Genomic DNA, 144,179 nt, shown 5'->3' on the forward strand with positions numbered 1-144,179 from the left:
GCTTATGAAACATCGCCTCTGGAAATAGTTAAATAAAAGCATCAATGGAGGTTATGCAGGTACATATGAATGGAGGTTAACATGGAGACAAGAAAGACTGCATCGTCACAGTCGATCCTCCAACAGTTTTGGTCCATTTGAGAGAAGTTTGAAAAGGAAAAGGCAAAACTTCCAATTTAAAGTGGAAGCCAGAAACAGGATGGTATCTCTCCCTCCATCTCTCCTCGTTAAACACTCAAGGTCATTGAAATTGGTGCTTGAGCCCCCAAGGGTTACATCAGTCAGGAAATACATGCAGCAGCATGAGTGAGCCACAATGGGGGCAAAGGAGAGGCAAAGGTGTCCAGTGGACATATCATAGCTTAGCGCTGCATTGATGCATCTGCACATCTGATATCTGCCCAGCTTTTTAAATGTCAGGCCTGAAGGTGTTTGAATAAAACATCAGCCTACATGCTCGAGATCATCTTCAACTCAGCTTTCGCACCCGGGGGCCATCTCCTAGCAGTGAACTCTATCAACATTAAGAGTCAGAGGGGTGTCACTTTAAACCCACCTCCTCTTCCAACAGCCCTTTAACTGCTATCCTGAAGTGCCACTTTACGCTCTGAACACAAGGAGACTTATCACTTGACCCCTGACAACATTAATAATACAGTTCATCAATAAATCTCAGATCTTCTGCACCCAGATCATTTTCTTTTGGACCCTTTTCACATTTCCAGGTTCTCAGATGCAGAAGTCATCATAGGGGTCATTCAGACAGCAAACATCCCACCTCACAGGGAACGTTCCAACATTGTTGGCTAACATCATGTAAAAGTATGAAAAGTGTTAAAGATAAAGTATGTAATTTCTGCACATTAACTAAACTTTGTTTTCAAAACAGCTTTCTGAATACGCCCCCGTCTGCCGTGGGTCAAAAAAATAGATAGTCCCACCCCCCCAACTCACGCCACTGGCCAATTTATGTTGTTGGGGCTGGTCTAAGCGGGTTGCTCTAAACAAACAGAGCAATTTTCATAGTGCTACAAAAACACAGTGTTCACAGTATTCGATAAAATTGTTAAGCTTGGATAGGAGAAAGTATTTTAACACAGAATAAGTCTCATACTTCAGCTTTAAAATAAAGTTAATGAAACATCCCCATGATATTATTAGTATTCAATACAAATTCTCACAATTTTAAGAGCACTTGTTCTTAGTTCATCATTGTTCGTCCTTTAAACTTTAAACCAGATTTCTTTTCCTGAGAGTAAAACTTTATGACTGGGATTAGAAGCACATCTCTGCAGTGGTCTTAACTGTGTTTCCTCTATAAAGACTTCTGCTCTGATACATGGAACTTGTGTAATGTGTTCATAATTTATTCACAAATTTTTTGTTTACATATAGAAGTTAATCATGACACAAATCTGGTTGATGATGGGCTGTCTATGTGTCTCAAAAATAGAAGTGACAACATGTCCAGTGTAGCCAAACCTCATTAGCTCTCTCCAGACTAAGGTAAGTGAGCATGTTTACGCAGCATGAGTTCACTGCTAATCATTGGTCATACTGTACCCCCACCTCTGTAATAGACATATCTGATGGTAGTGGTGCAGTAGCTAGGAAGGTGTACTGTGGTATGTTCCTTTTACACAAAACTGAAGATGTTGCTAGGTAAGGTCATTTTCCAGCCTTTGAACAATAAGAAATAAACCTTGAATGCACTGTAAGTCACTTTGGATAAAAGCATCTGCCAAATGCAGAAAATCACTAAAATATTTTCTTTTTAAAATTCAAACTTCTTTCTTATCTGATTTAAAGAAGCAGTCTAAGAAAGTGTTAGGATTCAATTTCCTTGTGGGCTACACTATTATTGTGTACCAGCTTCATATCTTAGGATATTATTTTTGTTGCAGTTATTTCAGCATGCTAGATTTCTAAAGATAAGGGTTCCATGGCCTTCCAACAGATATGCATTTTATGTCATGGTAACTCAGTTCCTTTTGTGCTCTTCTCTTCAAAGCAGATGAGTCATGTTTCTCGTGCTTTCTCTGCTTAAAATAAACCATTTTAATTAATGGAAACAATGGAACATTAGTGGCAAATAAAAAAAAATGTGTGTTGTGCAGTAAGGTCAGTCAAATGGGAATCCAGAGCCTCAGTGAGCTGGATTCCCAACATAACTTTTATTTTTGGCAACAGCAAATAAGCTTGGATTTCTGAATATATTTTTTTTTTTCACTTTGATTTGTGCACTCCTCTGCAGCATTATTATAATGTATATGCATGTTTCCATGTGCAACAACAAAAGTTTGATACTTTAACCAGGGAAAATGTTTACCCATGGCCATTCTAAACCCTGAATTTAAAGGGATAGTTAACCCAAAAATTTACATTCTCTCATCATTTACTCTCCCTCCTGCAATCCCATATGTGTATGACTTTCTTTCTTCTGCTGAAAACAAATAAAGATTTTTAGAAGAACATTTCAGCACTAAACAATGCTAAACAAGTTAATGGTGGCCAGAACTTTGAAGCTCCAATAAGCACATTATGGCAGCATTCAAGTAATCAATAAAACTCCAGTGCTTAAACCCATATCGTCAGAAGTGATGTGATAAGTGTGGGTGAGAAACAGATCAATATTTAAGTCATTCTTTACTATAATTGTTCCTCCATGCCCAGTTAGTGGTGATATGCAAGAAGAATGTGAATCGCCAAAAACAAAACAAAAAAGAATGTGGAAGTGAACGGAGAGATTAAAAGTAAAAAAGTGACATAAATTTTGATCAGTTTCTCACCCACACGTATCATATAGCTTTTGAAGATATGGATTTAATCACTGGAGTCATGTGGATTAATTTATGCTGCCTTTCTGTGCTTTTGGAGCTTAAAGTTCTGGCCACCATTCACTTAAATTGTGAGGACCTAAAGAGCTAACATGTGCTTCTAGAAATATTCATTTTTGTTCATCAGAAGAAAGGTAGTCATACACATCTGGGATGGCATGAGGGCGAGTAAATTATGAGAGAATTAAAATTTTTGGGTGAACTATCCCTTTAAGCAATCCTGGGTCATTTTGTTCTATATTTCATACTGTTAAAATGTTTTTATTTGCATTTTGTACAGTAAAAACAAATAATGCAGTCTCTTCTTCACTCCAATTAATATTTTAAATTTTCTCTCGGTTGCTATAAATAAATACAACATGCAAAGGTTTCTGCAATTATAAAAAGAACATGAATATTTAACTAGAAGTTTTTCATTTTTAAATGATTGTCTGTTGCTAAACAACTTTGGTGTTAGCTACGGAGCAGGGTTTCATAGTCTTTTCATGAATACTAGTGTGAAACATTACGATAACCCAGGGTTAAGTGCAGTGCGAAAAGCCTTAAATAGTGAAATTGTCTTATTTCCCACAATGGTAGATGTTGAACTTTTCCCTTCTAAAATGCATTGAGAAATGAAAACTATAAATGTCAAAGCAGCAATTAGTCCTAATTACAGTAAGCCTTCTTGATGAATTCATGCAGATGGGACTATTTGCAATGCTTAGTGAAATAATAGTTATTAAAACTTGTTTCTAAATTAATTGTGATCATTGGTTTTAAGCACTGAAATTATAAATAGCAGGTCAGATGTGAAGCGTTGTGAGCGAAACATCTGCTGTGAGACATACTGTTTTGTGAATTTTAATTAGTGAGGTCTGGTGGACCCTCAATATATTCACATTTCTCAACTATACTATTAAAGTGTCTTATTTTTCAACTAATACTCAAATCTAAATGCAATGTTCACTTTTTCCTATCATTTTGATTGACGTTTGGGGGTGTAGTGAATTTTATATTGACAAGCCCAAGGCTCGTAACCATTCTGTTGACAGAGCTAAATTTTTTCCATTCTTCTCCTTGTCTCTCACCACACTGCAAGGAATGGACACAACCGAACATGGCAGAAGCAGAATATTTTTTTCCTCAACATCGTTTCCTCACTCTTCCTCACAGGAGGAAGTCAGTCAACAAGTAGCCAGGTTCATACCAACAATTTTATTTGCTCTTAATATTTACCCCTAATACATATGCTGTTTCACATTTGAGAGGAGCCTAATCAATAATTAAAGCTATTAACTCGTGGCCTGCATTTACCATTAGAATCAAATATTTATTTTATGCCCTGGGTCAAGAATGTGCCTTGCTTTAATAGATTCTGTCATGATTGTTTATGCTTTTCCCCAAGTTCTCTTTGGGCCATGAGGTGGAAGAAGGAGGTATCTTAACTGTCAGGGTGCAGTTTTTTAATTATACCAAAGACTCCAGAGGAGGACCAAATATTTGAAGGAAAGTAGGTCTTAGGACATATATATTAAGCTTTTACCAAAAACTGAACATTTAAAAAATGCTCTCCATTATGACAACTTCAGGATGTTGATGTGGCCTTCGAAAGCACTTACTGGATGTCTATTCACAGTAAGGTCATACTTATCTTTGCATTCTTGGCAATTAGTATGTGACTGTGTTAAAACATTTTTTTTTACTGAATTTACTTGTTTTACTTTTAATAAAATCTACTGCAAACAGTCACATTTAGATGAGTGTTCCCTGTCAAAAAGCTACACTTTGATGCTGCACTGACTTAGCGCTTTGGGAACAATTTTAGGTGTGACCAGCTGTGAATATGTGTGCAACACATCAATGAAATTGACCAGAATTTATAGCCTCTGCTGGTGACATCATTGGATGCACCTCTAGCAGGGCTATAAATAGATGCGTCACAGGTGCATCATCAGATCTTTTGTCTTCAGATCACTCTTTGTGTGTGTGCTTCATGAGCCTGTCAGAAACTTTCTACTTTCCTCTGTTAGGAGTTAGAATTTGTTAGGCAGTGTGCAGAAACCTTTCTCTTTTTTCCCAAAAAAGAAAAAGAAAATGACTGAAAGACAGAGCATGTGGTGTGTGTTCCCTTGTTTACGCTCTATGGCTGAGAGGGACACACATCAGTGTTGTTTTGTATGTTTGGGGGAAAAGCATGCTGCTCTTGCTTTGGGGCGGGTGCGAGCATTACAATCTGTTCTCAGTCAAAATGCTTTGCACTCGTCTCGCTTACTTCCAAGAGCCAGCACCCACTCTTTCATCATGGGGCTCTCACATTGATCTGGCTGAGGAGCAAGAGACGGGTCCGTCCCTATCGTTCACTCTCTCCCCAGATCCAGCTGATCCTTCTCGTGAGCGTGAAGCACGCTTCGGTGCCTCTTCAGTTCATGAGGGGGACGCTGAATCTCTTGAGTCTACGGACATTGAGCACCCACCTCTGAACATTCCACGCACAATAATAAAGCGGCTGGAATTACTCAAGGTGGTTACTCGGACTGTGACCAGGCTACAGTTAGACTGGCCACGTGAATAAGAGACCCCCAAACGATCCACACTAGAAGATAGATTTCTGTCTAAAAAAAAAAGAAAAGAAAAAGAGGAACGCTATATCAGTCCCTTCCTTTCTGTGATGACCTCCATGACGAGCTTTCTCGTTCATGGAGGAATCCTAATACTTCCAGTGTCTTCGTGCCCTCAACGTCGACATATTCATCTATCGTGGGTGCTGAGACACGGGGTATTCGGTGATGCCGCCGGTAGAAGAGACACTTGCGGGTTATCTCTCGCCTGGCTCGGAATCATCACTAAAGAGACCCACTCTCCCCACAACGCCTTGCAGGACCACCTCCACACTTGTGGGGAAGGCTTATCAGGCAGCAGGTTAGGCTGGTGCTGCCCTGCATACTATGGCAGTGTTACAGGCATACCAGGCTGATCTGTTGAAGGACCTGAGTGTGGGCAACACGGTCGACGAAGAGGCTTTCTCTGAGCTTCGTCGAGCCACGGATCTGTCTCTCCGCACGACCAAGCAGACAGCTCACGCCATGGGCCAGTCTATGTCTGCTTTAGTCAGCACTGAGAGACACTTATGGCTCAACCTGTCGGGCATCAGAGATAAGGACAAAGTTATCCTTCTCGATGCCCAGGGTTCGCCTTCTGGCTTATTTGGTGACACTATGAATGTAGTTATCACCAGGTTCCAGGAGACAAAAAGCCACGAGGAAGCCTTCGGGCAATTCCTTCCTCGCCGCACTCAGGGGGAGGGGCCGTCGGCCACCCAGCCCCGCCCCTTCTAGACGGGAGGCTCAAAAACAAAGCGGGGCGAATCGCGCTCCCCCTCGTAAAGACTGGGGGCTGGTTCGTCGCCCTAAGCAGCCCACAATGTAAGACCTCAGGGCAGTTATTTCTAAAAAGGGAAAAACCCTGACGGTTTTGTACCCAGCCTTGTTGGGGTAGCCCCCCTTGGGACGGGTCATGTAAAAAATCCACCTGTACCCTCCCGATACCCCCACAAAAGCGACCATTCCCGCCGCCTGTTGTGTTGGGTGTTCCGTTGCTTCCTGCTGTAGTCCAGGACACGGGACACTCGACATCCCCTCAACAGGATGTGTCAGAATCGATACCCATCTCAGAGAACCTGGCAGCATGGAAACTACTGCTTGGTGTTTCTCTGTGGTTCCTACAGTACAGTACAAAAAGGTCCTCCATGGTTCAACGGCGTGGTTCCCACTACGTGAAACCAGAGCAAGCATGTATACTGTGCCATAGAACATGTTCCCCTTCCAGAGAGAGAGAGAGAGTCAAGTTACTACAGCAGATACTTCCTGGTTCCCAAGAAGGATTGGGGGTTGCGTCTGATTTTTAGACCTTCGAGGCTTGAATCGCTCCGAGGGTAATCAAGTTCAAGGTGCTAACCATCAATACGGTCATGTCTCAAATACAACATCATGATTGGTTGGTCACGATCGATCTCAGAGAAAGTCTGCCACAACACAGAAAGTTCCTGAGGTTCACTTTCGGGGGCAAATCTTTCCAATATCGGGTTCTTCCATTCGGTCTAGTCTTATCACCCCGCACATTCACGGATGCATGGATGCAGCACTGGCTCCTTTGCGACTCTGGGGCAGCCGCATTCAAAATTACATAGATGACTGGCTGATACTAGCACAGTCACAAGAACTGGCATTACAGCACAGGGATATCGTCTTAGCTTATCTGATTTCTCTGTGTCTGAGGCTCAACGTCAAAAGGAGCGTTCTCTCTCCCACTCAGGGAATTACCTATCTGGGCATTGTATGGAATTCAATCACGATGCGGGCACAATTGTCTCCACCTCGAATCATGTTTATTCAGAACACCCTGAGAAAGTCAGGCTAGGCCAAGGTTGCACTATTTGTCAGTACCAACGAATACTAGGTCTCATGGCATCTGCATCCTCAGTGATCCCTTTGGGCCTTCTGCACATGAGACTGTTTCAGTTGTTACTCAAAGCCAGGGGATTTCATCCAAGGGCCAATCCCCTATGCTCCGTGTGCTACTTACCCTTTTTATGTGGTTCAGACCCCAGTTCCTCACTTTGGGTCCCACTCTAGGTGCGTCTTGCCGTCGCAGGTTGCTAACGACAGACACCTCCCTGATTGGCTGGGTAGCTGGTCTTAAGTGGTCGTCTTAAGTGGGGAATGGGAGGGTCATCAGCTTGATTGTCACATTAACTGTCTTGAGTTGATGGCTGTATTTCTGGCCTTGAAATACTTCCTCCATAGGCTGCCATGTCTTGGTGCGGGTGGACAACACAGTGGTAGTCTCTTACATAAACCATCAAGGAGGTCTACGTTCACGCCAGCTGAACAGACTGGCATGGCAGATTCTCCTTTGTGCCTAGGACAAGCTTCTGTTAATCAGAGCAGCTTATATCATGTGTAGGGCTCACAGTTTTGGAGCGGATGTGTTTATTAGCAATAATTAATAATTGTCACGAGCCAGTCTTGAACCCAGGTCTCTGGTGAGAGAGTGGCACTGACTATCCACTGAGCCACAGAGCAGTAGGTTGGGCCCAGAAGGAAGACAAACACAGCACGTAAGATGAGCCAAAACATTTTATAATAAAAAGTAATGTCCCAAAAGAGTCAACTTGGCACAAGGGGAAAAAAACAGAATATAAATCTTCTCAAAACCAATGAAGAAAACTTGAAGAGGAGATATCCAAAACAAAGCTCTGGAAGTCCAGCAAGGGAAAAAACTTAGAATTCACTCCTCCTAGTTACAGGGCAGGCTGAGAGAGCAACACAAGGGACTGGTGGCTAGCACATTCAAAAACCAAGTGACAAACAAGGGAACTGAGGTAACTTAAATACATAGTACCAAACAAGAGACAGGTGAAAACAAGAGAACTAGGGACATCTAGTGGGCAAAAATGGGAATTACAGGTAAATACATGACAGGAGCGCTCCTCAGTACCGTAGCCTTCCCAATCCACCAGATACTGCAAGGACCGTTGTACCCGACGGGAGTCCAGTATCTGATGGACTGTGTAGGCCGGCTGTCCATCAATAATACGGGGTGGTGGAGGAGGTCTGTCTGGGGGGCAAAGGGAGAAGACAAAACAGGTTTTAGGAGAGACACATGAAATGTGGGATTAATTCTTAATGACCTAGGTAGGTACAACTGGTAAGTAACTGGATTGACTTTCCTGGAAATGCGGAATGGTCCGATGAACCGTTGGGAGAGCTTACAGGATTCCACTCGTAATGGCAGGTTCTTTGTGGAGAGCCATACTCTTTGACCCGGGCAAAGGGAAGGAGCAGGTCTGCGATGGCGATTGGCCTGTCGCTGATAGGTTTGTGAGGTCCGGAGAAGTTTGGACCGGGCCTTCCGCCAGGTTGACCGACACCGCCTGACAAACCTCAGGGCTGAAGGGACTCCAACTTCTTCTTGCTCGGGAAAGGGGGGGGCGTAAATCCAAATTGGCACTCGAAGGGTGACATGCCTGTAGCGGAGGATTTCAGGGTGTTGTGGGCATACTCGGCCCACACAATGAATGACGACCAGGAGGATGGATTGCTGGCAGCCATGCACCTCAGGGTTGCTTCTAGCTCCTGGTTAACTCTCTCCGTCTGTCCGTTGGACTCAGGATGGAATCCTGAGGACAGGCTCGCCATCGATTCCACCAGCCGACAGAAGGCTTTCCAGAACCGGGAAGAGAACTGGGGTCCTCGATCAGAGACAATGTCCTGGGGAAAAACAAAGACTCAAAAAACATGTTCAATGACCAATTCTGCTGTCTGTTTAGCGGAGGGTAGTTTAGGAAGTGGAATGAATCTGGAAGCCTTGGAAAATCTGTCTATAATGACAAAAATGGTGGTATTACCGTGGGATGACGGGAGGCCTGTGATGAAGTCCATAGAGAGATGAGACCAGGGGCGTCGAGGGATAGGAAGTGGAAACAGAAAGCCCTGAGGAGCACGGTGAGAAGCCTTGCTCTGGTTGCAAGTGGTACAGGCCTTAACAAAAGTCTCTGTGTCTTCCTTAATCGTAGGCCACCAGAACCGCCTTTGGAGAAACTCGAGGATGCGACCGTAACCCGGGTGACAGGTGAGAGGAGATGCATGAGCCCACTGGAGAACTTGAGAGTGGACAGAGTGGGGAACGAACAGACATCCAGGGGGGCCATTGCCCGGATCAGGTTTTCGGACTTGAGCCTGTCTGACCACATCCACGATCTTCCACCGCACCGGGGCCACAATCCTGTTTCCGGGGATGATGGATCTTACAGAATCTTCTCAGACAGAAGGGGCAAAGATTCGAGACAGGGCATCTGGCTTGAGATTCTTGGACCCTGGACGATAAGTAAGTGTAAATTCAAAGCGGTTAAAAAAAAGTGACCACCTGGCCTGATGGGGATTCAGACGCTTAGCTTTTTGTATGTACTCAAGGTTCTTGTGGTCCATAAGAACTTGAAAAGAATGAGTAGAACCCTCGAGCCAATGTCTCCACTCCTCCAGTGCCAGTTTTACTGCCAAGAGTTCCCGGTCCCCACACATCATAATTCATCTCGGCTGATGTAAGGCGATGGGAGAAAAAAGCACATGGGTGAAGTCGCTCATCCTTTCCTCTCTGAGAAAGCACAGCTCCCACTCCTACATCTGAGGCATCCACCTCCACGGCGAATGGAACTTCAGGGTAGAGAATGGGTGCGGAGGTAAACAGACGCTTGAGCTTGGCGAAGGTGGCCTCAGCTCCTGGGGTCCACTGGAAACAGGTGTGGCTTGCCTTGGTGAGTGCTGAGAGATCTGACGCCACAGAGCTGAAATTCTTGATGAATTTTCGATAAAAATTGGCAAAGCCGAGAAATCGCTGGACCTCTTTGACTGAGGTTGGGGTGGGCCACTCTGACACAGCCTTGACCTTGCTGGGGTCCATGAGCATATGGCCGGGTTCCACTATGAATCCCAAGAATTGCACCTTAGTGGCGTGGAACTCACATTTCTCATACAAATGATTCTCCAGAAGGCGTTTGAGCACTAGTCGAACATGCTCAATGTGTTCTTGCAGGGAACTCGAGAAGATCAGGATATCATCCAGGTAGACAAACACGAAGATGTTGAGCATATCCCGGAGAGCATCATTAATCAAGGCCTGGAACACCGCTGGAGCATTGGTCAGGCCGAAGGGCATCACTTGATATTCATAGTGACCGGTGGGTGTGTTGAATGCAGTCTTCCACTCATCGCCTTGCCGGATGCGTACGAAATGATAAGCGTTGCGCAAATCGAGCTTGATGAAGACAGATGCTCCCTGCAACAACTCGAATGCTGTTCCCAGCAGTGGTAAGGGGTACCGGTTTCTGATGGTGATGCTATTTAATCCACGGTAGTCAATGCAGGGCCGGAGACCCCCCTCCTTCTTCCCCACAAAGAAAAAACCGGCTCCTGCAGGTGACGTGGACTGACGGATGAAACCAGCAGCAAGGGCCTCCTTGATGTACTCATCCATAGCTGCACACTCAGGAGCCGACAGGGAGAAAATCCGGCCTCTGGGGGGACAGGTACCAGGGAACAAGTTAATAGCACAGTCATATGGGCGGTGGGGTGGCAGTGTTGTGGCTCTCTGCTTACTGAATACCAGCTTAAGTTGATGGTACACACTGGGGACTCGAGAGAGGTCAATGGACTCTGGGAACTCGGGAGTTGAGACAGGAGAGTCAGAGTGTAAACAGGTGGTTTGACAATTTGGGCCCCATTGAATAAGGGATCCGGTTGTCCAATCAAACTGTGGATTATGCAGTTGAAGCCAGGGGTGACCAAGAATGAGTGGAAATTCCAGGGACTGGATGAGATGAAAAGTCAGCTTCTCTTGGTGATGATGGACTGAGAGAGACAGAGGATCTGTGGCCCAGGTGACGCCTTCCACGCCTAGGGGTCTTCCATCCAAGGCTGTAACTGCAATGGGTACAGGTAGGAGTCCAGATGGGATTCCATGTTTGCTGGCCCAGGTGGTATCCATGAAATTTCCAGCTGCTCCCAAGTCCACAAAAGCCTGTAGGGGGTGACTGTGAGAGTTCCACTTGAGGGTAACAGGTAGAAAAAGACCAGAGTTAAACGATAGGGAGGTGAGGGCAGCTCCCGTTACAGTCCTCCCTGACCTGCACGGTGTCGAGCGTTTCCCTGTAGAACAGGACAAGTCACTCGGAAGTGGTCAGTTCCGCCGCAGTACAAGCAGCAGTGCTCCCACATGCATCAATCTCGTTCTCTTGGGGTGATCCGGGCTCAGCCTACCTGCATAGGATCAGGAGGTTCTTGGTCAGAGGGAGAGTCAAGTATAGGGGTTTGATAGATGGGTCTAGCTGACCTGCGGTTGAGTGCCCTCTCTCGAAGACGTTTATCCAGGCGAATGGAGAGCTCGATGAGTGTCTCAAGATTCACGGCTGGTTCTCGTGTAGCGAGCTCATCCAAGATATCATCTGAGAGCCCAGAAGAAAAGCTGACCATCAGAGCCTCTTTGTTCCAACAACTCTCTGCAGCTATGGTACGGAACTGGATGGCGTACTCTGCCACACTACGTTGTCCCTGGCGCAGGAAGAGAAGACATCTGGAGGACTCCCGACTGGTGAGGGGGTGATGAAAAGTCCGCCGAAACTCATCTGTGAAAGTCTGGAAACTAGCACAGCAGGGGCTCTGTGCCTCCCATACAGCAGTGGCGCAGTCCAGGGCAGTACTAGAGAGCAGAGTGATCACATAAGCAATCTTTGAGCGATCAGTGGGAAAACTGGAGGGTTGAAAATCAAAAGTTAAGGAACACTGTGTCAAGAAGCCTCTACATGCACTCGGATTACCTGAGAATCGTTGGGGTGGAGGTAATTTCGGATCAATGGCAGACATTGGCTGCTGGACATTGACTGATGGAGGAACAGGGGCAGAAGGAGCAGGCACTGCCAGCCTCTCAAAAACTGGGTCTCGAACACAGGTCTCTGGTGAGAGAGTGGCACTGACTATCCACTGAGCCACAGAGCAGTAGGTTGGGCCCAGAAGGAAGACAAGCACGTAAGATGAGCCAAAAAAATTTATAATAAAAAGTAATGTCCCAAAAGAGTCAACCTGGCACGAGGGGAAAAAAACTAATGAAGAAAACTTGAAGAGGAGATATCCAAAACAAAGCTCTGTAAGTCCAGCAAGGGAAAAAAACTTAGAATTCACTCCTCCTAGTTACAGGGCAGGCTGAGAGAGCAACACAAGGGACTGGTGGCTAGCACATTCGAAAACCAAGTGACAAACAAGGGAACTGAGGTAACTTAAATACATAGTACCAAACAAGACACAGGTGAAAACAATGATGATAAAAATGGCGGGAAAACAGGGCACAACAGAGTACTAGGGACATCTAGTGGGCAAAAATGGGAATTACAGGTAAATACATGACAAATAATTATCATAGACAACCATCAATTATTAATTAATAGAACATTGATTAGAATCAATGTTACACGGGTACCAATTTATGTGGGCTCACAGGTTGGTTAGATCAGTTTTACTATCAGATATAAATTAATAATTAATATTTATTAATTATTAATTAATAATTAAATTAAATTATAGAATTTAGTTTGTTAAATTCTTTCCTCGGGGCACCACTCTTTGACAAGAGAAAAATTATAGTAAGTGACTGATCAAGTCTCATAAAATTCTACCCTGCAGATTGAGTATTTTTGATTTAGAATCAAAATAATCAAAAAGGGAAGAAGTTAGTCAAATTGTTGCCATATGAACCCAACAGTAATCTGGTTGCGGTTGGCTTCTAACAACAACAATTGAACAATACTGAAGTAATACAGGAGTTCTTGACGTGGCAGAGGCTGGCTTCAACACAATATTCAAACAAACAAACAAACCCGGAATACTTATTATAATATAACAAGATTTATTATAATCAAACAGTAATGAACACTGCCAATACTAAATGAATATAACACAAAAACATAAGGTGGAAATCCTAACTAAATGGTGGAGCTATATGCTAGTGTATGTGTGTGTGTGTCTCGAGTCGGTAACCAAGACACAAAATGGCGGACTAAACTCCTCGTGAGGAACTAGTCAAAATGGATGGCTAGGCCGGAAAGGGCAGAGCCAACGATTATGTGAAGGTGTAGGGAAAGCAAGATGCTGGATCAGATCCAGCACAACAGAGCTAATACCACGTGAGGGTGGTAATGAGCAGACACACAAAGGAAATGAACGAAACAGGCGGGAGAATTTGAGAAACACCAGCCTGATTCACACATAAACTGCGGTGCTGCTCGCTCCGTGAATTTCAGGGAGAGAGCGAACAAACAGGGGTTCATGCAATTTAACAGAGGAGACACTCTGGTGACAGCGCGATTGAATCGTTGATTCAGATCTCTCAATAAATTAACATTTCCCCAAAAATTACGATCTCATAACTCCAAACAGCAATCAGCGACCGTAGTTAAATGTACAGTTGTAAACAAAACATTAAACATTCAGCGTTCGTAGTTAACATACAAATGTAAACAAAACATCAAACATTCAGCAATCAAATATATATGATTTAGATTTATAAGGAAAGTCACAGTTTCTAAACTAAATCTGTCCAGATATCAAGCCTTACTTGTGAAATCCTGTGTGATTTCAGCAGGGTTGTCTGTTGGATTCCTGTTGCATTGAGCGGTCAGGAGAGAACAATCTGGACGCTCGTCAGTGAAAAGACGCGTCTCTGCGTTGTTTCTCGGGTCCGGTGATCGCGAGAAACGCGTGAGGTAGTCAACGTTGAGGGAAAACGATTGAGAAGGGAAGCTGGTCGCCTTTTCCGTTTTCTTTATAAATTCACTGTGGTTTCACAGTGAAGATGTAATGAACCAGTTGTACACTACACGACTGGAACAAAGCTAAGTTAATCTTACTCTACCGTGGCCAAATGGTGAGGTTTAGAAAAATGTCTTTCTTTGTCCAGAAGGAGGGAAATTCCTTGGTGTAGATATGTCTCTTTAGAGCACAGCGAAGCTGTAGGTGTAACAGTCAGGCTGGATGCAGAGAGAGAGAGAGAGAGAGAACGAACAAATGTGAGCGCTAGTTTTGTTAAGAAGATGACGTCATCGGTCATAGGCCGCTTTTAACCAATGACGTTTGATATTGAGTCCATGGGCGGGACTTTTTACGTTCGTAGCCATGCGACTGAGACCTCCTGCTAGGACCAGGATCCCTTCATGGGACATATCAATAGTCCTTGAGGGTCTGGTTGAGACCCCCTTAGAACCTCTATAGTCGGCGTCTGATAAACTTCTGACTCTCAAGATGTTTTTTTCTTATGGCAATTACTTCTCTAGACTATGTCTCATTGGGTGAGGGACGCTATTGCCCTGGCCTACAAGGCGCACGGTCAAGCTTCGCCAGTAGGTAAAAGAGGGGTCACCTCCTCTAAAGCCGTGGCTAGAGGTGTCCCTCTGCAGCATGTTTGTGATACGGCAGGCTGGTCCTCTCCGCACACATTCATAAGATTTTATATTTTGGATGTTCATGCCACTCTGGGCTCTTATGTCCTTGAGTCAACATCACAAGCTCATGTCTGAGACCTCTCGTGCTCTTGTGAGCACACTATACAACCGTAAGTTTGTCCATCCACAGTGCGGCGGCGTGGGTATTCTCGTTCCCAAAGCGCTAAGTCAGCGCAGCATCAAAGTATAGCTTTTTGACAGGGAATGTCTCAGGTTACTTGGCTGTAACCCCTGTTCCCAGATAAAAGTGGAACGAGATGCTGCGCTTCATTGCTGCACTGGGATGCCCCAGGACTGCTCTTCAGACAAAATACCTGACAATGCACCTGTGACGCATCTAGTTATAGCCCTGCTACAGGTGCATCCAATGATGTCACCAGCAGAGGCTTTAAATGCTGGTCAATTTCATTGACGTGTTGCACACATATTCACAGCTGGTCACACCTAAAGTTGTTCTCAAAGTGCTAAGTCAGCGCAGCATCTCATTCCGCTTTTATCAGGGAACAGGGGTTACAGCCATGTAACCCGAGACGATTTCAATACCATTTCGAATTGGTCTTGCCACTAGAACAGTGCACAGCAAGTTCACTCTTATGGCCCGATATACTTCATATGAAATCAAAGAACAAACAGGTGTGATGCATTTAGAACAAAATCTGTCCAAAAAGGTGTTTCTGTACTAATTTCGGTGGTATGTAACAGCTCGCCAGGGCAAACTTTTAGGTAAACTTCTTCTCAGTTGCTAAAAACCTTACTGCCATTGGTCCACGTCATCAGTAGGTATGACCTGAAGCTCTACCTACTTTGAGGCTGACAGCTAATTCTGTTTACATTGTTCAGTCAGACAAGATCAGTCAACATGTACACACTGGCATGCAGCATTATTATTAGTATTATGCATACTGTATGTACATACATCTGTACCATCGTTCATATGGAGTCATTTTCCAAGACCATGTCATGCGATTTTTTCATTTGTTTGATTAATTAGTGTGCCAAAGGAATCAAATCTACTCATGTGCCATCTGCAGTGAAAGCTATTCACACATCTGCCCAAACTAAGATATGCCCCTCTTATCATCATTCTTTTGTAGGTATTCTGCACATTAACACTCTTTTCTACACCCATCTTTGCAGAAGTATCAGTGTCATAAAAAATTTACAATAACAGAGTGTAATCGGTGCATATTATGGCCATGTATCCCTTACAAAAAATCTAAACTAGATACAAATTTGCTGCTTGTTATTTTGACATGCAAATGAGCTTGTGATTGACAGCAAATGTTTGCCAGAATTTTGCAGATCTTTGCCGGTAGTGGTGAACCTGCAGCAAACCTTTGGCAACAATGAACAATTTACCACAAGTTTCCGCAAAGTTCATTTGCATTTGAAAATTATCATTGGTGAATTTATGGCAAATTTGCCATGAATTCTCGATTTCATAGCATGTTAGCACATTAGCATCATGGATTCAGAATGAAAACATGACAAATTAAACATCATATACTGCATATATACTGTATTATTTTAAATCATAATTGAGTGGTTCAAACATCTTCTTTCACTGATCTTGTGTGAATTCTACTCATAGAATGAGACATAAAGTCATTGATAACATACAGTATCTCGTTTTGTTTGCTTTTTGTTTTGCGTTTTGTTTTGTTTTGGTATGTTTCCATTTAAAACTGGCTCTGTTTTGGGATTCACAGAGACAAGTGTCTGTATATCTTGAGCCAATGAGATTGTCAGGAGTTTGTCTTATTTTGTTCTGATTGAAACCATTTTCATTTTTGTTATTATTTGTGTGAGTTGATCATATCAGGGTGGTTTGGTATCAGCATCTCTCTCCCTTGCTCTTCGCACTTTTTGTTTTGTTTGGGTTAAAACCCTTGTTTGAGTTTGTTAGCTCTGTGTCCAGAGTTTTTGTCTTGGGTTTGTTAGTTTATTATGATCCTTTTTATTTAATTAATTTTCTCTTCTGTCTTTTCACAGGAGCTGAGTGCCCCAGTGTAGGGGGCTAGCTTTTCCCTGCTAAATGGTGTTTGTGCCCCTGTCACATGCTGAGTGCTGTGTATTTTCAACTGATTCACCTGTGTTCTTGGTGGGAGTGAGCGTACACCTGTGGGTGAAGTGTCTTTTTATAGAGGGATCGCTGTGCTCCACTAGTCTACCTGCTTCTGGTATGCCTCAGCCCTCTGTTTTGTCTTTTGTGTGTAATGCCTATTGTGAACCATGCAGCATATTGCCTGTGCTCATAATTTTAATACACTTTTAAATGACTGTGTGTCCAGTGCCCTTCTGATAAATGTATCTTAAAATAAAGAATTATTTTTGTAATTTGGTATCCACGTCTCTTGCCCTTTTGTTTTGGAACCACAAACCTGTGGGCCCTTTCTATTTTTAAATGGGTTAGTATTTCCCTTTTAATAACAGGGTGGTGTAGTCAGTTTTTCTGTTGTTTTTCCCTAAAATCTCCCCTCTGCTGGTGCTACAGCTTTATCCTCTAGACCCCCCACTCCACTACACAAACAGTATATACTGTTGCTCAGCTGTTTCGAGGTTCTTTTATCCCTGAATGAAGAACACAAACACTGGATATGAGCAGGCTTGCAACTTCATGAAGAAGTGCACTTCATATTATAGGATGAGGACTGTATTGTCTGAGACACACAGAGCTGAGAGCACACTTTTAAATGTAAAAACACAGTTAGAAATAAGTTAAATGAAATGGAATCGAGGTAGAACAAATAAAGGGAAAGATTCATATGGCTTTACAAATTAACATCAGAATCTCAGTCAAGATGAAACATAAATAAATTCAATATCTTTTGCATATGCAGCATAAGACAACACACCCCTGATACAGAGAAGGAAAGACACTGGACTTTGAAGTGCTAATAGGTTAGATCATTACCCAGCCGACAATGTAGTCTTGACAGATGACTGGATTTGTGGATGTAGACGAGTATTTGAACTAAATGTTCTCTGTGTTTCAGAGACATTAACGAGCCCTGTCTGGGTTCTCACTTGTTAGTACACATATCATTAACAGTTGTGAGGTGCTTTATGAGCAATGAGTGTGTATCACTTGATTCCCCCCTCCATCTTCTTGCTTTTAAAGCCCTTCATTTGGCCATCTGTTTAAGGTGACAGCATAGAAGATCTTCCTCACAATGACGTAATTAGAAAAGAAGTTGCAGCAGAAAACTCCATGATGAGATAGAAACAGGGGAGCATAGACAAAGTCATTATCAGTCCTGTACTTCAAATATGCAGCTTCTATTTGGTTCTAGTATCACAGCAGGGGAAGCAAAACATTGCCAGTTGACACAGTGTGCCGTTGCTGTGGCTAGAGTGCCCTCTGCTGTTTACAAAGAAAACATATTTTGTCTGGAACATGAGTAGAGTGGAATTCTTCCACATGAAACATGTAACATGAAAACAAACACAATGAAAGCAAAAATTGGTCTGGTTTCACCCTTTCTGGTTTGCTCTCCTGAGTGCACAGGAATCCAACGTCCCCTGGGTTCATTATGGCACATACATAACTTCACCTGGCTTGCCTGCCTCCATCCAGTCTTAATCTTCCACCATGTGAAACTGTGGCAGGATGTGTGGAAACTACACACCCTCCACACTGAGCTTTCTTTCTTCTGCCTCCTCTTGCTCAAGGAGATGATACATTTTCGGATGTCCTTAAAGGCTCTACTGGCGCAGAACCCCCTGTCAGTGTATGGCATCTCATTTGCACACTGAACCAGGTCAGTATTATGATAGCATCATCAAATAATACACACCCCACATTGGAAGGAGCCAGCTGTTGATAGTCCAGCTCTAATCTTAAACCCAAATATGATGGAACCCACCAACATTAACCTCCCTTTCACCAGCAGTAATATATCACATAAACTGCTGGACCCATAATAAAGTTCCCCTATCAAGGTCACTTGAGCCATGTAATCGCTATGGGGACACCTTCCATGTCAAGTGGTCTAAAACCCTTATACGATCATGCCAATTTATTGGCTGATGGCGCTTAAGCAACACCCCCAGGGAGCTACATCATGAGCTCCATAAAGGCGCTTGCTTCACGCCATCGCATCAGATATTCTGTTCTTCAGTGCATGATTTTGTCTAAGCCTGTGCTTGTACCAATGACTCACATCAAAGCAAGGATCACTATTCTCCCTTTTGAGTGGAAAACACATAAAGATGTTGTTATACAGCGTAGACATTTTCAGAGCAAATTTGAATGTATGTTTTTCTAAACATTGCAGGTATCCAAGAGAGATAGCAGCAATTTTTGAGGCTCTTAATTTCACGCCACGTGATTTGAATTATCCCCACCGGCTGCAGTTCCATGGCCTCCGGGTTTGGGGTTTCGGCTCTGTGACTGAGAGGTTGGAGTGCGAACGGACACCGGTTTCTTTCTTTTGTTTGTCTCACACCCCCTGAGCGAAAGCATGAGCCTCATCGGTCATGCTCTGAGGCCTAGCTCCTGGCCATTTTCTGACAAAAAGCTTGCGAAAGAGTTACCATGCACGTCTTGAGCCTTTGCGATTATAAAACATTGTATAATGAATTAGTCATTGGAAGATAAGGAATAATTTGTCCATTGTCCTTATTGTCTTTTTCTGTGGCATTCTGGGAGAATGCACATGAATAAGGCAATAGAGGAGAAGCCTTGACCTCTCTCCCCTCCCCGTTCAAAGTGCATTGCTCGCGGCAGAGGGCATCATGCAGAGACCAGTGAGCCTGGTCAAAGAGCGATAATATCTATATATATATATAGATAATATTCCCCAGCAGAGTGTGAGCAAACCAATGCGTGAGTGCTTCATCGGCGCCATTATCCTTTCGGAATTCTATCAGGAGGTGCGAGGTAGATTTCTTTATCTTTCACCCATTCGTGAATCACGCTGAAATTGGACTGCATTAATGTATCCGTTTCTCTCCAATCCTTTGATTAATATTGGGAGGAGTTCGCCATTGTATGCACCTCGAACATCCGAAAAAAGAATATGGTTACGTTTTCCCCCACAGCTTCAAATAAATGAAAAAAAAAAAACTGCTTCCCGAATTCAGCCTCTATCTCCATGACCAAGGGTCTTGAGATTTGTGTTACAGAATTTGATGTTAATCAAAGCACATGTATACACAAGGCACACAGTCAAGAACCACATGTTGTCCCCCCATAAGAATGGATGGTTGTGCGCGCTTACTTGTTTTCGCAATCCATGTACAGTTCTTCCCCATTTCTATGCTAGAGAAGAGGATTTATCTGGCGTCCTCTGCTTTTAGGCCCTTTATTTTAGCCTGATTTAATTTGGCCTCTGTCTCCATGACTAAAGGTTTTAAGACATGTGTAACTGAATTTGATGCACACAAAACCCACAGTGAGCATAAGCAGCACACATTGTCCCCCCATACACAATGCTGTGGCCATTGCGACAAACAAGCTCTCCAAAATAGGACAGCATCTTGTGTAACATTCTAGATATGAGGTGCTTCAATTCCAAGCTGATGACATGTCAATCCAGAATGCTAACGCAAAAACTAATAATGTCACAAGACAATAGATTTGAAGGACACTTACTTCCATATTCAGATTGCACCAAGGCACAGGTGATTTCTCAGATTCACTTTAGGGGCCAAAGTGTATCAATTTTGCATCCTTACGTTCAGACTTGCATTGGCACCACGTACTTTCACAAAATGTATGGATGCAGCTTTGATGCTGTGAGGCTTCAGGGCATCTGCGTTTTGAATTATCTCAACAATTGGTTGGTGTTAGCCCACTTGGAGATGTAATTCTCAGCCACTTGAATAAACCTAGACAAGAGTGTTTTGTGTTCAAGGCAACAGACTCTGTTTCTAGGGGTGGAGCTAGATTCATGGACGATGCATTTACATTTACATTTATGCATTTGGCAGACGCTTTTATCCAAAGCGACTTACAGTGCACTTATTACAGGGACAATCCCCCCGGAGCAACCTGGAGTTAAGTGCCTTGCTCAAGGACACAATGGTGGTGGCTGTGGGGTTAGAACCTGTGACCTTCTGATTAACAGCCCTGTGCTTTAGCCACTACGCCACCACCACACCTATGTGCACACGATGCAGGCACACCTGTTTCCAGCTCGCGTTCTGTAATTCTGCCTAGTGTCAAGCGATGTACAAAGTGGGACATGTTTTCCCTGCTAGAAAATTTCACATGTTTTGGGATCATGATCATGGCTTCCGCTGTCATTCCCCTGGGTATGTTGTATATGAGACCTTTTCAGTGCTGGATGAACTCCATAAAGGGACTTCAACCACTGACGTATGCATTTCATCCCTTCAAAGTGACGAGTGGGTGCTCTCGTACACCATAGAAACGAAGGCACCTTCTGATGTTGGGCGTTCATTTGAGTTATAACAACAGACGCCTCTACACGGGTTGGGGTGCTGTATACAAAGACCATCCAGCCTATTGGTTTTGGACAGGCCAGCGGCCATATTTGCACATCAGCTGTCTGGAGATGTTTACGGTTCTGCTGGCATTTGAATATTTTTGTCCGGACATTCAGGGCAGACATGTCCTTATCCAGTCGGACAACAGGACAGTGGTGTCCTACATCAATCGCCCGGGAGGGGTGCACTCTCATGCCATGCTGAGGCTTGCATGGGACATTCTTCTGTGGGCATGGGAAAATGTACTGTCTCTACAAGCAATCATCAATGTGTTGGTGCATCAGTGGCTGACAACGTGGCTTTACGTGTTACCTCTGATCAGTCTACTGCACCAGTGCTGTAGAGAGTTCGGGAGGATCGGGTTCGGCTTTTGTTAGTGGCACTGTGGCCATCTTAAGGATGGTTTTCAACGCTGGTCTTTCTCTTGGAGGAAGCACCTTGGGAGATTCCGGTCAGAACAGACCTGTTGTCTCAGGCTCGGGGCAGCATTTGGCACCCCCGACCAGACTTATTAAAGTTATGGGTATGGCCCCTCAACAGGGTGCTCTGTTGACTGATGGTTTATCACCTGAAGTGGTTGATACAAATCTGAATGCAAGAGGAAGGATAAACCAGGAAGCTTTATACGTTTAAGTGGCATATATTTGATTCTTGGTGTATTCTTGTGTAAGGCATGACGAGAAGATCCAATTGCTTAAAGTGTATGTTGAGGCTAAAAGGCTGAGCGCGTGCTTGCTAATGGAGTCTCTATCGGTAGAAATTCTCTTGTCTCACGTTTTATGCACGGCATACACAGGCTTAGACCTGTGCGTCCTGTCCGCGTTCCCTTATGGGATTTATCTGTTGTTTTAGAAGCGCTCTTGGGAGCTCCATTTGAGCCCTTGGCAACAGTTATTGATAATTTTCTGACACTTAAAATGGCCCTGCTGGTGGCATTGGCATAGTTTAAAAGGGTTGGTGATTTTCATGCTCTGTAGATCAATCCCTTACGTATGGATTTTGCGCCAGGGTATTCAAGGGTGGTGTTAAGACCTCGCTTGGGCTATTTGACCAAGTTCCTGTTTACATCCTTTTGCTTGCAGACTATAGGTTTTCAGTCATTCTACCCTCCCCTATTTGAGTTGGAAGAGCATGAAAAATTACATATGCTTTGCCCAGTTAGGGCACTGCCAGTTTATGCTGACCACACTAGCCAGTGGTGTAAATAAGAGCAGCTTCTTGTGTGCTTTGGTGGCCGCAGAGGTGTTTTGGAATCTAAGTAGAGACTGACTCATTGAATTATCTATGCAATTTTGAGTGTTAATGAAGTGCATGGTTTACCTTCACCTTTGGGTATTTGAGCCCATTCTACGAGGAGTGTTGCGTCATGCATCATTTGAAGACATTTGTATGGCGGCTAGTTGATCCTCTCCACATACATTTGTGAGATTTTATAATCTGGATGAGGGTTTGACTCTCTGTCGGAACAGGAGTAAGCTCATCAATTTCTCTGTTTATTCAGACACTTTAGCTCACTTGTGAACCGCTATACGCTTGCCACAAGGGCATAGACAGCTGGCAGCTTCTGTTCGCATGGCGTGAATGTACAGTATATCGTTCACCCATAGCGATTATGTAGCTCATGTGACCTCGATAGGGAACAACTCGGTTACGTGAAGCGTAACCCTGGTTCCCTGACAGGGAACAAGACGCTGTGTAAGCTTGACATACTCTCTACTAGCTGCAGAGTTTTGTGCCTTACTGCAGAAAATCTGATGCGATGGTACGAAGCAAGTGCATTTATGGAGCTCGTGACATAGCTCCCTTAAGAGCCATCAGTCAATAAATTGCCGTTATTGTATAAGGGTTTTGGACCACGTGACATGGGACATGTCCCCATAGCAATTACGCAGTGTCTCGTTCTCTCTCAGGGAACCAGGGTTACGCTTCATTTAACCGAGACATTAAACTAGATGCAATGGTGCATGGGGAAGGTCTTCTATTCATTTTTCTAGATTTCTGTCAATTAGAAAATGTGAATACGATGTCCTACAGCACTACTGAGGCTGTGGGGGGTGTCCCGCATGCCAGTGCAATCAATGCAGAATAGTGGGTGGGAGAAGAATTGTAAATGGAAGATTACAGCAGGTAACTCCCCTTTCTCACTGGCTGAAATCACATGGGTGAATTGGGTTGTAGACCAGAGTACTAAATCATGACTGCTGTAGCATAGCTAAGTGCTGAGTGTGAACACGGGTCAGTAGGGCAAGCGGGCCAACCTCTGAGGAGTGTTTTGTAGTAATAACAGGAAGTGTCATTAATATATGATTCATCAAGCAATTGGTATTTAAAAATGGCTAAAACAAGCTATTTTAACATACCACGTGGATGGTCAGGATTTCACAGTACAGGATTAAACCAATCCTGTTGCTTTTGCAACTATGTAAATGGGAGAAAGTGCATGCATCCCTCCTGAATTTTTTTTTGTTTCCAGGTCTTAGCTGTTTTAAGATGGTTTCCCACTCCAGCCAACTGAAAAGTGCCAAAAAAAAACTCTAAATCCAGCCAAAAGACCAGTCTAACAAGGCTGGGAGACCTATTAAGAACAGCAAACCAGCTTTTTTTTTAGCAGGGAGACAACAACTGGATCTTACTACATATATGTTATGTCTGGTTTTATTACAAATATATAGGCCTACTGTATTTTCTAATGAAAAGTCTGCTTATAAAACATTCACCTGTTACAGTGTCTTGTGCACTTTTATAAAGGTATTCTATCTTAAATCCTTTACAAGCACTTTAGAATGGGAGAAAAACTCCCAGGAGGACTGAGGCTTGGGCTGGATGGGGAAGGATGATAGGTTAGTGTTTTACCACAGACATCGGGTTCAAAGCACAACTTGCCATCAAGTACAAATGTGAGCACTGATCAGCCATTCCAGTTCATTGCATTTTACATTGCAAGAGCTTTTGCTATACAGAGAGAGATAAACCATTTATGATGCAATTTGTGTCAGTTTCAACAGACTAAACAAACAAAATGGAGACAGATTGAATGGCTACAATAACCTGGGCATAAGCTGTCCAATGCTTAAATTGTCCATGATTTTCATTAATGTCACTAGATTGTTTGGATGATTTGGCTGTCAGTGAAGTCAAATGACCCATTTATGACAGTCTCTTGCTGCTTTTAGAAGTCCACAGGTCGTACCATCATAGTTGTCATGGAAGCCTTCCAGCTTGGTCCTTTCCAGTAGTACCATTTAATGCTATTATAGCGTACCACATTCGAGTTTCCAGAATGGTATATCCCATTGAGATTAGATGGCCCACAAGCTTCAAACCACCACCCTGCAGTGACAAAGCATACATTTTCCTTGATCTGTGTGTTTTAAGTACTATAAAATCATTCTATAACTTTCAGAACTGACACTTATTCCCAAGTTCAAAAAGAAAATGTATTAAAACCAGTCATGGTAAATTAATTAGAAAGAAGAAAAAAGATATTCCTGTTAGAGTAGTTGATATATAACTAACAATCTGGCAGAAGTTTGCCAAACGTTGATGCGTCAACAAACTGATTGTTTCGTGATGGTGATGTCACTCATGAATATTATGAAGGTTGTGCAAACATTTATAGGTTATTTTACTGGAATGCCCTTTCATGTAACCTAATTAATATTTATATCAGGCTGTCCCATGTTCCAACAGAGTAGCACTATTCTCTGAAGTTCTTTCAATACTTTTCAACATTAATGCAATCTCCTTAGTGATTTGTATGAGTAATCATTCTTTCACACAATTCAAGAGAGTGTGTCATATTTTCTTTGAGAACTTCATTCTTAAACCTGCCAGAATATACTGACTCAATGGTGAATTTGCTTTGATATGTGAGATGCATGTATGTTTACAGAAAACCGCACATTTTCTGATGAACCCATCTACTGAACTTTTTAAGCCTGCATCAACTGAACTTCCCCAGAACAAATTCCACAGAACTAATGTGGTGAAATGAATGAAATTGAATGAGAGCCACTAACCTGTGGATATTCATAATATATTTTGGAAAGAGAAGACAATGTCTGCTTTTAAATAGGTCCCTGATTACATCAGTCTGACCTAAACAGTTTGTGCTGCACATTTCAGTGTAGATCGTTTTCTGAACCTGTCACAATGTAAATGCAGGCTTTGCAAAATAGGCTGTTATTAAAGAATGGAACAGCGGCATCTGTATTGAATCAGAAAGTAAACCCACAACCTGTAAGTAAGGGTTTTTGTTTCTCATAAGAGGTTAGCCAATCTAATGTAGAAGTCTGAAGGTATCGGCTCATTTAATTCTAAGAGCCAGAGAGTGTAAAACTATCATATAACACTATATCATGCCTGTTTTTATTGTGAGAAACCTTGAGAAGCATTTTAAATTGAAAAGAATTTAATAAAAAGAATAATATTTATAATAACAGAATGAAAAAATCTTTAATTCTTTTAATCTTTTAATTCCCCTATAAAACCTTTACAGGAACGCTCAGTAAAAAACTGAAAGCAAATGTGAAATGTGTAATTTGTGCATATTACGTTTAAGGTCAATGCCATTATTCAATGCCATTATTTAAACCCAAATGAAGTTAAACTGCTTTTTCATGAAAGTCTGCCTCTTCTTTCACAGTTGCCATGGAGACCCTTGATATTGCAACATTATTGTAGGTCTTATGTCTTGAGCGATCAATGGATGTTGAAAATCTTTTTTTTTTTTTTCATAATATACAAATCACAGAATTAGTAGGGAAAAAGTTAGAAAAAAATTATAAAAGGTAGACAAAAAAGATACGGTATGATACCTCCAGTTGCCATCTGAGCACACTTGCAGCTGCATTGGTCATTGTCTTGATCCTTAGTGCTAAACATCATGCCTGAGTGGGTGAGACTACTGGTACGTCCTGCTGTACCACCAAAACCTCTTGCATGGATACTGGTAAGAAATAGGGAAATGCTGTAAGACTACTGTGGGCCAACTTGCATTGAATATTTTAATAGATATAGGTATCCAGTATAGAGAAAACAATATACATGATTAAATACAATATAGAAGATACAATATGCACAACATTACATACACAAGACAATTTATCAACAAGTCAACAGGTATATTTTTCTGGGACCAACATAAGAAGTTCCAAGAACATAAGAAAAACAAAATGGAAAACATACACCAAGGCTGATGTACAGAAAATTGTAGACTGTCTATTGTCTAATGGCAACATGAAAAAAGACTACTTCTTGGAACACCTTTGTGGTTTAAGGTCATGGCTAATGGCAAGCAGATATCCTGTGCACACTTAACAGTTTCTTGTTGTCTGTCATGTTGGTGCACACTTTACACAAATTTTATAGCAACGTTTAGAATCAATGTTAGAGTTGATTCTTGAGAACATGTAAAAAAAACAACACGAATGAAAGGCTTACGGTTGTTTTTGCACTGATTTCCCATGATAAAGAACCAAAGAAATGGATGAGACAGAGCTTGAAGAGATGTGGGCTACAGTTTTATTTTTTCAATTTTGCTATCATTTTCTTATTCCCCACTTCATCTTGTAAGTCCATAGTAAGACCATTAAAAGAGTCAACTCTTAATCAGCTCAGACATTTTAATTATCCTGTTTAAGATAAATACTATGAATAAGTGAGCAGGTATCAGATATTCCTATGCGATTTCACTCTTTTTCGCTTTCTGATTTTAGAAAGCTTTCAAACGTATTAGCGTGCATTACAGGCTATTCAGCCTCCATTACGCACGATCCATAATCGATGATGTCTCAACAGGAAGGATTTTGAGTGTTCAGCACACACAGTGCCAGAGAAAAGACCACACAGCAAGGCACTGCATAGTCTTGGCTGGAAAAACATCCTTACACCACAGGTTGCTTGGTTGATTATTCCCAAATGGGCCAAACTCCCTTTAGATGATTCCAGTATTTTCAGAACACTACTAAAATGCAGACTGTCCTTATGAGGTATACATGGAATATAAATATGGTGGTATTTCGCCATTGGCGGTTCAGCACTTTAATTACATTAAAAAAACAACAACAACAAAAAAAAAACAAACACACAAATACACTAACCATAACATTAACCCAGCATAACCCAAACTATCCCTAACCCATACCTTCCAACCCTTAATCTAACCCTTAGCCTAAAGATCTAGACATGTTGATTGGTTTATTTTAAAACCATTAATGACCTTACACCGATAAAGGAATGCGGTTTAAATTACCACAAACTTTGTCAGCTTATTACACATAATCAGTGTAAGAATGTTCATATAAACACGCTCACTGTTGTTTCTGTCTGACACCAATATTACAACTCACACCTTTATGGAATGTTAGTTTCTATTCCAGAGTTATATTCCAAATCATTTATTTGTAGTTCAGCTTAATATTTGTGGTTTTGATTCATTCATAGTCCAATTATGCCCACAAGCAATGCTGCATGTTTAATTGCATCCCTTAAGAAGTGTGAGATTTGCTTATTTCTGCAGCTTTCTGGCAGAGCCTCATCCTTGAAAGTGTTTGCTCTTTTTCTCACTGGTAGGCAGGTCTGCCACTGGGATTGCTAGACCAAAAGCAGCAGTGGTGCTCTGAGACATGGTATTTACCTTAAACATAGCTCTAAAACTTATCATTGTGACTGATGTGCTTTATAACAAGGGTGTTTTATTTCGTATCCCAGAAAATGACAAAAAGATAAGCCAAAAAGGAACTGAAATGTGCAAATAATGGTTTTAAAGTGCTACATATGTAATTTACCTCTTATTCACAATGCATTTCTGAATCAAAATTAAGTATAATCTGACTTGATACAACACACTTTGACATGTTTAAAAGACCTCTGGACCAAGTCATTAAACACAGCACATATTCCACTTAAATGACACATTTCTGTTTATATGAAATAAGCAGTATGACTCCCATCAGTGCAGTTCTGGGTATATTGGATTGGACTAACTCAAAGAAAAACATACAGCTGTAATAAAAGCTGGGGATTTTATCTCGTGTTTTTGGCATTTAGGAATGAGATTGCATGTTTTCGCACATTCATGCTTTTATGAATCTCAAATGACCCCAGTTCATACACATTTTAGCCTGATTTCATGAAAATTACCTTACTGGTGACATTTGGATGAGGCTTTTAAAGTTGATTAGTTTGAAGTTTTATATCAACAAAATCCACCCTTAAACCAAATTGATAGTGTCACTAAAAGCAAATGTGACATAAATAGAGCACTTGCTGTAACAACCACATTTTATAGTGCTTCTGTGAAACTTTCGGCTCACACGTCGACTAGTTTGCTCTTCAGGACTCTAACCCCGGTCCTTTGCGTTGCAAAGTTTTAGCTACTGTTCAGCTACTGTGCAAATTGATCACACTCAAACTAGCTTAACATTTTGTTGGTTATGTAATGCAATTTAAATATATCACTTTACAAGTCATGTGCTTTAGTAAAAGTGTTTTCATGTCATAAACTAACATTGTGTGAGAAACAAGGTGAAAAGTTAATGTTTATGAACTGATAATCTGCCTTTTTACTTGTGATTTGTGTAAAAAGGGAATACAAGTCATCATTTTTTTAGTGCCTCTAGTGTTGTTTTCATCAGGAATCAGCCATGATACATACAACGAGAAATGTAAAACTTATTTTGCAAAAACGATTCTATGAGACCAGGTTGAGACATTTGTGGACCAGAGAACATGGAAAATTGAAATACCTATACTTCTTATCCTCTCCATCAATGTAGAAGTGGTCATATTGAGAATAAGCCTGGTGTCCTTCTGCATCTTTGAGATGGACCTGGAGAGTGTAGTCTTTATATGTGGTAAGCAGGTGGATAACATCATTTCCTATCCAGTGTTCTCCTGATGGATCTCCAAATCCCTTCATTGCATGTGAAGAAAAGAGAAGAAAGCAGATTATTTACATTGCCCTTACAATATCAGTAGGACATTTACAGGCTAGTAAATATTTTACTTCACTTTCCATAAAAGCACTATAGGAAAATGTTGCATTTTAAAGTGGCTGAAAATCTTTCCACATCCATGGACCAACAATTCAGATGGCACTATTCCAACATTATTTAAACTCTGAGAGATGTGGTACTGGTTGGGCACTCAAACGTTGTTATCAACAATCTACAGGGGCTCCCTACTCCCACATTCCATCTGGGGCCAAATATGTATTATTCACTTGTAAAAACATTTTTATTGGACAACAGTAAGAAAAAAAGAAACATAACTCATGCAGTTTGTGTATCCAGTTGGGTACTCCCGGAGCAGTCGTGGCAATGTCTCGGTTAAATCACCCCTAGGTGAGACAATTTACCACTGTTTTCATATTTAAAACTTGAATAGTTTGAATAGTATAGTTCAGAAAAAGTTAACACTTCAGGAAGTTGTTATTTGTTCAGGTAGAAGACATTGGTTTTAAAGTGATCTCTTTAAAAAGATTTAGGCAAATTAGTCTTACTGACAATGCCTTTTGAAGTGAACACCATTGTTGAAGGACACAAAGTGTGAGTGATTATGTCCTACTTCCATTTAAAGCTTTTACCATCATAAGACTTCAGACACTGAGTCGGAATAAATATCCAATCATTATACAAGTCATACTCCCATATAGGGAGGGAATGTACGTGTAACAACAGAAGGAGACGTGGGAACACAGAGACATCCAATCGAAATGCTATGTCTCAAGCAAATGTCACCAGGGATCACAGCACATAAGTAATCTATGCATATACATGTAAAATGTCATGTATGAGTTAGACATTCTCCATCGTGTGCATGTGTTTTTAAATGTCAGATTAATGGTGTGTTTCGAAGAAGCCGAGTTTGCATAAATCAAGAAAGCGCAATAAGGGATAGACAGTGTCCCATGCAAATTTTAACAGTTATGTATTCATTAAAGGAAAGATCATACTTCATTGTCTAATATAAATTCACTACAAACATTTTTAAAGATGATGTGTGCAATTGTTATGTATGGTAAATTACTTTTTCCTACTCCATCATAATATGCAGAGGCAACTTTAAGTGAGACATTCGATAGTTGATTTCCCTAAAAGGTGTAAACATATTTTTGCAATGCTCTTTGGTGTCAATGGAGGCCCAAAAAGTACACATATTACCATTTAAATGTCTCAACATTTCCTGCAACTGGGTCTATAAATCATAATCTTTGTGATTTACAAAACAATGTTTGCCATGAGTAGAATTTTATGATTTTTCTTAGTTATTAATGAAAGCACGGCAATATATGCAATTATCCAAAACATTACCTATATTGCAAAATTTATAAGAATGGTTTTATTTATTTTATTATTATTATTATTATTGGAGTTCATTTATTTTATTATTATTATTATTTTTTATTGGGAGTTCATTTAAAGTATGCTTGAATTGTTTTGATTTTTATGAACCATTCTTACCTATTCATCTTTTATATGTCTGTCTCTAGTTTGAATTTATATTTGAATAATAGGTGCATTTATTTATTTATTTTTAGTTTCTTTAACAGGGACAATGCAGAAACATTGCTACAATTTCAAGCAGCCGATGCTCCACATACAGGCTTCTAGTCAAAGGCTAATTTGCAGCCCTGGTTAGGCTTTTTTAACAACAATAATCACACAAAAAAATAAATAAGCAAAAATTAAAAATAAATAAAAATAATAAAAGAAAGCTGAGACTGCGCACCACCCAGTGTTCACAAACCTGCTTTTGATTGAACCACTTTGCATAAAAGTGAAACAAAATCAATTTTCATTTGGACAGCAGTAATCCCAGATAGCAAGGAGACATTGATTCAACATTTGCACATGTGCATCGTTTGAATCTGTAACAGCCAGCTGTCAGTGGACAGGTCACTGGTAAAACTTAGCATAAATGTATTTTTATTCAACATTTTACACAGTTGTTTGTCCATCTATCATTGAATATCACTTTAGAGTTTAAATGTTTTGTCCTTCAATGTTTTTAAAACTTCTATCTTTGTTATAAAATGCCATGTTTGTGCACGCATGGCATGATCTGAGACAGAGAACTGTATTTTACAAAGAATGTGAAGTCAGACTGTGGAAAGCTCACCCTGGTCTAATAAAATCACGTTACTACCTGTAATTTATTTTTGCAAAAATGTGTTTTTAATGTGCCTCGTTTCATGTATTGCTGCAGTTTTCAATTGAAATAAACAGGTGGTGCCACAACAACACTTCATTTTCACAAACATCACAAGCAAAATGGCTGATTAACAGTTCTTGAACTTACTTTTTGCTCTATTACTCACACATAGATATCTTATGACATCAAAAAACATGTACTATAACGTATGATTTGGAAGAAAATACATATTAACATTTGCATTACATAACCAACTACATTTACAAGCTTATTCCAGTGTGACTAAGTTGCACGGTAGCTCAACTGAAAGAGCATTGTACTTTGAACTCAGAAGTCTTGGGATCTATTGAGTCCAGCAAAGTACACATGTTGACACGTGAACAGGAACTGTCCTAAGGGACAATAAATGACATGGTTGCATTAGCTATTGCTTTTTTCATCTCACATTTGTTTGCATTACACTATTGGTTAGGTTTACGTGTAGGGTTTAGGGTAGGGGTTAGCTTTAGGGTAGTCATTTGTGCTTACTAAAAGCTAGATCAGCAGATGAGGTTGTTAAGGTCAATGCTCTATTATCTCACATTTGCTTTAAGCGCCCCTCGATGGACATTTCACCTTCAAACTACAGCGATATGTGTAATGATCCACGTAATTTAATTTTGCAAAAATGTTGCCACAGTCACCTAATTTTCATAGGATCAGACTGAGAAAGTTTTAAGCAAGTCCTTAACGAGCTAGTTGGCTCTGACTGCCACCGTATACCTTATTCATAGTAGCGCCAAATTAGATTTTTGACGTGAATGAAAACAAGCTTGCAGGGATAGACTAAAGGCCCCGGTAAAGTAATTTTTCCACATTCCGGATTGGATCATGCCCAGCCGACCGTGTTTCCTTTCGGAGTATACTTTTCTGACCGCGAACGAATAGGAACACGTTTGATACACAAGACAAGAAAATCTAGGCTAAGCAGTTGTGCTGATAATGCAATTTGCATCACATATAACCTGTCTCTGGCTCTCTGTCTGAAATGCTCAGTTTTGGCCTAAGCACCTCCTTAAAACTAACGCACCCGGCATAAACAGTGTGTGAGCACCATGAACTATCACACAGTCATGACATGACATATTCATGAATTAAATTGTTTACTTATGGTTTTTGCGTTCAAGTTGAAGTGTTTTAACTACCCTATCCTTCAATAACAGGTAATTTGCAAAGCTCGAATCATATCATGGCTGGTGTGATATGAGACCAACATATAATCGACTCTAAAATACTCTGAAGTCACATTCACATCCAGTGTCCAGTATCATTCCATCATGTTTTCATACACTAACAACTAAAAGTATCTCAGATTGGCGAAATGATGCGAGGCAGCAGCTGAATGATACGGAGCTTCTCTTCTTCAGAGCTGTGACTTGACACCACATCTTTTAAAAGAGTGTGTATCAAGCGGTCAAAGACATCTCTATGTGCATGTTTATTTAGAAAAACATTTAAATCCAGAAAGGCACATGAAGGTGTCTTGTGCAAGTTCACTTAGGATAAATCTCCCATGACAGGCCCCATCTCTCTGCTCTTCAACTCTGTGACTGACTGAGCACCAGTGGGTGGGGCCAAGGGTGCAATGATGGAAAAATAGGTGTTGCATATGCAGATGTATTTGGTTCCATAATTCCAAACCAATCTTTTTTGCAGCTTTGTTTAAATAAATGTTTGTGGCATGGTCATGTGTTGGTCTGCAGGAGAGAGAGTGTGGAAAGGATCGTCACCTGGTTCATGTATGTTTTTCTGTGTGACTTTTTATTGAATTAAATATTATTTATATTGTTAAGCCGGTTCTCGCCTCCTCCTTCCCTTAACCCCCTCACACTGGTGCCGAAATCCGGGAAGGAGGAGGGATGCGCCATAGCCACCACCATCCACCCCAAAGGAGCAGCCTCGGCCATCTGCCGGATGATGGAGGAGCCCGGCCGCCTGAGAGCAGATGAACGGCTGCCGACCGCGAAGGGAGAAGGGGCTCCTAACCGACCGCCTGGAGCGGTCAGGGCCACTGCCAGGGGTGGAGGAGACCCCTACCAGCTGCTGAGACGGGGTGGGGTATGAGACAGCCTACTGTAATTCTCTCTCTCTGTGCTCTGGCATGCCTTTCAAGTCTCCCTCCACCATCATTATAATGAGAGACAGGTGTTAGAGACAGTTATGAACCAGGTGACAAGCCTTACCACTCTCTCTCTCCCACAGACCGACACGTGACCACGCCCCCATGCCATAATGCTCTTTTTCTATTAAAGAGGACGTTTTCACTTCTGAAACTTACAGTGTTATTATAGTACAATGACCACTTATATGTCAAAAGATTAAGGAACATGTGATTCCTCACATCATGAGCCCTCTAGTTGTCTTTCTGGTCAAAATATTCTGCTACTGTGAATAAGGTCCAAATATACTTACCAGTTTGTAATCCCTCCAGTCACGATGGAAATCTACTGATCCATCATAACGGTGCTGAAAGACCGTCCAGCCTCCTCCTCTTGTTTTCATGTCACAGAATACCTGGTCAAGAACAGACAAAATCAATGTACATGCCATATAGATACATATATATATATATACACTCAGCAAAAAAAGAAAAGTCCTCTTACTTTCAACTGCTTTTATTTTCTGCAAACTTAACATGTGAAAATATTTGTATGAACAAAAAAAAATTAAACAACTAAAGCATAAAATTAACAGGTTTCACAGATATGTGACTAACATAAATGGAATAATGTGTCCCTGAACAAAGGGGGTTCAAAATGTAACAGTCAGTATCAGGTGTGGCCACCAGCTGCATTAAGTACTGCAGTGCATCTCCTCCTCATGGACAGCACCATATTTGCCAGTTCATGCTGTGATATGTTACCCCACTCTTCCACCAAGGTACTTGCAAGTCCCTGGACATTTCTGGAGGGAATGGCCCTAGCCCACACCCTCTGATCCAACAGGTCTATGGGATTAAGATCCAGGCTCTTCGCTGGCCATGGCAGAACACTAACATTCCTGTCTTGCAGGAAATCACGCACAGAATGAGCAGTATGGCTGGTGGCATTGTCATGCTGGAGGGTCATGTCAGGATGAGCCTGCAGGAAGGGTACCACATGAGGGAGGAGGATGTCTTCCCTGTAATGCACAGAGTTGATATTGCCTGCAATGACAACAAGCTCAGTCAGATGATACTGTGACACAATGCCCCAGACTATGACGGACCCTCCACCTCCATATCGATCACGCTCCACAGTACAGGCCTCGGTGTAATGGTCATTCCTTCGATGATAAACAGGAGTCCGATCATCACCCCTGGTGAGACAAAACCACGACTCATCAGTGAGCACTTTTTGCCAGTCTAGTCTGGTCCAGCGAAGGTGGGTTTGTGCCCATAGGCAATGTTGTTGCCGGTGATGTCTGGTAAGGACCTGCCTTACAACAGGCCTACAAGCCCTCAGTCCAGCCTCTCTCAGCCTATTACAGACAGTCTGAGCACTGATGGAGGCATTGGGCGTTCCTGGTGTAACTCGGGCAGTTGTTGTTGCCATTCTGTACCTGTCCCGCAGTTGTGATGTATGGATGTACTGATCCTGTGCAGGTGTTGTTACACACAGTCTGCCACTGCAAGGCTAATCAGCTGTCCTTCCTGTCTCCCTGTAGCACTGTCTTAGGTGTCTCACAATAAAGACTGCAATTTATTGCCCTGGCCACATCTGCAGTCCTCATGCCTCCATGCAGCATGCCTAAGGCACATTCACGCAGATGAGCAGGGACCCTGGGCATCTTTCTATTGGGGTTTTTCAGAGTCAGTAGAAAGCTCTCTTTAGTGTAATAAGTTTAAATAACTGTAACCTTAATTGCCTACCGTCTGTAAGCTGTTAGTGTCTTAATGACCATTCCACAGGTGCATGTTCATTAATTGTTAATGGTTAATTGAAAAAGCATGGAAAACATTGTTTAAACCCTTCACAATAAAGATATGTAAAGTTATTGGGATTTCAAAAAAATATCTATAAAATACAGTGCCCTGAAAAGGGGGACGTTTCTTTTTTTGCTGAGTTTATTTTCAAATTTTGCACTTCATAAAGATAACACTTGTATAATTTCAGAATGCATTGAGGAACAATGTAAGAACATTCCTTTGACATTGATCTAATATTTATGGTTGGCACACATCCAAGAATTACAATTTGTTATTTGATTTAATAAATGTATTTAATAAAAGTGTATTTAAACATTGTGTTTTATTTTATTATTTACAAAAAAAAATACAGCTAAAGCAGTCAGCTGTGGTAGTTTTCCTTTATTTCTTGATTCATATTTTTAGTTCATGATTTTGTGAAAATTATGGCATAATTCAAAACAAAAACTGCAGCTCAGAGATTTGACTGTTTGCTGACAGACTTATTTCTCAGAAAACTCTGCAATGAATGCATCAAATGTAACTCATGATGTTTTGAATAAGAACATCTCAGAGTCAATTATAAGGGTCTTCCTTACCTCTGTTGCCTGCACTATAAAATAACAAAATAATCTGAAAGTAGCTTAAAAGGGTGAGTGACAGCATTATGAGTCATCATAATGAGTCAGTATTGAGCTTTTGTATTTGGTTAACCTTTGCACAATACACTGCCTTACATATAATGCACTGTCCCAATTTTAACCTTGCAGTAAACCAAGTGTCAAGGAGCCATTTTTGACATATGAGCACACTACTCTTGAGCTTGGCACAGCTGTCTATTCAATGCTTTTTAATTATTCCACTAAAAATGTAATAACCATTGATTTAGGATTGAACAAACAAAAAGAAAATGATGGAAAATAAGTATGAGCTATGAGCAACAAAATAAAATAGTAAAATGGATACTCAATGGATCCCATCACCAACTTTCAGTACATCAAAACTAATTAAAGCCGTAAAGGGTTTTCTTCTCAAATATTAAATATGTGAAAACATTCCAAGTAAATTATCTCTAGAATTATATACATTTCTCCCATTTTTCCAGCTGTTTATAAAAAGAAATAGGCTTTAGGAGAAGGAAATGGGAATAAGTTCTTCTTGTCAAAAACAACAATTGGGATAATGTAAATTTTAATCCATTGGCAGAACCAGCTAATTTAAACATCAACCTTCCATTGTGAAACTTAAAACTGCTAATCAGGTTTAAAGCACTGGAATTGCTGACATGTGGAACGACGTTACTGTTGGGGGAAGTGATTACATTCTTTTCACTACAACATATCCTTTTTCTCAGATAAATCTTGAGATAAATCTTTTATATTCTGCTTCTTTGGTGTCCACCTCAAAATGACAGAATGTTTTAAAATGACAAACCTCAACCTGAGCCAAATTGTCCAGCAGTATCTTAGCCACTCTCTGGAGAACATGAGCATTTATAATTGCAGACACATACAGTAGAGTCCATTTTTCCAGACTTTCCACAATTTCAAAGTGTGTACACCATGTATCATATGAACATCATGATGGCAGGATTTACAGAGAATGTTCAACTTATTCCTAGTGTCAAGGCTGGGGTTAATCACGGTTTTACTTGGAGATGCAGAAAAACAATGCTAAAAAATACATTGGCTTGTCTCTGGCAGCACAAACATGTCCCAAACTGTTACCAGGGTAATATACTGCCTAGCCAAAAAAAATAAAAACTTGCTGTTTGGATTTAAATAAGCAGATACTTAAGGACCTATGATTGGATCATTATTGCAGTGTTTCATATGTTTCAGCTGGAAACAATTATTTTAACCCTAACTGATGCAGTGGGAAGCTTCTCATTTCTTAAACAACCATGTCAGAAGATGTAACCCATGGTTGCTGAAAAGATGCTACTATGTTTCAGAAGAGGCAAATTATTGGCCTGCATCAAGCAAAGAAAACAACTAACAAGATTGCTGAAATCACTGGAATTGTGTTAAGAACTGTCCAATGCATTATTAAAACCTGGAAGGATAGTGGTGAACCATCAGCTTTGTGAAAGAAATGTGGTCAGAAAAGAACATTGAATGATCATGATCGGCTATCACTAAAACACGTGATGAAGTCACATCGTAGAAAATCTACTGTAGAACTCACGGCTATGTTTAATAGTGAAAGTAAGAGCATTTCCACACAAACAATGTGAAAGAAAACGTACAGGATAGGGGCTAAACCGATGTCTGGCCACAAGAAAGCCACTTGTTAGTGAGGCTAATCTGAAAAAATTACTTCAATTTGCTAGGAATCATAAAGACTGGACTATGGAGCAATGGAAAATGGTCATGTGGTCTGATGAGTCCAGATTTTCCCTATTCCAAAGCCATCAGGGTAAGAAAGGAAGCTCATGAAGCAATGAACCTGTCATGCATAGCGGCCACTGTATAAGCCTCTGAAGGCAGTGTTATGATCTGGGTTTGCTTCAGTTAGCCAGGTCTAGGATCAGCAACCAAGAAATCAGGCCAAGAAAGAATCTGCAGGATTTTTTCATATTTTCTGCACAGATTTTGGGGGGAAATTCTGAGTAATAGATTTGCAGTCATATTTATAGCTTAAAGCATAACGAAAGTGGCCAAAATACAGAATAAACAAACATGCAAGGGTCAGGAAATGAGAAGAACTTTGTGAATAATGGGAATTCGAATTTTATGGAAATCTGGAGAAGAATTAAATGCTCAAATTCCTTGTGGGTCTGCTGATAAGCAATTGCGTGCTTAAAAATGTCATGCAATTTTCACATTGCCAGTGCAATACACAAGAAACATTTACATTTGTTTGCATTTTCCATCTTGAACAGCAAATTAGTCTTTTATAATATTCAACAAAAATATGTGAATGTTATCACTAAGCAACTAATTTAGGTGGGGAAAAAGAGCCATTTAAAACTAAATGATAGAAGCCATCCAGTTTCCTTCTCTGAGGAGTTACACAGTTTAAAAAGTGATACTACTATATATACCAGCTCTCCCTCTCTCCCTCACTGCACTAAACCCTGGCAGGAAGCTACAGAATCTTTGCCAAACATCTGGCACCTATGCCCACAGGAAATGGAGGGGAAGACTAGTGAATGCCTGAGAAAATAATGAATAACAAAACAATTTTAGCCATATTTTTAAATGTTCATCACCCCAAGAGCAGGCCAGAAAGTAGATTTGACTGTATAAGTCAAAGGCAAAGCACAGATACCTTGAGAGCAGTCATGTGACGAGTCCCTCAAACCAAAGTAATTGATGGTCAACAGCTCCAGCCTAATGTTGCGCTCACATATCCATACTTTTTTATTATTAAAGAGCGGTTGTATTGAGTGATGCAGGACACTCAGACCAAAGAGAATACAACTCAGCTATTAGTACCAAAGAGCCGTTGGGAAACACTCTTCCAGGTGGCTCACTATAACCCATTAACTGCACATTTTAGTCATGAAAAGAATTGAACTGTGTAATGGCTTGTTTCGTTTGGCCTGGCGACATAAGAAAATGTCAGTTGGTGAATCCACCGGCCACCCCAAAAGCACCATTGTGCCCTCTGCCGTTGATCGAGGTCCCCTCGAGAGAATTGGCATGGACCTCATCGGACCATTAGAGTGGACTGCATGCAGCCATCGCTTTATATCAGTTCTGGTGGACTATGCAACGCGATACCTGGAAGCAATGCCTCTAAGCAATATTTCAGCACGTATTGTTGCAGAAGCACTCTTCAAAATGATCTCCCGAGTGGGGATTCCAAAGTAAATCCTCACTGACCAAGGCATAACATTCATGTCATGTACACTACATGAATTCTACGAATTATTAGGCATTACATTGATTTGCACCAGCGTTTATCACCTGCAAACCAACGGGTTGGTCAAACGATTTAATAAGACCTTTGTAAAGGGATTTATGGAAAGGAGGAGGCGAGAACCGGCTTGACAATATAAATAATAGTTTAATGAAAAACGTATACAAAAGACACAAATACACATGACGGTCAGCTGACCGTAAACAATCTCTTTCTCGTCGCACCACCATCTGCAGTCAGCCTTTATCCCTCTCGGAGGCTTAATTAGCCTGATAAGGGACCAGGTGTGTATAATCACGACCCGGCCCCGCCCTCCACCTATCACAACCTTGAAAAACATGATTTGTAAGTTTGTTCATGAAGATACTAAACATTGGGATAATTGGCTCGAACCTCTGTTGTTTGCAGAACGAGAGGTCTCGCAAGCCTCCACAGGGTTTTCCTCATTCGAGCTACTGTATGGTTGTCGGCTGCATGGCATGCTCAACGTCATACAGGAAGCTTGGGAGGAAGAAAAACCAAATTCAACATGTTCTTGACCTTAGAGCAAAACTCTACACTTTGGGGCAGGTAACACAGGATAATTTGCTCCAAGCATAATAACTTTACTTTAGTAGGCGGGCCGGATTTTGCCCCGGTCTGAGTCGGCAGTGGGGGTATGTGGCATGGGGGGGCATGGTCATGTGACGGTCTACGGGAGAGCGGTAAGTCTCATCACCTGGGTCGTGTGTACTCTAACACCTGTCTCTAATTATAGCGATGGTGGTGTACTGGCCCATGGGCCTCTCAGGTCTTAATCCGTTCTTGGCCTGCATATTCACACTTAGATGCACCCAGAATTGGTCTGCAGGAAAAGTTTTTTATTTTTGTAACTTATTTATAATTTTTTTTATTGCATGTAACGTATTTTTTTCTTATTTAAAGGTAAAAGTTGTCATTTCTGCACTACTAGTTGCATCAAACTTAATTGCAAAAATAATGACTTCAAACTGGTTTTATGAACACTCTCCACATCATCCAGGTCATCCTTGCAAATGGCTTAATCCAGGAAAGGCAAATGTATTACACATTGATTAGAATTACAAACTTCACCTTTACATAAAATTCCATCCCAAAGATCTTAAAAGTGTGCATTGGCAGTGTGAAAATGGTGCAAACTACTAACCTTAGTTTTTTGTGTGGAGTTAGGAAGATGAATGTCATATATCCCACTTTCTGTAACTCCAGATTTAAACATCTCAGCACAATCTCTGAACTTCACCATCTCCTTCTCAATAGGAGCAGAAATATCTGGAAGGACAAATAATATTTTTAGGTTGTGAAAGGTATGTTTAAAATACGCTGAGTAATAATACAAGTAGTGTAATTTATGGTCACACTTTCAACCTAGAATGAATGTTATTATAACTACATTTTTGCAAATTGACTTTTACGTGCTAAATTCTACATTCCTTTGCAGTTTCCTGGTGAAATGAACACTGCAGGTGCTAAAATAACTTTGTGATTTACTCACTTTCACACAAATCTACACGGCTGATTATGACTTTGTAAACACGTATTTTTCGCTGTATTACTCACACACTGCTATGATTTCATATCGAAACACTTTTACTATAACGCATAATTTGAAAAATTATAGGTTTTAGTGATTTTATTACAAACTCACCTACATTTACACACTCATTCAATGTGATTAGCGTCTGTGGTAGGTCACGTCACAGAATGTTGGACTTTGCTGTATGAGACCTGTCAAGCATGCAAGCTGACACTTGAGACAGAATTGACACGAGATGACGTGGTTGCTTCAGAAAATTTGTTTTTTATTTCTCATTTTGTTTTTGGACACTATAGGTGAGGTTAAGGTGTTGATTTAGGATAAGGATGCTGTTAAAGTTTTAGGGTATGGAGGTAATCATTAAACCTCTTATCTAATGTCCACCTTAAAAACATTGTCTGATTACGACACCATTTCACTCTCTTTTGCTCCTCTGCTGGACATTTCACTGGGAAACTGCAGCCACACATGTAGTAAGGCACGTAATTGCAGTTTGAATTTGTTTTGCCACGGTCACGTAATTATCATTAGATCAGGCTGTACACTTTATGTCTGTTTTCATGGTACAGTCTAATGACAACATGTCATTATTTAGTAATCATGCAATTTGTAATAATTTTTTGTAGAAACTTTTAATTACTTTGTTCATATTAACAATGTAATTAGTCATACTGTCATGCAAAATGAATAATATGAACACTGTAATGCAACATGCTACCATTATATTTTATTTACAATTATATACTTTATATAGTTTGTATCGTAAATCTAAGGCTGTTAATTTAACACATTCATTTAGTAAAAAAATTTATAAAAATGTGATAAAAAATAACATGGTTAATCATGCAGATCAATCAGAGCAGGCAGCAGCGAATGAGTAAAGACCTGTGGTCCCAGGCTTGTGCAAATGTGGGCACACAAAGTCCCAGTGGTAAAGCCTACGTATTACTTATCTCTCTCATAAAGTTTTGTCCTGGGTCCCATGAATTTAAGCAGTGGCATATATGCAACTAAAAATGATGTGAACTGGCACTAACCGTTACAGTGATTGACCATAGCCAGTAGCTGCTGCACTGTATCTGTGAGTGTGGCCTGCTGGCGTTGGAGCAGGGTGCTGTTATGGGTGGAGCTGGCCAGTTCACCTTCCAGCAGGTTGACCAGGTGACTCTGTCTGTCCAGTAGCTCCAGCAGCTGCTGTTTCTCCTGCTGGATGGCCTGCAGCGTTCTGCTGTGTCTGGCCTCAATGGTAGCAAAACGCTGTTCCAGGTAGCTGAGGAGAAACAAGTGGCTGGTTCAAAATCTTACTGTTTGAAAGGTAAAAAAATAAATAACATAAGTTGCACCTGATTCAAAAATTGTGCCCACAGTATACTGACACAAACATTTTGGCTTATTTTATTAATTATCATATAAAATCCTAACTTTTATACTTCACTCTGTCTGTAATCAACTGCTTGATTGTTTGCACATCTCTTTGAGAACACAGATGACTCATTTGAACAAGAAACTCCTAATAAAGAAAATAAATCCCACAGGTCTGATTTTTATGACTCCAACTTATGACTTTGCTGCAGTTTTTTATTAAAACAATCCACCCACCCAGACTGAACAAGTTACTTTCAGTAAGTCGAATGATGAATTCCCGAAATCTCTTTATTTCTTTCTGTTTGAGTGCTACCAGCATGCATCCTTTTCATGTTCTCTGCTCTTGGGCATACCTTGTCACGTTGCCTTAAAAACTTTTCTCAAATTCTGTTCAACAATTTTTCTGTTGTAATTAAATTACTTTTCCCCGATTTCAGAAGAAAAGTTTAAACTTTCCACAAAAAGCTTGGATATTTTAACTAGGCTTAGCTGATAGATGTATTATTGCAGAATTATGCTACCCCTAAGACAAACAGAGGAAGATGAAAATATATTTATTTTATTTCTGTTCATCAGCCAGTTTAACAGAGTTCCGTTCTATATATGGTGCAGGATCATTGTTTATTGGAACATTATTATTAGGTCATTAAAACACAGATGTGAAGCATGTGGTGATCTGTGTTTTCTAAGTACCGTACACGTACGTATTTTCAGCTTTTGAAATGTTAAACACCTGGGACAAACTGAAAAATTACTTTTCAACTTTTAAGTTATGTATCTCTCCATTTCAGCATAGATCAGCTCTCACCACAATTTTGAAAAATGGTAACTTACAGTTCCACTTGAGGAATTAGTGTCAAAACCTCTAACAAATGCATGCAACAAAATGTACCAAAGCTTTTGTAAGTTCACAATACAATCCACAAATATACAAGACTGTGCAAAAGTTTTAGGCACTTGTGAAAAATGTTGTATAGTGAAAATATTTTCAAAAGTAATGCCATAAATACTTTTGATTGATCAATTATCCTCGTACAACGTGCCGTAAACATAACAAAACTACATCTGGACACAGTTTTTTTAAGGTTCTTGAAACAGAAACAGATAGGATGTTTCAAGCATCTTGGATAATTCGCACACAGATCTTTTATGTGCTTAGGCTGTCTCTATTACTTCTGTCTTTTCATGTAATCCCAGACTAACTCAATGTTCAGTGGGGGGATCTGTGGGGGTACATGCACTCTGCTGCAGGGCTCCCTGTTCCTCTATTCTATTCTATTCGCAAAAGAAATGTTTGGGAATCTAAAATCTATATTTTCTATTAACACACAAAAGTAGAAGATAAAAATAACCATGAGAACCACGTACAGACCAATGTTTTTTGTGAAAAATCTTGTGTGCCTAAGACTTATTCACAGTACTGTACATAGTTCATTTAAATATGCAATTTATTCCACATGTAAATCCCAAGTATTTTTAGTATCTGCGCTCCTGTTTGCAAACCACTGCTTACGCAAATGAGGGTGTGACTAAGATGCTGCACAATCCCAGAAGGCTCACCTGTTTTTGTCATTGAGGCGGGAGACCTCCTGGGTCTGTTCAAAGAGCTGCTTCTCCAGCCGGTGAGCACTGAGAGAGTGTTCCAGCAGCTGGATCTCCAGACGACTGGTTTGGTTCAGCACCTGCAAACATGACAGACAAGCGGAAAGAGAATTTACTTTCAGAATATTTGAAGATATGGGAGAATGATGGCAATTTTCTTGTCCAACTATAATATTTTTCATCTTAGCTTAAATGTAGATGTACAGGATAGTTTTTTTTTTTGTTTTTGTTTTTTGCAAGAGAATGGTGTTGTAGTTAAAAGTAGTACCAGATGTTGAAATGCTTGCAAAATTGCCTACAACTTTATCCAAGCACTGTGCTTGCAGTAGTATTGTTGTAAATAAATGCATTTTAATCAATATCAATCAGGTATACTGGAAGCCGCAGTTAAGCCTCCGAAAAGTTACACATAGGCGGTGTCTTGTTTGGAAGGCTGCATGCTAGGTAGGACGCGTCCTTTGAAGGCTGCAGTATACCTAGTGTTCTCCTTTAAACAAGCCTCATTTTAACGAGATGGCCTTCTTAGGACAAAAGGAAACAGAATGTAACATGGTTGCTATGACAGAACGCCACTCTTTAACAAGCACGAGCACTCTGAGTGAAAAGGGAGCAAAGTCCCTATAGAAGGGAATGTATGAGGTACATTTTAGGACAGTTATTATGATGTAAAGAGAAAAGAAAATAGATTTTACAGGTGTACTTTTATTCTAATGCATTATTTTAATTAGATATTAATATAATTATACATATTCTATAATCTGCACCCATCTACTGAAGTACTTAAATTTAGGAATTAACATTACTTGCGTTTGAACATCATATTTATGGGCAAATTGGCATTTTTTTTTTTGACATTTCAGTTGAAGCAAAGAATTTTTGGGTTATGTGTGCCCACGAAGGATACACCTCACGCATCCTCCGAATTCCCTTGAAAGTAGGTCGCATTTAAAGGCTGCATTCAAAGTGTCCTACTCACTTTTCTGAAATGAGACAGCCTCGATGACCTTAGCGGCCGACAAATGCGACCTCGGAGGACACGGCCTTCCAAACGAGACACAGCCATAGATCATGAGTAGGTGATTATCCCATCATTCCTGTTTCTTCAGACAACTGCGTGTTGTTGTTGTTTTTTTTAAGTAACTCTAACACAACAAACATATACTCTGACAAAAGCAGTGAAAATATTTGTTCAGGCTGTACTATGATGTTCAATGAACTGCTGACAATAGATTAAAAGACACAATGAAAGCAAAAACATATTAGTGTGAAATAATCACTCTAATTTGAGAGGATAAACACTATGTCTGTTTTAGTTGGGTTGTTTTCACTGTCGCTCTTATTCTCTTCCAACACTACTTAACATGACCACTTAACCCTACCTCTGTTGGCCAATGCTTGGACTCAATTATGAATTCAGATAAGTGAAGAAAAAAAAAACACACACACACACACATACACACAGACACAATATTTAGAATGGCAAGTGTTACTTTGAGTGTCAATTGTGATACACTGAGGCCTAATTTTTCCACTCACTGAACTGTGCCAGGGTAAATATTGAGGTCCTGGGAGATCATTTGTATGCAAGTCACGAATACAAATTATTGAGCAGTTTGTGTATTATAACAAATTTATTTGCACAAATAATGGCATGAAAGGTGAAGTGATCCCACTTTTCATTGTTGCTTGTCTTGCCTATGTGGGCAAGTGAAAAATGGCAAATTTTTTAGACAACTGCTTAAGGTAAGAGCAGATTACGTTTTGAAGCACAACACAGTTTCAGGTATGACTGTGTGTAATCTACAGTATGTTGTGGAACAAAGCGGGAAAGTCTCTTCAAGTAATGCTAACCACAGACTTTACACATAATCAAAAACTATCATTCTTAAAACCCATTTTAATTAGCCACCTACAATTTTATGTCATGACTGAACAGCTCTAAACAGTGGTGTTATTTATTTCTCTAGATGCTGTCAGACTCATTTGATTAGCCTCACCTGTGTCTCCACATCTGTCAATTTACGTGTGTTCTCTGCTGATTGGCTTAGAAGATTGGTTCCTATCTCCAGCATGGTGGCTGTCTGGGTGTGAATGACACTCCGTTCCATCTCTGATCGCACGTTCTCCTGAATATAGTTCTCCAGCTGTAAACATGACAGAAGACACTTCAGGAAACATTCACCAATATATCCATCTATTACACTTGTTATCCACAGACCAAAAGACCTTTCAATATTGGGAGACATGAAAGTATGCACATCTAAATTGGGGGTGTTTCTCAATGTGCGCTCTTATGTGTTCTTCCATTCTCATGGACTTGTTCAACGTCATCATACACTGCCGAAGTTCAATTCCAATACTCAAGGAATTAAGTACTGAGAATGCATAAAATTACACATATATGTTCTTTATCAGACCAAATATCATGGATGCATCAGAATGTTACTTGAGGAAAATAACCAATTTAAAGTCCTAAAAGACATAACGGCACTACGGTGGAAGACGAAGGACATTTATTGTTGTGTTTTTCACTCAAATCTTTCCCGGTGTAAGCTCTCGAAAGACTAACGGCTTGTGAGAGTCGTCGTTCTCCAACAACATACATTTGTTTGTTGGGAATCATTTTAATAAAGTAATAAACACATGGAGGAAACAAGTGTTAACAGAAGATTGCAGACCATTTCAAAGCTTGCAAAAGATGTGTTCAATGTCCTCCTTTCCTTCCAAGTTCGTTCTTTCAAGACAGCGTCGCAAGAGTATGCAAGACCATTCTGTACATTCTTAGCATTGAGAAACACTCAAGGTTTGGCTGGCTAGCGTGGCCCAGTTAGCCCCTGCTGGAAGATTTGGTAACTACAACTGGACAAGCATTTTTCTTAATTGACAGCCATTCAAAAGTAGTCATGTATTGTGACAAAATATGTTTTTATCAATCCAATATCAATTCCTTACTGCAGATATTTCAGTAAATTGTAGATGTTTTTTTTTTTTTGTTTTGTTTTTTTTCAGTGCCCGAAATTTTTGGAAGTCCCTTAATAGTGTGAAACTGACTATTTATGTATGGATATTAAAATTATTTTGTGTCTGCTGCCTTTCATGTCACAGCACCAGATAGTCACATGTGAAGGGCTTGGGACTATGCACATTCTTGTTGTGGCATCAGCCAAACAGCTTTCAGTTCCAGAGTCACAGATTGCAGATTAGTCACAAGGTATTTCTGACCCAGTTGACTTGATCAAAAAAGCTTGTGGTGCCCATGAGCAAAGATGGAGTCCTGCACCAGGCAAACAACGGCCATTGATATGAATGGGAATGCTAACGGATAGATTTCTCCAGGTATTACATTTACATTAATTCATTTAGCAGATGCTTTTATCCAAAGAAACGTACTAATGAGGAATACCGCTAAAGCGATTCATCCTAAGGAGGTATCAGACCTCCAGAATCAAAACAGCCTTAATGAATTGAGCAAAGGAACATATACAGCCAACAAATTTTTTTTTATATTTTTCTCAAAGAAAGCTAAAAGGAGGATTATTTTTGCATCCCATTCATCATCTTAGTAACAATATTACGTAATCTTCAATTTTATATAATATCAGTGTATGAGAAGTTTGCCAACAACTTGAAATAGCTCAACAATAAAGCATTTACAATTTATGGTTGGAGTTCAACATTAAAACATTGCATGAACAATCAATCAAACTGCAATACTTGACTCTCTGTGGACAAACTGTCTTCAGTGCTCATTGTACAATCCTAATGAGGCAATCCAAACATCCCCTCATCCATCTACAGTGCCACTGAATGCAGCCAAATTATGTCAGCACACAGAGACTGTGACACATAGTGTGCTTCATATCATATGCCCAATACATGCCATCTTTCAGCCATGGCTACCAACATGCTGAAAAAACGGCATGAGTGCACTCTGGTAAACCATGATTTGTTCATAATTCATCATAGGCTGTGATATGAAGACAGGCAAAAATAAATAAATAAAGATCATTGCCATTAATGTGAACTATAAAATCGATGCACCAGGCGTCTGAGAATAATAAACAGATTTCATATTGAGGTGACCTTTTTAAACAATGACAAATGGAAGATAAATCCAGACACATCTCCACTGTATTGTGTAATGCTGTGCATGTCCCAGTACTTTATTTCATTTTTCCACAATTAATTTTTGCCAGTCTATAAGTGAGTGAGTTTTCGGCAAACTAATGTGGCTTTGATTAAACCACTTTTAATCTTGCTATTTAGCAGCATTCAATACTGAACATTCAAAGTCTTTTAATTGAGTTTAATAACCAGCCATACAAAATGAAACACTATTAAAAAGTGATCAAGTCTTTTTGTAATATTCCATATTCTGGAAAAAAAAAAAGACTTGCAATTAAAAAGGGCAAAACATTACAATAATGGATTTAAATTTATTGCATTATTAATAAATTGGATTAATTAACTGTTAACAGCATCACATTTAATGCCAAAAAATACAGTTAACACATTTACCTAATTTTATATTCTTCTCTTCTCTGTGATTTCTAAAGACTGGTCAGACCAATTGTGACACACACACAAACATAAAAATTAGTTAGAAAAACACCCATAAATGTTACATGACAACATCAATGGTGTTTCACTTATATTCTACTCTTGTTGAGGTTTGATGAGAACAAATTCAGCCATACATGTAGTGAAAATGACTTTACTTTCATTATTTACAAGGAGGGAATGAAGACCTATACCAAGAAAGACTGAAACACCTGTGTTCTCTCCCCAAGTGGTATCTGGAGTATTGAACTCACTCACTGAAAGCTTTGTCCTTGCAAATGTTCCAGGAATTTTAGTCTGGACAAGATCTCAGAGGATTTGTAAAAAAAAAATTAGGTCACTTAAGTTATACAGAAGTAAACGGTTTTATGTTTAAGATGCTCTCAATGTGTTGATAGTTCTGTATAATAAGACTTAAGTCTATCCAAATGTTCAAAACATTACATGTGAATATTTTGCTAAGGCGATCACCCGCAAGACAGCTTGAACAGAACAAGAATTAAATTTGAGTGATCCTCAACTTCCTAAAACCCACCCTTCTTTCTTTCTATGTGTTTCTTTCTCTCTTCGTATTTCTGTCTCTCACTCTCTTTTTTAGAGGGTATGTCAGTGTATCTTGGCCGATTTAAACTGGTGGAGAAGGGGCTGCATAAGCAAGCAGAAACAAGAGCTGAGATTTGTCTGAAGATATTATTCTGGATTAGAACACAGTTTTAAAAAGGGATTGAGTAGCCAAAAAACTAAAATTTTCTGGGTACTCACCATGTACCATCCACATAAAGATATGTTCCTGTCTGATATAGAGGTGATTTTTTTTTTCACATCTAAAACTTGAGCCAGAACAAATGTTGACTTTTTTTGGTTTGTTGTGCCAATGCTATGAAACAAGAAAAAGGCTAATATATTGTGAAACAACATGGATTTATTATTATGACTGTATACAATCAAAATGCTTGCAGGAGCAACCCAAACATTCTCGCTTTCTTTGAGTTGAATATATGAGTTTCTGTGTGTACAATTTTATGCAGTTTAGTCATGTGAACTCTCTGAAAGATTTAGCATATTAATGTGGGTATGCCATGTTGATAGGATATTGGTCATAACAGACTCTGCTACACTGCTGCTGCTGCTGCTGCTGCTGTAGAGCAAAAACTGATACACAGATATACTGAGTTAAGTATGTGGACATGATTGAAGACATGCTCATTCAAGCATGCTGCACAAATAGACATAAATACAATCCTTCTGTAGCAGATCTGGGCAAGTGGAGCTGGGATGGAGGGCTTTATTTATTTATTTATTTATATATATTTTTTGTATTTGTTACTGCAAATATTTCACAGATTGGATATCAATTCCTAATAAAAATTTTTGATATGTTGTACTCTATCAGAAAAAGAACTTGGAAAGATCACTGGTATGTATGGGAGAAATTGTGATGCTGAATTTGGTGGGTGTAGGAATACATAGAGTATTGCCTGTTAGTGTACTTAAAAATGCACTTGTCCATTGTCCAATGCAGCCTAAAGGTTTTTTATTTTTTTTAATGATCTGAGCTGATGAAGCACAATTTATGATTGTTGTCAGATTTGATTGCAGAGTTGAAATACGGCACAAAGAGTTTTGGAGATTTTGTTCTTTTCACATTTTAAGTCAGGAGCTGTACATGTATCCCGCTTGTATCTAATAGAAGGACAGACTAAAGCTGCCAAGAAGCTTTATGAACATTTAGTGAACTGACTTGACTTAAAGTGATTTTGACTCAGCGCATTCATTGTCTCTTAATACAGTATGTCATATTGAATAGCAGATTCTATGGTATAATGCTCAATTTATTGTGTTTTTCTCATTTCTGAGTGATATGATTTGGAAACTTTGATTTTATTGGTGGCAGTAGTATGTTGTATTTTATCGATTTTAATTTGTCATGACCATGTGATATGACATGAAATTTCAATCTCGTGACATGATGCACATTAATCATGTCAGGTGCACATTACACAATGTGATTTTGATCTAAGATGGCAGCACGGTAGTGGTCTGTTTGCTGGAATTAGCATAACAGAGATGTGGTCTGAGTAGCCGAGGTGGGGGCGGGGCTCCGACCGGTACGCGCCTGGGATATTTGTGTAAACAAGATCAAGCCCGTTCGCCCCTCTCGTTGCAAAGTCAACATAATGATGGAATTTAGGGAGCACTGTCTTGAGATTCGCATGGTTGAAATCTACGGCGACAATAAACAGTCCATCAGGGTGAGCGTTCTGCAGTTCACTAATAGCCCCATACAGTTCACCGAGCGCTTCCTTAGCATTAGCGCTGGAGGGAATGTAAACTCCGGTTATAATAACAGTGGTGAATTCCCATGGTAAATAAAAACGTCTGCATCTAACAGTCACAAGCTCCACCAGCGATGAGCAGTAACTACAGTCTAGCATATAGTTATTGTACCATTCCTTGTTGATGTAAACCCACAAGCCACCACCGCAAGTCTTACCGCACAGAGCTGCATTTCTGTCAGCACAAATTTAGGCGAGCCCATCTAGCTGAATGGCGGCGTCCGGAACTTTGTCACTGAGCCACGTTTCCATGAAAACAAAGACGCAGCAGTCTCTAAGCTCACGCTGCATTGTCTGCTGGAGTCAGATGTAGTCCAGTTTATTATCCACGGCCAGCTAGGTTTTGTTTTTAGCCTAGCACCGGCATCAGGACTCCACAGCAAGCTGAGTTTGCATGGCTTCTCCTGCAGATCATCATGCAGCTTGGTTGTTGCATGAATCTTCTAATTTAGCAGTGTCTGGTGATGGTAGACATGAAAACCGGTTTCTCCGATGTCCATGTGCTGTAAAAGTCGGTCTAAGTGACAAAAATAGCACTATTTTGGATCCGGAGTGGCCGCTGCATGCTACAGCGCCGCCATCTGTCCAGCAGGAGACATCTCTGCTCTTCAGGACTGTTTTGAATGTACTGACTGGCACATGTTCAGGGAGGCTGCAACATATGGTGACTCTACCAACTTGGAGGAATACACAGCATCAGGGACCAGCCACATCAGCAAGTGCATTGATGATCTCACCTTCTCCAAGACCATCACCACACGCTCCAACCAGAAGCCATGGATGACTGCGGAGGTGTGTGCGTTGCTGAGGACCAGAGACTCTGCCTTCAGAGCAGGCGACAAGGATGCCCTAAGAACAGCGAGGGCCAAACTGTCCCTGGCCATCAGAGAGGCAAAGCATGCACATGCCCAGAGAATCCATAGTCACTTCCAGGACAGCGGTGACACACAGCGCATGTGACAGGGCATCCAGGTCATCACCAACTACAGGACAACATCAGTTGCCTGTGACAAAGATGCCTCCCTTCCAGATGCGCTGAACGACTTCTACGCTTGGTTTGAAGTGCAGAACGACGTGGTGGCGTGGAAGACCACCCCTCCTCCCAACGACCAGGTGCTCTGTCTTACCACGGTTGATGTGAGGAAAACTCTACGTAGAGTCAACCCACGGAAGGCTGCTGGACCAGACAACATTCCTGGAAGAGTGCTCAGAGGATGTGCAGACCAGCTGGCAGATGTTCTTACCGACATCTTCAACATCTCTCTGAGCAGCGCCATCGTTCCAATGTGCTTCAAGGCCACCACATCGTCCCCATGCCAAAGAACTCTTCAGTGTCCTGCCTCAATGACTACCGTCCCGTTGCACTCACACCCATCATCATGAAGTGCTTCGAGAGACTCGTCATGAGGCACATTAAGACCCAGCTTCCCCCCTTACTAGACCCACTGCAGTTTGCGTATCGTCCCAACCGTTCAACAGACGACGCCATCGCCACCACCCTCCATCTGGCCCTCACCCACCTAGATAAAAAGGACACATGTGTTTGAATGCTGTTCATAGACTTCAGCTCAGCATTCAGCACAATCATTCCTCAGCACCTGATTGGAAAGATGAACCTGCTGGGCCTGGACACCTCCCTCTGCAACTGGATCCTTGACTTCCTGACTGGGAGATCTGTCAGACCGGATCGGGAACAGCATCTCCACCACCACCACACTGAGCACTGGGGCCCCCCAGGGCTGTGTGCTCAGTCCACTGCTGTTCACTCTACTGACTCACGACTGTCCAGCAATCCACAGCTCGAACCACATCATTAAGTTCGCAGATGACATGACCGTGGTGGGTCTCATCAGCAAGAACGACGAGTCAGCATACAGAGAGGAGTTAATGGACTGGTGTAGAGCTAACAACCTGCCTATGAATGTGGACAAAACAAAAGAGATGTTTGTTGACTTTAGGAGAGCACAGAGTGACTGCTCTCCACTGAACATCGGCGGCTCCTCTGTGGAGATCGTCAAAAGCACCAAATTCCTTGGTGTTCACCTGGCGGAGAACCTTACCTGGTCCATCAACACCAGCTCTATTTCCATGAAAGCCCAGCAGCGTCTCTACTTTCTTCGAAGGCTGAGGAAAGCACATCTCCCACCCCCATCCTCACTGCATTCTACAGAGGGACTACTGAGAGCATCCTGAGCAGCTGCATCATGTCTCTCTTCCCTCCATCAAAGATATTTACAAAAAACACTGCATCCGCAAAGCAACCAGCATTGTGGATGACACCACACACCCTCACACAAACTCTTCACCCTCCTGCCATCTGGCAAGAGGTACCGTAGCATTCGGGCCCTCACAACCAGACTGTGTAACAGCTTCTTCCCCCAAGACTCCAGACTCCTAAATACTCAGAGACTGGACTGACACACACACAAACGTGTCCTGAGTTGCACTTTAATTATTGTCACTTTTTACCTGGCTGCTACCTCAATAACTGCTATGTCCATAAAACAATATTTCATAGTATGTTATGTTTACATTTGGCATTTTTAGAAACTGTCATCTTTTTGCACTACTGTGTACTGGTCGGCTCCTGTGCCTATTGTCCTGTTAATTTTTAGTAATTTATGGTACTGTCCCGTACTTTTTGCACACGTTTGCATGTGTACTTTATATAGGTATGTTATTTAGTCTGTGTAGTCTCATGTGGTTCTGTGTTTGTCCTATGTTGTTTTATGTAGCACCATGGTCCTGGAGGAATGTTGTCTCGTTTCACTGTGTACTGTACTAACTGTATATGGTTGAACGACATTGAAAACCACTTGACTTGACTTGAGAAGGTGTAAGCCGATCATGCCGGACTTGAAGTGCATGCCAGTTCGAAATTTGATCTGACTTTAGATGGCGACACCACCACAATAACTTTCAAATGAATAATTTTTTTGTTTTTTATATACCAAATTCAAACATCTGTCCAGGGCCCAAAATGAAACTTTTATCCCAGCAGCCAAGGTGGATGGTTGATGCCAGTCAGGTTTCTTACCGGTCATATTTTTCAAATGTTTTATATAAATATACAAAAACGTTGATTTTACAGACACGAGAGACAAATCAAAAATACTGTAAGCATGTATAAAATAGTACCAATACTTGCCGATACTGATACCTGTTTTTGTTTTTCTTCTGAAATCCATATCAACAGTTTATTTCAATGTTATCATCAAAATTGTGTCTAAAAAAATTATATAATTAAACTTTAATCAAATGAAAATAGAACAATTAATTTTCAATAATTGCATTCGGAACCTCACAGCACAATCCAAAATACAACTTTGGAGTTATTTATGTCAAATAAAGCAACACATTCTCACACCCCAACTCGTCACATACGGACGCTCGGGCAGGACCCCTTGGCGTCGCTTATCGTTGCGCCGGGTGTACCTTTGGCGTCATTTTACGACGCGTCCGGTTTTGCAACGTATAAAAACCAGTTGGAGGGCCATTGTAGCCTATTCCTTTTTATTTTTATTTATTGCGGTCTCGACTGTCGACCCGTTCGCGGCGTGAGCTTACCCTAGACGTGAAATTTCAACGCTACAACGCTCCGGTTCAGAGATACGTAGAATGGCGTCATTTCACGACGCGTCCGGGTTTTGAAACATCAAAAAACAGTTGGAGGGCCATTGTAGCCTATTCCTTTTTATTTTTATTTATTGCGGTCTCGACTCTCGACCCGTTCACGGCGTGAGCTTTTACCCAAGACGTGAAATTTCAACGCCACAACGCTCCGGTTCAGAGATACATAGAAGTCTATCGGACTACCCCGCGCGTTGAAAAACGACGCCAAAGGTATACCCGGCGCGTCAATAAGCGACAAAACCGCCCGGAGCGTCCGTATGTGACGAGTCGGGGTGAGAATGTGTTGAATAAAGAGCTGCATAACAGAGCATCATATGTGGCAGATATTGCTTAACTGTTCTAGAGAATGTTGTGTGTGAAATTCCTAGGAGATTAGCAGTTACAGAAATACTCAAACCAGCCCTTCTGGCACCAACAATCATGCCATGGTCCAAATCACTGAGATCCCATTTTTCTCCTTTCTGATGGTTGATATGAGCATTAACTGAACCTCCTGACCCATATCTGTATGATTTTATGCACTGCTGCCATACGATTGGCTGATTGGGTTATCAGATTATATATTATATATTAGATTATCGCATGGATGATTGTTGGTGCCAGAAGGGCTGGTTTGAGTATTTCTGTAATTTAGGGATTTTTACACACAACAGTCTCTAGAATTTACTCAGAATGGTGCCAAAAAACAAAAAGTATCCAGTGAGCAGCAGTTCTGTGAATGGAAATGTCTTGTTGATGAGAGAGGTCAACAGAGAATGGCCAGACTGGTTTGAACTGACAAAGTCTACAGTAACTTGCAGTGAGAATAATATAATATCAGAATGCTATTCTGAGATGCGGGTTGGCGCTGTTTTGGCAGCACGAGGGGGACCTACACAATATTAGGCTGGTGGTTTTAATGTTGTGATTGATCAGTGTATATATACTCTATATATCTCATTAAATCTCGGTCTTTGTGGTTTAGTAATCACACAATGAGATAAGATGATTTTAATTTGTACAGAATGACGATCGTACGTCAGATGGTATCAGAGCATTTTTACGATCATGAGTACGTCATGAGCTGCTAAATAAGACTTTCGCTGAATAGCGGGAAAAGCTAATGAGAGCCGTTTCATGTAAAGACCTGCAACCTTACTGACTGAAGACCTACAGAGAACATTGATGACAAAACTGGAACATGTTACATTATTTTACAAGCTGACACAAACTGACAAAGCATCTGCCAGAGTGGCTGGGATATGACACCGCAAAATTCTCCAGCCAAATGGAAAATTAACCTCCATTTGGTGCTTGACAGGTGTTCATTTCGGACCCTGAATATCCACTTTGTCTGCAATAAAAAAAAAAACATTGCACAATCTTCTGTGAATGATGTACTATAGGTTAAACAACACGACGGGAAACACAAAGTGTCTGGCTTGATGGCTCTATTTTTAGCTCCTCCTCCGTGGCAACCATCAAGTCTTGATGATCGATAAGGAGAGGCATAGTTCAAGTCGAACACACCTATAATCTTGTGTAATAATCTTATGAAAACAAATGTGTAAGTGGCCTGTGAATTGTTCTGTAACGTAGTGTGTGGGCTTCCTGCAAACTGCAGCACTGTGAAACAAACATAAAACATGATATTATTTGTCATATTTTCTCTCTCTCTCTCTCTTCAGAATGCTATCTTAATAATCAGCTTATTAGTTTTATGCCCTAGTATGAATCGCATTTCATTCTCATATAATCAATTAACAGGTTGCCATCTGGTTGTGATTGTAAATCTAAGGCAACTAATTGAACAAACTTGCTTAGGGGATCTAAGGGGACTTCTGTGCTGAAGTATTAGTATAATATGATTCATAAAAGTCCAGGAGAGATGACAGAGAAACAGAGCATGGTCGGCAAATGTAGGAGACCTACACTGCGCAAAGGCAAAATGCAGTAACAACACTTTCCAAAATGAGCTATGACCAAAATTGTGCTCTAAGTCTGTAATCTGTCCCATGACTGACAGGTTTGCATAACTATATCAGATTCAGAGGAAATGGAGTGTGAAAACCACAGTAATGCACACTAAAAGCAAGTAACTTTGAAACCATGTTTTAGTGTTGGCATAATTACTGCATTTTTTTTTCGTAGGACAATACAATTGTAGAAGATACTAGGATTTACACAAAATTTCCTATTCATTTAGCTTAAAACAGCATAAACATCTTCCATTATTGACCACCCACATGATTAAAAGTGATTCAAAGGAGTCCTGGATGCTAAACAAAAATATCCCCTTCAAAATGTACTGGAATGTCCCTGTAATCTGTAGCACAAATGTCATTTTGGATGCTCTTCCCCTCTCATTGCAATTTCATTGATGAACACGCAGGACTAGCTTGTGTTTTCTTTTGGGGGGCTCTGGGAGACCATGGGGGTCAGATAATCATATGAGAGTATGGTGTGTGTGTGATACGAATAGACGTCTCATGTGTGGCCTCTGTCCAGACAGTCTACTAATGCATATTTAAAGCAGATCCTCTAAGGTGCTGAAAACCCAGTACAATCCACTCAGCAGCAGGCTAGAGGTCAACACTCTTCAATGCTCAGGAAGCTGTTGCTCCTAATGTGCATTGAACTCAACGACCAGCGAGGGAGTGGGATAATAATTTATACAACATTTGGCCTGCTGGTGAAAGAGTGCATATAGTCATGTCAAGACGCTCGGTCTGGGCTGCTTTTTAATGGTTTGACATAGTAGTCGGTTTTGATTTTTCTATACATTCTACTGTCCAGATTGTGTGGATCTTGTGCCAGATATATGGACTGTAAAATGTAAAGTGAGCCCACAAGGATTTCTGGTGCACACACAGCACTATGCCTCCTCCATCTCCATGTATATGGACAGACCTAAGGAGAGGCATCAATAAGGAGACAGACTTCCCAGAGAGCCTATAGTCTGGGTGAGAAACCCTGGCTGGAATACCTTGAGACATGTAACACAGAGGCCTGAAAAGAGCCATGTGGTACTCAGCAAAGAATGAGTTCTCAACTGGTTATGCATCAAGATTCACATTTTACATTGGACATCAAGCGGCCACCCAACACAGTAGCACAAATGTTTGTACAAGATGTCAACAAAAATGTATGTAGATTTATGAACTCTCATGTTGTACCAATTCCAATTGAATACATATTTTAATATATTCTTAATAAAATGTAAAGTGTTTATTTATTGTGGGATTAACTATCCCTTAAACCCGTTGGGCCCAAAAATTGAAAAAGGTTGATTTACCACCCAATATTGTATTAGAATTAGCCATATTACCTATAAGTGACAAATTAATTTGTGCCCCCAAAAAAAAGAGATTTATCTTTGATGTCAATAACAAAAGACTGGGGAAGTGATGTCTTCTCTCTTTTAAAAGTTTATAATACTAAACTATCCTAATGATGTATGATTATATGGTTATTTTTTATTGTATACATGCATTTAGCATTGTTTTATCCCTACTGTCTATGTTCTTTATCAAAACAGATCTGGAGCCCACAAGTTGAGAATTACTTTATGTGAAAATCTGATGAGAGTTTTTTGTTATTGCTGTCCAGAGAACCTAACTGCACATAGTGATTTGATGAGTAATGACCTTCTCATTGAAAACAGTGGCACATAGATAAACATACTCAATTCAGTTGAATTAGGAAATGGTGGTGCCAGAATGTTATCAGACTTCAAAAATGACCTTCACTGCAAAAACAAAATGTTCTCACTGATCCACACAATAATTTGAAGGGTTTAACTGTTGGTCTCTTTTAAAAGAGCAATATCACTGTCAAGCAGCAAGTTGCAAAGATAACTCTGAATTATCTTTGTCACAAACAAAATCAATTCTTCTGTTTTTATGAGAAAGCTTTTGCACTTAAAGATGATAGATAGACATGAATTTAGCCCTAAATGGAGCCTAAATCCTTGTCTTTTCCATCAGGTTTTACATGCACATGGGAATCATGGCTTCTCAGTGATCTTAAAACACACTTTTAGGTACTGGCAAAACTGTCAGACAGACTTAAATGATCTGTGCATCCAGGAAATCTTGCATAATCATGTTCAAGATTTAGCATGTTATTAGAGGAAGAGACTTTTCCTTTTTTTAATTTCAGTACCCTTGTGAGTCACAAATTGTAGTGTATCTGCACTGGGACACATAAATAATGTACATAAACTAAAAATACCTGCTCACCAGCATATGTCGTGTTTTGTTTTGTTGAGAAATATGGCTATACTTGTCCCAACAAAAAGGCCACAATCAAACAAGCACTAATCAGCATAAACTAAATGGACTTAGCTTGTCTTTTCAGAAAGGATGAGAGAGACAAACACATTAAATAACATTTAGTTGGATGTCATTAAGTCATAACCAACCCATTTTCATGACAATTCATAATAATTAGTATGAGATGGCAAAATCGTAGGAAAATGGAGGACTTTTACTCGAATAGAGAAAAATAAACAAACCAATAAACAATTTTATTTTAAACCCAATCCTAAACATAACCATTATTTTAATAGGAAAACCAATTTACCACAGAAAAAATAAAACATCTGGGTTTGGAGACAAGGAAATCATGTTACAGGTTATTGGCAAATATCATAATTTGTTATATGCATTGTAAAAAGTAAATATGGAATGAATTACCAGTTTTGTTCAAAGATGTTTCCTTCCTTAAAATAAAGTTTTAAATAAAAAGTTACTCTTTCTATGAAGCCCATATTTGTAATGCATTGCAAAGTCATTATAATGCAGTCATAATGTCTCATAATTTGTTTTATTATATGTTATAACTTGTCATAAATAAATGTAACTACCGTTAAAATACATTATAATATTTTACTTATTCATACTTATACCTAAAAGAGTATAATGCATTATAAACAATAGACATCCAATTTTATACTAAAAATTTGTACTGTAATGTAACATACAGTATATATTAGGTATCATAAAAGTGCTGTCTACAAAAGCAGCATAGTGTAAACAGTTTGGCATGGATCATATACCATTATAAGTGGTCTTGACCTGCTTTAAGTAGAATTACAAAAGCAATGTCTTAAATAGTCATAATATTACCTTGTAATATACAATATATTACAAGTCAATCTTATGTAATGGAAGTTATAGCCAAATGAACAGAATACAAAAAAAAAACACACTTTCTTGTTGTAAATTTTGAGCCAGGAAGAATTTTTTTTTAAAGCTACAAGGTCAAAACATATTTAATGACTTGTAATATCTTATAACCAAGAAACCAAATTTTGGATTGATGTTAATAAGAAAACATTGCTTTTGTCACTTTACTTAAAGCAGTCCTATATATATATATATATATATATATATATATATATATATATATATATATATATATATACACTGCAAATAGATATTATACATTGTATTTTCTACAGATAAAATGTTATGTTGGTCATGTTATAATGTATTTTATTCTAAGGATCTATAACTATGAATAGGTGAGTATTATAATCTATTTTAATTGTGGTTACAATTATTTATGAGAATTTACAGCATATGACACTTTACGGATGCATTATAAATATGGGCATCATAGAAAGTGTAACCCTGATGGTTGATTAGTTGGTCTCTATTGGACTAAAAGTCGTACCTTTGATTATGATTTCGCCATCTCGCTCCAGTTGTTGTAGTCATGAGACAATGATGTCATTACCTTCTGTAGCCACTGTGTGTTGTTCTCTGTGGCACTCTCTAGACTCTCTAACTTCCTTTCCTGCCAGGTGGGTTCAGCTTGTGAAGACTCAGGTGGCAAGGGTGAGTCCCGTAGGAGGAAGTTGGTCTCCTGGAAGTCCCCAACAGGCCGACACTGCTCCACCTCTGGCAGGATAAAAGTGTAGCTGCAGGGGCCATGCTGCACCTGGTGCTGCCTTCTTTCCGAGCCAATCACCATGACTTCTGCCACTGCCAGGTACCACAGAAACAACAGCCGGACCATTCCAGGAAAGGTTGATGGTAGGAGAAGATATAATTCAAGGATGAAATGGTGTAGGCACTCCTATGGAAGCAGGTTGGATGAGAGAGCTTCAATGGGATTACAACTTGTCCAGACTTTTGTAAAGTTAGTTACAGTTCTGCTCCTCAGCTTCTTCTTTTAGTTTTTCTTAGCTTGAAGGGTCGCTCCAGGGAGATCTTTTTTTACAACAGTACACTTGCAGCACTGTTTGCCAAATAAATTCAGTGAATTTAAAAGCAACACTATCCAGATGACAGCCTGGAGAAGGGAGATTGTTTCCTAGACCATGCTCACTCTATGTTCAGGACAGCTCAGAATGAGAAACATGCTGAAAGTACCTTCTCTGTTTATTTACCCTGTGAATTATTTTCAGTTTCCTACTCTATTCTTGTCTATTCTGTTCTGATTCACTCAACTGACTGTCCAAGGTTTGAAGCCTTGAGTTTAGGGACCACTGGACCCAGTGCCAAAGCTTTTTAAGGACTGAGTCTAACATCCCTTATTTTGACACAAAATCACTCACCCCCTCCTTCATTCCCTCTCTCTCTCTCTCTCTCTCTCTCTCTCTCTCTCTCTCTCTCTATCTCTCATTCTCTTTTGCTTGCTCTCTCTTTAATTCTGACTTTTTCTTCCCCCTTCCCTCTCACAGGAGTTTGAGGTGGAAGATGCAAAAAAAAAAACAGAGAACATTCTCTTTTCATTAGCCCCCTCCTTCTCTCGTGGTCTTTCCTCTCTCTCTTCATTCTACCCCCTGCAATCTCTCCCTCACAGCAGGCCGCAATTGCAGCAATGATATACGAGTCCACACTTGCAATCCTAGACATTAAATGGAAGATGGCTGACATGGAAGGTGATCTAATTCATATTCATAGTTATTCATAAATGGGTGATATTTTTATAAATTGCATATTATTGTATATGTGGATAGATTTAAAAAAAAATGTATATTAATTTGATAACATTTTTAATGTCCCATGGTTGAGGTCATTTCAAATGTAAGTGATGTTTGAAGAAAACAGACAAAACAATCAAGGTAAATATCACTTATGAGCAGTTCTGGGTAAGTTACTTAAAAATAGCAATCCACTACAAATCATTATTAATTATATAATTATCATTATTTCTCTAAAATTATAATCAGATTACTTTACTAATTATTTAATTGTAATCACATTACTACTTCAAACTAAAACACTTTTCCGCTCAGCAAATTCAAAATAATCAAGTCACACTCTGCACTTCACATTTCTCCTTCACAAACAATGACCTGTCATGGGGCCATAATTCATTTAAACTACATTAATAATATATTAGAAATAAGCATAACCCTTTAATTTACTTTTTTACTACTAAGTAATTAGACTAAAGTAACTGATTACTTTGTAACTGGATGACACACAACACTGCTTATGAGCAGAATATTTTTATTGTGCTTCATTTCCAATCAGGCTGCAGTTTTGCCAAATTATTCAAAAAGTGTTAACAAAAATATTTAATTTTGTGTATATATGATACAGAAAATGTTCGCTATTAAGTTATCTTTAGTAAGACAAAGTTGTTGGCTATTTTGTTATGTTATTTGAGATGGTGGTGTAAATAATATTGTGGTGGGAATTTACATGACTTTCAGAAAAAATTGTGTACATTTCCAGTGATGCATGTATTTGCACTTTTGGACATTGATAAAAGATCAATAAAAAATTTAAATAAATAGTGAGAGCATGACAAAAATTTGAATAGGACTTTACTTTCTAAAAGTTCACAGCGCTAAAATGTGCCAGGTTGAAGAAACCCTCACGTACGTACAATTTAGAAATTTAAAAATCATTACAAATCCTATAAAGACTGGTCCGAACTGAAGGCTAAATTTATTTATAAATTAAATTCAGATGGGATTAATGAAAGTGAAGTAATTTGCACTTTTTGTATGGCTGAATACAATTAAAGGGTTAGTTCACCCAAAAATGAAAATGATCCCATAATTTACTCACCCTCAAGCCATCCTAGGTGTGTATGTCTTTCTTCTTTCAGCCAAACACAATCAGAGTTATATTAAAAAATATCCTGGCTCTTCCAAGCTTTATAATGGGAGTGAATGGTACCTTAGATTTTGAAGCCCAAAAAAGCTCATCCATCCAACATAATTGTAATCCATACGGCTCCAGGGGGTTAGTAAAGGCCTTCTGAAGCGAAACGATGCATTTTTGTAAGAAATATATCCATATTTATAACTTTATAAACTATAATCACTGGCCATAATGCACGTTAACGAGAGAATCGAGTTTCGGCATATGAAGTGATGAACGCAGAAAGACGTGTTGTTTAAAGCAAAGAAAAACGGTGAAAAGAAGGGAGTTGTTTTAACTATACTGTAGATTTGTACTAGTCTTAAAATGATGCGTTCGTACATCTATCCAGTCATTCCATTCGTCCATTCATGGCAGCAAACATTCTCTGTTGGTATTACCTCACATTTCCTGCATGAGCACCACCACATCTCCCGTACTCTCCGTCTACTAGATTCTTTTGTTTGTGCTACTGTTGCAGCCTCTTCCATCTCCCAGAGTTCTTGGTCGGAGTACTCCTGTTCAAACAAATAGAGCTGGGCAAAAAACTCAATCTCCTCTTCTCTTATATAAAAATCCTCTGACATTTTTCTCTAAAAATCCTTGTTGTTGACTTCAAATTCATTTTGTTTTTCTCTATCCTCTGTGCTTCCATGTTCGTCACTTCTCACAGGAGCATACGCCACACCAACGTCATAAGCCGGAATGCGACTCTCTCGTGAACATATGGATGGCCGTTACCGGAAGCCAGTGATTATAGTTTATAAAGATATAAATATGGATATTTTTCTTACAAAAAAGCTTCAGAAGGCCTTTATTAACCTGCTGGAGCTGTATGGATTACTTTTTTGATGGATTGATCTGCTTTTGTGGGTTTCAAAATCTAAGGCACCATTCACTCCCATTATAAAGATTGGAATTTTTTTAATATAACTCTGATTGTGTTTGGCTGAAAGAAGAAAGTCATATACACCTTGGATGGCTTGAGGGTGAGTAAATTATGGGATCATTTTCATTTTTGGGTGAACTAATCCTTTAAAGCTCAACAAGTATGACATACAATTGAAACATTTTTTCACACATTTACTGATTTTGTTTTGTGTGATTTCACAATTGTTCCGACCAGTCTTTAGAAATCTCACAGAACAGAATTAAACCATTATAATATAAATTAGGTAAATGCATTAGCTGCTTTAAATAAAACATGACACAGTTAAACATTTTTAAATAAACGTATTTATTATATAATAAAATCAACCTATGAATTGCATGTATTAAATATTCAATGAACCTTAAAGGATTTGTAAATATTTTTATGTCCCTAAAGCTGTTATTTCATTATTAGGTTATTCTTTAAATGCTGTCAGTATGTTGAATGTTGACCCAAACCCACTGATTATACTGCTCACCATCTGCTCACAAAGCTGGTATGAATAGTACAAACTCTCAAACATCTGAGCGCTTAAATCTTCCTCCCACTTTCACTTAAGCTACTTCCTTTTACACTTTTCCATCCTATAATTCATGAACAGTATACACAAAAGGGAAAGTTAGTAGCTATAAAAATCCTGTGGGTATATAATGGGATTATGTTGCCAACACAAACAGTAATTAATTGCCTATACATGTTTCACCTTTGACAGGAGCCTGTCTCTTCTTCTCCCTCCCTTTCCTTATCTCACTTCACATCTCTACCAACAGTACTAGGAAAGTTAATTTGTCTTGCTAAATTCTTGACCACAGCAGCTAAATAAGAATCGTCTGCTGGAAATGATGTGATGCCTCATGGATCAGGCTGTTCTAAAGTGTGTGTGGGCGATGTTCTGCAAGTCTCAGAATGCTTTATTGTTGCGTCTATCACAGAAACTGATCAAAGTATGCATTCCTTCAGTGCATTGTGCTGTGAGGGGGTATGAGAGGTCACAGCAAAAGGATTTGTTCTGGTAAAAGCTATGATCAATTGCAGAGATGTGTGAGGAGAGACAGAATATGATATGGTTTGTTTAGGTTCATACGTTCATCGTAATAGTACATACCAAGCATTTTTCATATACTGTAACTCTGGCTGGTGGAAATTGTTTTGTTTCATCGTTTCTGCACACCGTGAACCTTGTGTTGCTGATTTGCTTTGAGAGTAAAAATGAAATGATTATCACACTGTGAAAGCAAAATGCCTGGAGAATTTGATAAGATTATAACTTTAAAATTACAAAAGCAAACAGCAGAAGCAACATTTGCTTAAACCTGAAAAACAGCATAATGTATGCTGTAATGAGTTATGAATATAGAAATAGTTTCTGAAAAAAAAAAAAAATTACAAAAGAAAGATTATGGTTTCAATTTATATTCCTAAAAATAAAACATTTTCATTCAACAATTTAGCAGACACTTTTATCTAAAGCAACTTACAAATGAATAAAATCCCAATCATGTGCTACAGAAACACAGCACTCCCTTGTAAGCCCAAAAAGACCAAATTAATTGCTTCAACAAATCTCCTTAATAAATGAGCATCAGTGTTTAACTGTTGAAATATGCATGTACTCTGGGCATTACATCAAAGTTAATTCCTCCGTTGATGATTTATTGCTTTTATTTTGTATGTTTTTATGGCCACTGTAAACATACAGAGCCATTCATCTAAGTTCATTTCTAGTATTGATGAGTTAGTGATACCTTCCAATGATACCTTCATCCTAAACAAATACTGTTTATCACTCATATAATGTATATATATATATATATATATATATATATATATATATATATATATATATATATATGATGAAAATATGAGTGATGAAACGTAGTTCTCAGTTTCCAATCTACTAATTTACCTTTTACTGGTTGTCTGGGAGATGTGATCCCTTTTCAGTAGTTTGATAAGGCAGTTTAGATATGGTGCCAGGAAAGAGTTCCCCTCCTCCTCACTTCCATAACTTTTAACAGGCCTCGTTTTTGAGCCTGAGACAAACTAAATGGTTTTCTTATTTCCTCAGCTTGTGTAATCATAATGGCAGTAGACATGGCAAAGGAAAATAAGAAAAGAGCAGACAAACAGGCAATTTAGCCTGAGTCAGAGCATTGATATTTTTCTGAGCTCCCAAAAGGCTCTAAATCAGACCGACTTGTCCTTTTTGAAGTGACACAAGCCGGCCTCTCTATCAGGGTAGAAAGGGCTTGACTTCTTTCTTGGGTCTGTCAAAAATGGCCCACTAATGCAGGAGAGTGAGGGCACCTTTGTTATTTCATGGAGAAAAGAAACAAGCCTTCTGGGCAATATCAATCACCTGATAGTGTCTTTTTGAGTGGACTTGTCACTCCACAAAGTAACAGAAAACCAAACCAGCTCTCACAGTATGGAAAGATGACAGAAAACAGTCCCTTTAAACCCACAAACAAGTCATTATTGGTACTGGTTCATGTTTTTGTATAAAACCTGTGGAATTACATTTTACCCCAACAAGGAGATAATTGAATTGGGGCTGTCAAGTTAAAGTGTCAATTTAGTCTGTTAACATATATACTGTACAGTATATAAAAATAATAATGATAACAGGATAGAAAAATAACACAACTCTTCAAAAACAGCTAGACAGAGCACAAAAATGGAATAGAAGGTAGGAGTCTCAAGACACATTTTTTAATGTTGAAATAATTTTAACCGGATACATCTTAAAAACATAGTGCTCAAGGCGAGAGATGCTAAAAAACAGGGAAATGTGATGCAACGGCCAAAGATGTTATTCTTCATGTGTGTCATATATAATCTTGAGTTTTCTGTTTTGGCAGGATTCTGACAGTTTCGTCTCTTGCCTAGTTTTCTGTTGTGCCTTGTCTCTTGTTTTGTGCGTGCACTTGGCTGTTTGTTTTTTCATAGCCATGTGCACTCATGTCTGTGTCTTTTGTGATTACCTGGTCCTGCCCCCTCGTTCCCTGTTCTTTTGTTAATTAGCTACACCTGCCCTCCTCGTTTACATTTGTTCCCACTTTATATTTCCCTCATATGCTATGTCCTGTGTTGGATCATTTTGTGTGATACTCTGTCTATTTGTGCCAGTCTAGTCCAGTTCTGCCTCCAGTTCTGTTTTTCTCCATTCACAGTGTTTTTGTTCTGTTTTACTTTCATTTAATAAAATCCTGTTTACTTCATGCCTGCACTTGGGTCATCCTTTCTGCAAACTGTGATAGTATGTTTAGACCAATAATTAAAAATATCGGAGTCAGAATACAAGAATGATTCATATGTGAACAGACCCGTAGTCTACCTCTGACAGACTGACGAACTCCATTCCAAAGTTAATATCTGTAGACTGTAGTGGTAGTCTTATGATCAGTTCTTTAGAAATAAATTACACCATTTATTAACTTCTAAAGCCAATTTTTGTAATGTCTATTCAGTTGTTGTTTTTTCTAAGATCAGTGAACATGAACTCTAATGACCTGACCTGACCTGACCTGATGTACTGTCCAAAATCCTAAAATTGAATAGATTTAAGCTACGGAGACCGTTAGAGGACAACCAAAGTTGTGTGTTCCCTTGCAATATGTTTTGCATGCACTCGCAATAAGTTTGCATTCCCGTGCAATATTTTTGCGTTCTCTCGCAATAAATGTATCATGGTATTACTACAGTAACCATATTTTAACCATGATATTCGTAGTGAACCCATAGTGATAATGCAAGGGAATGCAAAACTATTGCGAGGGACCGTACACTATTGTGAGGGCACACAAAAATATTTCAGAAAACAAATTCCCACCCTTTCCTCGAAGGGGCTCCAAATTAAACTCATGACAATGTCCTGTGATTTCATGGCACACAGGTGCATGTTTAGCATCAGTTAATTTTGAATTTCCATTTTAAAAAAAAAAAACAAAAAACAAGAATAATGTTTTCCTAAACTACAATGATGGTGATGACAGGGAATGCCTTTCACATCTGACCCCACTAATGTTTCTACACAAACAGTCTCTTATTTCCATAGGGACAAGACAAACACATACACGAAAGCTCTGATTTCCTGAGCCAGGCAAATTTAATCTATGAACCTTAGCAAGAGAAACCTCTCCATTTGTCTCTTCTATGGAACAAATTTTGAAAATGACAGTTTTATTGCAAGATAGAAAAATCTTCCCACACATAGAGACCCATGGATAATTTTGAATCTTCTCCAACAACTGCATTTATTTAAAGTATAGTAAGATAACGCAAATACTCCATGGACTTCTTTAGATCACCTAATAGTGAATAGACATGTTTAATAATACTAATAAAATGGAACATTTACTGAAAAAGGGATCCAGATTTTTCATACACATGGAGTTATCCCCTCTCTCTCTCACTCTTTGTCTCTTGACCACTTCCTATAACTGTTTTTTGTTGAAACTATATTCAAGGGGGTTAACTGAGGTCGCTGGCAGATATTAGAAATATAACACGCACCCTTTTATTCAATACTCCTGTCAGGATGGTGTAAGCGTATCTGTTTTTCATTTTTTTATTTTATGACCAACAACTGCTCTGATCGCTACGTAGTAAAAAAAATAAATATCGCTGTTTACTCCATTTTAAACTCCTAAAAGTCCTCATTAGTCACAGCAAGCTGCTTGTAAAGAAATTGCCCACACAATCATTTCAAAGTGGTTTCTAAGCAATTAAAGCATTAAGCAAAATTTAGTCGTAACATTTCAGTGTTAACATGTTATGCCTTGGCTATTTGATCTCTGTTAATTACTTTTTAGCCTGCATTATGTGCAGTTCTTCATTCAGGTTGTTAGATTACTCTGAAAATGCATTTGTCAATGCAAAGGTTGCTAATCTCTTTGTAAATAGTTGTTATTGGATTAGATTAGAGGTAAGTAGTTAAACATAATTACACTTCATGTCATTCTAAGCCTTGTAGCATGTTAATCTAGCATGGATATGTCTCCTGCTGTGGACCCGCAGTGACTCTGTACATATGTGTCATGTTTTAGGGATAATGAACCCTAATGTGGTTCACATGTTGTACGACTGGTGTTCTTGCTTCTAGTTCAATAGTACACAGCATTTTATGGTTAAAGATCTTATTAGAAGCAGCTGTCTTTGAAGCAGTTGCTGTGTGTGAATCAGGAAGTTGTAGTTTTCCCCACCTTAGACTCTACCCTCCAAACAATGTCCTGGAGTGAGATCAAAAGATCTGTCTCATTCTGATGTGTGTGTCTGTAGGGGACGGCATACATGTGGAACCAGTTGTTTATATCTATACTACATTCACAAAATACTGGTTGTAAAACCAGTCAAATTAATTAAAGCTGTTTTTACAGGTGCATATTTAAGGTTATTAAATTAAGCAGAACTACACAGTGGCCCTAGAAATCTGAAATATCTACCAATATATCTTGATGAGTTTTTTTTAGGAAGCAATTTTCTTTTAGTTTCCTGGTTTTACTCCTTATTCACTTTATTACATGGGTAGATTAATATATACATGGACTATCAATATCAAAACTAAATATTTTAGGTTAAAACTTGAATGTATATCTTGGAACTGGTCACAATTTATTTTATGTGTTTCACAATTTTAATTTAACTGGTTCATTTTTAATAATCCTTTATGTGACCAATTAATTTTTTAAAGTACAGAAATTCCATGTAGTCTCATTTAAAATGAGGTCATAAAAGCTGCATGCATAATACATGAAGCAAAATGCTATTTAAATAGTTTTAGAAGGGGTATTGCCAAAGAACATGTCATCTTTCCAAAAGTATTTCATGTAAATAACCCATGTGTTGTACCCATGTACAATTTTCCATGTGTGTTTAAAAGTGTTTTGTTTTTTTAAAAACATTCCCTCTAGTATTATTGTTTCATGCCATGTGTTTTTTTTTTTTTTTTTTACTTTAACACCAGTAGCTTTCTCCTGGATATGAGTAAAGGGGCCGGTTGTAGTTCGTAACACCTGTCTGGGGCCAACACAGCAGGGGATTTTCCTTCAGACCCAAATGTCCAGCTCTAGGTATTGAAGTGTTGTTTTTTTTGGTCTTATTTTGAGACTCCTGTCAGCTCTTCTTGGAGGCTTAGAGCCTGGTTTGTTTAGTGAGTCTTTTGTCCTCTGAGCTCCCATCAATTACAAGAGGACACTGCATATGTAAGGTTTTCTTTAGGCCTGCACTGCATGGCAGAATCAGAATCTACATTAAGTTTTTTTTTTTACTGTAACCAATTGCACTGCTCAACACCTTGTTCATGTATCTGGTAACAATGTAATAACAATATAATAACACCCTACATGCACCACACAAAACTGTATGAAAGCAAACTGCTTTCCAAAACACCTGTAAATAGCCAAATGTGCCCATCCTTTCTCCATAATGTCCAAAATCAAATCAGAGTATTTTGTTATTTTACTCTCAAAAGCTTTGAATGGAATGTTCAGATCATTAAAGATAATTTTCTTGGCCTCTTTTCACCAGATCATCTTCCCAGCATTTTCAGGTCTATTTAAAGGGATAAAAATATTTCACCTTGTACAACTGATTTGGTCATTTCCCTCCCATCTTAATACAGTATAATGAATTGAGCTAGCTAAGAGATTGCGATAACAAACCAATACATCAAGTAATAAAACACCTTCAATTGCCCTATGTATAACTGTAGAACTTGTGCAAGTATTTCCTCTATAAATTGTAATCAATTGCATCAGTTGAAATTATTTTTAACTACGCCTAATTAGCAAGATAGCTCTTGGGCATTGAGGTCTTTTTGTGAGGAGGAAAAACAGGTGTTCAGTGACTAAATGGAAGCAGTGAAATAAGAGTTACTACTTTGATTTACAATAAAATAAAGAATTGTCCAAATGCAGATGCCAGGAATAATCTATAGTGCAAATCTTCAAAGTCATTGCACAGTCTCAAATAACTAGCAAAACAGCTAGAAGATATCCAGGTTCTCAAATAACTAAATACACAACAACTTCGAGCAATACAAATAGACATGTGAAGTCAACTTGGAAAACAAAATGTTAAAAATATAAACACTAACATACTCCTTTTCTTTACAGACAGCCCTGCAATTTCAAGCCTCAACTGGCAGTGTGGCATGCACAGCCAAGGAACTCTTTTGGTCCAAGGGAAAAGACTGCTAAGCTCCAAGTCGGCATTTTTCTCTACTTTTCTCTTTACTGTAATGTCAATTTTGAGTTTTTTTTTATAAAAGGTGTTACAGTGCATCCGGAAAGTATTAACAATGCTTCACTTTTTCCACATTTTGTTATGTTACAGCCTTATTCCAAAATGGATTAAATTCATTATTGTCCTCATAAATCTACAAAGAATACCCCATAATGACAATGTGAAAGAAGTTTGTTTGAAATCTTTGCAAATTTATTAAAAATAAAAAATGAAAAAAATCACATGTACATAAGTATTCACATCCATCCTGTTTCCACTGATCATCCTTGAGATGTTTATACAACTTGATTGGAGTCCACCTGTGGTAAATTAAGTTGATTGGACATGATTTGAAAAGGAACACACCTGTCTATATAAGGTTCCACAGTTAACAGTGCATGTAAGAGCCCAAACCAAGCCATGAAGTCCAAGGAATTGTCTGTAGACCTCCGAGACAGGATTGTATTGAGTCACAGATCTGGGGAAGGGTACAGAAACATTTCTGCAGCATTGAAGGTCCCAATGAGCACAGTGGCCTCCATCATCCGTAAATGGAAGAAGTTTGGAACCACCAGGACTCTTCCTAGAGCTGGCCGCCTGGCCAAACTGAGCGATCGGAAGAGAAGGGCCTTAGCCAAGGAGGTGACCAAGAACCCGATGGTCACTCTGACAGAGCTCCAGCATTTCTCTGTGGAGAGAGGAGAACCTTCCAGAAGAACAACCATCACTGCAGCACTCCACTAATCAGGCCTGTATGGTAGAGTGGCCAGACGGAAGCCACTCCTCAGTAAAAGGCACATGACAGCCCACCTGGAGTTTGCCAAAAGGCACCTGAAGGACTCTCAGACCATGAGAAACAAAATTCTCTGGTCTGATGAAACAAACATTGAACTCTTTGGCCTGAATGGCAAGTGTCATGTCTGGAGGAAATGTAACAATATGATGCTTTATTAACATTTTCCAAACAAAGCCTTCCACAGCATAAAGATTAAATAATTGCACCAATTTAAGTAACATTAAATATTTTGCAAAGTCTAAGTGGGACGTTGAAAGAACTAGTCCACTCCCCATATAGGTTGCATTTTTATTGCAATCTGCTTTGTTAAAACAATTGTGAAGACGCATTCACAATTTACATCAGGGTGTCAACAAAAGTGTCAAGTGAACTCCACATGAAAAACCAGTCTGCATTTTGTGATAGTTAAGAAATTACATGCTTCTGTTGTAATAAACTGAACCTTAGAGAGAATGCATTGTTCTTGATTTCTGTCACAAGTCCTGTCTGCACTTGTTTTGTACAACAAATAGCGTTAAGAGGTCGTTTCTCCATCAATTGGTCACTGACACAGCCTGTGTGTGTGTTTGTGGTGTGGTGTGTGCATCAGCGTATAACTCTAGGCAGACACATTGAAAAAGTGCCGCCCTACGCCGAACAGGTTTATCAAGGTTAAATGTGTTAATTGCGGTTAATAAAAACGCATTATCTTTGACAGCTCTACCAATAATACACTGTGATCGGCACAAACTACAGTATGATTATCCTTGTTGCAAGTATTTAATTTTGTCTAGGTCATACTTTTTCAGTTTGTATTAGTTTCTACCAAATGACAAAGGAATTTAGGCCAAAACAGATATGAGTTTGATTTGATGCACAACCTTTGATGTACACAGCAAAGGATATGGGAAGACATTGTGTCCTGTCAAAATATTTTTATATACTGTATAGTTATTTGTGCCAGGACCTGGACACCCGTGTTGTGTCTTGTTATGTGTGAGCACATGGTTCCCATTTGTGCTACTTAACCATGTGCTCTTCTGTAATTTTCATTGTAATAGGTGTGTTCGACTTGATCTGTGCCTAGCCTTACCGATCGGCAAGATTTATTGGTTGCAGTTGAGGGAGTTTAAAAAAGGGTCATCAAGTCGGACACTTTACACTTCCCATTCTGTGCTGAGCCAATATCAGTCACAAAAGTTTGTGCAGTGTTTATTGCAGACGAAATGAAATTCAGATAGATGGTTTGAATTTTACATATCATTTTATATTAAATTAACAAGAAACATTATTCGTTTGGAAAGATGATGTGCTGCTTAATACAGTGTCTGCTGTGTGTACAAGAAGACAGTCCAATAAAGGCTATATCGTATTAATTCCAATAAAATAATTTTTAATCAATATTAACCAGTATTTAGTTTTTATGAATAAACATGATATTACTAGGATAAACATAATATAACATAATATAAACATGATGTACTGTTATACAACATGGATTTGTGAGAGTTTAACGGAACAACACCTTGCCATAGATTGTCATAGCAGTAGTAAGAGTAGTATATAGTATTGTAGTATGCCTTTGCAAACTCAGCCCATGAAACATGCATCACCATTGTTATTTGTAAGTCTGGCCAATCGTGAATAAGCTGTCGTCATCAGAGCTCGTGCAGCCACTCTGGAGCAACTGCGTTTTCTTACACTTCAGGGAACTTTGAGATTGCTTTTTGTTTTGTTTTTTCTCCACAATTTGGAATGCCCAATTCCCAATGCACTATAAGTCCTTGTGGTGGACTAGTGACTCGCCTCATTCCGGGTGGCAGAGAACAAATCTCAATTGCCTCCTCATCTGAGATATCAATCCGTGCATCTTATCACGTGGCTTGTTGAGCGTGTTACATCCACGGCATCCATGCACAACTCACCACGCACCCCACCAAGTGCGAGAATCACACATTATAGTGACTGCGTGGAGGTTACCCCATGTGACTCTACCCTCCCTGGCAACTGGGCCAATTTGGTTGCTTAGGAGAACTGGCTGGAGTCACTCAGCACACCCTGGATTCAAACTCATGACTCCAGGGGTTATAGTCAGCATCATTACTGACTGAGCTACACAGGCCCCTAAGTTTTTTTTTTTTCCTTTATAAATAAACACATCCCCCTTTTTAAAAGTTTCTAATTCAACTGATTTTGCTATCCTAAATATAACACAATTACATAGTTACTACTTTTTATTGAAAATGTTCCCTGTTGAGCGCAACGCTATCAAACGCATCCCACAAATTGAGAACCAGTGGCCTAAACATCCACCTGTCATCATCCAACATCCACACATCAGATCCCGATAGTCATTATAATCCATCAATTATGTTATGCATAAAAGTAACTATGGTACATATTTAAAACAAATCAGACCAAAGGTTTTAAGGAAAATTGTGGGACTAGAGCATTCCTGGGTTAATATTCCTAGGTGTTGCTTTCGTGGGCAAAAAGTTTACTAGAATTCTTTGGTAATTATTACTTTAGTAACATAAGCTACAAATCTGCAGGACTGGCGTAAATTCTTTGGAACATGATACTGTGCTTTCTGTGAATTACAATTTTAATGTATACCATTCAGAACAAAAAGCCCATTCCACAAGTAGGCTGTGGAACCTCACAGGACGATTTCATCAGGCAGAGAGAGGGGGAGAAAATTAGCAAGAAATTGTTTAGACAGATTGATGATGATGAAAGAGAAGCAGATCTCTCTAATTGTAATATGTTGGTGTTATCACATCCCAAGAAACATCCCCTGCTGTTTTAATGGTTTGGACTAGAGTTCAGGAAACAATAGAAATCTTTGGAATAAGCTTCTGCACCATTGTTGCCAATAATAGAGAAATTCATTCAAGTGCTGTTCATTATCATCAGCTTGTACAGCATCATAAATCACATTTCACCTTAAAGCAAATTCATTTAAGTATTTCTGCCAAAATGGACCTTGGATCTTGGTTTTATGGATCTTGTTAGATTTGCAGAAATATACAAAGCTATGCTTTTAATGTGCTCAAAATTAGTCTGTTTATTCTAACAGCTGGTTTCATCGATATGTTGATGATATCTGTGAAATTATTTGTTGGCTTTATTCAAGTGAATCATGTAGCCCCCAAAATTGAAATTGTTATTGATTTACTATATATGGCTTGAAAATGGGCAACCTAATTAACAATCATGCTCTCTTATGTTTAAAAGGACACTGTAATGCAAGTACTAGATAAAATTACGTTTTCACATGAAATGTCAGTGTTAGATATGGTTCACATTAACTTTTATATAATATGTTATACAGCAACTAGTGCTTAATTCTAATGTATAAGTGTAATCTCACATTTTCAAGTGAGCTTTTTTCTTAAGGAAAGCAAGTTTTGATCCTGTACTTTCTACACAACATTGTGAACTATTTTTCATATGACTGGTCAGACATGAGAAAATTAGCTAATTTTGCTATTCATTTGTTATCAACAACCTTGTAAGAAGTATTTTTGAGGCTTTGGAGAGAAAGGGAGCAGTCTATATACTAGGGGTGTAACGGTTCTCGGTAAAAAACTAACAGTGCGGTTCGCCACCCACGGTTCGGGAAGCATAGGCACCATGGTCATTTCACCTAACGTTTAATGATGCATCTGGAGCACAAGTTTTGGTTAAGAAAACAAAGCATCAAACAGACACAACAGTTCCAACATCCGCTAATGCACCTGAATGAATCTGTAAATGGATACGCTCCACCTGTGTCGCATGTGGGTCAACTTGATGGCATCACTATTCTGCAAGCGTTTTGTGTAGTTGAAAATGGTAAGTAGAGAAAACAAAACATTGATAAAGAAGCCCCTTGCATTTCTCCTTTCTGGGAAATATTTATATATTTTTTGCATTCAATTGGTTGAATGGTCAAAAGACATTTAAAAACAGGCACTGTTTGCAGACATCACTCGAAACTGTATACTGGTAATATATGTCAGTAATGCACATGAGGGTTTATTTAAAACGCGCACGCAAGTTCTTCCTGTTTCCTTTCACGGCTATAATCTATCATGAGCGTCAATAATGCGCTTTGATTAATGGTCTTAAGATGATGTTATTGTAATACATTGATACATGATTAGTCATTTACGCTGACATCACCCTGGGAAAGAGCCACAGGTGAGCCGAAACTGCACAAACTCCCTTCTTTTTTTAAGCAGGCACTCAGTGCTAATTCGGACAGACATGAAACATGTGTTTATGTGGGATTTCCATGTATGATTAACTATCACAACATCCCTTCTCATATGCATTCTAAGAGCAAGGTTATTCCTTCTATTGTGATTAACAGCTTCCGAATATTGAATATGTTGAGATGAGTGCAATTTGTGTTGATGCATGTAGCGTTTTAGTGCAGGTATTAAGTTAAAATGTTGATTTAGTAATTAAAGAAACAATTGTTTTTAGGTAAGGACCCTGAAAAAATTAACCATGTTTTTACAATAGTAATAATGGTGTAACCATGACTGCTGTCACCATGGTTTTCTGAGCAGAAATCTTGGTTTTGAATTAAAAATTATTTAGCTATATATTGTAACCATGTTTATATTGTGACTATGATTGTACTACAAATACCATTGTTAAACTGTTTACTATTGTAAAACAATGATTGTTATTTAAGGACAAACCTTTTGAAGTGTTTATCAAATAAATTATTGTTCGGAATTGTCAGTAATAATTTTTATTTATTTTTATTTATTATTTTAACAAAGAAAATACTGAACCATACCAAAACCATGACCCTTAAACCGTGATACAAACCGAACCAAGAAATGCAAACCATTACACCACTACAATATGCTGTGCATTAAATAGCCATAGACTGTCAAAAAGTTGCATAAAGCTTGAGGATGAGCCCCCAAATTTGTCAGATTATGTCATGTATTCACCTGTAATTAAAGTTTTGTCCACTAGGTGTCCCTAGTTCTCGTTTTTTTTTCCTTAGTGTCTTGTTTTCCCGCCATTTCTGTTAATCATGTTATTTGTGTCACCTGTGTCTTGTTATGTACTGTGTATTTAAGTTTCCTCAGTTCCCTTGTTTATCACTTGGTTTTTGAATGTGCCAGTCTTCAGTTCCTAGTGTTGCTCTTTTGCTTGCCTTGTTTCTACATGGATTGCATTCCGAGTTTCGGTTGGATTTAGTAGATTTTCTTTCCCTTGTGGATTAACTCTGTGAACATTTGCTTTTTTGTTCTGCTCCATGGCTCAGTGGAAAGTCAGTTTCACTCCTGTGCAGGAGACCCAAATTCGAGTCTGGCTTGTGACAGAAAAACCAAGTCAACTGTGGACCCAAAGACAACCAGCACTCCTGAGTACTCCACAAAGCTTGAAGCGTGTGTCCAGGGACATGATAAACGGATCTTGTATCAAGAGGAACTGATGGCCAAACATTCAGAGCTGTTGGCTGAGATTCTTCCCTCTCTGAAGCAGATCTTTGAGAGGCTGTCAGTGGCTGTTTCTCCTGTACCATCTGCCCCTGTCCTGCCAGCTCCTTAGCCAAGATTATCTCCACCCCAACGATTCTCATGTGACCTGAGTGCATGTAGAGGCTTCTTGACACAACTTTCCTAACTTTTGATCTTTAAACCATCAGTTTCCCCACTGATCGCTCCAAGATTGCTTATGTCATCAGCCTGCTCTCTGGAATAGCCCTGGACTGGGCCATTGCTGTCTGGAAGTCAGAGAGTTCCTGTTGTGCTAGCTTTCAGACCTTAACCAACAAGTTTCGGCGGACCTTTCACCACCCCCTCACCATTCGGGAGTCCTCCAGACATCTTCTCTCTCTGTGACAAGGACAACATAGTGTGGCGGAGTACGCCATCCAGTTCCGTACCAGTGCAGCAGAGAGTGGCTGGAAACAGGATGCTCTGATGGCCAGATTTTTGTCAGGACTCTTGGATGAGCTCTTGACACATAAACCAGCTGGGAATTGTGAGACCTTCATTGAGCTGTCCATTCGCCTGGATAATCTTCTTCGAGAGAGGGAACTCAACTGCAGGTTAGCCAGGCCCATTTATCAAACTCCTATCCATGACTCGTCCTCCGTACGAGAACCCTCTGAGCCTATGCAGTTAGGCCAAGCCTGGATCAACCCAAGAGTGTGAGATCGGCACATGCGGGAGCACTGCTGCTTGTATTGTTGCAGACCCGACCACTTCAGAGTGACTTGTCCTAAGCTCCCGGGAAATGCTCAACACCGTGCAGGTCAGGGAGGATTGTAACAGGAGCTGCCCTCACCTCCCTACCCTTTACCCTTCAGGATTTTGTGGACTCAGGAGCAGCAGGTCATTTTATGGATGCAGCTTGGGCCAACAAACATGGAATACCATCTGGACTCCTCTCCATGTGCGTTGCAGTTACAGCTTTGGACGGAAGACCCCTGGGAGTCTGAGACGTCACTTGGGGCACAGAGCCCCTATCTCTCTCTCCATCACCATCAAGAGATGCTGCCATCTCATCCAGTCCCCTGAGTTTTCCTGCTTTCATTTTATCCTTACTCACCACCTGGGGTCTAAGAATCTCTAGCCAGATGCACTGTCTCGAGTCTACGCCACTTCTGTCTAAGACGATTCTGTGAGGTCCATTATCCCCAGTAACAGAATCATTGCCATGGTGCGGTGGAAGGATGCATGGATGTGGTCAGGCAGGCTCAAGTCTGGGAACCTGATCTGGGAAATGATCCAGCTGGCCGTCTGTTTGTTCCACAGTCCGTCCACTCTCAAGTCCTTCAGTGGGCTCCTGCATCTCCACTCACCTGTCATCCTGGTTCTTGTCACACCGTCGAGTTCCTCCAAAGGTGGTTCTGGTGGCCTACGATTAAGGAGGACACGGAGACATTTGTTAAGGCCTGTACCACGTGCAACCAGATCAAGGCCTCTCACTGTACACCCCAGGGTCTTCAACTACCTCTTCCCATTCCTCGACGCCCCTGGTTCCATCTCTCCACGGACTTCATCACAGGTCTCCCATCATCCCATGGCAATACCACCATTTTTGTCATTATATACAGATTTTCCAAAGCTTCCAGATTCATTCCACCCCCTAAGCTACCATCCACTAAGCAGACAGCTGAATTGGTCTGTAAACATGTTTAGTGAGTCGAGAACATTGGCTCTGATCGAGGACCCCAGTTCTCTTTCCGGTTCTGGAAAGCCTTCTACTGGTTGGTGGGATCGACAGTAAGACTGTCCTCGGGATTCCATCCGGAGTCCAACGGACAGACAGAGAGAATCAACCAGGAGCTGGAATTGATCCTGAGGTGCATGGAAACATGTCCTCCTGGTCATCATTCATTCAGCCCACAACATCCTGAAGTCATCTGCTACAGGCATGTCACATTTTGAGTGCCAGTTTGGGTTCACACCACCTCTCTTTCCCGAGCAATAGGAGAAAGTTGGGGTTCCCTTGGCCCAGAGGTTTGTCAGGCAGTGTCGGTTGACCTGGAGGAAAGCCTGGTCCAAACTCCAAGCCTCGCATGTCTATCAGCAACAGGCTAATCGTCACCGCCGACCTGCTCCCTCCCTCTGCCCGGGTCAAAGAGTATGGCTCTCCACGAGGAACCTCCATTAGCCATTATGGGTGGAATCCCGTAAGCTCTCCCAGTGTTTCATAAGACCAATCCGCATTGACAGGAAAGTTGATCTGGTTACTTACCGGTTGTACCTAACTAGGTCATTAAAAATTAACCCCACGTTTTATGTGTCTCTCCTAAAACCTGTTTTGTCTTCTCCCTTTGCTCCCCCAGACAGACTTCCACCCTGTATAATCGATGGGCAGCTGACCTACACAGTCCACTGGATTCTGGACTCCCATCAGGTACAGCGGTCCCTGCAGTATCTGGTGGACTGGGAGGGCTATTGTCCAGAGGAACGCACCTGGGTACCTGCCAGAGACATCCTCAACCCTGAGTTGATTCAAGAGTTTTGAGCTCACAGAGTGGGTCATCCTGGGGGAACGTCGAGAGCTGTTCCTGGTGGGCTGGGGGTGTGTTGTCATATATTTACATGTAATTCCAATGTTGTCCACTAGATGTCCCTAGTTCTCATTTTTTTCTCTTTGTGTCTTGTTTTCCTGCCATTTCTGTTAATGTTGTTTGTGTCACCTGTGTCTTATGTACTGTATTTAAGTTACCTCAGTTCCCTTGTTTGTCACAACAGCTTTCTGTTCCTAGTGCTGCTCTTTTTCCTGCCTTGTTTCTTCGTGGATTGCATTCTGTTTCTTTTGAATTTAGTAGATTTTTGGATATTTCTTTTCCTTCTCTGCTATGGATTTTCCTTTGTGCTTTTGCTGACACTTTTTTTTTTTTTTTTTTTCATTAAACCTTTGGATATTTTTTTTTTTTTGTTTTTTTTTGTGTTGTGTCCATCTCCGTTTGTGGATTCAATCAACTGCTCCGTGGCTCAGTAGAAAGTCAGTTCCACTCCTGTACTGGAGACCCGAGTTCGAGTCTGGTTTGTGACTAAATACAGGGTCACTGTGGTTCTTACACAAGAGAAGTGATTATAGAGGAAATATTAATTTCCTAACATTTAGTTGATACTTAACTGCAACAGCAAGGCAGAACAGAGAGAGGACTTGTCACACCTTACTCAAAGAGTCAATATTAATGGGAGATGACATGGCAATATTAACCCAAAATAATTTATTACAACAAGAATAAATGAAACCAAAACAAATGTTCTCAAAACCGGAGCGTGGGTCTGGCAAACTGCCGAAGCAACCGCTTAGAAGCCACCCCAATTCACGTCTGCACGTTGTTTAAATGAGGTGCCATAAAGAGATTCAGTCACACCCCAGTCAACAATCAGACCTACAAAAAAACAAATAAACAATCAAACCACAACAACTGGGTCATAACACCCCCCCCCCAAAAACATTTTCCATAATAATGCTGTGGCTCTGAGCAAGTTTTATCTAAAAACATCCCACTCAGCACATGTGAAATCACATGTAAAGACCCTCATTTACATTCAAGCTGTATGTGGAAGTCAATTTGTGTGCATGAGTGTGCTTGCATTCACGTCCGAGCAGTGCATGTAAAACAAATGTAAATTCTATAAGAACTAGTCAGTGTAAAGCCCTGCTTTCATCACATCGTAGGCAAGATTAGTTAATGTGCACTTTCAGTTCAATGGGATTTTCTGGAAAATCATTTAGTTTTTCAAAAGGTAGAATTTTATTTTTTAATCATCGTTGAAAACCATCAATAACTAGAGTTTACTTCAAACATATGACAAGCCCTTGGGAAGAAGTGGAAGGTGTATTGTGTATTTAATACCTCTAGACAAGTCAAAGGGGATAATCATGTTTTGGAGACTACCTGGAAGGCATAGAGACAGGCTGATAATATATTTAGCAATGGGGTGCTGTCACAGATAGCAATGCTCACTGAGCGTTGTCATATAGTGTTCAGAAATCTCCTAGCAAACATCTCTGTGTTCTGAACAAATTCCGCACCACTCATTGTGATTTATAACTGCAGGATGTGCTGCTTTTAGAGTTGCTGTTTGCTTTGTATTACTCAAAAATGGTGGTGACACTGGCTTATTGTATCTCATGTGTCCCCAAATCAAGTTAAATTCTATGTAAGTTGGTTCAGGAGGTTTATAGGAGAAGCAATGAAAACATGTGGACTGCGGTGAAAGCACTGTATGGTTTGTCCAAACTAGGCCTAACCCACTCTTATTGCATCCCGCTGGGAAACATTTTTTTACTCTGTGATTTCTCACCTTAACTGTTTAGCCGGTCTCCACTGAGCACTGTGAAACAAACTTCACAAGAGAGTTCTACCATTTAAAATTAAGAGGCTCTACCATTGGTGGCTTGAAAGATTGTATTTAACTGATTTACTTCCAATTTATATGATATATATGTATTGATTATCAATTTCACAGCGGACTTGTATTTACAAATGTACTTACAGCCTCACAATACGATTATTTAAAAAAAAAAAAAAACTTTTTCACTTAAACGTATTCATGGATTTGACATAAATGTATTTTGAATCTTAAGTGACCCAACAGTGTCTGACAATGGCAACATAAATCAGAGCTCTATAATAAAGTAACAAACAAAATCACTGCATTTATCAGTAGATTGTTATGAAAAACTCATAAAATGAATGCACATTGCAATGCACATAGTTATAAAGTCTTAAAGCCCCCTGTGAGCAAGATAAATGTGACCGTGGCAAAGAAAAAAAAACTCCTTTCAATAGTTAGTGGAGAAGTTATTGAGCAGTTTAAGCAAAAACCAATCGGCACATGTTTTTGATATGTCATCAGAGTATATCCATCTTTTTCCTGAATGTGGAAGTGTTCCATGATTCATAACGGAAGCCAGTTTTCGTTTCCCAGTGTTTTTGAATCATCTGCATACTGTATGTATGTAGCGGGTAATGTGATATTTCACATTTAATAAAAAGATAATTGCCATATTTGGGGCCTGGGTAGTTCAGCGATTAAAGGCACCCCTGGAGTTGTGAGTTCAAATCCAGGGCATGCTGAGTGACTCCAGCCAGGTCTCCTAAGCAACCAAATTAGCCCAGTTGCTAGGTAGGGTAGAGTCACATGGGGTAAACTCCTTGTGGTCGCTATAATGTGGTTCGCTCTCTGTGGGGCGCGTGGTGAGTTGTGCGTGGATGCCACGGAGAATATTGTTAGCCTCCACATGAGCTATGTCTCCATGGTAATGCGCTCAACAAGCCACGTGTTAAGATGCGCGGGTTGACGGTCTCAGGCGCTGAGGCAACTGAGATCGAGATCCTCGGTCACCCGGATTGAGGCGAGTCACTATGCCACCATGGGGGAATTCCAAATTGGGGAGAAAAAGGGGAGAAAACAATTGCCATATTAAAGTGGTGATACTTTATGGAGTCACAATGACTTTTTTTTTCTTTGTTTGTTTATTGGATTGTTTTTTTGTTTTGTTTGTTTAAGGAGTGTTTATTTATTTATTTATTTTTACCATTTGTAGGACAATTTCTAAAAAAAAAGTGTAAGTAGTTGGGTCTGTGCATGAATGACACAACAATATTGGCTAAACCAAAGGTGGGGTGGGACTATCTGTTTGCCTGAACAAAGGTAGATGTGGGAATGATCATGAAACCTGTATGAAAACCTTTATTTTGCAATTCTATTTGGTGATTTTAGCAGCACACAAATTACACACTTTAAATTTGAACCCCTGAAAACAGCATCCTAATCTATTATTTTATTTTCACAAACATAAAGCCAGTTGGTAACTGAATAAAGGTAATTGATCATACTGCTCCTGGATATTGGGTTGAATTTTAGAGGTGAAGTTTTGGAAGGAATTCAAGATGGTTTCAGTCCTAAAACCATAAATTCAAACAAAATTCAAAGCCTGGTAGGTTTGCATACAGTAGATTCAATCTGACAAAGGCACAAGTCTCCTGTGCAGAGTGAGAACCTGCTCAATTTTCTGCTATAACAGCTAGGAGACTGGATTTATTACACTGCCAGAAGAATGCCAAATGATAACACATGTGAGTAATCTATGATTCTGGCTCACCCTCTCTGCAACTAATGTAATAGGTGAAGACAGAGAAACTAGCATTATTGAATAACCTGCTATAAGCTAAATAGTAAATTGAGGCCTTCTGACTATTCTTTTGTGTACTGGTCTCTTTATTATGTACAGTAGTGTGATGAAACTCAATCATTCATTGTACAATGTAAGAGTTATTTTAAAATCTTTGTGTAAAGTAGAACAGATGTCTTGTGAATATTCTTTGTTAAAGTCTGATATGAAAATAATTCTGAAACCTTTACTTACAATGTCATGTCTATAATTTGATTATTTCACCATGCAAAATGGCAACACAACTTCAATCAGCTGTATTGAAGCTTTGGGCCTTGTGAGTGCATTTCTGCATTTTATAATTATTTAGTACAACTCCACACAAAAACTGACAGGCACCTCATTGATTGTAAGACTGCTACTGGCTTCCCGACAACTATTATAGATCAAACTTCAGCATGTAGCTACTGATTTACTCCACGGCTGCATTTTTAGAGATTGTCGTGAGAATATTATATCTGGTGAAATAAGAGCAATTGAAGCAGCCTGATGGTTTCAGCCTTAGCATAATAGTATTTCATAATACTATGATATAAAGATTTAGGTTTTCACTGCATATGTCACAGGGGAGCTTTTTGTTAACAACAATTATTTCATAGTTATTTATATTTCGATAGTATGTACAGTATGAGAGACTTAAAAAATGGTTCTACTAATATACATTTTCTGGGTTTGTTGGTCTTTAATCTCAGTGCAAGAATTTTGAAGAGCTTATCCATCCTTTTTAGCTCGAACCGCATGAGAAAGAAAACATTGAGACAGAAAATTAGACAGCTGCTACAGACAGAAACAGAAATTCTCTCCCCAAGCTAGATCTACTGACTCAGTACAGCATGACATTATGTCTTGTTGTCCAAATCTCAATTTCAGTAGCTCTGAAAATAATATTTTGTATTAAATATCACACATCTCCTTCATGAGGACAAGCATAGGACATTTAAATGATTGCCCTTATTGCTCTACAAGATCATATTTAGAGATGAATTGTGGTGGCTGTTGCTGCCCATAACATAATTTAATACCAATTATGAAATGCAGAGTGCAAACCAAATATAATTTTCTGATAAGATTAAGACCAAAATAACTACTTCTGAGAAAGTCAGTGGGTAAAACATTAACCATCAAACAGTAATCGCATTTGTCTTTGAAAAATAGACATATTATTCACAAAGTTAAAATACCTGACACCATTTTAAAGACATGTTGTCATGTAGGGTCCTTTATTTTAATGTTTTGCAGTATGCTACCACAGCCTACACGTTTTATGACAGCTCAAATTATGTGGTTTGAATTAGAGTTAACAGATGTTAGTTTATGTTTGCTAAATTTTCAGGAGAATAAACATGAATTGTATATTAGATTCATGATAACATCACTTTCAGCTTATTTTACAGTTTACATAGACTGTACATTTTCACCCAACCTAGTTCTTATTTTAACGTCGTTCCACAGCCATCTAGTGGAAGAAAGTAAACAATGCCCCAGTTAAGCGTTTAATTCAGAGAGTAGGACATGATCTGCTTTACATGGTATCGGGTGTTGATTAAATTCGAAGTATAACACATTAAGTCACAATAAAACACCCCTTCTTTTATTGCATAAATTCTATTACAAAAAATATGTTATAAAAACTCCTCACTGTGCAGAACTACAATACCCACAGTACAAAGCAAAGCAAGACTTCCGGCGATTCAGAGGCGGTGCAGGAAGTAAATTCAACACTGTGACAGGAAGAACATCACGGGACTCATTGCACGAAGTAGATTAATAAAATATTACCTGTTACCTATCTGTACACAACTGTAATTTAAGACAACATGTCTAGGCAATCGAACAGAGCCACAGACAGCAAGAAGATGGTGAGTATGTGTGCCGTATTTCAGAAGATTTGTTCTGAATACATATCAGCTAGCTAACCAGCTATTACTATGAAGTACATTTCATGTCTATTGAGAAACGATTCTTTATTTACAGGTAAAGTAAAACATATATATTATAGTATGTTTGTTACCTGACATGCGCTAGTTTATTCATCTATGTGTTGTTCTGCTGCAACGAGATGAGGCGAGTCTCTTCAGCTGTTTTGTCTTTCAGCACTATTGCATTAATAAACAAATCTTGATTAGATGCAAAGCTTGTCTACTTGTTCTCTCATTCTTTTCAGATCTGAAAACCGCTCTGTGTACTATGATGCACTTAAGCACTTAAGTTGTCTGTATAATGCAATGTTATTTTGAAATGGTGGACCCCTTTTGTTTTAATATTCTTATTTTCATATAAAGGGTATCCAAGGAAGTGGACATTTTATAACAACAGGGGATCTTTCGACAACAGCCCATTTCATGTTTTTACATGATCTTAAAGAAACACCGTGCATAGAATTGCATCTAAAATAATTAACCCTCATGCACTGTTAGGTAATTTTTGACCTAAATCAAGTTTGTTTCTTTAATAAAACTATTTTCCTTTGTCTGACGGGTTCGATACTTGGTGACTTCTCATCCATTTGATATCTGAACACACACAAAGAAATTGGAGTTGATTTCATCAGTGTAAGTGGTGGAGAAAAAAAAAGTTACACTTGTACTTGGAAGTGACCAACATATGAAATTAATGGGAAACCCTACAACCCTTATTATATAAAATTGTAAAGACAGCAGAAAAAACACACACAGACTGGAAGGTGTGAGACTACAAAGCATCAAGAGTGCAAAACAAAAACACACACAAAACAGAACTGGTCAGACTATAAAACAGAAGAAAATTTTTTTTTTTTTTAATTTGTCAAAAAAAAAAAAAAAAAAGCAGCCACAATGCAGAACACACACACCTAAATGAATTGGTGAAACCATAACACATCTACAATGCTGAACACACACACATTCATCTTGTTACAACCAGGGATAAATTAAGATATTACTTGTTATTCTACTCAATTCAGGTATGCAAAAACTCAAACACAATGCTAAACTTTGGCAAAAGTAGTCTTTTTGATAATGTTTAAATGTATATCTAAATGCAGAACTTTCTACAAAATCTAGAAATCATCTTATCTCCAACCAGTGATGAACAAGTAGCTCTCTGCAGCCATCTAGTGTTTATACCTTTATATCTGTTGATGTTTTATTTTTTTTCTCGGACAGCATAGTTTGGTTCTTAAGACTTTAAGCTTTCAAACGGTTTATAATTTATGAGGATTGGTTCAATATTTGAGTCAATGTTGAAGCTCAAGGTCATATAGGTAAATAAATTAGAAAATAAAATAAAAAGGTCTAAATTATGAAGGGTGTTTTATCTATAAGAGTTTTCCTGTATATTTTTATGATTCCGTATCAGATGTTCTCAGTCAATACACCAAACTGTATATTATTTTGGTGCTATTAAGGTGGCATCTGAGTAATTTTTAGGCTGGTCTGTCTGTTTAACAGAATTCAGAATTATTCACTCTCACCTATGGAGCCCTGGTCACTCAGCTGTGTAAGGACTATGAAAATGACGAGGAGGTGAATAAACAACTGGATAAGATGTGAGTTTTTCTTTCTCTTTTCCCTGCATATCTATTCCATCTCACTTTGTTTTTTTGTTGTTGTTTCTTTCAACATTATAGGTTAAGTTTATATTTGTTGATGAGAACTGGACTCTGTTTTAAATTTTCCACCATTGTTGATGTTTGCTGTGACAATCTTTTAAAAGTGCCAATTTTTATTGTATTCTCAAGTAATATTTGGTCATAAAATTTAAATTCATACCATTTCTAAAAAATAAATAGAATTTAGATGTTACTGTTCAAAACTTTCCTTGAATAAGTGTACGGGTGATTTTGTCCAGCCAGATTTCCATTGATATAAATGTAGAAGAAAAACAATGCACTGACAGGTTTAGTATGGATGTTGTATTGTCAGTGTACTTTGCTTCTGTACTGGCTGTGTGCTGTGTGTTAGTACTGCTGGGAGATACACTCTGGTGAAACATAGATGCATATTTAGCACCTATGAAGCACTGAACACAAGATGAATGTCATTGAATTTGCTGAATTTCACTGAAATTTCAATGCAGGTAAAACCTTGTCCATGACTATTCAGTTCTCTCAGTTTCTCATGAAGCCCTGTCCACAGATAGATATGCACACTGTGCGTGGATGTTTACATATCGAGATACACACGATTTAGCAAAATTTCTGTTGACTGATTCTTAATATCTTTGCCGTGACATATCGTCATATTGCCCTGCCCTAGCTGTTAGTATATTAGCTGTGGTGACTGCCCCATGTCATCTAGTTTGCAGCAGATGTGTTGGGTCAAGTCAAGTGGTTTTTATTGTCGTTTCAACCATATACAGTTAGTACAGTACACAGCGAAACAAGACAACGTTCCTCCAGGACCATGGTGCTACATAAAAAAAAAACAGGACAAACCCAGAACCACATGAGACTACACAGACTAAATAACATGCCTATATAAAAAGTGCACATGCAAACGCGTGCAAAAAGAACAGGACAGTACAATAAATTACTAACAATGAACAGGACAATAGGCACAGTGAGAGACAGTGCAGCGCCGACCAGTACACAGCAGTGCAAAAGATGACAGTTTCTAAAAATGCCAAATGTAAACATAACATACTATGAGATAGTGTTCTATGCACATAGCAGTTATTGAGGTAGCAGCCAGTTATAAAGTGTTGGCTACACCTCCAAAACAAACTTGGAACAGTTAAGCTGAATTACTTTATTGCTGTTTTGTACAAATTAAATTCACATTGGCCTACTTATTAACATGACAAAACAAAACAGTTTTTACATTTTTAATAAACTGTACGCAGAAATCGAGCAATGCAGCAAACTCTCCCATAACAATGACTGCTGTCACTCACTGCAGGTTTACACTGTGTAGGGCTCTACGTTTAGGAGCGGGTTTGGTTATTAGCAATAATTAATAATTATCATAGATTATTATAATCAATAGAACATTGATTATAATCAATGTTAGCTTTATAATCCTTTAAATCAACAATCATCAAAGACAACCATCAATTATCAAATTCAATATAATATTAATTATTATCAAAGATAATTGTCAATTATCAAAATCAATAGAATATTAATAAGGATTAATATCACTGGGGCACCACCCTGTTATCAGGTACTAATAATCAGACGGTATAACAGTCTCAATATTAGATTGTTCTCTTAGGAAAAAGGCAAACGTGCTTGTATGCGTGCGTGCGCGCTTTTCACACTTGTTCTACAGCTTCTTTTTGCATGTCAGATGATGTTTTTTCACTATTCATTTTCATGTGCCACCACGAAGAGAGGTGGAACATAAACCAAGCATCTGGGCAATCAGACAGCTTAAAACTTCAGGATCAGTTGGCATTACTGATAGAATGGAGGACTAATTTAAGAGGCTCTGATTGGCCATTGCAACATGTTAGTTATTGGTTAGAATACTCAACCGCTGCAAAAACACATTGTAAATAGAAACCATTGACGCAACAGGAGCAGACATAAATTGAGTGCTGTAATCGTCAGTTTACACGATTATATAATCATGGCAGCCGTAATCGCGATTCGTTTTTCGATTAATTGTGCTGTCCTAGGTTACCCTCTTTGTGGTCATGATATAGTGGTTCTCGCTCTTGATGGGGCATGTCGTAAGTTGTGCATGAAGATCTAAGTCGCTACCACATGCACAAAGTCTCCACAGTAACGTGCCTAGTAAAAATATGAATAAACTCCAGCTATTCTCCTTGCGTCCAGCTCCAACATCCCATTCAGAAGTGATCATCACAATACCCTATTCCCTTTTAATGTCCAGTGTGAGAGCTAAAGATGTCTATTAAATGTTGGCTATTAGGTGATAACGGTCAGTCAGAACTGACTTTTTAAGCTATTCTTATTGGAACATATGTTTGGAATGACTCTACAGCAAGGATTGTGCTCCCTCCAAAATGCCCCGCAATGGCATTATCAGTATCAGTTTGAACACAGCCAGACGTGCTAAACAGTTGTTGGGGGAGGTTGCATTCTCGTTCTAGAAAGCATTTGATTGGACAAGGTTGTCAACCTCTTTGTGACATCATGGATGTTCCTGAGTCTTTTTAGCCAAAAAGAGACACTGCAGATTTGAAATGCTCATATCTTCTGATTTTTTTTTTTTTTTTTTCAACGTTTAGAAGTATGCTAGCACCTAGAAGACCTTAATGCTAATAGTTATGGACTAAAATCAGCAAAACTTAAAAATTTTATTTTACTGGGTCTTTAAGATTGTGGAGAAATCATTGAAGATGAGTGGAAGGCTCTGAGATGCTTGGAGTCAAACCGATATGATTTAGAGAATCAGTGGGCAACATGTAGTATTTGGCCAAATGGTCTTTTAAACAATGCCTTGAACTAATCCAGTAGTCCCAAACAGGTTCATTCTGTATCTCTGTTATTTAGTCCTTGAAAGTTTTTAAGGGATAATTCAGGCAAAAATAAAAATTCTGTCATTTACTCACTCTCATATTGTTCCAAACCCATGTGACTTTCTTTCATCAGTGGAACAAAAAAGGAGACGTAAGGCAGAACGTCCGCTTTAGTCACCATTCACTTTCATTATATGGAAAAGAGGTGCGATGAAAGTGAATGAGGCTGTTGGTAATGTTCTACCCAACATCTCTTTTTGTGTTCCACGGATCAAAGACACCCATGAAGGTGAAGAAATTATGACATATTTTTAATTTCCAGGTGAATTATTCCTTTAATAAGATCTTCAAAGTAAAATAGATTCAAGTTCCTATGATATGTGAGAGAAATAGGGGTGAATTAAAGAGAGTACTCTCGAAATTTGCTCAGAAGTTGCTCTAACAGTGATATTTTTATTCTCTTCTTCCATCCTTTCAAGGGGATACAATATCGGCGTGCGTCTGATTGAGGACTTCTTGGCACGGTCAAGTGTGGGGAGGTGTCAAGACTTCCGAGAAACAGCCGATGTCATTGCAAAGGTAACGCTAGTACTTTGAGCCAATCGGTGTGCGTGCAGATCCCTCCCTTAGGCCAAAAATGTGAGAGAGATCGGATCGCAAAGCAGGCAAGCATATAAATGCGCAGACAAGCAAGTGACTGGAATTTGAACTTCATCCTGTTGAAGCCCACATACTTTCAGAGCTTTCATCACATCTTTCTACCGTTTTACATTTTTCAGAGTTGCACAGCTTGAGAAACATCCACACTATGCTACCACAAAGCCAACTGGCCAGCCGTTTGTGTGGGGTTAGAGTGAACCGAGATCCTTGTGTTCCACTGAGCTTATTTTCTTTGGTCTGGGAGAGCCACAGACTGTGCTTTTTCATGAAACACTGCACCTCACCCTGAGCGTAGGGTTCACACTGACATAATTGACAGAGGGTTTTTTTCTCAATATCTTTCACCTGTATTGCTTGGTCTATTTTATTCACTCTGTCTGTCCCCATGTCTGCTTGTTCTCTTCTGTTTTCTACTTCTTTCTTTCCTCATTTCCCCCCACGTGTGCCACGATGGGCTACTGTTCAATATCCTGAACTTAGGAGCAGGGTGCCCACTGTCAAGGAAATCCTTGCCATATCAGGGATTTTTAAAGGAATAGTTCACCCAAAAATGATAGTTCTCTCATCGTTTACTCACCTTTATGCTGTCTCAAACATGTATGACTTTCTTTTTCCTGTGGAACAGAAACGAAGATATTTTGTCCTTATGTATTTTTGGAGCTTGAAATTGTTAGACCCATTGACTTACATTAGATGGAATAAAATGACTCATATTGTTTGTGTTCCACAGAAGAAGGGAAGTCATACAAGTTTGAGACCGCATAAGGGTGAGTAAATTATGAGATAATTATAATTTTTTGGGTAAGTTATTCCTTTAATATCTGGAAAATGTGATTTTTCAGCTCAGAAAAGTCATGGAAATTTTGATTTAAACAAATTCCAGTTTTTCTCTGCTCTGAAATATTTAATCAGCTAGATATTTACTCTCTTTGGTAGAGTAAAACTTGCTCACAAGCCATAGTGATCTCTTTTGATGAAGGATCTTTCCAGTCATTTGGTCAAGCAGGTTAAAATCGGTTTGAATTTGAATGATTTTTAATAATCCTTATCCAGTTATAACAAACAGCTGAAAAAGTCATGGAAAATAATTGGTCAAAAAAGTGAGGGAACACTGTGTATAGTATTTTTCCCATTTATTTAGTTTTTCAATAGGGATTTCATATAAGAGATTGAAGTCATCAACCAAACTAATCTGCTCTGAGGTAAACCACAACTAACAAACTTTGAAGCAAAAAATTATTTAAAAAATCAGCCAAATAGACAAAAATACAAAACTATAAAGAGGGAGTTAACTACTATCAAATGAAGCATTGCGAATGACGTAATTCAATTAAAATCTATGCAAAATTATATGTATCGAATACATATATTTAAAGTACACTCACCTAAAGGATTATTAGGAACACCTGTTCAATTTCTCATTAATGCAATTATCTAATCAACCAATCACATGGCAGTTGCTTCAATGCATTTAGGGGTGTGGTCCTGGTCAAGACAATCTCCTGAACTCCAAACTGAATGTCAGAATGGGAAAGAAAGGTGATTTAAGCAATTTTGAGTGTGGCATGGTTGTTGGAGCAAGACTGGCCGGTCTGAGTATTTCACAATCTGCTCAGTTACTGGGATTTTCACGCACAACCATTTCTAGGGTTTACAAAGAATGGTGTGAAAAGGGAAAAACATCCAGTATGCAGCAGTCCTGTGGGCGAAAATGCCTTGTTGATGCTAGAGGTCAGAGGAGAATGGGCCGACTGATTCAAGCTGATAGAAGAGCAACTTTGCCTGAATAACCACTCGTTACAACCGAGGTATGCAGCAAAGCATTTATGAAGCCACAACACGCACAACCTTGAGGCGGATGGGCTACAACAGCAGAAGACCCCACCGGATACCACTCATCTCCACTACAAATAGGAAAAAGAGGCTACAATTTGCAAGAGCTCACTAAAATTGGACAGTTGAAGACTGGAAAAATGTTGCCTGGTCTGATGAATCTCGATTTCTGTTGAGACATTCAGATGGTAGAGTCAGAATTTGGCATAAACAGAATGAGAACATGGATCCATCATGCCTTGTTACCACTGTGCAGGCTGGTGGTGGTGGTGTAATGTGTGGGGGATGTTTTCTTGGCACACTTTAGGCCCCTTAGTGCCAATTGGGCATCGTTTAAATGCCACGGCCTACCTGAGCATTGTTTCTGACCATGTCCATCCCTTTATGGCCACCATGTACCCATCCTCTGATGGCTACTTCCAGCAGGATAATGCACCATGTCACAAAGCTCGAATCATTTCAAATTGGTTTCTTGAACATGACAATGAGTTCACTGTACTAAAATGGCCCCCACAGTCACCAGATCTCAACCCAATAGAGCATCTTTGGGATGTGGTGGAACGGGAGCTTCGTGCCCTGGATGTGCATCCCACAAATCTCCATCAACTGCAAGATGCTATCATATCAATATGGGCCAACATTTCTAAAGAATGCTTTCAGCACCTTGTTGAATCAATGCCACGTAGAATTAAGGCAGTTCTGAAGGCGAAAGGGGGTCAAAAACAGTATTAGTATGGTGTTCCTAATAATCCTTTAGGTGAGTGTATATTGCAAAGAATTCAGATATATACAAATATATACATAGTTTGAGAGTGTAGAGAGAGCGACTCAATTGCATCATTCACAGTGCGTTATGGGAGTGGTCAGTCGCTACAGGGTCCTTTTGTCTCAGTTGGTAGTGTAGTTCTTCACCAGGAATTCCACTATAAAAAAATACAAATATTTTTTTTTTTAATTAAAGCTGGAGTATGTCATTTCTGCACCACCGAACAGAATTGCAAAAATAAACTTTGTTTTAAAACAGCTTATTGAATGCGCACCTTGCCTACAGTTGTTCAAACAGTCAGGTAGTAACTTCCCAACTCCAGTGAGTGCACAGGGAGACTGCGTGGAGGTAGGCTGGTACGTAGTTAGGCAGGTAGGTCATCCAATCATTGCCTTTGGCATAAACCATGGATTAACAACCTCAAGATTTTTTAAGGTTATACATTATCGTTAATAATCAATTCCCGTATGGAAACAATTTATAGGATATTTACTTCTGGAACCAGATTGTTATGCTCTTTAGTAATTATCCGTTTTTCTAGTTATTCTTCACTCTAAAACATTTCATTGGCTAGACATTTTTATTTGTCTCAATTAAATAATTGTTTAAAATCCTTATCAGTAATCACGAATGACTGGAAAAGACATGGAGTTGCATTGGTCAAATGTGTGGGAACCATGAATGAGTCCTACAACTCTTCCATTGCTTTCATCAAACTCCTAAACTCCCTTGTACTGTGCAACTATGCAAAAACATTTGTTTGAAAAAGGGGATAAAATTGTTAATGTTGCATTTCATTCTTGGTTCGGTGCACTTTCACAAGGTAGCATTTCAAGATGGACCAATTCTGTGTTAGTAAAGGTCACATGTAAGCAAACTGTCCACTCTTTGTTCTATGGATACTAGTGGCATAAATATACAGCTCCGATCAAATGGGGAAAGACTGCAATCTCCAAAACAGCTGGTCAAGATAACGATCAATGAACATATTTCAAATCCGCAGTAAATTCTTTTTTTTTCTTTTTTTTTTTTTTTTTAATTCACAATTTAACAATTTAACACATTACACACAACACAATCACAGAAAACACCAAGAAGAATACCGCTAAGTATATCGACAAGACACACAACAACAACAACAAAAAAAAAAAAAGAATCTACACAGTCTGTGGGTTATCCATTATTCCATTTAAGTTGATAATTGTATCGTCTCTATATAATTTAATACTAAGGACCATGTGGTTTGGAACTCTTGCAGTCTTGAATGCTGTTTACTTGTAATTTCTTCAATGGGCAACAAATCTATTATCTGATCCAGCCATTGACCCAGTGTGGGTCCTGACTGGGAAATCCATGCAGTAAGTATGCATTTTTTTGCAAAATAAGAAAACATTGTAAACACACATTTTTGTGTAAAGGAAAACTTATTTTCAATATCATAATTCAATAAATATAACATAGGGCATAGCTCAAAAGTACAATTACACATATCTTGAATTACTTTATGAATCTTCCCCCAAAAAGAAAAAATAGCTTTACAATTCCAAAATAAATGCATGAATGTTCCTAATTCAATTACACATTTTCTACACATAGGAGAGTTTGTGTCATTAAATTTATTAAGCTTCACTGGAGTTATATAGTATTTATACAGAAATGTATAATTAGTTTCTTTAACTTTAATGTTCACACTCAAAGGTAAGGTCAAATTAATACACAAAGTTAACCATTCTTTTTCGCTGAACTTCCTTTTAAGCTCTAATTCCCAATTTGTTCTCAGAGAAAAAAAAAACCGCAGTAAATTCTGACAACAATGGTTTCATAAATTGTGCTTCTTTAGCTCTGATCACTCTAAACAAAAACCTGCTATTCCAGTGACGTTCTGACCTACAAAGTTCTTCTCTGCAAATCCATTAGATATGCTCTTGAGTTTTATAGTAATATTGTTTGGTTTGTTGGTCCGTTGGGCCTGATTGTTTCAGTGCAGATCCAAATACAATTTCCTAGTTCATATATGCCTTAACAAATTGAACTAAGGGAGAAAAGGCACCAGGTTCTGAACAAATGCTCCAAATTATACAAGTGTGAAAACACCCTCAGTGTCAAAGAGTTGCTGCTCCAATTTTGAATTCAGCACCTAAAAAGAATGTCCCAGCTCTGCAAAACATGACATTGTTTTTCAGAGCTGAAACATCATAGATCTAGGCAAGCAAGTTAGCATGAACTAAAGCCATTTTGTCTCCATATCAATAGGTAGCCTTCAAGATGTACTTGGGTATCACCCCCAGCGTGACCAACTGGAGTCCTGCTGGAGATGAGTTCTCTCTTATCCTTGAAAGCAACCCTCTTGTGGACTTTGTAGAGCTTCCTGATAACCACAGTAATCTGGTGTACTCCAACCTTCTCTGCGGAGTCCTGAGAGGAGCTCTTGAAATGGTAAGGAGTGTTATTGCGTGAAGTTGTGAGATGAAAATCGAAAGTTGTCATTGATGAATCTTTTGATAACCCTTATTCCCCTATTCCCTTATAACCCCTATTCGCACAATAGCAATAGCAGTCTTTCTATTCCAACAGGTTCAAATGGCAGTGGATGTGCGATTTGCTCAGGACACGCTAAGAGGTGACAGCGTGACAGAAATTCGCATGAAGTTCATCAAAAGGATTGAGGAGAACATGCCAGCTGGGGATGAATAAGGTGTTTAGCTGAGATATACTGGCCTCTTTGACCCGAGGAACTTTTTATGTTGGGATGGGCACCAAAAACCTTCTTTGTTTGTCTAGAAATGAAACAACGTCTTCGAAAACCTTACAACAATCCAGTTCATCTTAAAAAAAAAAAATGTGCTGCATCAAGAATGCTATCCAGAGTTCACCACTGAGAAGGTTCTCTGTTGCTGCTGTTAGTTTTCCACCCAGATGTATTGCCCAGTTCACCAAGGATTTCATGTTCTTTCCACCTGGCCCATGTTTTATTTTTTTGTTTCAGGCAGATGGCGCCAATACTTTCACAATATGTAAATACATAAATTTGGCTCCTTTTTGTTTCAATTTGTCTCCAATGAATTTTTGTTACTCTTTAGTTTTTTCAGGCATCCAACTTGGGGCATAATGCACACAAGGTTTAATTTATTTAGTTGTGTATCATAATCAGATTGAATAAATCATTTACTATGAACAACTATGACCAAGCCTTATTTTTCATTCTTCCCACTCAATAGGCCTTTGACATAAAATAATATTTTCTTAAAGTTGTAATAAAAAGCAGTCATGTGAGCCGATTGTATCACAGTGCTGTTTTTATGTCTATGATGCTTGTGTCGAAAACAAGTTTTAGATTGCTAATCTGAAACCAACATTTGAAGAATGGGCCCCATGTTCCACAAGAACAGAGCCGTAGTCTTGCACATGGTGGTCAGAGACGCACATGTTTTGTGGAAAGGCTGATGGTGTTAGGGGCAGTCTGGAGGGGTCTAGGTATGTAGATAATGGAACCTGTGTGTGCATGTTACAACTACCGAGCCTGTGGCCAGTCCCTCCACACATATGTAATGAAGTGTCACGGCAGCCCCCATAACTGTCCTTTGCTTGTCGTGTGCGAGGCTTTGCATCGTGGGACTGTTATTCCAACAGAGCAGATATATTATGTGTTTAGAGTCAAACAACAATAACAAGGGGCCTAATTTGTCTCAGACGTTTACTCAAGCAATGTGGAAGCAATCAGGGTCTGGAGGTTCACTGGTGCGTGTGCAGGACAGAGCTGTTTTGGGAGCCAGTACGTTTTAATGGCGTAGCCTAGGGGTTCACGGTCGTGTGGACTGGTGGAGGCCAGAGTGAACGGAGAGGAGGTCGTTCTCTGAAAGGCATTTATTTCTCCAGCACAGCTCAAACTCCATTCCTGACACCTGTTAATAGGCTTACGTCATTGAGGAGCCATGATCTTGGCTCTCATTTTCCAGCATTCCACACCTCGTCATTCACAAATGGAAAGACGTTTTCTACTACTGCTTCTGCTTCCCATTGGGTTTTGAGAGCTCGAACTGTACACATTTTTATAAAAGAAGTTTCCATGTACTTAATTTACCATTTATTCCTTAAATAATGCGTTCATTGTGTATGTGTATTGTTTTATTACATCAAGCCACAAGAGGTAGCTGTGAGCATTTTGTCTTTGACTTTTGTTTCCATTCTCATGGATTTTTAAGTGTTTGTCCTCAATTTGGTATTTGATTGCTCACGGGGTGTACCGACTGCTTGTTTTTAAATCTCCGAGGCAGGGAAATTATTTAGTGAATATATAAGAAAAACAGTGGAAAACGTATGCGATACCCTGTCAGACTGAAATCCCTGGCCCCCTAAAGAGCTCTCTCTAGATTATGCATACAATTTACACTACCGGACAAAAGTTTTGAAACACTTTACTGAAATGTTTCTCATGATCTTAAAAATATTTTGATCTGAAGGCATATGCTTAAATATTTTAAATTAGTTTTGTAGGCAAAAATATAATTGTGCCACCATATTACTTTATTTCATTATAATAAAACACTCAAATTTTATAAAAAAAAATTAAATAAAATGGATTTTTAATGGATTACTTCGAACAAATAATTAAGAAAAGCAGCCAATAAGTGCTCAAAATAGATGGGAACTCCTTCAATACTGTTTAAAAAGCATCCCAGGGTGATACCTCAAGAATTTGGTTGAGAAAATGTCAAGAGTACATGTCTGCAAATTCTAGGCAAAGGGGGACAACTTTAAAGATGCTAAAATATAACAGAGTTTTGATTTATTTTGGTTTTTGTTTAGTCAAAACATAATTCCCATAGTTCCATTTATGTTATTCCATAGTTTTGATGACTTGACTATTATTCTAAAATGTGAAAAAAAAAAATATAATAAAGAATGAGTAAGTGTTTCAAAACTTTGACCGGTAGTGTTTGTATTCTGTATAATGTATATTATACAGAGGCAGAAGAGGAAATGGTTTTGTGCAGACATTCGATGTAAATCATTTGGCTGAATTAGACACGTGTATCATGGGGATATACAGCTGGGATTGTGTACTGCGTGAAAACCTGTATCATTCTTCCATATGCTCTCAGAAATTTCTCTTTTCTTCTTTATCTTTCATAACAATATAGGAAAATTCTATATGTATTCTACAGTAGCCTCTTGTCTTTGCCAAGCATCAAAAACATAGTTGTTTGTCAGTATTCATCAGCCAGTCACTGTAGACCAAAATCAATCTCTGCATGAATGGAAGGATGAATGCCAGACAACAAGATGGCCTTATGACTCTACTCATCTTTTTCTTTATTCATTCATCCTAATCTGCCGCCATGCCAATACTGACATTCTTCATGGAGAAAGCAAAAAGAAAGTCACCTTTGCACCATAAGGGATTGATTTTTTCAAGCTATTTTGGTTTCTCCTCTTTCCTCATGTCTAAAGACAGGTGTACAGCAACAAACGTGAGAAACAAACTCAATCTTTCATCCATTTATATTCAATTTGTTTGGGGTTGTCTCTGGTCCACTTCATTCCCCTCCTATATTTTTAAACTGTTAACCCAAAAATGAAAATAATGTCAAATAGTTTACGTAAACTAATTTTGTTCCAAATATGTTTTTTTTTTCTTCTTCTGCAGGCCACAAAAGGATGTTTTTTTTAAAGGATGATTTTAAAGAATAAGCGGTTTATAGTGACTCAGGCAACATCTACACTAATCAGTTTTAAGTGTTCTAACCTCATTGTGTTTGAAGTATGTGGTTATGGGGAGCATTTTTGAAAGTCATGGTTTTTGTTGGAGGAAAATGCAGTTCAAGTGTTGATGAGAGGCTTAAACAATGCAAAATCAATGCGTTTTGAAATGAAAACAGAATAGTGTGGACTTGGTCTTACTTTAATTCACCCACCCTTTAAGAAAGCTCCTACGATTGTCATAAAAGTTGCCCATGCATCATATTCCAAGTCTTCTGAAGACATACAAACAATATGTATGATGGTCATACCGATATAACGAAGTCGTTATTCACTTTGAAATCAAATTAGTCATTGATCAACTCCTGTTAACAGAGCACAAATCAAATATGGCAACACATAAACAGCATCATAAAAATAAACCTCTTTGATTCTTTGTATTCAGCTGAAGAAAGAAAAATGGGTTTGGAACAATATTATTTTTGGGTGAACTATCCCTTTAAAACTTGTTTAGGACAGTTCTTGCATACAAGTAGCAAATGTTATGTATGCTGGATACAAGACCATACAAACCAATCTCATTTAAACCCCCTAAATGCAACCATGTGTCCTTTATCAAAAACAAATGTTGAATGGCACGCTGAAACAATAAAATTCAGTGGATGGCCTATTGCTGGCTCACGGTTATTGAATCCCCCTCATCCATTCTTCCGTCGTCCTTCTCACTTTCTCTCTCCAATTCTTCCACTGTATCCCCCTCTTTCAAGCCTTGCCAGGGTGAAAGGATTGGCAGAGAAAAGATGGAGGCCAGAGGAGAGAAACGGAGCAGGGCAAGTCTGTGTGCACTTCAAAAACTCACCTTGTGGGAATATCAAACATGCCCTGGAGCACTGAACTGACCTAGTGTTGGAGAGCTGTTCCACAATGCTTTAGAGCAAAAAGGAGATGATACAGATCACGAGACAGTAAATCAAAGGATCGGAGGAGAAAATGCAACATACCCTGATGTCTGAGGTACCGGTAACTCAGATGCAGGAAGAAAAATAGGCATCCCTTGAGGGATGCCACATGTTAAAGATTTTTGTTTTTTCTATTAGTGCTCAAAATTGTTTTTGTTTCATATTATTAAATGAGTAACAATCCTCTGTTGGACAAAGTTCTGAGGTGGTAACTACATAGCTTTCTTTGCTTTAGTTACATCACCATTTTCCAAAGGGGTACCTTGGATAGGCCATCATATTTATAACATTTAAAATGTGCTACTTTTCCCTGATGCAGTGGCGGAGCTAGGGGGTGGCCAGGGGTGGCCGTGACCACCATGGACCGAAGTCTGGCCACCCCATTGTCCACCCCACTCGCAATTGCTAGTTGCTTGATATTTGCTTGAGAGGCAGCCACGTTGGTCAGCAATCAGTCTGAAATCTTTAAATACCAACCAAAGAACATTTTATTGAGCTCCTCTTTAACTGCAAAAACATGGAGAATAATAATTTTGAGTCATAAATTTAACAGAATTGTCCTTCAAAAGTGTCAGAGATATAAGCTAAAAAAGACGTTCATAAGTTACCCGGTGATTTACAATAAAAATTAAATAAAAAGTTTAAATAAAAACATCATTCATAAATTTATCTCGTAACATGAAGTTTAGCTTCATACACAAACTGTCATCATATAATACATTAATTTTATAGTCTATAATTAAATTATAAACAAAACATTTCACTGCCCAAAATATCCTAATAATTTATTGTGCATGTTGAATGTTGTGAATGGTGGACAAATGCTGTAAAAACATTTATTTTAAGCAGCTTATCAGTCTTTAACTATTTAAAATGTTACACAGTTTAATCTTTATCAAGCTATTATGGACCAGTTCAAGCTGACAACACTGCGTGGACCACAAGAGACAACAGAAGCCTACATGTGTAGATACATTATGGCTAAAAAGACTTCATATTCAATATTAACACAATTTTTTATTTATTTTCTTTCGATATGCTGCTTTTAGTAAGCTGGTCGTGTAGTGATTCGCTTCAATCCAGGTGATGGAGGACGAATCCCAGCTGCCTCCACGTTTGAGACTGTCAACCCGTGCATCTTGTCACATGGCTTTTTGAGTGCGTTGCCACAGAGACATAGCGCGTGGAGGCTTCACTCTATCCACCGCGGCATCCACGCTCAACTCACCACGTGCCCCACCGAGAACTAACCATATTATAGCGATCACGAGGAGGTTACCCCATGTGACTCTACCCTCCCTTGCAACCGAGCAAAATTGGTTGCTTATGAGACCTTGCTGGAGTCACTGGGATTCGAACTAGTGAACTCCAGGGGTGGTAGCCAGCGTCTGAATGGAAGTATTCTTGTTTTAAAATTTCCCCACTCTGCTTCCAGTGGTTATGACATCCCTTGAGCACTTTAAAACACTCATGATAGCTTTTGACAACTCTATAACCTGCATATCCACTTTGCTAACTAATTACACTTTGACATAAACACCATAGATATTAGGGGTGTAAATCGGACGTTTCATCATGATACGATCTTGAATCGATTCTCTTGGCCTGCAATCCAATATTTGCAATACTTCAACGTTTTTCAAATGTAGTTTTTTACCCTCAAACGCAACCAAAATATTATTTATTATTTTGTTCAGCTCTCTGTATACACATCGGGACATCCACAACAAAATAAGGTACTTCAGATTTTGTAAAAATTATACAGATAAATAATATAAAAAATAAAGACCCGCAACTGATCATCACTCGTTTGATGACAGCTAATTTTTCAGTTTAGTCCAATTCATAATACTTACATACCCAAGACTTGTTTCCAACTATCTGTGCTATCCATAGTTTTCTTGGCTACAACTTCCACAGTTATAATAAAAAATTCTGTTACAGTTAACTAGGATAAATGTTAGTAAGGGAGTTGATGTGTAGATGTGTAAAGTCTTATCACTGATGCTGGAGCTGAGCAGATGTTTCTCTTTCCATCGTTAATGCTGTTCAGTATGTCAGCATTGTCAAGATGTTTCACATAGTTGAACTTCTCCATGGTACTTTAAAATAGCAAATTCTCATGTAAAATTAAAATGGGTCACATGCGCAACAATATCGATGGAAGACCGAATTAATCTTGCATGTGAACCGCCCTCGACTGACACAAGAGCTTGCATTTTAAGGAGTGCCCGGTTGATGTGCTCGCATAGATTCTGTCAATGGAGCTCGCATTTAGCTGGAAACCCGGTTGGTGCGTGTGCATGCCACACGGATAGCAGAGCACAATTTGGCTTCAAAGACCCTGCGCACATCCATGTCACACATGAAAAGCATATTTAGTGCTCATAAAGTGAAATTAATGTAATAAGGTTGCTTCATCACATGTTGGAAATTACTCCTTAAAAAATGTATTCAATTAAAAAGTGATTTTGTTTTATGGAAAGAAAAGTGTTGCTTTACTGTGCCCATCAACATTGCCAGAGTCAACTTAAGATGTTTTCAAAAGTCAGGATAAAATTCAGTCTGCAACGCCAGTCTAACATGTTCAAGGAATACATTTGTTTACATGTTTATTATAAAACAAAAATGTAGAATCATTTTAGAAATTAAGAAGTTTTCTCTGCATACACAATCGATGTAGAATGTTGCTCGGAGCCACTGATCTTGAGTCAGCTTTTCTCATCCAATTCTTCCAGTTAAAGCAAGCTGTAACACAAAGCAGTTCGGCTGCATAAGTCAGTAAATTGAGCGAGTATTTCACCCTGTGTATCATGTCGTGTCCAGTGGAAGACTAGTCTTAAAATCCTTCTGCCTAAATGCGTTTACTGATTTTGTAATGCAGTGTGTATTCACAAATGAATCAACCGTGTTTCACCAACCGAATGTTGACCTCATATTACTCTAAACACGAAATTCGCATGTGTGTTCTCGAGTTGATTGACAGTCAATGTCTGTATCTAAAAGCTGATTGGCACTTTTACCTGCAAGGCGGGACTTCCTGTCTACATCCATTGACGGTTGGGTGCTAAAGCTTCTTGGTTGGGTGTTCCAATTTCTCCCATTCATTTAAATAGAAGGGACACATCTCCACTAAATCATCTCTGGCCTCACACTCTATAGAACTGCAATTACCATCATGCAATACGCATCCTCCCCGATGTTTGTACAATTTTACTCCTGATTTCTCACAATTCAGGGACAGTAGAGGTGTACAAAAGCAACATGATACTCTATTTAAAAAGTAACTCAGATATTAGGGTCTAAAATAATCAAATATTGTGTTATTTTACTCTTTGGAGAACTTCAAACAATGTCTAAAATATCCTCCATTTATTTCAATTTTGGTTAAAAAGAGCCCTCGCGCTCCCTCGTCTCCCCCCGCACATACACACACACACACACATTGAGACACCAGTTTCGACCAACAAATAGAGAGTCACCCCCGCACTTTTATCAATACAACAATTTCTATTATCCTTAATAACTTTTAATGTTTCAATGTATTTCGCCCTAATCAGCATCTTTCTTTGCTAGTTCTAAAATGACATAGAAACGAAGGCTTGAGCTTTATCAAAGCTAGATACACTTGATCAATACAACTGATGTATTATCTGAAATATCTCTGGGGAAAAAACGTGCGCTCCCCCTCTCTTTACACACTTCTACACACGTGGACACACATTATACATATAACGCACACACTTAAGGCTCAAACATACTGGTGAGAGAAAAACAGTCGCCATATCAGCTCACTCCTGCATCTCAATGGAGATGAAAAACAAGTTATTAAGGTTTATAACGGGAATATGGCAATACACATCTTGGTGATTTTGAAGCGATGTTACTTCTTAGGAGAGCTGCAACAAAATAGTTAATCCCAGAAGCGATATCTCTCATTTTCTGAGTTTCTCTCTTTCGAACCCTCAAATTTAAACTGACACACACATGCACAAAAGCATTACCTTATTACTACAGAAAGTCCTCGAGTAAAGCAGTGCAATCCTTTGTTGTTAGTTCTAACGTTACGTTTTCGAATTAGCAATGAAGGCTTGAGCTGTACTAAAGCTGCTGAATCTGTGGCGCAATAAAGTTGTTCCACTCATAAGAGCGTTTTATGGATGAAAACCAGAAAATGTCTTGAGATAAAACACTGAACGATGTCTTAAGGTGTAGTAACCGTGGTTTGAGTGGAATAATTGACTCCGGACCATTGAATTGTTGAACTCCTCTGTGCGTCGTGACCACATTACCAATTATCAATTATTCCTTGCATAATGCATGCTATTTATTTGTGCATTGACATTGCAAACTGAATAGTATTATGAAATCAGAGTATGTTCTGAACTAATTGAGTTTTCCAACCAATGACATTTCCTGAATAATTAATTGTCCTTGTGACATGTTTTCTCAAAGTCTATGTTTTAATTAATATTGCTTCTGTTGGAAAACTAAGCAAAATGTGACACAGCACTCCATCACTTGAACATGGCTCGCTGGTGATGTCATTACAAGGCTGTTTGACATGAATACTACCCCATGTCAAAGCTGGCTGTTCCAATTGAGCAGTCAAACTTTGTCAAACTATGAGTTCTTTATTGTGTAATAAACCAGGACCAGACCAACCCTTTTAACCCATTTCGAAAGTGAATGAGGTTTATATAACATTAACAGCCCACTCTTTTGCTGCAGTAAATGCAAATAGTCTCAGTGGTGAAGGTATGGGTGGAGGCCCAGTCTTATTTCTTTATGCTTGCTTAAAGAGTCACAATATAGCTTTCTTTAATAATTATTTATTTACTTAATTTCCAAACAGACGTGTGCTAAAGGAGCCATTTCTACATTTAACACATTTTATACATGTAAAAAACAATTATGAACCACCCAAAGGAGTAAAATTGGCCAAATGTCTAAATGGCAGGAAGTGCCATTTAGCTAGCTCCCTGTTTTCCTTCTTTTGCTCTACTCTAATTTGCTTGTGATTTTGTGTGTCCTGAGTTGATTTGAAAGAGAGAATGTTCTGGAACAGAGGATGGGCTGTGGACCAGAGTGGTTTCTGTCATGAGGAGATGGAATGCTTAAGCAGACCCATATGAATGAGTCACTATGGAAACATTGCACCATGTGTGCCCAGCGAACTGAGAAGAGAAGTACAATTCTTACGAGAGGCTGTGTTTTAAATGGGCACACTCTTTACACATATAAGCACCCTTAAATGTTTTCCTTGGAAGAGTAGAGTTCTGGTGTATATACAAATGATGCCATGTAATGACATGTTTGGATTCATGGCGGTTTGATCTTTGCTTTTTTGTTTTCTGTGCTGAAAACACTGCCTATAGATGTATTTATTTAATATATTTTTTGCCCTATTAAGTTTAATGGTTCAGAGCACGAGTGGATGGACCCTTTGTGTAAGCATCACTAATTATTTTGGCTCGTACGCCAATAAACTACCCTTCACAGAAGCATGTCACGGAGTGCTGCATCATCTGAAAGATCTTTTTCTGAGTCTACGGAATTCCGTTGAGGAGAAAATGCTTCTTAGGACTCCAAGAAACATTGATTAGCCTCTTGTTATACAAATCAGCCATATAAAGTAAATCCTTAACCATAGTTTTCTGTACTTGGATTTAGAGTTCTCAAGAGCTCTCTAAACCATTGAGCAGTTTTTGTTTACCAGAGCCATATTAGTGTGCTATTGCTGTATAATTGTGTGGAGATATATTTTTGTGGGTGATGGCATCCCAGAGAACATACATGCTGACAGAGTGTCAGTGAGAATTCAAGAATACACCAGCATCTATGACACATATTCTGCAGAACCTCTCTGTGCTAAATCTGAATGGCAGTTGTTATGCCTAGGTCAGTGTGGCATGGAGGGTGTGGTCATGTGTCGGTCTGTGGGAGAGTGAGAGCGGTAAGGCTTGTCACCTTGCTCGTAATTATCTCTAACACCCATCTCTCATTATAGCGATGGCAGAGGGATACCTAAAAAGGCTCACCAGAGCATCGGAGAGTGGCCAGAATGCACAACACCCCCAAACAGAGAGAGAGAGAGAGAGAGTGTGTGTGCAACAAAAGATTATTGTTTACTTTCATTTATTTTGTTATTCTTGAATTATCGACGGTTACCATCGATTGTGTAAAAAAAGCCAAAATAAAAGGACTGACCTTGAACCTGCTTCATTGTCTCCTGACTCCTCCATTGCCCATGAACCAAGATCCTTTTACAATCAGATTTGAATCTCATGAGTCTTGGGCCACTCTTATTTCTAATTGGAAAAAAGGTACCTGCTCTGTGAAGACCTGCCGGGTTCCTTTCACCACCTTCCTGAGATCACATGAACAAAGCAGATGTATATTCTGTAACACTCACTTGCGCTTGCCTTCTCATACACTTAAACTTGCACAAGCATCAGTACAACCATATAAATGGCAAAGAACTGTTCCTTTCTGCTTGTCCGTGAATAACCAGACCATTAAATCTAGATTAAATATACACTTGACTATAGTGCTCAGTTATACAGATGTCAGCAGAACATCAAAAAGAAGAATTAGACATGGAAACAGCAACCTATAAGAACATTTTATGTTAGATTTGAACTCATGAGCGAGCACATTCAAAGATATGTTTCGTGCAAAGTGGAGGAAGGTGAAAAGAACAAAAATTCCATCTCGTGAGTGGAATGTAACACATAGGAAATGGCATGGTGAAAACTTCAGGCCCTTTCACATTGGTGGTTGAAGGCTTGAAACTTCTCATTATAACCTTGGTGAAATTGAAGTAATGACAGCTTGTATTGTTTTTATAACACTACATACCTTGTACTGTGATTATGGAAATGTTTTCTTGGGCCTTATTGGTCTCCCAACACCTTGGGCAGAAACAGCTATACAAACTGCAGTTCAGTAAGGCATGTGTCAACAGCCTAGTGTGCTTGGATCTGTGTTTGTGAACACCTGTACAGTTATGTTTGCCCCCTAATTGCATAGAATTGTGGACTGATAGCTTTTGGACAAAATGCATGATTTTCAGCTCTGTTGCAGTAGATCTTTGTAAATACTAGGAATAGATTCACGGCCGGATTAAGACTCCATTGTGCGTTTCTGACATAATTTCCTCAACTTATATTTCCTCAACAGTATATTCCATGTTTTATAAATGTACTGTATACAATAGTTATGTGTGAGGAACAGACAGAAACTGCAAATGTTACCAATGTTTTTTTTGAGACACAAAGTTTCCTTCTTGCAGGGTTCTCTCGATGACTCAAATAATTATAAAACAATTTATAATAATAGCATTAAAAGTGCACTCAGTAATTTTTCCTCATTTAAAATGTTTTAATTCTAAATAAATGAATTTATATTTTGAAAAATATGTATAAAATCCTAAACACTCGAACGAGGTGAAGACTCCTTATAAAAGTGGTTTTATTCTACATGGGGAGGTTCCCCACATGGGGGCTGCCATGTTAGAATCACATGACCAGTGAATACTACTCGCAATCTCAGGTAACCGCCCTGTTATTAGACCCTTTCACTCAGGGATTAAATTAATCATGACTGGCTGTCAATTGTGAATTTCTACAATGGCATCGATAACTGAAAACTTTTGCATTTGAATAATGTTGCATCCAAGCCGCTAAGTGTCCAAGTCCAAGATTACATATTCAAAAAAATGACTAGGTATAGTTCACCCAAAAATAACAATTCTCTCATCATTTACTCACTCTCATGCCATCCCAGAAGTATATGACGTATTTTCTTAAGCAGAACACATTTGAAAAATCAAAAATATTGAAAAATATCTCAGCTCAGCAGGTCCTTATAGTGCATGTGGATGGTAACATGATTTTTGATGCTCCAAAAAGCACAGACAATCAGCATTAACATCATCCATACAACTCTAGTGGTTAAATTAATGTCTTGTAAAGTGATTTGATCGCATTTGTTGTGAAAAATATCAATATTTAAGTACTTTTTAACTATAAATCATCGTGTCCGGTAAGCAGCCATATGCATGTTCATGAGAGCGCAGAAGTCATGAGGTCTTTCCAGCGATGGAAAGACCTCATGACAGGTTCTTTCCAGGAATTGCTAATTCTTTCCAGGAATTGCAGCAGATGCTCACTACCTCTGTTGGCATTGCCATGGCATTGCCTACATGTGCACCACCACATCTCCTGAGCTCTCTGTCTCTCTGAGGCTTGTTGGTCCAGCCTCCTCCATATCCCTGTGCTCTTGGTCAGAGTACTCAGGTTCAAATAAATATGGCTGTGCAGAAAACTTGTATCCCCTCTTCTCCTCTAAAATCAAAATCTTTTGACATCTTTGTTTAAATTTGCTTAGTTTACGGCATTAGGTCTGTACAGCATTCCTCCTACTCAGTTGTAAACAGCGCTGCTCTTCCAGGTGTGCCGCGCATGCGTCACTTTTCTCATGAACATGTCAACGCCAATACATCACACGACAGACCACGTGACAGCAAAAAAATATTAACAGCAGACAAAATAACCCAGAAAACACGAGTTGTGAAAATGAGATGTGATCCAGGACTCTAGGACAAGTACGTTAGCACCATATATGATTTTTAATGGGAATGACAACGAGGCTGTTAGGGATAGACTTACATCACTTCAATGGCATGCATAGTATAAAGTTGTAATAAGCTCCTAGATCACATCTCATATATATTGTCAGCGGAACGAGCCAAAAATACTTTAAAATGCAGTACAACCCATTGAAGAGACTGAACGTCTATCCCTCACAGCAATATGGTGCTGCTGTGAATTAATTTATTTTCTGTTATAAGTGGTAATTGAATCATATGCTATTGATTCAACTGAATAGTTAAAATTACAATGAGATGTTCACAACCAAAACAATGGAAGAGAAGGATTCGTTCAAAAGATTCATTCAAAAACACTGATTCATATACAAACAAAACTCAAAGGTTTTTATGTGCACACTCAAGTTAAAACTAAAAAGATTGGACGAAATGACTGAGGTATATAAAATATGAAGTCACGTGGCTCATGCTAAATAATGAACCTACATCAAAAACAAGTAGGCTATCTAATGTTTATGGACATCTGGAGGATGTGTCAGTTTTTGGACCATGGTTTGGCATGACGATCTCAACGGTCACATTGAAAACAGAAAGCTAAAATCTATATATTTTGTTTGTCTGTGCGTATAGCATGCATAACCTCATGCTATTTAAATAGTATGTCAAGGGTGTTAGGACGCATTGCTTTCTTAGTGTTTTTTTATGTAGAAAAACCCCTGCCATAGAACGGAGTACACGGAAATCACAAGAGTGTCATGTGCATGTCAAGGAGCTAATTACACCAAGCACAAACTGTACAGTTTATATTGGACATCCTTGGCTCTTTATACTTGGGGAAAAAAACTTTTCATTATAACCAAAATAAAGACATTATATCCTTTTTAAAGCATACCACATGAATCATACAATTTTGTGATTGCTCAGCCTAACATTTTAGTTATTAATCACGAGAGACTCCATAACTCAAAGCAAGAGTGTATTTATGTGCTCTCCAGTTTTGAGAGTCCTCTCTGAATCTCTTCATGTGGTCAAGTCTCTATAATGGCATTTACACCTTTTAAAGTGATAAACTGATGTTCTTCCTCAGTTGCTCCATGTTGTCCTCAGTTCTCAGAGATAAACATTCATGTAATGTTATCATTATCTTGCCAATTATGCTCTCATTCATAGCCTATCTCCGATTTCTTGAAACTTCTTGTTTTTATGGAAAGTATTCTTCCAAGTTAATGTCTTTTTTTTCTTTTGGTGAGACAAAATGTTTCATTTCATCTACGTATTGTTTTAGTTATATTGTTTTATCGGTCAAATTTGCTCTAGCTTTAGGGCTTTTTACAATCCCACCAGTAACAGCTGTTAACCATGTAGTCGGGTTGACACGGAACAAAAACAAAGACTTTTCCCCACAAGAAAGATGAATAGCGCAATTTTATATAAATATTAAAAAAAAGTAACTGAAAGATTGTTGGATTTCAAGGAACTATTTAATTCCCCCTGGGTATGTTCATCTGTCAACATGTTCAAGTTTTAATGTGTTTGCAATAGTTTTTCCCCTCTCTTCATCTGTTTAGGCCTTGAGTTGTTTGACCTTGAGGAGCACACATGTAGCCTTATCCTGTGGTAATCGCTTATCTGAATAATGCATGCCCAACTTATTTTTTAAGCCAAGACAGAACAAGCCATAGATCCATCACCCAGAAAGAACCAGCAGGTTTTACAAGAGCTCACAGGCTTAAGAGATGCTGTTTATGTAAAAAGTAAGGAAATGTGACTGTTACAGTGTCAGGGTAAAGATGCTTCAATGGTCTTATATGCAGATGACAAACATTGATTTTAAGTGTTGCACATTTTAAGAAAGTTACTTAATCGGCAATTGTTAACGTTAATTAATGAAAATGTAATAATAATTAACATTAGCAATAACAAACCGCATGAAATGAACAGCTTAAAACAAAACAAAAATACAAGATGCACATTTTTCTTCAATCAAAGCAAAATTTATACAAAGTTAAAAAAAAATTTGACTGAACAACTGTTTTAATGCTTTGCCCGGTTCTACAGGGTTGCTTGAGTATTCTACATTTACATTTATGCATTTGGCAGATGCTTTTATCCAAAGCGACTTACAGAGCCCTTATTACAGGGACAATCCCCCCAGAGCAACCTGGAGTTAAGTGCCTTGCTCAAGGACACAATGGTGGTGGCTGTGGGAATCGAACCAGCAACCTTCTGATTACCAGTTTACCAGTTATGTGGTTTAGATCACTACACCACCACCACTCCACTTCTAAGGTTGCTAAGCACCCTTAGTTGAATATGTAAGCCTATACTCTACTAGGGATGGTCACGAGTACGCTGGTACTCGGACATGGCAGCAATGATCGATAATGAAAACGATGATTGATAGTGATCTCACATGATGTGACTTTTCACTAAATTCGAAATCTAGAGACAATTACCTGACAACTAAACACAGACACAGAGGGAGCTTATTTTTAATTTCGAGATTGATTACGTTGTGGTTTTGAGGGGTACATTGATTGTCAGAAACGTCTCATAGCAACCAAACTGATACAACACTGCAATGCTATCGTTACAAAATAATCAAAATAGAGTGTAATTAACCACTAAGTCCAAAATAAAGTGTCATTCCGTTGCACTTTCCCCAGTTGAAAGGTGGAAATTCAGACTCTCTGAGTTGAATGGAATGCTTTTTGAATCACAGCAACAATACAGAGCATTGCTGCTTTCCTCACAAGAGCGAACATTTGGACACACACACACACACACACACACACACACACAGGCACACTGAAGCAACGCATATACAGCAGGTGAATGTTTCAAACAACTAGACAGAGTACAGCTAAATGGAACACAATGCAGCATCTTCAAACTGAACTTCAATTTAACATGCATATTAAAAACGCAATGGCGTCTCCTGTTATTTGAAAATAGATGGTTCAGACAGTCACTAATAAAACTGGTGTGTGATTACTAATATCACATAACAAAATATGAGACATTTTATTTTGAATATTTGTACATTTTGTAACATACTTTTTTAAAACAGCCTATAATAATGAATAGACTATACAATGGAACAACAAGGCACAAAGCAGCAGCCATAGACATTTGTCAGACATGTTATTATATATACACAGTTATGAACATGTAATCACCCCTTGAGTACTCGACAAGTACTCAAGTAATTGGTCCGAGTACTCGAGTGGACAAAATGACCAAAATGCCCATCCCTAGTGTTTACAGGTGGGCTGGGGTAAGCAGCCCACTCAAAAAGATCTGGCTGATGGCATAGCGACCAGGGCAGGTCTGTACAGTGTGACCGTTTTGCTTGTTTAGTTTAATCTCAATGTCACAATAGTGATGCAGAGATGAAGGACCCAAACACAGAGATGGAACTAAATGGCTTTATTAACAAAGAGAAAAAATACAAACAAAAACTTTCCCAATGGAGTAAAAAGTAATCTCAAAACCGAACTAGTAAAATACTAGAACCGACCGAAGACTTCTATGGTCAAACCAACAAATTGGGTGCATGACACACAAACTCACCAACACACAAAACAAATGAGCAGGGAAAACGAGACAGAGGAGAGTTTAAATAAATTAGAATATAAAGGGACACAGGTGCTACAGATCTGTTAACAAGCTATGCAACCAGCGTTGACACGGCAACCTGTGACAAACAAGAGGGAAATACACAGGCACACACAGACATGATACACAGACAGAGAAAGGGGGGAACCATCATGGCCAGACTGTGGCAGGCAGCTTCGAAGCAGGGACAGGTAGGATAGGGTGTCTCTCCAAATAGTGGAAGGGGATAGACTGTAAGACCACAGGTTACAAGGACAGAACCTGGAAAGTCAGGACAGCGGCTGGAGGGGACTGGATAAGCAGACAGGGATGAGGTCAGAACATGGTCAGATGCGGAGGTGTGCGCTGGGTAGGGGTCAGGCTCAGTGGCGGCTGCTGGACAGGGGCCAAGAAGGGCGGCAACTGCTAGCGTGTGGTCTGACAGGGTGACTGCTGCTGGTGTGGGGTCCGACTGGACATTGGTGGCTGTATGGGATTTGCCAGAATCTGACTGGATGCTGGTGACTGCTGGCAAGGGGTTGGACTAGGTAGCGGCCATTGGCAAAGGGTTAGATTATAAACAATTAATAGTAAGTGAGGTGTTACTTGTCAGTTAGTAATGAATTCTCAAGAATTTGTTCCTACATTTTATTCATTTAATCAAACAGATAGTTTCCAAATATTCACAGAATTTGAATTCTGCCATTGAATTATGAATCATTTAAATATTTGAACATTATTGCATAGGCTACACACCTTTAGAAGGATCATGCTTTTAATTGCTGGCGCTCACGGTTACTACATGTTTTAAAAGTCTTATCTCTTAACATAAAGTAAAATAATAAAATTATGTCTCTAAAGGACAAATTTGTTGATCTCCACAAGACTTTAACAGATGGCTGACTTCAACAGAGACTGATTCTTTCAATTTCAGCACAAGCATTGAATATGGTGAACACTGATTGGATTAGAAGCTTGCTGGACCAGACACTCATTACTCTGAAGAAAAAACACTTCAAATCAAATTAAACACTTAACCTAAAGTATCAATGAATAAATAATTCATTTTCAAAAATAAAAAATAAAAATTACATTGAAAAAATGTGTATATTCAAGTGTGTATTCATTCATTAATAATGTGTTACCATGACCCTCACTTTAAAATAATTAGTAATTCCTTCATGTTTGTGTGGTAACACTTAACTTGTTACTTGTGTGTTACCAATATTACTTTAAAAAGACTTTCAGCAATATCAAACCTGCCTTTAATAATTTGTAATGAACAGAAGATATATCCCAAGGAATACACATGTTGGGCACATCCATCTGTAAGCTGACACTGATACTCTACTAGACACTGTAGCCATGATTTAGAGAGCTGTTATGCTCATAGATTTAGTCAGCAAAGAACACACATGAGGCGCATGTTTCTCTGAAGGCACATTTCATGATCATGTTCACAATAAAATATAATCATTCACCTTTTAGATACATGTTAATGTTATGATTAGTAATTAATTAATAGTTCTTTTAAATTAGCCATAGTTAGTTGATATTTCTTAATGAGGAAAATCAAATTCAGTAATTATTGATTACCGTGAACTACCTCAGTCATCAGTTCGCTATTACTTACTGATTGGTTAATCATGTTTCCATATTAGTTAATAGTAGTAACTAAAGTGTTAATTAACACTTTAGTCTTTAATGTTATTTAAATGTTATTTTAGACAAGCGGCTGCTTGTCTTGGCCAGGAAACTTCTATAATAGAGATTCTTAATCTCAGTGAGTTTTATTTCCTGGTTAAATAAAGGACAAAAAATTAATCCGGAATTAATTCCTGCATAGTTACTTATTAAGGACGAACCATTATTATAAAGTGCTACCATTTAATGTACAGCATGCCAAAAAAAGAGACCAGTAGAAACTGAAACAAATAAAATGTTAGATATTATTCTTTTTGCCCTGAAAGTCTGTGAGCTTCTAGATCCTTGTTTGCGAGGGAACGAGTTTTAAGAGTGGTGAGCTTTTAACTGAGAAACACTGTATTCATCATGTTTGTGACATTCACATATTAACATATATATTAATAGTAATAAAATATGTTATTTTAAAATGCATTATGGATTTAATTAAAATGGGATTGATCATTTATTTTTCTCTCCAATATGTTGTATCTGCTTTAGCCTGCTTAAAACACATCCCAATCATTTGTCAATTTTGTATATTTTTTTCATTAAAATATAAGCAAATTTGCAAGAGAATTGACAGCCAGTGATCACCATTTTAGCTTTGACATTTTGATTCTAACTCTTTTCAAGGGGCATTTATATTTACAATGACATCCCACATTAGAGAGAAAATATCAGCTTATTCATTCATGGGACAGATTATGAGTGAAAATTTTGTAAAGTGTTTTGCTGATATTCTATCCCCTCTATCACTGAGACGGGGGAATGTAGCCCACCTAATTTTTGAAACAGACCAACCTGTGCAATTTTCCTATTAGAAGTACAGTCTGGGATTTGGTGTTCCTGAGATCTTATTCTGGCATTATCCCCAGATCACCTCTCATACAGTATGAATTCATTTTTCCTGAATTGTCTGGAAAGGTTTCATTCACACGAGCAGATTCTTGCATGAAGGGTTGGTTATTGAGAAGAAGAAAAAACTCTAATGTAGCTTTATGTGTACAACAATAAATCTATTAGAACCTTAATGGTGTGCCACAGGCATACTTTTCAGTTAGCGAAGCCAGTGGCATACAGAATATATAATACATAAGTTTGTTAACTATGGGGGCAATTAGAACATTTATAAAATGAAATTAACCCATTGTATCTCAAAACAGAGCACACATCAAAAGAAAAATAATGTTACTTTAATACTTATTAATATTGCTGAATTGGTTCCTACTTTATGATAACATTTTATATCTGTTATAAATAATATGTTTAAAGTAAGATTCAAAATGGTAGATTTAATTTATTTTAAATGGGTTATAAAAGTATGGACAAAGCATCATTTGAGAGCAGCGGCACCAGTGCCACCAAGTTCTAGAGTTGGTGGCCCAAGCACCTTATTTGGGAGCATTGGTGGGGCCATGGGTGGTTGTGTTCTGGGGCTTATAAAATGAACAATTTTAAGACAGAAACTAATATTAAATGTGATAATATTATTATATTACAAAACTTGTAGTTATATTGAATAGTTTGCCCCATTGAAATGCTCATTCGACTTGATTTTGTTTGTTGATTTTGAGTTGGTATGCATATGTAAATTTACTGTAATTAATAAAAGGAAGGTTATCTATACATCTATAAAAAGTAAAAAGCAAAATTCTTCTGACAGTGCAACTGAATTGGGACTCCATTCATCAGGTTATTGTTGATTCTAGTTCAGTCATCTCTTGGAAATTTGAAGGCAAACAAAACCAGTTATATTTTCTTTAATTAGAAGAGAACAGATTTTTAACATAAGGAAAACTAGCATTGTCCATAATTCAAAAAGGTCCAAACTTTAAAGCCCTTGATTTTATTTAGCATTTTCTCTTGTGAAAATAAATAAAAAAAAAAGATTATTATTATTTATTTATTCATTTTATTTAATACATTTGTATTTTTGTATAGTTTTAACTGTGGTTAACCAGACCATGATAACCACAGGTAAAAACAAGCATAGATTGTCACTACCATGGTTATTAAAATAATTTTTTAAACTATAAAATACATAAACTTTTAGAAACAGGCACAGCTGTAACAAAAATGAATGAAATTCCCTAACTCCCCTAATGTAGCTTATTATAAATGTAATAGCAGTAATATGATAATATTTATAATGAATATAATTCTACCTAAAATAATATAGTTAATACAGTTAGAGTTACTATACTAAACATCCATCCATCCATCAAAGAAATTCTAAATCTAGGGTACCGTTTACTCACATTATAAAGCTTGGAAGTGCCAGGATATTTTTTAATATAACTCCGATGGTGTTTGGCTGAAAGAAGAAAGTAATATACACCTAGGATAGCTTGAGGCTGAGTAAATTATGGGATCATTTTCATTTTTGGGTGAACTAACACTTTAACGCTTCGCGAGTGAACACACCTAGTCTGCACTCACACTGCTCTGTACTTTGAGCCGTGCTGATAATTGGTTTGGGTAGAAAACAGTTATTTTTTATGTGTTTGCTATTTGATATTGCTTAATTGAAAACGCCATCGCATAAACAGAGAGAGAGAGAAAGAGGGAGACTGGCCAACACTGTAGTCGCAACAGTGCGAATTGTAACATAACCATTTAGTAGCAGTCTGGAGCCCTGTCTGTGTATAGGAGCTCAAGCGTTCTTGGCTGATAATAACAGCTGTACTAACACAGGAGAACACACAGGAAAGGATGGGTGGGGCTCACTGGTGTAGCCTTCCCTAAAGTTAGGAAGTAAGCTTTTACCCTTCTTAGCTTCCTTTTCCTGTCATTTCTTTGATGAGTAATTGTCTTTTTATGTCTAAATTGACCTCTGCAACTTTAAAACACCCATATACATCAGATGGTGTGTGATATGGGCCACATTATCGGAGTAGAGAATGATTGTGGACCGATAAGGTCTCAGTTTCTCTTGTGACAGACTGTTCCATGACCTTGTATATTTATCAAATATCAGCTTGTAGTAACTGATGGGTAATTGCCGTTGGGCCAAGATAGACATTTAAAGATTACTGGTCTGCAATAATTGACTATTATCGTAATTTGGATGAGTGAGAGCAAACAAAGCTGTCGATGAAAAGCAGTGAACAATAGTTATCAATCTCACAACTGTATTTGGCAGTAATGCAAGCTTATTATACCCATGATTTGTCTGGAAGCCCGTCCACATGGTCACAGTTAATTTTTTTTGGAGAAAACAGAGAGACTTCTTAACTTCACTGTGTTCTTTTTACAGAAATGAGACATGCTTTTAGTTCATGTGTGCACAGTTGTTCCCAGATGTCTTGATCTGAAACATAGTTTTTAGGATATTATGCATATGGTGTCTCCCTGTAAGCAATCATTAAAACAATGTCTTAAGTAAAATGGCAATTAGGGAACGGTCATGATGGTCAACTAATCGACAAGTCGTTTAGTGAGCTCGATTAGTTGTCTAGATGTTTTTTTTTTCTTCTAGTTTTTATATTTTGTGTGTTGGTTCTTTAATTAGTGTGCTAACAGTGTGCTTTGCTTTTGCTTTTAAGAGACCATTTGCACAGTAAAACCTTAGAAAGATTGCGTTGTGAAATTCATCCTCATTAAAGTAATGTTGGTGTGACAGGAACAGGACGAGATGGATTCATGTGCAGGAAAAAGGTTTAATAATTGAATTAAAAAAAACACAGAGGGCAGAAAAGAGACAGAAGAACGATGAAATTCACATTTCTCAGCTTTGACGAACAAGCAGTGTTCCCTGAGCCTTTGTAGCACCCTAGAAACATGATCCGTGTGTTCAGACAGGTTAGAAGAGAAAATTAACAGGTCATCAATGTAAATAATCAGGAACCGGTCAATCATGTCCCGAAAAATCTCATTCATGAAAGATTGGAACACTGAAGGTGCATTAGCAAGGCCATATGGCATAACCAAATATTCATAGTGCCCCCTAGTGGTGACGAAAGCAGTTTTCCATTCGTCTCCTGCGAATGAGATTTTATGCACTCCTGAGGTCGAGTTTGGAAAAAAATCTGGGCTTTACTGACATGTTCCAGTGTCGGTTGGATAAGAGGCAAGGGATATGTGAATTTCACAGTGACATTATTCAAGGCACAATAATCAATACAAGGACGGAGTCCGCCATCCTGACGCTACAGGGGAAGTGGAAGGATGAATTATACCAAGGTTTAGGGCCTCATCAATGTAATCCTCCATAGCCTTAGATTCTGGGAGCGACAAGGGGTACACTCTGCATTTAGGGAGAGAAGACCCCGGAAGTAGATCAATAGCGCAATCCCAGCCACAAGGTCGAGGAAGGGCGACCAGAGTTTTAGCGAAAACATCAGCATATTCAGAATACTCAGAGGGGATGGATACAGGAAACTTAATTTCAGGACTTTCCACTGAGGTTGAAAAAAACGGGTAAACTAAGACAGTGTGATAAGCAGTAATTATTCCAGCTTGACAGCTCCCCCGTGCGCCAGGAAATATGGGGGTCATGGAGGTTTAGCTAAGGATGGCCTAAAACTACAGAATCTCTGGGTGAATGAACAACAAAAAATTTTATTATTTCCTTATGAAATAGGCCCACCTGAAGTGTCAGTGGTACAGTTCTGTGGGTAACAAATCCAGATCCAAGTGGTGCTCCATCCAATGAATTAACTTTAAGGGGCGGCTCAAATGAACAGAGGGGAATACCAAGACTCTGGACCAAATGATCATCAATGAAATTCCCTGCCGCTCCGAAATCGACAAGGGCTGGAGTGGAAAAACTAATATTGTCAATTGATAAAATGACGGGAAGCGTAACTTGCTTTTGAGTTATGTCTAAAATGACAGAATTTCTGACCTGGCCCATGGAGGACGAAGGCTGAGGGCGAACAGGGCATGAAACAATGCGATGTCCAGGTTGACCACAGTATAAACAGAGGCGCTGCGTTAAACGTCTTACTCGCTGAGTGGGAGTTAATGGAGAATGACCAAGCTGCATGGGTTCAGGTTGAGTAAGAGCTTCCAAAGGTGAGGCTTGTAATGCGTTAGAGCGTACAGTTCGTTCGTTGGAAGACCGTCTATATGCGCAAGCTGGATATAATTCTCCAAACTCAACGATTCTCCCCGGCAGGCTAGCTCCATTTGCTTAATATCCATAAGGCGGCTACCTATATCTTTCCCGGCTGCCGGATGATCGAATACCGTGGCAATTTGGTCACAGAACTGATCATATGACGAAAGAATAGGGCTATTAGCGGTCCATAGTGCAGTGGCCCACTGTCTTGCTCTGCCAGTAGATCATAAAATGGACCTTCTCACTGTCTGATCGTAAATGGGGGTTATATTGTAGAAAAAACTACACTGCATAAGAAAGCCCCGGCAATTATCTGAAGATCTATCAAACCTCTCAGGAGGTACAAAACTAGCTGCGCTCGGCAGTGTATCGGGAATTTCTACAGGTTCTGGGACAGGTACAGGTTGAATAGAAGCGGAAGGTTGAATGGGATTTAACTGGTCAGATAAAGCACGTACCATCTGTAATATTTCCTGGATATGCTGTCCCTGGGTGGTCAATGCCTGTTCATGCCTCCCAACAGTAGATCCTTGAGACGTAATCGCCGTACACGTCAGTTCTAAAGAGCTTTGTAGGTTTTCCGCTGAATCCATGATTATAAGTTGGTTATTCTGTGACAGGAACAGGATGAGATGGATTCATGTGCAGGAAAAAGGTTTAATAATTGAATAAAAAAAAACACAAAGGGCAAATCCAGAAAGAGAGGTCAAAACAGAGTCCAAAGTCAGAGCCAAGAGATCCAATAAACAAAACAGACGGAGCAGGGGGGAAACAAACACGAGACAGAACGCTAGAGTTAACTAGAAGTGTTTCAAAAGGAGTTAGCAAAGCAGGATAACTACATGCAATAACCAACAAAATAAAAGTGAACAGGCAGGGTATAAATAGAGTCCAAAACAGCACAGGTGAAACTAATATTTAGGAGATTGAGAGCGAGTGTGGGAACTAGAAGAAGTGGGGTGGATTGTGGAACTGGATACCATGACAGTTGGTAAAGCCGTACACATTCAGACAGACATCTTTGGCAGTTGCACAAATCCTCATCTTGTTTTTTAAGCATCTCTTCACAAGCGTTTTAAGATGGCATGTCATATTAAAAATAGTTCAACAAAAAAATTTGTCTCGAGACCCCTGTATTCTGTTCCATTCTTTTGAGCTCTTGCTATCTGTTTTTGGAATGCAAGAGCGCATCTTAACACCCCCTAGTAAAAGTGACTGATCGGAGTCAGGTGGCCCCGAAATCAGCATAATTACACTAATATTATATCTTCCTTAAAGGTGCCTACATGCTACACTTTGCACTTCATTCACTTTCATTCATATATGTATCCTATCCGAACCAGAAAAACAATCTTATGTAAAGAAATTTAGCTTTTCGCTCGGTGAACTCTCACCTGTCAATTGGTATGACAAGAAGACGTTTGACGTTTGAAGATCAGAACAATAGAGATTGACCTCTCAGGACTCTACAGAGTCTCGAGTCCAATTTTAATGGACTTGGACTTGTTACGGACTCAGATGCATTTTTACTCGGAATTCACTCAAAGTCAAGCCTTTGGGCTCGAGGCTTTGAGCCTTTTTTTTCAAAGTCCAGCTGAGTCCATGGCATTTTATTTGTGATGCAATAAACTAAATAAATAAATACAAATAATGAAACAGAAATGAATGGACACTCTATATGCAATCAGCACCTTCTGATGTTGTAGACGTAGCCAGAGTTTGTTTCACCGTGTTGTGCAAACACACCAGCAGAGCAGTCAACCAATACACTTGAATGTTACTACAGAGACTGCTGTATAACACCGATTACCGAGGTGGCTGGCATGACAAACACAAAGACAGGTATTTAGCCAATGTACTAGAAACTACACAGCGGTTTCACACGGCACGGGACCTGACAACTGGTAAAATCGTACACAGCGTTTGTGCAGCCAACTCGCATTGCGGTTTCGTCGTGGTTCAGAACTTCATTAAGTCAAGTCACCCACATCATGTCTCTCAGTTTACTAAAACAACATATACAAATACAAATCTGAAATATATTATTAATATTGGGCTATTAAGGCTGTTTAGATTTAATATGGGCATGTAGGCATCTGTAGCCTCTTGTGGTCCACTCTTGTGGTTTCCCTAATTTGAAATGACTTGGACTTTGGTTGACTCGAACCCAACACTACTAATCACATTGGATTAAGTGTATATATGTAGGTGGGTCTGTAATACAAGGAATAAAATGTATAATTTTTCAGAAGATATATTAGAGCAGTGTTTCCCAAACTGGGGTACGCGTACCCCTGGGGGTGCGTGAGGTGACAATGGGGGTACGCGAATACAATTCAGAGATTTAACGTTCTTTCAATTTCATCACTGTCTAAAATAACATTCAAAACCAGTGCATGTATTTCTCACTGGCAAAAATTATTTTGTGTGCCCTCTAGTGAAGAAGCACCAAAATGGTTGTGTCATAAAGGTCAGAAAAATATGCTATGAAATAACTCAAATCTTTTGCCGTTAAAAAAATGCATTTACTCATGCGTTGTGTGTCACACAAGTATCATTTTTGCCAGCCCAGTCCAGTGCTAGGTGACGTAGCTTAGTGATAGCAAGTAAAATACTTTAGTTTTTATTTTGCAGTTTAAAATGTATTTGTATTTAAGGTTAGATGCATAGGGAGTTTTGATTCTGATGGTTTAAGTTCAAAAACTTTGATGACAGGTGTCAGACATTCAGCAGCACCAAATAATTTCCATATTCACACGCAGTAATTTTCAATCACATTTGCTTGCACTCTAGAGACCTTTGTTGCATTGTGTTTTTTCACCAAATGAGCTCAACCTTGCCAACAGTGTCAGATGTGACATAAAAAAGCACCTTGAGCTGACCACACAATTGCACAGATATTACCCGCTATGCTCAAAGTTGGCCAGCAATGCCGTGTCTGCAATGATGCGCAATTCCAGGCACAGAACTGAACGCTATTCTTGCATACCACGTAACGCGATGGGGGGGAGTTTTCAAGTTATGCAGTTTTATCATATCTAGCATTTCCATCTCAATCGATAAGCCATTTATTCAGTATGTGTATGATTAATATAACATGTACAAAACATGTAAAAATATTACATCTTTAATTTAAAGGAGTTGTTTTACAAAGATAATTGTATTAAACAGACATATTTTAAAATTACCTTGTGTGAATTTTATCTATGCATTAGAGAGGGGGTATGTGAAAGGATGCTGAATGTTTGAAGGGGTACACCACTGTAAACATTTGGGAACCACTTCGTTAGAGTAAAAGTATCTTGATATCATAACATGGCAGGATCTGAGTAATAGAGAGAAAAATAAGTGTATATAAAGTCATAATTAGCCATTGAAGTCATGATTTGAATGAAAGTGAATAAAATTAAGTAATTTTCGCATGTTCAAAGTCTTGAGTGGATGCTGCTTAAGACAGATAAGTGACTAGTCGTTCAGGCAACACTGGCTATATTAGTAACCATTTCCTTCTTTTTTCCTTCTTTTTGTCCTTTTACGTTGATGAACAAGTAACAAATGCCTCCTGCACCACATGAATTATGTGAGATTTGCTGTAAATTTGCCTCTGTCTCACAGTAAGTTTAATCTAGGCTAGAATGACTTCACTGTTCAAAGACAGCACCACGTCTGTGAAAGTTTACCACACTTGTTTCCATTTGGAAATTTTGAGAGTGACTTCCTGCTATACAGTACTGTATGCTCAGTGAATATTAACTATACTGGTAAGAACAATATGGACATGGCAAAATAGAGGGAGTGAATGTTTCGACTTGGCAGTGGAAAGAGAAGGCGAGGAGCCGAGACCCTATCGGGGTCTAATTATGACTTGCAGATGAACAGAAACCACAGAAAAGCCGTAGATGCATTCTCTCATTCCAGGGGTGCATTTGGCAGACAGCCCCACCAATCTAGCAGGAGATTCCATCCTTCAGAAAACTGCGAATTAACCTTGCCAAGGACATTTTCCTCCATAAACTCCTTGTTCTCATTTTCTTGACTGTTACGTTTGCATATTTCAATTTGAATAGGGTGGTGGAAAAGGAAGGAGAAAAAATTATTGGCAAAGGCAGCAACCTTTCTCTAATAAATACAGGCTTAGTATTAGTTTCCTTTTTGTATTTTTATGTCTGCATGTAGTGTTGTTGCAAATGTTACAGAGGCCTTTGCAGCGATGCTGGGCAGGGAGTGTGACATTACGTAATCATGCTGGAAACAAGGTTTTGATAAATTACACCAACTGCTTTTCTCCAGTCTACCCTACCAGGCACCGAAATTGAAATCACAATTAGTCGTGTGTAAAGTCAGTCAAACATAAAAATAGTTCTTTAACTTGTGCATTTGAGATCATTTTGGGACTACAACTGTGTCCCAAGATGGTAGATATTTATGATGGTAAATAGTGAAATTACTAACTCATCTCCTGTTTTGAAATGTAAGCCAGAGATTCTTTTCAATGATCAGGAAATGTATTGACTCATCAACTAATCAAGAAGGGGCTTTAGTTTTAACTTAAAGGAGATCCCTCCATTATTTTAAACCAAAATTTGGCGAAACTCCCCTTTTGACATTGAAATCCCTGGTTGGCTTTGTTTAGCCCAAGGGTAATTAGCGAGTCAAATTTTGGGTTTTGGATTGTGTGAGGATCAGTAGAGACCCTCTTTATTTAAAAAAATATCTAATGCAATGGTATGTTGAAAAGTAAATGTTTTGTTTTCATTTGATTCAAATATATGAACTAATTTGATTGGAGAGTTTTTTAATGATAACATTTGATTAAACGGAATTCAGAGAAAATAAATAGAAAAAATGGAATTAGGGGAAAAATTAAACAGAATTTTGAAAAAAATTTAATAGGGCCCTATGTGAACCACTTTCATTGAATGGAACAAAAATACGTGATGGTGACTGAGACATACTTAATTCTATGGAAAATAAAATGAGATACTAGGCAGTAAGTCATTCGGGTTTGGAACATCATGGGGTGAGTAATCAATGACAGAATTTTTATTTTAGATTAATCCTTTTAAGAGACACTTTAAGTTATATGAATATCATTGCATTATACAGTATAACAAAAATATCAAACCAATTGGCATTTATTTTAAAGAAATGAACCAAACATTTTTTACAAAAGTTTGTTAGGTTTCAAATTCAAATTTGGATACACTTTGGTTGTCAAACTTTGTGGAACATGTTCATAGTTAATACACCTGTGGTCCAAAAGTGTCCAAATACTTTTTGAGGCCACTGTATATACGTCATGGGAAAGGAAGTGAGCAGGAAAGCCATTTGTGCTCCAAGTAAATATTAGCAGCTCATCCTGGGGCAGGGGTGCATTGTCGCCTCTCACTCTCTGACCCCTGTTCAGAAAATGATAGCAGTTTGGGGATGCATTTCCTCAACAGAAGGATGCAGTCTCATGTCTACATCCTATTATTTGTATCTGTTATTTCAATCCAATTTATGGTCCTTTTTTAGGCTTACTGTAACATTTGGCTGACACACACATTTTCAGAATGTATTTACAATCAACAGGTGTGTAGACACAAGCTATGTGAATATAGTATGTCATCATCAATTTAAAAAAATCATACTGCTTTTTAATTATTTAAAGGTGCACTTTGTAATTTTTCCTCATTATATCAGTTGAACTTCTAAATACATGAATTGTAATTTTGCAATACATGTCGGAAATCATGACCACTCACATTAAAATGAAGACTCCAGTCATATCAGTAAAGTTATACTGTAAAAGCTGTTTTATTCTACATGGAGAGGGTCCGCACATGGGGCTGCCATGTTAGAATCACATGACCAGCCGAATACTACTTGCTTAATCTCAGTAACTGGCCTGTTATTTTACACTTTCACTCATTGATTAAAGTAATCATGGCTGACTGTGAATGGAAAATTTCTACAATGGCATCTGAAACTGAAAACTATTGATTTTAAATTATGCTGCATCCAAGACGCTAGGTGTCAATGTAACTCCAAGATGACACAAAGACAAAAGTTACTGAGAGCATCTTTAAATGATATTATTAATAGTTGAATTTTAAAATGTTTGCATAATTTAGACCCTCATCACACTGTTAAAATGTAGCTAATTGAGTGTTTCTAAAATAAATAGTTGTTCTAAGACGCTGATGGAATTTTTCATTTCTTGAACAAATGTTTCAGACACTGTTATAAGTTTCTGTATTTTTTAAGATTGTTTTTAACCCATGCTGATTTATTGTAAGGTATGCATGCTTCATATATCTATTACATAATTAGACATAGACACTGTGTGGTTTCAACTACCAGTTTTTAGGCTAGCTCAGCTTGAGAAATATCTTCTTATCGCATGGCTCCCTATACTTAATTGTCAAGAAAAGGAGACACCAATTGGAAAGCCAACTAAGACGCTCTCTCTTTCACCTTTTTTCTCACTCCCTCTCTCTTTATCCCTCTTTACAGTAACCTAATGTGTGGCACCATTATATTTGCTTATCTTGGCTCTAAGCAGAGGAGTTTCTTCCTTGCACTCAACACAACACAAAGTGGGTGTGGATGGGGAAAAGGGGAAGCCATACCCTGGCCCCTGACTACTATCAGGCCACCTCAGTGGCTAGGGTTACCTCTTTTCATTCTGGCCTGGATTTTTTCCCTCTCTTTTTCCACATGGTACCATGGAGACTCCAGCTTCCCTCTGTGAGGTGGCCTGCCCTATCTAACTTGTCCTTGGGAAAACCACATAGTCTCTGCATGCCTTCCACCAACAAAAGAATTGATGAAAAGCCCTTTCCAGCCCATCCTACTCTTTTCCACTTATTAAATTCCTCCTGTTTCATTCCCTCACTTTCTTTTTTTTCTTTTCTTTTTTTTAAAATATAATTTATTTATTTATTTTTGCTTTCTCGATGCACACTTTTACAAATGTGCAAACTTGTAAAAGGTAATTCATAGTGATTGTCTCCTTATATACAAATATTTCATGTACAATATTTGCTGGATAACCACGATTTGCCACAATTTCATCTTCTACTTGGTAACCTGGGAACAATTTAATAAATACACTGTTTATTTAGCCTTTAGAGTGGAACTCAGCTAAAAGCTAAAACACATGGGAGTCCATGGGTCTGTTCCAAAACCTTATGCCTACATAGGCAGCTGCCTTCTATAGCAGCGTCCTAAAAGGAATATTCCGGGTTCAACACAAGCTAAGTTCAGTCGACAGCATTTGTGCCACAATGTTGATTACCACAACATATCATTTTGATTCATCCCTCCTTTGCTTTCAAAAAATCAAAAATTAAGGTTACAGTGAAGCACTTAAAATGAAAGTGGGGGCAACTTTTTGGAGGGTTTTAAGGCAGAAATGTGTAGCTAATAATTGTATAAATGTACTTACATGAATTATTCTGTTAAAACTGGTGTAGTGTTTGAGATGAAAAGTTTAAATTGTTGTTTATACTGTCAGTTTAGTGTTTTAAGGTTTACAGTGTTACATTGTCATGGCAACGAAGTTGTAAAATTGGATATAACTTTAAACCGAAAATGTTATTAAGCAATTTGGTCACACTAAAATTGTTAACATGCATATTGTTATGCCTTAACATATTGTGTATTTTAATGTTTATGGACTGGCCTTATTTATTTGCCTAATTGAAACCCAGATTTTGCAAATGTTTTAAGAAAAGTTTAAATACATTTTCTTTCATCATTTACTCACTCTCATGCCATCCCAGACACAAATGACGATTTTTAGAAGAACATTTCAGTTCTGTAGGTCCATACAATGCAAGTGAATGGTGGCCAGAACTTTGAACATCCAAAAATCACAAAAAGTCAACATATGAGTAAGTAAATGATGAGATAATTTTCATTTTAGGGTGATCTTTCACTTTAACTTGTATTGAACCTGAAATATTCCTTTACGGAATGTGTTGTCTCATTTAAGGCACGGTTGAGCGTTCAGCCTTTCAAATTATAGGCCCACTCATACATGCGCATTCGACAAGGATGCAGACTATATAGTTTTTTTCAATACATAGCAGCCTTTGTGGTTTCAAAATCACACTAGGACATATTGTGATTTTAATTTGTGTGCTTAATGTTTATGCACTGATATTCCTATGTCAGACGGTATAGTTTTTTAGTATCACAGCATTTTTACAAGTATTAGTACAAGTAGATGAGTGCAGTATCGGACCCCATTCCGACTTAAGTCAGTATCGTGTCATCTCCAGAAACGTGCCACTCAGCACATGGAAGTCTTGACTTCAGTACAGGTGACACAAGAGGAACGGCATAGCACACACACAATTTGGGTAAAATAGCCAGTTTTCTATTGTTTTAAATCATTTGTATTGATACTTTTCAGTATTGAATGGATTGTAAGTATATCTATCATTAAAAAAAATAAGCCAAAATCTGGGTTACAGTGAGGCACTTACAATGGAAGTAAATGGGGCCAATCTTTCAAAAGTATAGCCACAAGATATAAACAATATGTGTGTTAACAAACATTTTTTAAATTGCTTTCTAACATTTTCTGTGTAAAGTTAAAGCCAATTTTACATCTTCGTTGCCATGACGATGTAATGTCAACAAACCCTAAAATTATTGTTAAAATGTACATTTAAACAACTGATTTTTAACAGAATAATGAATGTAAGTGCTGTTACTTAAATGTTTGCTGCTTTTGTTTTTTAAGAAAAGGACAGACTAGTCGAAATACATTTTTGTTGTAATCAACATTATGCCACAAAAGTTGTCGACTAAAATGCTGCATTCCGGAGGCAGCTTACTAGGTTTTGGAACAGAGCTTATTACTGAAAGTTGACATATATAAAGTAATTTAAAAGTTAATTATTGTGGAAAAAATTTATGATATTATTTCTTTAACAAAGCCCCTGTTTGCAAATGTGAACAATTTGTGGCAAAACAATAAAAATAAAAAGCATCTTAAACATGCTCTGCATTCAATTGTTGAAGTTTAACATACTGTATCATGGGATCATCCAATTAATTACTTCGTAGTATTAGAAGTCAAACATGTGGAAATACACTGTACATGCCTCCCTTGAGTCAAATATGAATGCAATTACTGTTGTGTCTGTGCAAACAGTATTGCTCTTATGAATGAAAAATATCTTCAGTGTGAGGTGGAAGTCAAGCATCAAATGCTTTGAAACCCATCGCTGGATTACATATATCGAGACACACTTCCAGATGTTTACTCAAGAGAGAAATATGAATGCAGCAAATTGAGGCAGCTTGTTAGACTGGCCACTCAATTCATTGGCTGCAGAATCTGTGCACTTTGCTAATTTTCTGATTACAGACAATTTCACTTTCCCTCAGTCTTTATTTGAACAATGTCAATTGCTGTCAAATTTACATTCTGAGCTATGGGAAAGCTCTGGTTGTGTACTGTGAAATTAGAGCTGGGTGTCTATTAGTCTGGGAATGATAGGTCATTAATGTCTTTTCATTTAAACATCATTAAAATAAAGGGGGAAAATCTGTTATGCCACAGACCATATAACAAAAAATTTGAATGTTTTAAAAAGCTGCTCCCTCCACTGTAATTAAACTCAAACCATGCAGTCACTAAGGCACAAGTAAATGGTTTTACCATTCACTGGGGCCAGCTTTATACTTGAAATGTCTTATTTTTATTTCACAATTCATTACACATTGTGTGAGTTGTAAAGCATATAAGGCAATTAAAAATTTATATTCCTTTTTATTTTATTTTTTAGAAGTAATGCAGACACTTCATGTAAATCATAACATGTACATACATGTAGATATACATTGAGCATTAGACCTTATAATTTAGATATACCATTGGTCTCTCTCTGTCTGAAAAGGCACTTTAACTGCATCATAAAAGCATAGTTTAAACGTCACTGATTTAAACCTCAATACATCAAGTTGTCAGTGAATATTTCTCTCAATATAATTTTTATACATGTATCGTACATTCATCGCTCTAATGAACAGAGTATAGATGGCTATGGTTGACATTCATTATAAACATTATTTTGATTTCACTGAAGATTGTTGCTTCATGATTAAGAATGTGAAATTAATAAACATTTGATGTATAACACCACAAATCTCTACTGTATAAGGAATAACTTAATGTTACTGTATGTAATGACATCATTCATTCACCATGAAGTGGTGGTGGGCTTGCATAAACAGCAAAAGCCTGTTAAACATATATTTTCCTCTCATTCAATCTCTTTTGTCATATATTACCTTTTTTCCCATTACACACCAAGCCTACTTGGGAAACAAGCCAAACGTGTCTTTTGGAATGTGGAATGAATGACATCACCCCAGATCGCAACTTCTAGATTGATGACTGTAATTGGTGGACTACCATTGATGCTTTAATTCATGATCAGGCATGTGTCTGGCTGGTTGTGCTGTAATACCTTCCGAACTGAATTAATTCACTCAGCGTGTGTTGTGCCTGACTCTTGAATCGGCCTGGGAGAAAATGGCAGCTGTTGTTTTAGGAGAGAGTTAAGAGTTATGTGTCTGCTTCCTTCTTAAGTGGGAGCTATGAAATTCAGTACGGTCGGATATCAGAACGCAAAAGAGCTTCCTATAGTTTCTAAGGTTTTAGAGGTAATCACATTTGTCTAAATGATCCACAAGCCAATTGTGGAGGAATGTGATTGTAAATAACCCTCTGTTATTTGCCAAATAATAATTGTGGAGGAACTGTAGCCAGACAAAGTCATTTTGTAGACTTAAACAGGACTTACCTATAGTGCTAGTTTTTTTTCTTTCCTCAAGATAGATTCTATTCTATTCTTTTGCCTTGGGTTACTTGTGCTAATAATAATAATAATAAAAAATTTAAAATTTAAAATAAAATAAAAATATATATATGTATATGTTTCCCAAGTAGGCTTGGTGTGTAATGGGAAAAAAGGTAATATATCACAAAAGAGATTGAATGAGAGGAAAATATATGTTTAACAGGCTTTTGCGGTCTGGTAAAGCCCACCACCACTTCATGGTGAATGCATGATGTCATTACATACAGTAACATTACTTTTTGCATTATACAGAAGAGATTTGTGATGTTATTCAATACATTAAATGTTTATTAAATTCACTTGTTTAATCATGAAGCAACAATCTTCAGTGCAATCCAAATAAGGTTATTATAATGAATGTTCAACAATAGCCAAGTATATATTCTGCAGAAGAACACTAAATTATTCATTTTAAAAATAATTAAAAAAATGTATGCTCTCATGGGATATTTAAAGTTTTGTTAAAATTTTTGTTATGAGCTCCATGTAACCCTAAGCTTCAGGCAAACAAGCCATGGAAAATGTGTTTTTCTTCTGTGTAGGGTTGCACCAGCTGTGCGTAAGGTCTCACTTAATGGAATAGTTCACACAAAAATGAAAATTTGCTGATAATGTACTCACCCTAAGGCCATCCAAGATGTAACTGAGTTTCTTTCTTCATCAAAACAGAATTTAAGATTTTTAGGATTTAATTTCAGGCCTCCACCTTTAAACAATGCAAATGAATGTACACATTTTTTTATGGTTATTTTGCAGCAGCCACAGGTGTTGTACGATGAGTTTGGCTGAAACTGCGGCAACAAAAATTGAAACCAGGGAGGCACACCATTTTTGCACAATGGGTTGAATGTCTGTTTGAAGCACAAGAGTGATCTGCTCTGACTGCACGAGACAAAGTCAAGTTTACAAAGTTTTAATGAGAGTGCCATATTAATCTACCTATATACAATATAACGCTAATGCTGAATATTACATATAATAATGCTATGATGGAATATAATCCTAATGTCAAACAGAGGCGGTTCTGGCTTACTTGGTGCCCTAGGTGAGATCCGACATGGCGCCCCCCTTAACATCCCCATCATGGTTATCTTATGTTTGTTCTGAATTTAAGAATGCTTTGTGAACATCCACAACAACTTAACCATATCGAGTTTTCAAGACTTATTGGCCTGTCTGGAGCGACTCGGGGCACCTTTCATGATCGCAATCTTGCAAGTTTTGTGCGGGGGCAGGGTGGCAAGATTTGGGGCATCTCTCTCCCACCTCAATCTTGTGAGATCGGAGCGGGATGGCACGATTTGGGGCATCTTTCTCCCACCGCGAGCCAGGGGCGGGGTGGCACAATTCGGGTGCAGCTTTCTCCCATCGCAATCTTGTGAGCTCTGTGTGGGGGCGCCCATGAGTGCATAGCCGCCCTAGGCACCTGCCTAAATCAGGATCCGCTAGTGATGCCAATTGTCATGTCTGACTTGATTTAAACAGTAAAATATTAATATTCAACAAGACAAGCATCCACTTCCATTAAATATTTATTTTTGAAAATAATAGTTAGATGTAATCAAAGACAGTATTATTTTAGTATTATATATATAAGCAGCAAATATATCTATCATAATTCCATATTTTCAGTAGGCTGAATTATTAGGTAATATTTCCATTTGATGTCACCATTGCCCTGTTCTGGGCTAATTTTTAGTCCCAGTACATCGCTGATGGATCATTTAGCACTTTTTAAAACACTACTATTAGCTTTAAAACACTACTATTTGCTGTTCTTCATTCATTCTTAGTTTTAAGAATCATGAACCGAACCAAATCTTGAGATGAGTGAATTGTTACACCCCTATTAGATGTAATTGCTGCTTAACAAGATGAGACCAAGGTTCTATATAAAGACATCTTTTTCTAAACTCCTGAAGAGAAATAGTCCAGTAATCCACAGCATAGTGTGCATGCACCAACCGCCTGTGTATGCGCACACTTTCAAACTAAGTAAAATTTGAAAGGCTGAGCATTCAACTGTATGCAGAAACTAACTGTTCGAGTCTAAACCAAAGATTAATTTTGGCTTTAGAGAGAAAGGGACACAAAACATTAATACAGAATAAAAAAATACAAAAAAGTCAGAATCTGTTGATTAAAATTATCAGGTCCTCAAAAACTTTGAAATCAAAATTGGTCTTTGAGGAATCATTTGTAATTCAAAATATTTATGATTGTGCATTAACAATGACCCAGATGAAACTGTTAAATTTAGTTTGAAGCAAATGTGAATAAAGGTTGATGCCTTAATTAATGGTTCCTGTAGCTGAAGGTCATTAGTTAAATTCCCAGGGAACACAGATATTGATTTGAAATGCATAGCTTGAATGCACTGTAAGTCACTTTGTATAAAAGCTTTTACCAAATGCTTAAACTCAACTATTTTAAACAAAATGTATGCTTTTTGTCACGATTCCCTTGTTGTCTGCCCTGGGCTTCACTTGTCTTTGTCTAAAACTACACTTCCCAGGATCCCCGGCCCTCATCACTGCCAGCCCTGTGTCATTGTGCTCGCCTGATTGTCGTCTGTCATCATCATGTCTCCAGTGTATATAAACCCTGTTTGTTCTCCATTCCCTTGTCAATCGTTGATGTATGTGGATGCCTGTTTCCGTGCTTTCCGTTCATGTTTACCCCACCTGTTAACCCTTTGTATGTCTTCCGTGGTTTTGTTTTATTTCCCCATTGTGGGTATTTACTTTGTTCTGGTTTTGTCTGTTTAGTTTTACCCTGTTAAATAAAGTAACACAGTGCATAGATCCAACCCCTTGTCTGCCTCCTCCTGCATCGTAACAGAACGATTGACCCAAAATGGGTCTAGCAGTGTTCCTCAGAGAGCTGACAGAGCCGGACTTGTCTGTTCGGGAGTTCACCCACTTCTTCGCCAGCGTGGCCAGTTACACCGGCTGGGATGATAATACCCTGAAGCAAGCGTACCGGTTCGGCGTACCCAAACATCGATGGTGGGAGTTACCGGAGACCGGAGACTACACCTGGCAAGAGTATGTGGGACTCGTCGTGGAGGAATTCGCTGCCGGAGAACCACCTCTCTTGATCCCGGCTCCCGCCTCTGGGCTTTCCGCGCCAGCCACGGTGAGTGAACCAACCCCCACGCCTGCTGTGATCAGCGAGCCAGCGCCTGCAGCCCCTATCGCCAGCGCCTGCAGCCCCTATCGCCAGCGAGCCAGCGCACCTCGAGCCTCCCAGGGCCCCGCCTCTCGAGCCCCTCGAGCCACCCAGGGCTCCGCCTCCTGAGCCTTCCCGGGCTTCGCCCTCCCAAGCCTCCTATGACTCCGCCTCCCGAGCCTCCTACGGCTCCGCCTCCCGGGCCTCCTATGGCTCTGCCTCCAGAGCCTCCCGAGCCTCCTACGGCTCCGCCTCCCGAGCCTCCAACGTCTCTTCTCCCAGAGACTCCCGAGCCTCCTACGGCTCCGCCTCCAGAGCCTTCTAGGGCTCCGCATCTAGAGCATCCTACGCCGCCACCTTCCTTGGCTCCGCCTCCAGAGCCTTCCAGGTCCCCGCCTCTAGAGCCTCCTACAGCGCCACCTCCAGAGCCTTCCAGGCCTCCGCCTCTAGAGCCGCCTATGGTGCCATCTCCCTCGGCTCCGTCTCCTGAGCCTCCCATGGCTCCGCCTCCTGAGGCCCCAGGGCTTTCCATGGTTCCGCCTCTCTTGGCTCCACCTCCTGAGTCTCCTTCGACTCCGCCTCCTGGGCCTCACACAGCTCCGCCTCCTGAGCCTCCTGGGCCTCACACAGCTCTGCCTCCTGAGCCTCCAGAGCCTCACACAGCTCCGCCTCCCTCAGCTCCGCCTCCTGAGCCTCCAGAGCCTCCCTCAGCTCCACCTCCTGAGCCTCCCTCAGCTCCGCATTCTGAGCCTTCTAAGCCATTGCCTCCCTCGGCTCCACCTCCCTTGGCTCCGCCTCCAGTGGCTCTCTCAGCTCCCCCATCTGAGCCTTCTACGCCATTGCCTTCCACGGCTCCGCCTACGCCTTCCACGGCGCCGCCTCCCAAGTCTTCTACGGCTCCGCCTCCGAAGTCCTCCTTGGCTCCGCCAGCTCCCCCAGAGGCCACTCCTCCTCCCAGACCTCCTAAACCCGTCCCTGTACTATGGCCACCTCTCAGGCCTCCTGAACCTGTCATTGCCCCGTGGTCAGCTCCCAGGCCACCTGAGCCAGTCCCCGTCTTGGGCTCCCCGTGGACTGCCTGATTGTCGTCTGGAAGCCGCTCCTTTGAGGGGGGGTTATGTCACGATTCCCTTGTTGTCTGCCCTGGGCTTCTCTTGTCTAAAACTACACTTCCCAGAATCCCCGGCCCTCATCACTGCCAGCCCTGTGTCATTGTGCTCACCTGATTGTCGTCTGTCATCATCATGTCTCCTGTGTATATAAACCCTGTTTGTTCTCCATTCCCTTGTCAATCGTTGATGTATGTGGATGCCTGTTTCCGTGCTTTCCGCCCATGTTTACCCCGCCTGTTAACCCTTTGTATGTCTTCCGTGGTTTTGTTTTATTTCCCCATTGTGGGTATTTACTTTGTTCTGGTTTTGTCTGTTTAGTTTTACCCTGTTAAATAAAGTAACAGCGCATAGATCCAACCCCTTGTCTGCCTCCTCCTGCATCGTAACACTTTTATATAGATCTCGTTGAGGGCCCAAGAGTTGACAATCTGTTATATTTTTGGTTGCTGGCATGCCCTGGGCTATCAGTGAGGTACATGCCAGTAAAACCATTTTCCCCTTTTTGTATATTCAGCACATCTGGTCAACAGCTGAATGAAAGCAAAGATGGATGTGTGCATCCCTGAACCATAAAAAAGTAGCTATCCCCTCCTTGCATCATAACCCCAGCAATTCCTTGAGCTAATATTTTATCAGGTAACCAAACACAACCGAGTCAACCAGGCCAGACAACTGTGCAGACAGCTCCCTCTTATTTTAAGTTGAGCTGAAAGATGGGCCAGCAGACACATTTGATCATTCAGTGAAATGCAGGACTCTCAGCACAGCTTGGAAGAGCTCCATGGAGGCCCAGTATGTCATGAATAGGAACAATGGTTTGCAATGGCTTGTCTAGGGAGAAGCTCCTTTGGAGAGCCAACAGCTATGATGTCATCGAAAAAACAGTTGTGTTCAAAATGGCTTATTTGTTAATTGATACATTTATTTAGTCTGATTCTGTAAAACATTCACAATTTGATTGCGGTCATGTGATTTAGATCTGCAGTGCTAAATTGTTTAGCAAATTGAAAGTCTGGAAATGTGTGTTATTCAGTCAGAAATACAAAACAATTTTAGGAATGGCATCCAAACTTCCAATAAATTCCACCAGTGTTTGCTTCTGTTTGGAAGATATGTTTGCTAAAATCGGTCTCTACTTTCAGAATGTCGAACAACAGCCCCCAGTGTCTGAAGCTGGAATCACCACTGGAAAATTGGAAAAACAATCAGGTTATGTCAGGGCAGGAATTTAACAGATTTTCTTTTTTTAATTAAATGAAGTATGTTAAATTTTTTTGTTCTTATGGGAGGGGTACCTTAAATGTTATCAGTTCTCACAATGTACAGTAGTACACTGAATTTTGAATAGGTTTTACAGTACTGTGCAAAAGTCTTTTCCACAATACTGTAAATGTTGCTATTACTAAAAAAGACTTTCTAAAAGTACATTTTAAAAGTGTGTTGCTTTAAAACTTCAATTCTAATGTATTGTTATCATAGTTTTGCAAAGATTGTTTCTACTCCAGTTTGGGTCAAAATTCTAAAATATTCCAATATGGATTCTGGATTTATGAGGAAAGTTAATATGCATATTGAGTAGTAGTAATCTTTATTGTCCCTTTGTATGGAAATTTGTGCAGCATCACACAACATTTACCAACAATCACAAGACATAAATACACAGTATGTAACATAGAACTAACATATGACATTAAACACACAGCCAAAAGGAGATAAATATATGTAAACACATCTATGCATGTGCAAATCTGCCTCTCATACATTTGCATATTTACAATACACTGTCCATCACCTATATTTAACACATCTGTCTCTCCATGCTTCATGTATGTGTTCACAGCCATAACTGCCTTACAGTTCTTAAGGTTCTTACAGTCCTACATTTAGGAACTCTATATCGCCTTCCTGAAAGGTGGAGTTCAAACTCAGAATTTAAAATATGTCAAGAATAATCCAAAATACTCAAGCCTCCCTAAGAAGATTTTTCTCACATAAAACTGACTGCCCCAACTGTACGTTGCCTGTAGTACTTGACCCCAGATTAACAATTCTCTGCAGCTGTGATCTACTTTTAACATTTAATCCATAAAACCAACCAATCATAGCAAAGGTTAATAAAAGATTTGTAAAACATTACAGTTACAGATCTATCCACATCAAAGGACTTAAGTTTCTTAAGAAAATATAACCTCTTTTGTGCTTTTGAGAAAATAAGGTTTGTGTTTTCCACCCACTGTGTTTATCATCTTTTATTGTACCAAGATACTGTATGAACTGACCATCTCAACCTCTTTACAATCAATAATTAATTTTGTTGGAGCATCAACATGTGTTTAATTTTATCACCATTAATTTGTAAAAAGGATCTCTCACACCAGTCCAGAAAATAATTTAAAATGGGTCCATGATCCATTTCACCCCATTGCAAAAGACTGAGAACCACTGTATTGTCAGCATATTTAATCATATTATATAATAATAACACTTAGCAGTTTACAGAATATATAACAATGGTGAAAGAATACAACCTTGCGGGGGAACCCACTGATGAGTTAAGCTCCAGGGAATATTCTTCATTAACTCACTCTTTTTGAGATCATTTGGTCAAAAAATCTAAAATCCAACCAACTAAACTCTTATGAACATCAACTTCAGACAACAAACTTTCAGCTAAAAGCTGAAGTAAAAAGGTATTAAAAGCTGACGAAAAAGCTATAAATAATAAAGGGGCATGAATCTTATCCGCATCTACATGCTTATATATGAAATTCTGGAGTGTAAGTGTGGCATCCTCCACACTCCTATTACTCCTATTAGCGAACTGTAGCTGATCAAGTAACTAATTAGTGTACTTTATGTTCATGGGTTTAATAGTTCTTTCGAAAAGCTTTATTAATAACTATGTAAGAGAAATTGGTCTAAAATCTTTTATTAGCCTGGCATTTGCTATTTTGGGAATAGGAAAATTGATAGATTCTTTCCAAACTGCAGAGACTCTCTGGAGTTCCAGCGAGGACTGAAAAATAAAATGAATAATGTCACAAAGCTGATAAGTACAAACTTTTAAAACTCTCCCACTTACGTTATCAGGCCCTAAACTTTTAGTAAATGGAGTTGTTTGCAAGGCTCTCAAGACTGAGGCTTTAGCAATCTGAAAATATTCCTCTGTTTTTAACTTAGAGCGAAGATCTATGCACTTATCATTAAAATAAATGTGTACCGAATTTATTTTTGGCTGTTATCAATGTTGTTAAGTGTCAGCAGTTTTTTCTGCAGCTTGCACTCTTTTCCAGGAAATAGAAAATTTAAATATGTCCCCCACTGTGAATACCTTCTCGGCTGTATTTTTTGTGTATGTAGAGCGTGTGTTTTCTCTCTCTCTCTCTCTCTCTCTTAACCCTCAGGGATCGATGGACGTGTCCGCACATCCTGCTGGATTTTTTCCTCATAACAGCAGAAACAACTTAAAATACTCAATCATTTATGGGCATACAGATACGTGTACGACTTCATTATAAACTATAAAGGGTCTACTTTTATTTGTGTACACTCACAATAACGCAATACCTTGTGCTTTTGTAAAATAAAGAAAATATCCAGGGTGCGCTTTCAGCTGTCTCTGTCTCAACGAGCATATTTCTGATACATGTCACTAAAATGAACTGAAACTCAGCAAATACTTATCACACAAACATGTAACATATGTTTAAATAAATCTTCAAATGGTCCTCCTGAGGAAAGTTATATAATATATATTAATATATAATTTAGATATATATATAGGCCTATATATTTATTTATTTTTTAATTTTTTTTGGCAATTTACTCCTGTGATGTAAAGCTGAATTTTCAGCATGATTACTCCAGTCTTCAGTGTCACATGATCCTTCAGAAAACATTATAATATGCTAATTTGCTGCTCAAGAAATATTTATTATTATTATCAATGTTGAAAACAGCTGTGTACATTTTTTTTCAGGATTCTTTGATGAATATAAAGTTCAAAATAACAGCATTTATCTGAAATAGAAAGCTTTTGTAACATTATTACATGTTTTATTTTGGGGAAAAATTAGACTTTTATTCAGCAAGGATGCATTATATTGATCAAAAGTGACAGTAAAGACATTTATAATGTAACAAAAGCTTTCTATTTCAGATAAATGCTATTATTTTGAACTTTCTATTCATCAAAGAATCCTGAAATGTTTTTATATATATTGTGTATATGCCTTATATCAGATATTACATTTTATTCTGTTCCAGCAGAGGGGTATTTGTCTCCTCAGGTGTGAATCACATCAATATTCATGATCATTCACTCCTCCTCATATATGACCTTTCGAACACTAAAAGTGTCTTACAAAAGTTAAATGACTATATTGTTTTGTATGAATGAGTAATCAGGATGGTTTTCACGTAATATTTGTAGCAAATATTCTAGGCAACAAGATCCATTTCTCAAAAGTCTTGTGAACAATTAGTATGCGTTATATGGCCTTATTTCAGTGACTTACAGTTTATTTGTTTTTCAAAAACAAACATGCACAAAAGTAATTTTCGCAAAAATACAAACATGTGCATACATGTTGCTCACATATTTTGTAGCCCAGTTTGTTCTGAATACAGTGTTATCTTTACTTTAGATATTAATATGTTTTTAAGCAACTGAAAAAGCACAAATATCAAGGCATGTCAAAACTTCTCCAGGGCCCAAAAACACCCTAAGACCTCATCACTCTCAGGTGATCTGATTGTTAAGGTGCAGCGCCGGCAGACAGTATTTCCTTCCTATATATACCGAGTGATTCATGGCTGGGTTGTGTGATGGGTGTTTGTCTCGGTCACCGGTATTAAAAACATAAGATATGTAACAATATTTCTCTAAGAAAAAATCCTTAGCGGTAAGCCCTGCCAGCGCTTGAGTTTGAGCTCTTTTCCAGTCGAATCCCATAGAAAAATGCAAACGAATGTGTCCAAACTCAATATATACATCAACTGAGGTTCAGATGCAATCTTTGTTAATTAAAACATATAGTTTTATATGGATGGAATAGAACTTTTAACCTCTTATGCAATGGGCAGATTAATTACCACTACACCACACAGTCAGACTCTTTTTATCAGCGCTGATTTATGTACTTCTCCACTGACATACTATATCTCATGACTGAAAATAGCACATATAGAGAAGATGTTAACTACGGTGACAGGGAGTGGACATGTTCGGTTCACTTGGTTTTGTCTTGGCCACGACATATTAATTTGTGGTAACGTCATATTAACTCGTGTGAACGTGATAATAAGTCGTGGCCACGATATCATTTTGTCGAGGTAACAACATCCTTATGTTGTGGCCTCGAGATCTTAAGTTGAGGGAACGACATCCTTATGTTGTGGCCACGCGATGTGAAGTCGTGGACTCGAGATCTTATGTTGAGGGAACGACATCCGTCACTTTAACCATATGCTACAGCAGTCGGCATGAGATGCAGATGACTAATGAAATAACATTTGACTTTGAATTAGGACTGTCTTATAAAGCTATAGTGCGGTCTCTGGCATTAAGACATGGGTACGTTATAAGTGAAAGACACCTGAAGCACATTCTTAAGTTTAATGGGCTTTGCCGTCGGAAATTTGCTGGCTTGAATGAAATATTCGGATTCATCATTGACCAGTTGAACGGTCCCAGACACCTCCACGGATACCACACTGCGATTAAATTAGTCTTATGTTTGATATTCGCGACAATACTCATTAAACTCTCCGTGCAAAACACATTTTCAAGCCAAACCAACTTAGACATGCATGAATGGGTTTTCTTTGCCTAGCACAAAGCTGAATTTAATTTTTATATATATTAGCTCTATGAATCAATTAAACAATTTAACCATTTGATTTTATGAAATCACAACAAATATAAAATTTTCTTAGAAATATCCCTTTCATGACACAAGGCTTTGTTTGTGGAATTTACATTCTGTATGTTTTTAAATAAATATAGTGGTGTAAATGTTTGTAATAATCTAATTCCATTAAACTCAATGACCATGTGAGCAAGAGACATGAAACAACTGTAAAACACTTAGAATATTATTCTATAGATCTCAAGGCCACGATAAGGATGTCGTTACCACGACAAAATTATATCGTGGCCACAACTTATCATCACGTTCACGCAAGTAAATATGACATTCCCGCAAATGAATATCTCGTGGCCACAGCATATTATCACGTTCCCATGAGTTAATATGTCGTGGCCACGACAAAACCAAGTGAACCGAACATGTCCCCTCCCGGTCACCATAGTTAACAAATGTATTATGTAAAATATTTATTTTAGAGCTTGAATTGATCATCCAGAATTACTTTTTATCAAAGCAGCCATTTAAAATAATATTTTACTTGCATTCATCGTCGCTATTCGACTTCAAACACTGTGTTTCATGAGCATGAATTTTGTTTCTCTAGCCATCTTAAACTGATCATTAAATTTATATGTCATTCTTTTGGCAGTTAACTGATGAACACAGTTACACATACTTAGACTATACATAACAGTTTACATATAGATAGATTCACATTTATGTTATTTATATATTTATCTTAACAAATAGCATCAAAACATATTTACATACATACAAGCTTGTCATGTATAATAAACTTCTATAAAAACAATTTGGCACAATATTAGCGGACATTTCAGGTGATTAAAGCTGCCAAATAATCACAGATGCAAAAATACTAACAGAACTTCAACTAGAAGGTAATAATGTTACTTAACCTATCTGATGTCATTTTAGCATTTTCATCAGTTGAACCTCACAATGAAATGCATGCTGTTTTTTCTTCAGTCATTGCAGAGAAGCACTGCATAAGCAGAGAAAATGAAACATAAGTACTGACACTCACACATCGCATGTTTTAAAAATGCACTCTTTTAACATTTTAAAATATGTTTTCACTGTAATGTTCTAATTGCAAAATAGACTGCAGAAGATCAAAGCTGTGTTTTTAAGCTTTCAATTGATTCCAAGTTTCTGAACATTGATGAAATTTTTAATACAAAAATTGGTACATATGTAGTTCTCATCAAGTTGGATGTTGTGAACCATGCCCTCATAGCTGAGCCGTTGGTCTGGCTTCGACCTTCCTCGATGACACTGGTCAACGCTGAACCAATTTCGGACGGGACAAGGTCGATGTGCAGTCAACCTTGTTCGGTGGAGTCAAGCCACCAACCCGAACTGCAGCTGTGGGGAACCAGGAACCATGAAGCACATTGTCAACGAGTGTCCGCTAAATTATTTCAATGGTGGACATGAAGCTCTACACCTGGCTGAACAAGATGCTGTTCTGTGGCTGGGCACGCAATGCATATGCTAAGAAGAAGATCAAGTTGGACAACTTTCAGAATTATAATTATTAGCTCCATGCAGCAGGAAGTCGACCATTTTGGATTCTTTGAATATTGTAGTCTCTGAACTTTTAAATACTTCTAGGGGATTCAAGAGACTGTCACCACATTTACACAACATTATCCCAAGACATTGAAGATGCTAAATTGCAAACAGATTTTGAAATATCAAACAGTGTGGAAGCGTGTCACTTTTAACAGACTTTGAAATATCTCTCTTATTTTTTACCTGAATTGCTTTAAAAAAAAAAAAATTATAATGTCAAGACAGTGCAGTTTTAAAATTCTGAAGGGATTCTTGATATCTTAAATACTGTTGCCATGGCAAAGCATTAAATGTCATCATTCATTTTTGTGTATATTCACATATTTTGAGGTATGTGCCATGCTTGAATTTTCAAGTTTATTGTTAATAAACATGTTTCTTATTTTTACATAAAATATAATATTATAAAAATATGAACTGAAATATAAAAATACTAGAAAATACCACCATTTGTCTCTGTTCAGCTCTGAGTGGCAATTTAAAGAAATGTCCAATAAAGGTCAGCTAAGCTCCATTGTTGAATGATTCCCAAATACTCAGTGACTCATTTCAGGCCTGGTACTTTGGGTGTGCTTGAGGGTGCTAAGCATCCTCAAACAAACCTTAGAGCACCCTCAATTGCAGACCAGGGCAAACTTCTGCCCGTGGGTCGAATTATCATGAACATTTTTTATTAGATCTTTAATTTATCTGGCTTTGGGACCTATCATAAATCCACAAGCTTGTAAAATGCTCAGGTTTGCCAGATAATAGATGCAACATCCCAAGTAGAGATTTATTCTTGCACAAATATGAAATAGTTAGCCTTTTGTGATTCTTAATTTATGCAATCTGTCAACCTTGCATGCAACTTTCTCCAAAAAGAAATACAAATAAAATACTTAGCCCTCATTAGTCAAGTCAAGTCAAGTCAAGTGGTTTTTATTGTCGTTTCAACCATATACAGTTAGTACAGTACACAGCAAAACGAGACAACGTTCCTCCAGGACCATGGTGCTACATAAAAACAACAAAGGACCAACATAGGACCACATGAGACTACACAACGAAATAAAATACCTATATAAACTACCTATAGTAGTATAGGTAGTATAGATATTATATTATAGTAGTTTATATAGGTATAAACTACTATAATATTAGTGCAATATTATGCTCAAAAAAAAGTGTGATACAGCAAATCCGTGTCCATTCTTGAGGCTGCATGAGCTGTTTACTGCCAAGTCTGTGAGCAAACCTTTTCAGTGTTGAACTTTAGTAAAATCCCACGTGGAGGGGAGATGTGAGCAAAACCAAGTGAGAGGAATGCTTTGTTCTTTGTGTTATTTGTGAAATTCTTATGTTCCTCACACCTGTATGTGAATTTTACTCTAGCATAAATGATTTATCAGTGTCATGCAGCCTTAAATAAAAAAAAAAAAATGTTAAGGCCATAAAAAGTCTAAAACATCTTAAATAAATTAGAAGAAGTCTTAAATTTCGTTTGCTGTGGTCTTAAATTTTGCAGCACCAAACTGACCCACAGAATAGGGATACATAACATAAAACAACTTTATGCCTCTAAAGGTTCTCAACCTTTTTTGGATGAACGCCCCCTACTTCATTTCCTTACATTCTGCTTGTGTATTTGACACTGCTAAACCAGATACTTCAGATGCGTCGCTAGACTTTAGAATCAGATGAACCGTGGTACAAATGCGCACCAACCCGTATAATGGAGAACTGGAATATTCCCGGTCTAGATACAATTTTTATGCAAAAAGGAACTTGATGATCAATTTGATTAATATGACTGATAAATGCCCCCCATTTGTTACCTAACTACTCTACTATTTTTCTCTTAGTGCTCCCTGTCATCGTTTGATCACCCCCTTGTGGGACTGTACCACCCCCATTGAGAACCCCTGCTCTAAGAGAAGGCCCCATTCTAGCAAGTCAACATACCAGTTTAAAACATCTTATGTTGTTGAGCCATACCACCATGTATGCTGTAGACAGCCAGGCTCCTGTACATGGGAAAGGACCAGAAAGAGGCCACTCAGGACATTGTGTATTTCATTCAAAGGGATCATTCTCAGTTTTTATGGCTCTTTATTGATGACAGTGTGTGGGTAACCATGGGAGCAGACATTAAACATGTATGTTTTAGTCTGAGACCTCTTTGAATCTGTCATCATTAACTGACAGCCTTTGCTTTGATTTCCTGTATGAGCCCCATGTTTACAGTGCATGCTTGTGCGATTATTTACTCAGAGGTCAACAGTACCAATAAAAGATGAGTGACATGTGAGAACATTGTTAGCAGACACCACAAACCTCTGGCTTCAAACTCAGTTTAATATTTCTTCATAGCAGAGCCAGCAGAATCTGTCTAAGCCTTAGCAGAAGAGAAAAAAAAATATTTATTTTTTAAATAAAACTCAGGTAATGCTTTTTCTCAGGAGGAAAGTCCCATAAGTTTGCAATTTCTGTAAACATTTTTTGCTATAAATCTTTTTTTTACTGTACATTTTTTGAAGAGAGAGAGACACTGCAAACACTAGGAATGCCATTGTTTTGTGGGTATTTTGTGTGAATTTTATATTGAAGTGCTTGTTTTCTTGTTCTAGTCTTGTTCATGTTCCCTAGTCCTTTCCTGATTGTTCCCAGATGTGTCATAATTATTAGTCTTAAATCATTATGTGGCATTGGGGGCATGGTCATGTGTCTGTCTGCAGGAGAGGGAAAGGTGTTTAGGCTCATCACCTGGGCTGTAATAACACCTGTCTCTCATTATAGTGATGGCAGAGGGAGACCTGATAAGGCATGCCAGAGTGTCAGAGTGGGGGAGATAATCACCAGAAGACATAAGACAGAGTGTTCCATTGAATCTATAAGTTTTTATGTTAGTTGACGGTTACAGTTGAGTATTTAATAAAAAAACTGACCTTGAACCTGTCTCCTGATTTCTCCATTACCCATAAACTCAATATTATCACAGTGGTGCCAAAAACCCAGCTTTGGAGGAGAACACCATTATGGAGTCCTCACCGCTGGGCAAAGTCTTCAAGACCTTCTCCAGCATCCAGCAGAATCAGCATCAAGCCCTCATTGAGGTATGCCTGGACTTGGAACTGCGTTTCCATGTCCTGCTCCAGGCACAAGTGGAGGACCGGCAGGTTTTGCCTGCCCTTACTCTCCAGGGAGGTGCAGCTAGTGGCATAGCAACTTCCCGCCACCAGCCTCCTTAATTACAACCATCTGAAGAAGGCCATCCAGCAACGGGTTGGTCTAATCCTGGAGCAGAGTC

The 144,179-nt window shown here is 38.8% G+C and overlaps 2 protein-coding genes across 2 annotated transcripts; one reads left to right on the forward strand and one right to left on the reverse strand.

Annotated features, from left to right (window-relative positions):
- Positions 1-23,973: 23,973 nt before the first annotated feature.
- LOC127619982 (angiopoietin-2-like) lies at positions 23,974-60,761 on the reverse strand. The gene is made up of 9 exons (XM_052093026.1): positions 60,035-60,761; positions 45,782-45,928; positions 43,743-43,864; positions 41,855-42,087; positions 40,428-40,552; positions 33,922-34,023; positions 29,064-29,230; positions 26,133-26,263; positions 23,974-24,645 (listed from the first exon to the last, which is right to left on the reverse strand). The coding sequence occupies exons 1-9, from the start codon at positions 60,314-60,316 to the stop codon at positions 24,485-24,487; spliced, it is 1,470 nt and encodes a 489-aa protein (XP_051948986.1). The 5' UTR covers positions 60,317-60,761; the 3' UTR covers positions 23,974-24,484.
- A 23,946-nt stretch (positions 60,762-84,707) lies between these two features.
- On the forward strand, positions 84,708-95,831 carry LOC127619983 (trafficking protein particle complex subunit 3). Its single transcript, XM_052093027.1, has 5 exons — positions 84,708-84,856; positions 86,426-86,523; positions 89,882-89,981; positions 94,915-95,097; positions 95,236-95,831. The coding sequence occupies exons 1-5, from the start codon at positions 84,815-84,817 to the stop codon at positions 95,353-95,355; spliced, it is 543 nt and encodes a 180-aa protein (XP_051948987.1). The 5' UTR covers positions 84,708-84,814; the 3' UTR covers positions 95,356-95,831.
- Positions 95,832-144,179: the final 48,348 nt, after the last annotated feature.

This window comes from Xyrauchen texanus, chromosome 26, assembly GCF_025860055.1.
Source record: "Xyrauchen texanus isolate HMW12.3.18 chromosome 26, RBS_HiC_50CHRs, whole genome shotgun sequence".
In the NCBI taxonomy this organism is placed as follows: domain Eukaryota; kingdom Metazoa; phylum Chordata; class Actinopteri; order Cypriniformes; family Catostomidae; genus Xyrauchen; species Xyrauchen texanus.

Coding starts and splice junctions, on each gene's coding strand:
- LOC127619982 (XM_052093026.1), bottom strand. CDS start 60,316: ATGGTCCGGCTGTTGTTTCTGTGGTACCTGGCAGTGGCAGAAGTCATG. Junction 40,553..41,854: donor TATGGTCAATCACTGTAACG/GTTAGTGCCAGT, acceptor TTGTCCTTCCAG/ATATTTCTGCTCCTATTGAG. Junction 24,646..26,132: donor TGCTCAGATGGCAACTGGAG/GTATCATACCGT, acceptor TTGTCACTGCAG/GGTGGTGGTTTGAAGCTTGT.
- LOC127619983 (XM_052093027.1), top strand. CDS start 84,815: ATGTCTAGGCAATCGAACAGAGCCACAGACAGCAAGAAGATG. Junction 84,857..86,425: donor CCACAGACAGCAAGAAGATG/GTGAGTATGTGT, acceptor TCTGTTTAACAG/AATTCAGAATTATTCACTCT. Junction 95,098..95,235: donor TGAGAGGAGCTCTTGAAATG/GTAAGGAGTGTT, acceptor CTATTCCAACAG/GTTCAAATGGCAGTGGATGT.